Source organism: Carettochelys insculpta, chromosome 8 (assembly GCF_033958435.1).
Source record: "Carettochelys insculpta isolate YL-2023 chromosome 8, ASM3395843v1, whole genome shotgun sequence".
NCBI lineage: Eukaryota > Metazoa > Chordata > Testudines > Carettochelyidae > Carettochelys > Carettochelys insculpta.
Window position 1 is genome coordinate 57,706,732 of NC_134144.1, and position 123,988 is coordinate 57,830,719.

General features: G+C 41.8%; 1 protein-coding gene and 1 pseudogene across 1 annotated transcript; both read left to right on the plus strand.

The window, feature by feature from the left end:
• Nucleotides 1–44,812: 44,812 nt before the first annotated feature.
• Nucleotides 44,813–119,301, plus strand: DARS1 (aspartyl-tRNA synthetase 1). The gene is made up of 16 exons (XM_075001548.1): nt 44,813–44,986; nt 46,471–46,528; nt 65,348–65,440; nt 69,666–69,768; nt 85,160–85,262; nt 86,871–86,951; nt 87,716–87,775; nt 107,997–108,108; nt 109,868–110,002; nt 110,947–111,094; nt 112,031–112,177; nt 112,919–112,961; nt 114,249–114,329; nt 115,029–115,140; nt 116,901–116,972; nt 118,669–119,301. The coding sequence occupies exons 1-16, from the start codon at nt 44,921–44,923 to the stop codon at nt 118,758–118,760; spliced, it is 1,506 nt and encodes a 501-aa protein (XP_074857649.1). The 5' UTR covers nt 44,813–44,920; the 3' UTR covers nt 118,761–119,301.
• On the plus strand, nt 92,627–94,335 carry LOC142016696 (aconitate hydratase, mitochondrial pseudogene; annotated as a pseudogene).
• Nucleotides 119,302–123,988: the final 4,687 nt, after the last annotated feature.

Genomic DNA, 123,988 nt, shown 5'->3' on the forward strand with positions numbered 1-123,988 from the left:
TGGTTGCCCTTAACTAGTCCCATGAGGTAAAAGGGTATGAGTGAGGTGCAGGCAGCAGGCAATATGCAGGTATGTACTCTTATTTTGTCATGTGGCAAGGTAGGTGCACAAGCTGATGCGATCAAGTGTGGGGCTCTGTTTGACCCAACATTTTTATCAGTAGAAGAGTGCAGCGTTTGTGCCAGCGATGCCAAGGCTTTCAATTTTTGAGCTAGGCTTGCCCATTTGTTCAGGTCTTACAGCCAGGTCTTGTGATGCTCAGGGTGTGGCAGGAGACAGCAGCCCCGGCAAGCTCTTGCCAGAGCCCCACGGGGCAACGGAGCCAGCTTGGTATCATGGGATTGCCCTCTCTTGGGTGAGGGGGATTCTTCTTTAGCATCTGCATTCACTCTCTTCGGTTGTTTCGAGGATGCAGAGCCAGTAGCTGGAGTGCAAGCAGCTGCTTTACCTGACATCACCGTATGAATAAAATGAACAGGATGCACAGAATACACACAAGCAGTAAAGTCCTGAGGCAAAAACTATTGTACTGTGTAAAACACTGAGACAAAACAGGGCTCACTTAAGAATGCCCCTTGTCCTCAGCAAACACCCACCCCCTTGCAGGTGAATAAAAAGGCTCTAGTCTGGTAAAATACGCAGGCAAGAGTTGTAAATATATGCAACAGGAGCTGCTATAAGCCTGAGGTAAAACAGTAAGAACGGGAAACGGGACCGGTGTGAAGCACATCAAGAGAGTGCCCTTCACTTGACATATTTCCGTATTAAAGTAGAGATATACATATACATACATACTTCACAGAACTGGAAGGGACCTTGAGAGGTCATCGAGTTCAGTCTCCTGTCCTCTTGGCAGGACCAAGCACCATCCTTGCAACAAATCAAAATTATATATTTCAAATATTTAAAATAAACATATTGGTGGGTCATTATATTTTATTATATCCATAATCTAGTTATTGGTGGACAATTACTCTCTGAACTGTCAATAATGCATCATTTAAGCATTCTAAATTTTTTCAGCTAAAGTGAGATTTTCCAAAAGTAACATTGGAAAAAAGTGTGACTTTGCTGAGGGGCACAGAAATAACACAGTCCTTAAGCCATCCCTGTGATTGTTACAATGATCACAGTAATTCTGCAGACACTGCTTTGTCAAACTGAGGCTGCTGCTGCACTACCATGGTCCTGTCAGAGGGGCCATGGTAATGAAGCAACTTTAAGCAAGCTAATGAGGTGCTGACTTGCATATTCAGTGACTCATTAGCATAATGGTGGCCACATGAACAAACTCTGATTTTCAGATTGACAGTGAAGATGGGGGCAGCTTCAAGATAAGAGCTCTGCTTCGACATTCCCTTACTCTGGTCTAGTTCTGTGCGAGTAATGGAATGTTGAAGCAGGGACCTTATTTCAAAGCTGTCCCCATCATCACTGTGAATCTGAAAATCGACATTTCTTTGCATGGGCTGCCATTATGCTAATGAGGCACTGAATACATATGTCAGCACCTGATTATCTTGCTTCAAATTGCCTCACTACCATGACCCCTCCAATGGGACCATGGTAGTGTAGCAGCAGCCTGAAAGTAGCAATCACTATCAAGGGGAATCTGCAGGATGGCAGTCTACTGACAGAACATTAAATGGTCCAAGGTGAAATGGTATCAGTGAAAATCTATGAAAGCCAGGTCAAAATAAAACAGATTAATGTCATTAGAGTCAATGCAGCCCATGTTATAATGTTCAGGTGAAGTGAAATAAATCTGTTTGAAGAAGAAAGCTCTGTGTAAACTCAAAAGCTTGTCTCTCTCACCACTAGAAGTTGCACCAATAAAACATATTACTTTACCCACCTTAGCAATGGTTATACTACGGTGCGTTGTCAACAGAAGTCACCGTCAGAAGAGATGTCCCAGTAAAGCTTCTGTTGATAGCATATGGCCACATGCAACAGCCAATAGGAACAGTGCTTGGCTCTGCTGACAGAGCAGCTGGACTGCCCAGCTGCTCTCTCGACCAAACAGGCACTCGGAAACACAGCAGACAAGGCTGCCCATTATTGTGGATGCCCTGTCTGTCAAGAGAAGGCCCTCCCAGAGCAATTACACAGATTTTTGTGGACAGAATCTGTCAACAGCAGTGTTATGCCTCATGGCTTAGAGGCAGAACACAGCCTGCAAAACTGCTGAGTTTTGTCGACAAATTGTCAACAAAACACATTTTGCATGTGCACGCTCCATGAGTTTTGATAACAAAACTGGAGTTTTGTCAGCAAAGCTCACTAGTATAACTGAAGCCCTTGTGTCTCTAATATCATTGCTACAACACTGCAAACACAAATCTCTCTGGAAATTCATGTCCAAATCTTGTTACCATACACAGACAAAATTAAATTTGGTAAATGTGAATCTGTACAAAATGAAGTACCATGTCACAGTAATAATTATATACAGATATGGGGAGTCCAATATTCCAAAAGGAGAGCCCAATGCTGCACTGGATCCTTAGCTTGGCACTTATGCACTGCAAATGAACTTTAGGATGCTTAGGTCAGGTTCCCTTGTAAGTCCGTGAAATGTAAGATTTTAAAACCTAACATAGTCTCTTGGGTTGAAAAGTTGCCTCTGGAAGGAAGAAGGAAGGAAAACCACAGAAGAATGGAAAGTGTAAGTTAAATGCTGCCACAGTAACTTTAATTCTTCCTATTTGTACTTTGGTATTATCAGGTAGCAGCAGAACACTGAGTAATCGAATTACATATCTCTTTGAAAATATTTACCATTATTAGTGCACAATTTGTATAATAGACTTACAGTATACTGGTACACCCTATGGGGTTCCTAAGGGCTTCTCAGCTACAGATCCTTGATTATTTGATAACATTGAGCCCTACTAAGTGAAGGCTTGAGTAAAAGCGGTAACTCAGAATTTCCTTCCTTTGTGAATGTGTCCTAACCTTAACATTATTTTAATATTGTTTTGTGTGTCTGTTGTATTGTAGGGCATGGGAGACCTGATAAGAGAAAAGTAAAGGTCAAGCCCACACTACGGGGATAAAATTACTTTCCTTTCAAATCAGAATGGATGAGGTACCCACATACATGGGAATATTTGGTAATTTCTGACATACATGATCATGCTTTTTAACACAGAATGGACAGACAGGTTTTAGGTTAAAGAGAATTCTCTGTAGTCACAAGAGAGTGAAACCCAATGTTAATCTTCAGGTAGCTCTCTCCCCTGATGGACAGTCAGCATGACTCATTTCCTGGATTTCAAGAGGAAAAGTGTTTTTTGCACAAACAACTGAACAAAGAATAATTGTAATGATATGCTTGATGACAGCAATGAACACCACATCTATAAAATACCCATGGAAGTTACAATCTACCTTTGACTAAAACTATGAACATCATAGATTAGGCTGTGCACACAACATTTGATGTAAGAGGATGTGCATCTCTCAGTCATCTCAGAAATTACAGTTGTGACTGTCGTATTTTGGGGCTGTTCGGTCTCCTTGGTCATTTTAAACAAAAATGACATTACTGAATCAAAAGGTGTTCATTTTAATTTTAGTAACTTTCTAAAAACAATAAGCATTATTTTGATTCCTCCTGTTTAGCTACAGCTTCTCTTCTAACCTCCTACTGGAAGTTAGTAATATAACATTCGTCTGATACTACTAGGCTATGGGATTGCATTCATCAAAGATAATGGAAGAAGATAGCTATGACCTGTTGGGATTTTTTCCAACAAGAGAATTTCAGCAATTCCCCTTTTCTCCAACACATATACCTAAATCCTGTGTCTGGCCAACTATCCATACAGCTGATAAAAGCTGAATGCTCTTTCTACCCAAGCCCAATACTATTACTCCTGAAATTGTCTGGGCATGGCTGCTACAAAATAACCTTCAGTGCCTCCTCTTCCAAGAGAGGAGTTTTGCCATTGCCTCTACAGCATGGCAAGATCCTGATAGGACAAGATTAACTCTCAAATGGATATCCAATTCAGATACCAGTTGCGGGGTGAATTACTAGCCAGACCTTGTTTCTTAATTTTAATAAAGAAAGGGCATTTGTACGTGTCAACCCGCAAAATTGGAGCAAAACAAGCACAGAAACAACAATTTGATATTGATGGTAAGTAAGGCTACTGGAAGCATTCACCACAGAAATTCTGCATTGAAACACACATATATAACATATTAATATATGTGTTATGACTAATTAGAACACCTAATTACATAACATTAGATTTCCTTTTTTATCCCAGGGGATAAAAATCTTCACTGTTAAAGACATAAGCCAACCACTAGCAGACAAGGATTACAAAGAAACTTCGCTCTTTGGTGCCAGCACAGGAAATTTTAAAAGAGCAAATATATTAATAAGGTGTATGGATGTGAGCTGTCTGACTGATCTTTCTGTGCTGAAGACTACAGTCTCCTTCCTCTAATCCAGGGTTTGTCAACTGTAATTTACCCCAGTATTTTATAATCCCTTTCCCCTATTCTAAATAAAGAGGAGACTGTGTATAAAGTAAATCAAGTCAGGGAATGATTACAAAGTCAGGGAATTTGGGGCAGGGAGGTAACATACAAATGAAACAAAACAATAGTGATAGAGTGTATTATTCAATGGGCTTGAAGCCCAGACACAGTTTGATACACTCTGGCCCTGCCAGGTAATTCAAGGTTAGGAGACCCCTATACAAAGACCTGATCTAATGATTGATGTTAGATGCCGCTTAGCAGTGCTCAGGACCTTCAACCTGTGGGAGCCACACAGCCTTTAGGGAGGACACCTGAGGAGTCCCTCAGTGTTGTCTGGGAAAGAAGAGAGCCGCAGGTGATTCAGGGATTCAGGTGAATAATGGTATTTCAGTGATAGTTAATGGATTGGATATCTCTTCCTTTTTCCCCTCACAGGCACTGACAACGATCCTTAATGATGAACTGAAAAGAAGACCTGCACTCTTGCTGCCTCTGGGACAGACAGCAGCAACTGACATCACTCACAATCTTATGTAAGATTCTTGGTGGGAAGCCTGAGGTAAATGGAAGTCTCAGGAGGGCTGGAAAATCTGCTTAGAACCAGTTCTTGAACAGTCTCTGAATGTTCCAGGTGGGAGGGCAAAGCCCAAGATGGAGCCCAGGGGTCAAAGGTGACCAACTCCATTTTTGTTTTACACTAAAGCACTGTTTTAACATAAAAAGCATGAACACCTGACCATAAACATACAGTACAATTATGTATTCCAAATTAACCAGTAACACTGGGCAGGTGAAGAACTATAAGAGGATTGTACTGGCTCAGACCTTGATCCATCTAGTTTAGTATCCTGCCTCTGGCAGTGGTCAGTGCCAGATGCTTCAGAAAATGAAAAGTTTTGAGTGTTTCCAATCCCAGTTTCTGGCAGTTGGATAATTTGAGACACTGGAGCAAGGAGTTGCATCCCCGACCATCTTGCCTTGGCATTAATGGACCTACCATCCAGGAATGTACCTAGGTTATTTTCTTTTTTTTTTTTTCTTTTTTTTTAAAAAGCCAGTTATAGTTTTGGCCTATACAATATTTCCTGGCAATGAATTCTACAAGTTTACTGTGCACTGTGTGAAGGAGTACTTCCTTATGCTTGTTTTGAACCAGCTGCCTATTAATTTCATTCAGTAATCCCTAGTTCTTGTGTTATGTGAAGGAAGAAACAGCACTTGCATATTCACTTTTTTCATTCCCTCCACGATTTTATAGACCTGTATCACAGCCCCTTTTAATGGTTTCTTTGCTAAGATGAACAGCCCCAGTCTTTTTAATGTCTCCTCGTACGGAAGTTGTTCCATACCCATAATCATTTTCATTGCCTTTCTTTGCATGTTTTCCAATTCTAACAAGTCTTTTTGAGATGTGATCACCAGAACTGTGCACAATGTCCAAGTTGTGGGCGTACCATAGATTTATGTAGCAGCAGTAGAAGACCTACCTGGCATTGGTCAGGTCCTTTATTAATTTTTTGTATTTTGGAAAATAAAATGAAAATTTACATACTTCATTTAAATCATTGCTCTGGGGTGGGGCTGGGAATGAGGGTCAGTTCCTCAGATATATGTCATCAAAAATAATGTCTTGAGTGTGAGAATCTCTCCCATATCCTTCACAGCGCAAAACAATGCACAGAATTTGTTTAGATTCTCCACAACAGCCTGTGATCCTTGAGTGCTCATTTAGCATCTTGGTCATCCAGAGACCCCCATTTACTGCTTGGCAAGTTTCCTGCTTTGATGTACTTAAAATAATCTGCTGTTAGTTTTTGTGTCCTTACCCTTCAAACTCAAATTCTTTCTTGGCCTGCCTTACTTGACTTTCTGGAGTTTATGTTTCTATTTTCTTCACTAGAATTTCATTTCTAATTTTTGAATAATGTCTTTTTCACTCTAACTCCTTTTAGCATTTAGCTGCTAGTACAGTGATCCTCTTACTGGCTGTGTCTACACTAGCCAAAAACTTGGAAATTGCCATGCAAATGGCCACTTCGAAGTTTACTAATGAAGCGCTGAAATACATATTCAGTGCCTCATTAGCATGCAGGCAGCTGCGGCACTTCGAAATTGACGTGGCTCGCCACCGCACGTCTCATCCAGATGGGGCTCCTTTTCAAAAGGATCCTGGCAACTTCGAAGTCCCCTTATTCCTATCTGCTCATAGGAATAAGGGGACTTTGAAGTAGCTGGGGTCCTTTTGAAAAGGAGCCCCGTCTGGACGAGCTGCGCAGCAGCAAGCTGCGTCAATTTCGAAGTGCCACAGCTGCCTGCATGCTAATGATGCGCTGAATATCTGTTTCAGCACTTCATTAGTAAACTTCGAAATGGCCATTTGCATGGCCATTTCGAAGTTTTTGGCTAGTGCAGACATAGCCACTAAGTATGTTTGAGGTTTTTTTGGGGGGATACAGTCAATTTCAGCCTTTATTTTGCTGCTTTGAAATAATCCCCATGCAGATTGCAGGCATTTCACTTTTGTAACTGGTCCATTTCTGTTTAACTAAGTTCTTCATTTTTTGGTAATTCCTCTTTTTGAAGTTAAAGGCTACGGTGGTGGGGTTCTTTGGCATGCTTCCCTCTAGAACAGGCGTGTCCAACCCGCGGGCTGCGGGCCGCATGTGGCCCTGGACAGCTAGTAATGCGGCCCCACAAGATCGTAAACTTTTAACATTATTATGTGATTTATATACATTAACTATATTATATATTTTATACGCAGCCCAAGACAATTCCTCTTCACTCAATGCGGCCCAGGCAAGCCAAAAGGTTGGACACCCATGCTCTAGAAGAATGTTAAATTTAGTATCATTATGGTCACTATTATTGACCAGTTCACCAACATTCGCCTCTTAGACCAGATCTTGTGTTCTGCTTAAACTACATAAAGAGCTGTCTCTCCTTTTGTGAGTTCCAGGACAAGTTTCTTGAGTTCATCTGTTCATTCCCGTTCATCTGATGAAGTGTGTTTTACCCACAGACGCCTGTACCCTAATAAATACATTAGTCTCTAAGGTGCTACAGCACTCCTCACTGTTATCTCAACCTGGCCCTGTCTACACTAGCACACCCTTTTTGAAAGGGGGATGCTAATGAGACATTTGGGGATATGCTAATGAGGTGCTACAATGAATATGCAGCACTTCACTAATGGCCACTGCAGCACTTCGAAAGTGCCGCTTTTGATCATGTGCAACTTATCTATACAGGGTCTTTTTCAAAAGGACCCTGCACACTTCGAAATCCCCTTATTCCTATTTGGTTATAGGAATAAGGGGATTTCAAAGTGTGCAGGGGTCCTTTCGAAAAGGACCCCATGTAGACGAGCCGTGTGTGATTGAAAGCAGCACTTTTGAAGTGCCACAGTGGCCATTATGATAATGAGGCATTGCATATTCATTGCAGCCCCTCATTAGCATATCCAAGTGTCTCGTTAGAATCCTCCTTTCGAAAGGGGGGATGCTAGTGTAGACATAGCCCCTGACAGTAATGTAAAGGAAAAGTTTGCTATCTAGACATAGCCTTTGTTACCCATTTCAAAAGAAATGGTGGAGTTGTAAATGGCTATTTAATTTTGAGATTCATCCAATCCTTTTTGAAAGAGTGTATAATCTACAATAAATTAATTAATAAACCTTGTGGACCCAATCCTCCTATAATTTTTAATAAGGTCAGAGGTATCATGGCAGTATCTCTATATGCAAACAGACTGACATCAGAATCTAGTCCTCCATTTGGGGAGAGATTTCTCCTTATATTGCTGTATTTTCCCCCTTTTCCTTCAGTTCCTTTCTCTTTCTTCCTTAGTGTCCCTGCTCAGCTGCCAGAAATTTCTAAATTGGTGAGTTCACTCTCCCCTCCTCCCCACTTTCCTTTTCCCTTTCTCTCTCCCTGTCAATTTCAATGGGCTCCTGCAGTTACCCAGGCAGGCAGCATTCCGTTGCCAAGCAACTCTCTGAAAGAAAGTGCATGCTGCCTTTACACAGACAAGAGTGTGGCCTTCTGTTCCAGTGATGCTGTGGCCTAATTTCTGCTCCCTTGCATTAAGCACAAAGGGGGGCATCTCCAAATGAGGAAGAAGAGGGAATACTGAATTATATGCACTAATTTTTTGTTTGTTCTCCCTGCCCCGATCCTCTTGCAACCCAGGGCCCCCAGAAGTCATGCATGATTAATCCACTTGCATGCATTTGGAACTGTTCATTGTGCCTTGCAGATCACTGCCAATTTTCTGTTAGCTTTTGGCTGAAGTAATAGTGCTTATGAAGATCTGTTAAGCTTGCCCTTAACTTTCAGTTAAGGATAGTTTTGCACGTAAATTCCTGAAGCCCTTCATTCACAATATTTTCCCACCTGACTTTTTTTTTCTTGTTTTTATTACCATGGTGTCTTTTTAGACAAGCAAGCACAGTGTCACTCACTTTCTCTCCTTTCATCATGTCTTCCTCAAGGCAAAGAACAGCCAGCAGGTTTTTCCACAGTGCCTGGAGAGGTCAACATTTAATCCAGCCATTTAGAGATGTTTGCCAAACCTCCTCAAAGTTCAGGAATATCCAGATTTACTAGTCTGAACTCATCTCTATTCCATATCCCATAATATCTCACTTCCTATTAATGACAAAAGTATCACAAAATACACATATTAAGGCCCACTTCTGCAGTGATTTTATACATTATTTTATTGGCATGAGATTAACATGAGGATTACTGACAGTCAATACTGTGTAGTCCATGCTTCTGTCACCTCCATTGGCTGGAATATCATTAGTGTGTCTGAACGACTGTCAGGTGCTTAATTCCAGACAGAGAGGTGGAGGAAATTGTGGATTAGTTGTCACGTGATGCTGAGAGACAATGTGGGGGAGCAAGAAGGGAGGAACATGCTTATAAAAGCATTTCTCATGTAGATCAGAATCTGATCAGCCAGTTCACTTTATTGGGGATGGATGTGAACAGAGAGAAAGCTACAGATCATGAAGTAGCCCGATTTTGCTGTGGTGCTCCCTCCATTCCACTGATTTGTCTTTCACTTTGAGACAATCATAAATCTTCCTTCATAACTCTCCAAGACAACTGTATCTCACAGAGACAATGCAATTAGTTAAGGCCCTGTATGCTTCATACGCATATTCAAGTTCCCGTAGAGCTTTATGTCAGAGTTGGGGTCCCCGCTACAATTTCCCATTTTTCCTGCTTTGTTTCAGTTGGATCCCATCCCCGAGTATTTAACAGTACATACTGCAAAGGTAAGACAGTATGTTTGTATATCATTGTCTCTACTGAACGTGATCAGAGTTGCTCACTGGTTTGTCACTATTCTTATACTGCTAGCAAAGTAGTCAAAGTGGTAGGGTCCTGTTGTTTTGGAACTAATGCTAACTTCTTTTCTTGCTATTGTGAGAAGCAAGAAACCATGGTGTTCAGTGTGACCATAACTGTGAAATTAATGTATAGTTTACGAAGATGTTTTGGGATCTCTGGACTGAAATATGCTATGTGAATGCAAAATAAAAAGTTGGCAGGTTGCAGTGCACCTCCTGAGTGCTACCATGAGTCACCTATGCCACCATTCACTGGTAAGTTGCCCTATCTGGGTAAAAAATAAGAAGACTGCCTGAGATGATTTGTGTGTAGACACTTGGGGGAAACACATAATGCCATCACAGAAGGGCCAAATCAGAGGGAGCAGCCATGCCACAAAGAGCAAGAGATGAAGAGAGACCTCCCTGAGTCACACAAAGAGAAAGAAGGCAAAGTGTGATTGTATGAGTACTGGAAGTGGATGTCAGATTTGGAAAGACCTAGAGCAACCAGGAGGAGTTGCCTTAGCACTGAGTGCATACCCTGACAGCAAGAAACATATAGGAAACAATCCATTTTGTACCACGACTGTGGTAGAAGCCACAAAAGGTTTCTGTAACTTAGTACCTGCAAAGTCTTGATCTTTGGTATTGCGGATGGTGGACAACCTAGTTATCTCCATACAGTTATATATTTGAGGGCTTCTCACTGTGTAATTTTCAATTTATTTCAGGGAAGACCACTTGGATTCAGACTCAGCCAGAAGTCTCCAAAGCCATGTATAGCAAGAGGAGAAAGGTTTGGTTATGCCACAATTTGGGTTTCTGAAATTTCAGAAGTGTCTGGGAAAATGTAGAAAACTACAGTTGGAGTCACGGCCAATGAGCTGGTGAAAATCAGCATTGAGACCAGGTCCCTTCTGCACTAAGAGCTACTTACCACAACAGAGTAGGGGATCTACTTATGACTTCTCTATTCTGTGAGACAATCTGTACCAGCCCTACAGTAAGGGCAGTGTAGAGGTAATAATTCTTGCTGTATCTCAGTGGTGGCTTATAAACTTAATGTTGACCATCAGGCACTAATTACAAACTTAATTCATCTTGGCACCTCTAATGCACCATAAAGGCAGACAGTCTAATATAGTTCATAACCACTTGGATGGTCAGATCAATAAAGTGACAATCTGTCCCTTTTACCTTCACAGTATACATCTTGACTCAAAAGGCAAAAGACTGAGTGCCATAGCCTTCCCTTTTGTCATAGCAAATGGGTGTTCTGCAGGAAGAAATCAGTCAACACTTCAAGATTTTATCAAAAAAACAACAGTACATGAAGCAAACACATTTTACACCTCACAGTTCCATCGTTAGGATTAGTCTACTAAGCATTTTATTGTCTTTATTTTTAATGTCCATTGAATAAGATCCTAAGGACAGCCGAAGAAGATAAAAAGATAACTCTAATCAGCGCAGTCCATGAGTGTAACTTATTTTTATTACCCCTTTGTTGTTTGTTGTAAATTTGTAAATTTCCCTGACTAATTCACCTTGATACATCCTCCTCTGTCATTGCATTTGCTAGAGCCTTTCATATGGAATTTCTTCCTTTAATTCCTGCTGTGCACAAGTGTGACATCTAGTTTCGCCTCACTTGGTACCAGTACAGATCCTATCAGAATTTATACTTCTCTCATGTCCCATACAAAATGCAATAATGGGTAGACTTGATAAAAAATCCCTCATTTCATCAAAGTATTTAAATGAAACTTGCATGTTTTTCTTTGAAAAAAAATCCTAACTTTGTGACCTATTTTTTTTTAAAAAAAGCAATTCCATTAACCTAGCTATATGAGCAACTGTAAGCTGCTGTTTGCCTCACTTAATCAGTCACAATGTCCTTGCAAACCTCCCTACAGTTTCCAAATTCACAAAGTCATGGGATATTTCCAGAGATATACAGTACAAGCTTTATTATCTGGCATCCCTGAGGATGTTACAGTTACCACAGCTGGGCTGGAAAGCCAGCCTCACTCTACCCACCTCCTTCCCTCCCACAGCAGCCAGCCCTGGTTAGGACACCAGCCCACAGTCGGCAGCTCTGGCTGGGCATGCCAATTAACCAAATGTGCCAGTTATCCGAGAGCTGGATAACTGGGCTTTTACTGCACAATGCATTTAATCAGTAACAACGAATTATAGGATGAGATACAGTTCAGTAACCTAAAAACTATAAGTCAATCCATGGGGTAGTCTTCTTTCCATGAAGGAGACAAATAACTACCACTGATGGGAATTTCCCATATCTCCTGGGAGGAAACTAGACCCCTAAAGTCCTTATAGGATGAACTGTTGCCTTCAGTTAAATCACTGCTGTCTCACAGATTTCAATGAGAGATTAGCTACCATAGTGATAAATGCCTTTAAAACAGCCCTCTGAGATTAAAAATACCCGGTATATATATTTAAATGCAGCAGGGCCAACAGCCACGTAGGCCCTAGGGCAATGTGGGAGGAGGGCCCAGCTCTATGCCCCCAGAAGAAGTGGGAGTAAAGGTGGAAGATGTGGGACTCAGGAATCAGTCTGGTCCAACTCCTACCCCCACTTCTGAGCTCTGCAGAGTGGCAAAGCAGCATTGCCATGGAGTTTCAAAGGAAATGCTAGACCCCTGTGCAACTGTCCCTCCATCCCCCACCCCACACCAGCCGGTGGGCCTGTTTAAATATAAATGTGAGCCCATCTGCATTCATTAGTCACATAGCTTGTCCCAGGATAGTTTCAGATTTTAAAAACTAAGAAAGGTTGGGTTGGATTTATTAGACATAAACATAGAGGTTTTATCTGATCTTAAGTTTTCAGTGCCTTGATTTAAACAAATGTTTACTGTGTAATATGCTTTCTATCCTCCAGTTCAGCTGTAAGAAGTGGTTAGACAAGAAGCTCTGGCAATATCACTTCATTAATGTAGAGTCTACAGTGAACACATCCAGTGTAGCAGGCAAGAAGACATCTGGGCCATCTGTTGGTAGTAAACTAAGGACAGTGCAAAATCTTTTGATATAGCTGAGAATGCTAATACCTAAATAAGTTATTTAATTTAAAATGACTAAACCTTTCCATTTTCCTTCTGATATTTAAACCACTAATCAAACAGGTTTGGGCCTCTTACATTTGTTTGGCTTGCAGCCAGTGTCACACTTTCTTTCATGCTGCTCCTCATGCTTGGGAGGCACTTCCTGTAATAAAATGCAAAGCTACCTCATTACCCTCCTTCAAAGTCTGCTTTACCATTATTCCTCTAAAAAACTTGATTAGGCCACTGGTGTGCAGAAACCACTGCTCACCATGCTGACCAATACTGTCTCATGGCTTTCTTGTTCCCCTCATCTGTCTCTTTTATACTTAAATCACAAATTCGTTGGGACAAAGACTGTTCTTTTGTCCTGTGTTTGTACAATACCTAGCACAATGAGATCATGCTACATGACATGCATTTCTAGGTGCTACAGTAATATAAAAATTCACAATAATATGATAGCTTCTTTCAACAAGTTAGCCTCCTTGACAGAAAGCTCTGGGATGCCAAAATGAACTTTTAAAACCATGCAAAAATCCTTCCCATTTTATTGAGAGAAACACTTCCAATCTAGTGAAGTTCTATGCCGCCAAGTTGAGTTAATGGCTGTTGATCCCTTTCACTGAGGTCCATGTAGCTAAATAATTTCTTAATCAATAATAATTACTGAAGAAAGATATATTCAACCATTCCTTTCACCTTCAACCTGTTGATTCAATAGTTTCTGAAAAGCAACCATCCATGCAGCAAGGATTTAGGGAGAATGCCACTCTGTTCCTGGTATGGCCATCACCCTGTATTCATTCTCCAGTATAACTAGCAGACCTCAGCCTTACCATCTCAGGAGAAAGAATCAAATTCCAGGCACATCCCATTGCCCTGGAACAACCAATGCTTCCTTTTTTGTAAGTTATGGTAAGAGGAGGCTGCATACTAAATTTGGTGGTCCTCGCTCCTACCATTCTGGAAGAGTTTTTGAACAGAATCATAGATGGACAGTCTTTCTCAAATATATATTAGATTATACATGCCCATTATTTTAGGACATCATGGCGACAGACAATAATGGTGATGCCGTAAGTCTATTCCCCATTTTACTTCGGCATAATTCAGCTTTTTCACGGGAACCCCATCCTATACTTGTTTTCTCAAAAAAACAGATGTGCCAGTGAATTCAATGGGTCTTACTCCAAAATTAAATGCACTCAAAGCACAGTTAGTCTTAGCTTTTAGATCTGCATCCTTCCTGGAAAAAACATCAGTGATTAACTAAATAATAGAGTGAAAAGAACTGAGAAGAATGGCTATTCAAATAATTTTTGGAGTCTGAGGATCTCATTTAAGTGTAAGGACGTAGACTATCTATCCACAACAACTTCAGAGTCATCTGCTGCTACTTCTAGCAGCAGTGCTGCAACTACACTTATTTCACGTAACAAAGTATCAGTGCCAAATAAAAGATTTCAATCATACAGTAAAACCACCACCATTGATGGGTTTGTGGTAAGGACCAGCAAATATCAACAAGACATTACAGATGAAAAGACTGTTCGGTTCATTTATGCCACAAATTCTCCTTTTCATATTGGCTACGTCTACACTAGCCAAAAACTTTGAAATGGCCATTTCGAAGTTTACTAATGAAGCGCTGAAATACATATTCTGCACCTCATTAGCACGTGGGCGGCCACGGCACTTCGAAATTGACGCAGCTCGCCGCCGCGCGGCTCATCCAGGCGGGGCTCCTTTTCGAAAGGACCCTGGCTGCTTCTAAGTCCCCTTATTCCTATCTTCTCATAGGAATAAGGGGACTTCGAAGTAGCTGGGGTCCTTTCGAAAAGGAGCCCCGTCGGGACGAGCTGCGTGGCGGCGAGCCATGTCAATTTTGAAGTGTCGCAGCCGCCTGTGTGCTAATGAAGCGCTGAATATGTATTTCAGCGCTTCATTAGTAAACTTCAAAATGGCCATTTGCATGGCCATTTCGAAGTTTTTGGCTAGTGTAGACACAGCCATTGTTAACAATATACACCTTTACTGGCATAGCTGTGTCATTACAACAAGGCTATAGTTCACCTTATAGAGCAGAAACTGATGGAAAGGTGCTAGATACAGTGTATGAGAAGGAACTTTAACCATGTGGAAGAAATACTGGAGAGAATTCACCAGTTTTATGGGAGAAGCAATGGATACAATGATCCAGCAATACTGTTTGTGTGACAACAAAAGATGGGGTTGCATATCTTTCAGAAACAAAGGACACATTGGCAAATGCCCACACAACAGAATATTTGATTTAAGTGAAAGCTGAACTAAACTATGAACAAAAATACAGCTTTCATGTGCTCAGTTTTACAGAGCTGCAAACATTGCAAAGATGAGAAGATACTTAGAAGAAGAAATGGAAGTATGCTCCTTAATACGATATGGCTGCAATGCCCATTTAATGTATCTTTTAGCCAAAGACTTAAGTATGTCTTTTCGAGGAATAGAAAAAATGTTGTTGAAGTCACAAAACATTTCTGTAACAACCATTTTGCTTCAGCTTCATTGAGGCTACATCTACCCTAGCAAGTTTTTTGAAAAAGCTGAGCCTTTTTCGAAAAAAACCTCACACAGTTTCTACGCACAAAATGCATTTTTCACTAATAAACTGACAGAACAGAGCACTTTTTCTGGCAACCCTCTTCCAATCCTGGATGAGGAAGAGTGCCATTTTTCGAAAGAATCTTTAAAAAAAAAAACATGTAGATCCTCCGGGGACCCTTCTTTCGAAAGACAAGTCCTCCATGGTGCTGGCCAGCTGGAGTTCAGAGATGCCCTGACTAGCACAATTACAGCTCTACGCTTCCTGTGTCAGGCCACTTAAAGGCGCAGGGAGCCCCAGAGACCCCATAGCAGGAACCTGAGAGTGTGGAGGCAGCAAGAAGGTGGGAGGAACAGCTCCACACCCTCACACCCACCCCTACAGTGAACATCAAAAGAATGGCAGACAGCTGCCCCACAACCCCCAGGAACACCCCAGGGAGCCAGCTGAGGGTCCGAGGGCCCCAAAAGGAGGGCCCCCTCCTGGACTGAGCCTGAACTCTGGGAACTGGTGGGACTGTGGCAGGATGAGAATGTCCTGAGGGTGATCATAGGAAAGGGGCAGAACATCCCTGCCTATGGCCGGCTGGCCACCAGCCTGGGGACACCCCGCCCGAACCTTGGAGCAGGTGCGCTCCAAGGTAAAGAAGCTGTGTCAGAGGTATGCCCGGGCCAAAGATGCTGCCAGGTGATCAGGGGCAGGACTGGCCACCTGACCTTTTATCATGAGCTGCATGGTCTCCTTGGGGGCAAGAAAAGAACATCACACACCATGGGACATGGGGGAGCGACACCTGCCCCTGCCATGGCTGGAAGCGGGCCAGCCACATGGGTGACAGCCTGACCCTAGACATACCACCGAGGAGTGCATCCCCTGGCACCCAGGCATGCCTACAGGCAACAGTCAGCACAGGATCCCGTGGACAGCACCATCAGTTACACGCATGTTGAGGGAGCCCACGAACAGCCAGGCTACGCCCAGCTCACCCACAACCTTCTGCAGCCAGACACCCCACTTGGCCTCTTGCCCATTCCCTGGGCTGCAACAGTGAGCCCCATCCCCAAGACTCTGAGGAGCCCATGTGCAGCAGGGCCCACTGTGCAGGCGACACTTGCCACTGATCCTAGAATATCCCCATCCCTTGGATCAGGAATAGGGGCTACTGCCCACGGGTGGAGACATGGCCCTTGGGACTGGGGTGTGGGGCTGAGATACCATCTCTTTCTTCCCTTCTATCCTTACAGCTGCACCATCTGATGGCTGCATGAGCCCCACCTCACTTTTGGGGCCAGCCAGCTCTGTCCACATTATTGGGCCAGAAAGCCCAGGACCAGTGGAACAGAGAGCCAGGACACCCCCAACATCAGTGCCTGAGCAGGCCTGTGTCCGGTGGACATGTTACCATGCCCAGCATACTGATGCCACTTACACGGCCACACACTACCACCAAAATGAACTGATGGAGCGGCGGCTGTGCCTGGATGAAGCCGACCTCTCCTGGCAGCAGGAGGCCTGGGCTGAGCTGATGGGCAACCTGTGGACCATTTGTGCGGCCCTGAGGCACCAGCCAGCACAGCCTCCTGATCCTACCACGTGTCCCTTGTTATTGGGGGGCAGGCAGTGCGAAGTGGGCAAGCGGGAGGGGTCATGGTGGGGATGGGGTGCGGCTACGGGCCAGAAAAGCCCGCAGGGGTGCCTGTGGGAGGGTCACTGAGTTCCATGCGTGAAGCTCTCCCAAGCAGCCTCCCAGATCCACAGCCCATCATGGTGGGCCTGGCAGCTGGGGTCATGCCCTGCTGTTTGTACCCAGGGCCAGCCTTGAGCATCCATCTCTGAAGGAAGGTATCCTCCTTGGCCTCCACGACATTGTGGAGGGACCAGCATTCCCCCACAGCCTGGGGGACACTGTGCACCCTGACATCCAGGTGCATGAAGACACAACTGAACCAAGCTTTAGGCAGTTCTTGAACATCTCCTGGATGGTGTCCAGGTGGCCTGTGTATGGCCACATAAGCCAAGGATGCAGGTGGTAGGCTGCATCCCCCACCACGCACAGGGGCATGGTGATGTCTCTGACCACAAGTTCCCACTGGGGGATGTAGGTCTCCACCGCCATCCTCTGGCAGAGGTTAGAGTTTCAAAAGACCCATGTGTCATGGGCCTGGCCCAACCAGCCCTTGTAAATGTCCATGAACCGCCCCCTATGAACCACCAGGGCCGGCAACATGATGGAGTTGTAGCCCTTCCTGTTAATATAGCAGGCCGTGCTGTGGTCTGGAGCACTGATGGCAATGTGGGTGCCACTGATGGTGCTGAAGTAGCGTGGGAAGCCAAGTGTGGTGAACCCAGATATGGCCTTGTCCAAGTCCTTGAAGCGGACAACCCTCTGGAGCAGCAGCACGTTGATCACCCTCACAACCTGCATGGGATGGAGAGAATAAACATGAGTGCATGAAGGGGTGCTCTTAGCCCCAGAGGGCTCCCCTGCCCCCTTCTGGTCCCCTTCTCCCCACCCAAGCCCTCTGGGTAACCCCCCACTGAAAAGGCCTGTGTGGGGGTGGGTTGGCTGGTTCCCCATCGATAGACCTTCCCATCCCCTTGAACGATCTCCTCCTCCCTGTGCCAGCTCTGCAAGCCAAGTGAGCCTTACCTCCACGAGGACAGCCCTGACAGTCGACTTGTCCATCCCAAGTTGCCGCCCCATGGAGTGGGAAACGTCCGGGGTGGCCAGCTTCCATACTGCAATGGTTATGTGCTTCTCAAGGGGCAGGGTGGACTGCATGTGGGTGTCTCAATGCGTGGATGAGACGATGGTGTAGGGAAGAGGGGTTCAGATTTATTAGGAACTGGGGACACTTTTGGGGTAGGGGGAGCCTATACAGGAATGATGGGCTCCACCTAAATCAAGGTGGATCCAGACTGCTGGCATTAAACATTAAAAAGGTCGTAGAGCAGTTTTTAAACTAAGAGGTGGGGGAAAGCCGATTGGTGCGGGGGAGCACCTGGATCGGACGGAGACTTCTCTTACACGAGGCTCCATAGATAGGGATTCCCTAGAAGTTAGTCAGATAGGGAACGTGGGAAATAATATATGGGCAAGATCAGATGTGAAACAATCGCATATAAAAAAATCCAACGCGTCTGTGAAAGGTGGACATATAAATAGTGGTAGTTTTTTAACGTGCTTTTACACTAATGCTAGGAGTCTGTCTAATAAGATGGGTGAACTGGAGTACCTCATATCAAAGGAGGAAGTTGACATAATAGGCATCTCAGAAACATGGTGGAATGAGGACAATCAGTGGGACACTATCATACCGGGATATAAATTATATCGGAAAGACAGAACAGGTCGTGCGGGTGGCGGAGTGGTACTATATGTGAAGGATAATATAGAATCAAATGAAGCAAAAATCCTAAAGGAATCAAAATGTTCCATAGAATCATTATGGATAACAATTCATTCCTCTAATATGAATATGGCATTAGGAATATATTACCGACCACCTAACCAGGACAGTGATAGTGATGCTGAAATGTTAAGGGAGATTAGAGAGGCTATCAAAATAAAAAACACAGTAATAATAGGAGATTTCAATTATCCCCATATTGACTGGGTGCATGTCACCTCAGGACGGGATTCAGAGATTAAATTTCTTGATGCCTTAAATGACTGCTTCTTGGAGCAGCTAGTACAGGAACCCACAAGGGGAGAGTCAATTCTTGATCTAGTCTTGACTGGAACGCAGGATCTGGTCCAAGAGGTAACTGTTACTGGACCGCTTGGAAATAGTGACCACAATATAATAACTTTTAATATTCCTGTGTTGGGAAGAACACCGCAGCGGTCAAACACTCTGGCATTTAAGTTCAAAAAGGGGAATTACACTAAAATGAGGAAGCTAGTTAAACAGAAACTAAAAGGTAGAGTAATTAAACCAAAATCCCTGGAAGCTGCATGGAAACTGTTTAAAGACACCATACTAGAGGCCCAACTTAAATGTATACCCCAAATAAAAAAACACAGTAAGAGACCTAACAAAGAACCACCATGGCTAAACAGCCATGTTAAAAAGGCAGTGAGAGAGAAAAGGGCAGCTTTTAAAAAGTGGAAGTCAAATCCTAGTGAGGAAAATAGAAAGTAACATAAACACTCCCAAATTAAGTGTCATAATGTAGTAAGAAAAGCCAAAAAAGATTATGAGGAACAGCTAGCCAAAAATTCAAAAAACGATAGTAAAATGTTTTTTAAATACATTAGAAGCAGGAAGCCCGCTAAAAAAGCAGTGGGGCCCTTGGACAATAAAGATATAAAAGGAGCGATCAAGGAAGACAGTGCCATTGCAGAGCGATTAAATGATTTCTTTGCTTCAGTCTTCACGGCTGAGGATGTTACAGAGGTTCCTAAATCTGAGCCAGCCTTTTTAGGTGACAAATCTGAGGAACTCACTCAGATTGAAGTGACATTAGAGGAGGTTTTGGAGTTAATTGATAAGCTGAATAGTAACAAGTCTCCAGGACCAGACGGTATTCACCCAAGGGTTCTGAAAGAACTCAAATGTGAAATTGCGGAGTTATTAACAGTGGTTTGTAACCTATCCTTTAAATCCACTTTGGTATCAAATGACTGGAAGATGGCCAATATAACGCCAATATTTAAAAAAGGCTCTAGAGGAGACCCTGGCAATTATAGACCGATAAGTTTAACATCAGTACCAGGCAAATTAGTAGAAACACTAGTAAAGAATAAAATTGCAAGGCACGTAGAAGAGCACGAATTGTTGGGCAAAAGTCAGCATGGTTTCTGCAGAGGGAAGTCGTGTCTAACTAATCTATTAGAATTCTTTGAAGGGGTTAATAAGCATGCGGACAAGGGGCACCCAGTGGACATAATATACCTAGATTTCCAGAAAGCCTTTGACACGGTCCCACACCAAAGGCTTTTATGTAAATTAGGTGGTCATGGGATAGGAGGAAAGATCCTTTCATGGATCGGGAATTGGTTAAAGGACAGAAAACAAAGGGGGGGAATAAATGGTAAATTTTCACAATGGAGGAGGGTAACTAGTGGTGTTCCCCAGGGGTCAGTCCTGGGACCGATCCTGTTCAACTTGTTCATTGATGATCTAGAAAATGAGGTAAGCAGTGAGGTGGCAAAGTTTGCAGATGACACCAAGTTGTTCAGGACAGTCAAAACCAAAAGGGACTGTGAAGAACTACAAAAAGATCTCAGCAAACTGAGTGATTGGGCAGCAAAATGGCAAATGAAATTTAATGTGGGTAAGTGTAAGGTAATGCATGTTGGAAAAAATAACCCAAATTACACGTACTACATGATGGGGTCAAATTTAGCTACGACAGATCATGAAAGGGATCTTGGAGTTATAGTGGATAGTTCTCTGAAGACATCCACGTAGTGTGCAGCGGCAGTTAGTAAAGCAAATAGGATGTTAGGAATTATTAAAAAAGGGATCGATAATAAGACAAAAGATATCATACTTCCCCTATATAAAACTATGGTACGCCCACATCTTGAGTACTGCGTGCAGATGTGGTCTCCTCACCTCAAAAAAGATATATTGGCATTAGAAAAGGTTCAGAAGAGGGCGACTAAGATGATTAGGGGCTTGGAACGGGTCCCATATGGGGAGAGGCTAGAGAGACTGGGACTTTTCAGTTTGGAAAAGAGGCGATTGAGGGGCGATATGATAGAGGTATATAAAATCATGAATGGTGTGGAGAAAGTGAATATAGAAAAATTATTTACCTTTTCCCATAATACAAGAACTAGGGGACACCAAATGAAATTGATGGGTAGTAGGTTCAAAACTAATAAAAGGAAATTTTTCTTCACACAGCGCACAGTCAACCTGTGGAACTACTTGCCCGAGGAGGCTGTGAAGGCCAGGACTCTATTAGGGTTTAAAAAAGAGTTTGATAAATTTTTGCAGGTTAGGTCCATAAATGGCTATTAGCCAGGGATAAAGTATGGTGCCCTAGCCTTCAGAACAAGGGCAGGAGATGGATGGCAGGAGATAAATCACTTGATCATTGTCTTCTGTTCTCCTTCTCTGGGGCACCTGGCATTGGCCACCGTCGGCAGATGGGATGCTCGGCTGCATGGACCTTTGGTCTGACCCAGTATGGCCATTCTTATGTTCTTATGTTCTTATGTCCTGGCATCAGAGGGTGGGGGCGGGCCACATGCAGAGCTCCAGAAATGTCTCCTTGCACATGCAGAAATTTTGGAGCCATTGCGTATCATCCCACTCATCCATCACCAGCCGGTCCCACCAGTAAGAGCTGGTTGGGTAGCTCCAGAGGCACCTAATTGCCAGGGAGTGTGTGGCCGGGGCCCTGTTGGGTTGGACTCCTCAGCCCTGGTGGCTGGTCTGTCCCACCAGAGGAGCTGGAGGGCGGCCACAAGCATGGTGGCCAGTAGCCCAACCAGGGCGTGGATGTGGCGCTAGAGCTGCTGTGGGTCCACCGCTGTGACCTAGTAGCTTGTGGTCTCTGCACTGGTTCTGCTTCACTTTGGTCAGCACGGCAGGTCTCAGCATGTGGAAGGAGTGGCTTTTGCGGGGGGGTGTCCTTTAAGAGAGCATGTGGCTGAAGCTCCCAGAAGGGCTTGCCAGTCATGCCACCCCTTCCACAGCATTTCCTGCCCTGTTGTCTCGAAAGAGCAGCTGGGACTGTGTAGTGGCTCTCTTTTAAAAGAGCAGATTGATCTTTTGATCTGCTTTTTGTGTGTGGCCGCGCCCTTTGGAAAGAAGTTTTTTCAGGAGATCTCATCCAAAAGAACTTCTTTTGAAGGATCACTGTGGTGTAGACATAGCCTGAAGGGAGCAGCAGGATCCAAACTAATTCTCCCTCAAAGTGTTTGATGGAATTCTGTGGTTGATTGTTTCTCGAGAAGAACTGACCTAACATTTTGTGAAGAAAACTGTGATTCAACAGATGGAAGTATCCCATCTAAAGTCTCTAACACTGTATTATGGAGGAAAGTAGAGTGTATGTTCAATATACTGAAAACTAGAGAAAGTGTATCCTCGTAGATATTGTAAAATGCTGTACTGAGTTGTAAATTAACATGTTTTAGTGATCATATTTGCAAAACTGCTTATGAAATATGTGAAGAAACATCTATAGAAAATTTGATTTGAATAAATGATTTTTGATTATTTAAATTAATGATTACCAATCATCTGGATTTAAACCAATCCACCTTGAAACTGTTCCGTCTCAACAGTTAAAGATGTAATCTGCTTCAGTTATTAAGCCCTGATTTAGCTTCTCCTTGAGGTCCCTTCCAGTCCACAATTCTATAATTTTGTACATTGACTGTGAATGTATTCTTATCAGGAAGAATTTAAACAAAGTTGGGGGGGAGTTGGAATAGCTATCAGAAATCAGAATTGTTTGATACAAGGTGCCATTATGGAGATATTTAATCACAAAACAGTATATTTGAACCTCTGTAATCTGGGTCTCCCTGATATGGGAATATTGTAATTTGGACCCTGGTGGGGGAGGGGAAGTGTAGTGAAGTGCTTCCCAGAGGCTTTTCCCCTACTATTCCATAGCAGTAGGTGGCAGTGCCTGGGAGTAGCAGGGGGCACAAAGCCCTGGGAGCAGGGCACCAAGTAAGTGCCCCACCCACATCCCTGTCACACCAAACCCTGCATCCTATCCCCCTATGCATCCTCCCTTCCAGACCTCACTCCCGCACCCCTAGCACACTCCTGCACCCTCCCTCCTGCACTCCCATTGCCAGTGTCTTCCTGCACTCTCCTTCCTCCCCAGGACTCACACCTCCATCCCCACCCCATTACACTCCTTCGCTCTACCACCCTCTCAGATGCTGTATGTACTGCTGTATATGTTCCATATGAAAGAAAAATTCAGTATTTTGCAAAATATTTTATTTTCAACTTCAAAACAAAAAATATACATGAACACCCATGGTCTAGAAAACTCCATAAACTGCAATAGCCTATTTCCCAAGATTGCTGAATTAAAGAGGTTCAAGTGTACCAATTATGTGCCACAATTTGTGCCCAAGGGTGAATCAGAACCATATTGTCCGCAGTGCCATAAATCAATACAGTAATTGATGAAAAAGTGAAGAAACTTCAGCAGGAGGTAACTGCCCACCAAGCATCTGTTTAGAAGCAAGCTAATTTAAAGGTCACCTATTCTAAAAAGAAGGCACTGTTCAGGATCCCTTGCAAGAACTATTCAGACAACTAACTGAATTGCTGCCCTTACCAGCATTCTGCCAAAGTTCGTGGTTTTGAAAACTAAGACAAGTAATAGCTCACACACAATCAGGGACGTACTATGCCATGTTTTCCTGTTAATCAGGGACTGTGCACAACTGTTGTCTCCAGGCTCTGGAATTTCAAGTATATTGCAGACACAAAATTACTGAAAAAAGTATCTTATATCAGCCTAGATAGTGGCTAATCTCTTAATATGAGACATTAACATCAGAAAGAAAAGGGCAAAGCACAGCTAATACACCCATCAATAATCAAGCCTCATTTGGTGCAAAGATAACACCTATCTATATCTATCTCACAGAACTGGAAGGGACTTCCAGAGGTCATTGAGTCCCCTGCACTCACAGCAGGACCTATTACCATTGCTAACAGATTTTTTTTAACAACAAAGAAGTCCTGTGGCACCTTATAGACTAACAGATATTTTGGAGTATAAGCTGTCGTGAGCCAAGACATGCATTATCAGATGCATGCAGGGTTTTTTTAAAATCTATTTGTCCCAGATAGCCACCACAAGAGCTGAGCTTACAACCCTGTGCTTAACACACCAATGTTCAAACCACTGAGCTATCCCTCGCCACCAACAGATAGAAAGCCATTATTATCAGCTATAACCAAACAGGAAGCATGTACAGTGGTCAGACCAAGATAATGAGCAGGAAGGAATTTGAAATGCTGCTCCATGCTATGACATTCACTTATGAGATGCATTGAGAAGGTCAATTAGCATCTCTGTGCTTCAAATTTATCATCTGTACAACTGCGTAATGTTTCCCATCCTCACAGAGATACAGTGAAGTTAAACAGTAATGAATTAATTTACTTTTCAATGTGTAATATAGAAAAATCCTATCCAAAGATCTATGTGCTTTGTATGTTAAAACATGACAGGAAAACAAACAAACAAACAAACAAACCCCAAAAAACCCAAAAGTTTCTCCTCATTGCCAAACTTGGAAAATAAGCAATCAAAATGAAAATCATGCCTAAACAACACCCCACACCATTCATATGTATCAGCCCTCATATTTCTACACTTTCCTAAATCCTCAAAATATCTGAGTTGTGCAGGGTCCTCTGAAGATCAAAAACTCAAGCTATTTAGAATTATGGCAGAGAGCAAGGTCCCTCACAGAGAAAGTCTTGCTAGGAGTTTTAAAATGAGCTAATTTCAAGCTGAGTGCTGTTGATTGCAACTGCAGGGGCAGAGGCAGTTTCTCAAGCAGATAAATCTTATATTACTTAGAAATTAAAAAATCAAAGATGCCTTTTACTCCACATAAAAATCCACAGCAGCCTGTACATGGAGCACTGGTGTCCAGTGTTCCTCAGTAGATGTGCTCCTTAATAGGCTGGCTACAAGGTGCTGGATTCGCCTCCACCCCACTCCTCTTCCTGTCTCCACTCCACTGCACTCCCTTCTACCCGCAACCCTGATTGCGCCTCATCTCCATTCCACCCACTCCGCACCTCCAGGAGCCTCCTGCATACAACAAAACAGCTGTTTCAGATGGGTGGGAAGCACTGTGATGGAAGGGAAGGAGCAGTGTTCCGTCTAATTTTTTCCATCCATGGAAGGAATAAATTCTGTTATGTGCACCAAGGCAGGTGCAGATGTTCACCACCAGTAGAAACATATGCCACTGGCTGTGAGTCGCTGTGGGGAATCTTCTAAGCAGCTGTGCAGCACCCAAATCTCCCCTGCTAGTCTCTGTTAATCTATAAGGTGCCACAGGACTTCTTGGTTTTTTTTCTCCTGGGTAGCCACCCATGTGCTCAGCTTACAGGGAATACTGGGGAAAAGTTGATCATCAGGGCCACAGTTGGACAAGGCACTGTGGGAAAGTGGAGAGGTTGGCTGTTGATACACGCTGAACACCTGCAGGCTGGCTGTTGCATTCTGCACAAACTAGTTTCCTGGAAGGTACAATGAAAAGCCTCACTGTTGTAGTACAGTTTTAAGGTGACAAAGATATGGAACACAGAAGTGAAATGCAATTACTTACTGGTTTGTAAAGTGTTTTGAGACCCTCAGATGGAAAGTACTAAGTAGTATAAGGTATAAACACTATATTATATTGCATGTACAAGAGAGCAACGAAGGGTCCTGTGGCACCTTGTAGACTAACAGAAAAGTTTTGAGCATGAGCTTTCATGAGCAAAGACTCACTTCATCAGATAGACTAACTTTTCTGTTAGTCTATAAGGTGCCACAGGACCCTTCATTGCTGTTACAGATCCAGACTAACACAGCTACCCCCGATACTTGTATAAGAGAGGTGCCTTAAACACTTTGGCTATGTGTAGATTAGAGTACTCTGTCAACCTTTTTTTTGGGAGGGGATATTGACAACCCCCTGCCCCCAGTGTAGACAAAGCCTTTCACAATAAAAGAAATTTTCAAGTACCTTTGCTTAAAACTTAGACCCATTTACTTTTCACTCATTGTTAAACATTTTCATTATATTCTGTACAACTGTAATGATACTTATAAAATGTCACATGGGCTGCTCTTCAATGTATTTAAGTCAGTGGGACTATGCACATAAAAAACTTTGCAGGCTGAGGCTTACAGTTTATAAACCTGTGCCATTCAACCAAAAGGTGTTATTTAAAGGCAACAGTTAATGGACCAATGGATACACACCACACATCAGTAAATCCTATGTTGTTTATCTCTCACTTGAAACACAGGAATTCGGGACAATGTAAGTCCTTCCTCCAAAGAGAAAAAAAGTTTTCCCTTCTCTATACTGTATCACAATACAATTGTTGGACAATGCTGTGTTACTGTGAACAAGTCTGGCAGCTCCTGTTCTTTCTTAATATCTTTCATAGCTTCCTTATGTTGTTTTTAAGGGCTTTCTTTGACTAATCCCATTCATAGCACTAGGAGAGGAAGAAACAAAGCAATTGTAAAGCTTGTTAAGAAGTAGTTCATATGCTATTAAAGGTGACCTTGCCACTTCCAGTTTTACTTATTCTAATTCCTTTCCAAAGCAGACCAAATCATTCTATATAAACGCAAGCACTTCTGAGATGGACTGGAAATTGAAGTCAAATGTGAACATGTAACATACTGAACTTTTAGAAAGTTCAAATCCAAATTCAAATTGAATAGTGTCAACTCAGCTGACAAAGGGCTCTTCAAACTAGCAGACCCAAGTAGAGAAACCAAAGTTAAAGCTAGATAAATTCAGACTTGAAATAAGGCTAAAATTTAACAGTGAGGGTAATTTATTATAGGAACAATTAATGAATGGTTGTGATTGATTCTCAAGCTGCAATTAGGAAATCAAAATAGGGTATTTTTCTATAAGACATGCTCTAGCTGAAATGGGAATCATTTCAGGACAGTTACATGGTCTGTATTATACAGGAGGTTAGACCAGATGAACATAGTGGTCCTATTTGGCTTTAGAATTTATAAATCACAGCAAACTGAAAACAAAAGCTGTTTATGCTGAGATTAGGAAGTAGTCTGCTACAATCACATCTGAATAGCAACAGAATTCTAGCATTGTTTCTCTAATCAGGGTGACATGAATATTTTATCTGAAAACTCAGCTACTAAACCCTACAGTTCAGAGTCTCTGCTGTCTTATACCGGTTTTACATTGGACTAGCTCTACTGACTTCAACAGATTATTCTTGTTGCTGGTGTGAGAGCAGGACTAGGTCCTAGTCCCCTTCATACGATCTCACCTCAGATTTAGGCAAAACACAGTGATTTTACAACATAACTCTAAATCAGTTTTCAGGCAAAAAACTCTATCCACTTTGCATAAGGAGATTCTGCTAGAGTCCTATTAGAAACAACATAGCTGTAGCTAATATAGTGCTGATCTAGGGGTGCAGAGAAACTCAGTGAGAGCCAATCTTCTGAAATTGACTCAGTGAGTTACATCAGTTAAATAGTAACAGAGAGGTAGCCCTGTTAGTCTGTACGTCTACAAAACAAAACAGCAGAAATGTAGCACTTCAAAATCTAACAAAATGATTTATTCGGTGAGCTTTTGTGGGACAGACCCACTTTATCAGATCTGTTAATGTAGGTGTGCACAATCATTTTCACAGTGGAAATACCAAGAATTTTAGTAAGCTGTCACAGGTAGCACTTTTGTATTATATAAATGTAAGGAGTACGCTGTCTGGGACAGAATTTGGGTGCAGGAGGAGGTTCTCACTTAGGGCAGGGCTATAGGCAGAGTCTTGCCATCCATAGGATGGTTCAGGATGGCTGCCCTGGGCCCTGGACTTTGGAGTCCCTGGCAATGGTCGCACCAACTCTCCCAGTTCATGTTGCTCAGGGCAGGGAGCTTCAGGGAAGGGGTACACATGGAGTGGAAAGAAACAGAACAGAGGCAGGGTGAAGCTTACGAGAATGGGGGAGTGGAGAAGGAGCAGGGCCTGAGGCAGAGAGAGGAGTTTTCTCCAGGCCCCACAGCACCCTGGGAATGGCCCTGGATATTGGAGGGGGCTTGGGTATAAGAAGGGTGCAGGAGAGGCAGCGAGGTGCAGACTCTGTCCCATTTGGAAGTCTTTACCATTGGGAGCTTCTGGCCAGTAGCACAGTGGGACACTCATGCCATGGTGGCCCCATGTTGGTCAAAGCTGCCAGTTTCTGCTGGCACGCAAACATGTTTCTGCATGCCTCTTGAGGGGAGGGGGACAGTGAACCTTTCTGGGCTGCCTGCGCCCACAAGCACTGCCCCTACTGATTTCCATCCAATAGGAGCGGTGAGGATGGTGCTGGGTGGGGGGCAGCACACAGAAACACACTTTTCCCCTCTCCCCATGGGGTGCCGAGACACACTTGCTGACAGCCTCAGGTCATGGTGCTTCCAGAAGCAGGGTGGCTGTGCCATTGAACACTTTCCTCCAGCCCTGACCTAAAGGGTCATTGTGGGCCTGAAGAAAATGTTTGGTGGCTAACATCCAGACTGCTGGCCATATTTTGCCCACCCCTGAGTTAAGGAATGTAGTTATACTGATGTATATTTGGCTTATACTCCTTGAGAGGCAGAAAATATGTCACTTTTACTACCAAATTACTTTTGTACTCTGTTTGTTTTATTTAAATCTCTCTCTTCAAAAGTTACTGACAGATACCTAATTTCATGTGCTGTTTAGATGTTATGTGACAGGAGCAGCACACAATCCTAAGAAAGTTATGATAAGAGATCAAATGGCAGTCTTCCAAGAATTTTTCATGTTGCTGTTTATATACTAAAATACTAGACATATAAAAGTTACCTGTTGACTACTTTCATGTCTACTGATCATTTTGCATCTCCTAGAAGATATACTTCTTCAAGAACTGGTTTTATTGACAGAACTTCATCTCTATCCATCTATCCTGAAGTTCTGTATTGCTGCTCAGCACTGTAGTATTTGAGCACTTCTATGTTAATAAGATTGGCAATAGCAAAGCTCCTAGCGGACCTCTCTCTTTTCACAGTTCTATGTGTTTGTTTTGTTTTACATATAAAAGTTCTGATTTGGATTGCTTAATTTAACAGTAAAGTGACAAAGCGTGGAAACAGTTGGTGTGTGAATGTTTTCTACTAATCGATGGAAGTTGTACCAAACGAGAAGCTTTAGCATATATTCCTAAAGGTGCTCAGACTTTGGATTCATCTCATGTTCTCTGGAAGTTCATTCCACCACTGGATCACCTTCACCGAGAACACTTTGCTCCTGGATTTCAAGCATTTAGTTTTGAGCACTGTGATAATTTTATTCCAGAGGAACAGAAATAAGGTTTCGGTTTGATTAGCTTAGAGCTGGTAAAAATGTTAAATGGATAACCTAGGAAACTGGCTTCTTCTCTGCATTGACTGAAGAGGTGCAGCACCAGCAGTGGCAGTACAAGCTTCTCCCTCTTGCCACACTGATATACATCAACTAATCATTCGAAGAACTACACTGTGTTAAGTAGAATTATTTTGTCCTTAGTGGATATTAACAGGGTATTTCATGCCACATGTCTATTAAATGCATGCCTTCTCCAGAGACTGCCAATTATGTATAGTGTGTTTTGTGACATGTGGTTCTGGCAGTAGCGTACAGTCATGTACTATACCACTGCATAATCTAAGTTTTTTGGGAAGCAAGTAGATTATATGATTTTTTAAAATTTAAAGAACAATTTAATTTAAAGAAAACTGATCAATTTGAGAGAGAGAGAGAGAGAGAGAGAGAGAGAGAGAAATTTGTCCTTACTGCATGTTATTGGCATCTTTAATCATAGTTTCACTGTAAAAGTCCAAGGACTGAAAGATCATGAAGACTCACTGTGATTGAGCCACAGCAGGCAGGACAGAGTAGGGGAAACAAACCGTATGCATAAATACAGAACTTCAGTCACCAGAACTGACAACGTAGCACCTTTCACAATCACTACATTCATATAAAAAGAAAAATAAATAAACCAAAATTCTACTTGACCTTTAAGACATTATAAAAACCCAGTTCTTCAGGATTCAGTCATCGCATTGACCAACAAACATATTGGTAATCGTATGGAATGAAAATAATCTGCTTATAGCACAGAAAAATAGATTAATTAGACTTGTTCTTTACAGAAATAGTAAGATTTTAAATTAATGAATAAAATGTTTGGATAACTGACATTTTCTAAGAATGCTGGAAAGGTATGTGATTGGAGAATATATTAAATCTGTATTTAAATATCTTCCATGACATTATTTTCACCCACTTTTTGCAATTAGAAAGGGTTCATATCCCCTGAGCACCATGGAGCTGATGTGTAATCATAAAAATATTTAGTAAAGAAATATTCACTGATTCACTGGTCCATATTTTCCATGGTTACCTTGGAAAGAGCAGCCATGCATAGAATTAGTTGGAATGTCCACAATGAATCCAAAAAAGATGTCACTCTGATGTGTGGTATGAAGAAGTTTCTATGAAAATGCTGTGGTCAAGTAAAGAATGTATTAAATTTGAAAAAGCAACAACAAAAAAAGGTAGTGTAGTTTGTGAAAAATAAATGATTAAATGGTAATCACACACATTCAGTTGACATCAGTTTCCCTAATACAGACATTGAGCCACATCCTTATCCCTTTTATCTGTTATAGAGGAAAGCACAATGTTAATAAAGAATAAAACCAGAAACTCACTATATGCTCCCTAGAACAAGAAAAGAAAAGAAAAGAAAAGAAAAGAAAAAAGCAGACCCTGTGGATGGTGCTCTATTGGCAATGGCAGGGCAGGAGGGGCAGCTTTGGAAAGCAACTGCTCTTTATCATATATGGCATAAGTCTTGATAAGACTGCCCTATTCCTAACTTGCACTATTTATCTAACTCTCCTCTGCAGCACTTTGTATCAAGAAAGCTAATTCTCCAGCTGAAAAAATCTTAATGATGCTTGTGTGTTGGTTTGAGGGAGTGTGGTGTCACTTGACATAGTGACAAAAAGTACTCATCTTCTCACAAAAGTTAAGTACTGTACATGCTCTCAACCCCAATGGCCAAGGGAGCAATGAATCTGATATATAGCACAACACTGGCGTTTCATATATTTGAGCACAGACAGCTCCCTATAGATTTACAACTGTTAACAGTAATACTCTTATGATTCAAAGGCACTTTGCAAATTATACACATACATCCTACTGAACTTCTGCCATCTGGAAAAGTGGTAAAAACCAAGTAGTACGTCTGGATGAAGGGGAATATCTTCACTACAGACAACAGGGAAAACGTCTGTTACTACAGAAAATGCCCTGAAATATTTAAATTCTGCCAATAAACCTTGTCTCATTCAAAAACCTATAATGGTACAAAATCTCTAAGAGTTAGACTAGAAATGTAGTTTATAAATTTCCTTCTGCTGTAAACTCTTTCATATCTGGCATTCGATCACCTGGAACTCTCAAATAACCGGCATTTTTGGGTTTTTTTCTTGATATCTAATCTTGTTTTCTTTACTGTTCTGCGTTGCTAGGTATACATCTCTATTATTCAGAATATTTAAATATCCAGCAACCTCCCAGTCCCAGTGCTGTCGGATATGAAAGAGTTTACTGTACCCATGTTCTATTTGCAATGTTTTAACTCAGGTGCTACACATTTTCTGTTACCACTTACATGTTTAACGAGGTTACAAAAGTCATTTAAAGTTATATTGTCCTCATGGTCTATGTACAGCCAGTGTATGATTGCTAAACACAATGTTTAATCATTCAGGATTTCTGACTAGAGTTAAAAGATGATACTGTACATTGTCATTTTGTTTGTATTCCCTGCAGATGATCTCAGGAACGTTTATAGAACAAAAAAATTACTAAATACAAATACCAAATAAAAATACATTAAGGTTGCAAAGTGGAACATTCAAAAAAATTAAGAAACATCCAAATTAAGGCACAGATCCAATAAAGACTTAATACATGGTCAATTTTATGCATTGCAAATAGTTCCATTCACTTCAACTAAAAGTTACTGGGACTTGATTTTCAAAACTTAATTAGGCTCTAGTGAAAATTTTATCCTAACCCTCTGTAAACTGATCACATCAAAAACCACTTTTAGCAGACCACTAAAAGGTAGATGTATGAACTGGCATTGTCTCTGTAAAATTTTAAGTTTATAATATGTACTGCTAAGAGTTAAATACTGGAGCTGTTCAAAGAAAGGTCTCAAGCACTCAAATGTAAATGGTAAAAGTGTGTATTTCCACATTCCTTGATGGCTTTTTTTTTTGCTCAAACTTAAAAATAATTGGTCACGACCAGATGTACATAATTTCATCCCAAAAGATAAAAAAATTAACATTGTCATGAGTACATTTAAAATAAAAAAAAATTGTTCAGCTTTATCAGTTGAGTTACCTACATATAATCTTAGGTGAGATGAGATTTTATTCTTTGATCATAAGGAAGATACCAGAGATCAGTCTGACCCTTGATACATGGCATTACTCCAGTGAACTCAATGGAGTTACCTCATTCGCACCAAGATGATTTTGGCCCCAGGTGTATTTGTCTGACTAGGTCTGGCATTGAACGTTTCAAATGTAATGAGTGAGATTGCAGAATAAATCTTATTACCTATTGGCTAAGTAGTGCTTCTTGCAAGCTTAATAGTAACAGAGAGTAAGTCGTGCTAGTCTATACACTACCAAAACAAAAAGCAGTCAAGTAGCACTTTAAAGACTAGCAAAATAGTTTATTAGGTGAGCTTTCGTGGGACAGACCCACTTCTTCAGACCATAGCCAGACCAGAACAGACTCAATATTTAAGACACAGTATCTTCACTATATGGTACTGATGATTTTTCTCAAGTACAAAGAAGTATGGTTTTTAATCACTGGTTCATGACAAATGCACACCCTTATAAGAAATCAGCCTAAAGCAGGTGCATTGAGCTGCCAGTCCTTGAAATTTGTTTTGAAACCAACCACCTGTTAGTGTAATTGTGTAGCTGTTTTTCCGGGCTTATGGGATCTTAGTTCAGCTGTTGTTCTCATGCTAGCATTTATTTCCTCTAGGAATCACTCTGTCCACTTCCACATTTCCACTATGTGACTAACATCTTGAAGTCTGATTCAATGTGTACATGTAAAAAGATCTGTTGTAATTCCTTTAGTCAATAGGAGACTTTGTTTATGGATAGGTCTTATGATTTCTATAGAAAACTGTAAAAACTGTATTTTTATTACATATAATCATCTATAAAACTCTTCTAAGTGCCCTGATTTCTTTAAACAGAGACAAAAAACATTTACTCTTAACGGATAAGTTCAAGGACTACATTTAGTGTTGATTCCTGACTCAGATTTTATTAACAGTAGCAATGTTCCTGTCACTATAACTAAGGCTGAGTCAGCAGTTCTATTTATAACCTTTCATTTCAAGGGGTCTATGACTTGACTGCAAAGATTTACTCCAGGTTGTATTTAGCAACCAAGCCTCAAAGCAAAAGCAAATTTATTTAACAAAATCTAAAAGAAAATAAATTTATATATGGGTTACACATATTAAAAATAAACAGAAGCTCACTTCAGATGCTTGTTATATTTCTATAACAGAGAAATGGCATTTTATAAATAACACTGTGCTTGCAATTAGTCCAAAAGAGACAATAGATAGCTTTTGCTATTTGGAGATGAATAATTAGATAGCTATGACAACGATCTTCTTAGGATACAGGATCCTGTTGATGAAGTCCAAACATATACGAAGAACATCTCAGTACGGGATAGGGGTAAGAGACATGATTACTGCAGTGAAGACCTTAAAAACTAATTTCAGATATGGCATAATAAAAAGGGAAGGGTCACAAACACAATGGCGCTCTGGGGAGCTAGCACAGCATTCGTATCAGTAAGATTACATGGATGTTCAGTGAAAGCTAGTGCACAGCAGGATGGAACAAGGAATTTTTAAGATGATAAAATAAATAGACTGAGTAAATAGAAAATTTAATTAACACATTTCTTGTATGCTTTATGAAAGTGCATCTTCAGAAGCATTTAAAAGAGAAGGCAATGGGTTTTCAAATCAGGTCTAACGTAACCATCTGTCCCATTTTTCCTGGGACAGTCTCTCATTTAAGCTGTGTCACACGTCTCCTGCCTTATTTCAGAAAATGGGCAAGTTGTCACCCAGTGTCTTGGGGTGGGCGCCTCTCCAGTCAGGAAGCTCCTCCACCGGGTGGCTGCCCTGTTCCCTAGAGCTCTATATCTTGTGACGGCAGCGCCTGTGGGGCTCCTACAAACAGGCAACTACCTTGTTCCCTGGTGTCCTACACTTAGGAGAGGCTCCTGCTGCCAGGGAGCCCCTGCACAGGTCAGCTGCCTTGTTTCCTGGTCTCCCACTCCCATTCCCTCCCCCTTCCCCTGCCAGGAGACTTTGGAACACCCCTCACCAGGGAGTTCTACAGCCCTCATCCTCCACTCCCCTTCATCCTTGGTGCCTCCCCACTGGAGACTGCAAAGCCCCCATCCCGGGTGTCTCACCCTGGAGCAGCAGCCCCCATTGCCAAGGAGCCCTGACATGGGACAGCAGTTCCTCACCCACCCATAGAGGTCCGTGTCCCATATTTGCCATAGGGCAATACGGTCACCCTAAATCAGGTCAGAAAAAGCACACATGTATAAACAAAGTCTGCATTTATAAACAGTAATTTAGTAAGTAAGCAATAGTTTTTATTGATGTATGTTAATGTTTTGTAATAAGGACTTAATTTTTTAAAGAAAGATAAAGATCTAAACATATAAATGTGTTATTCATATCATACAATGTGCTGTATGCTTTCAGAGAGACATAGAAACTACCTGAAGCACTGGAGAAAGCTCAAATGACAAAAACTTTAATTACAGTAAGCAATCCCTACACAAGTGTTCAAGAGGGAAAAAGTTCAAGGGATCTTTCTAGCAACTGCACCCTCTCTACTCGAACAAAAGGGTCTGCCACAGTTGAGGACTGCCAGTTTTGGTTGGATGTATTCCTGGAGGTTTCACCACAAGACATAATATTTAATTAAAAATGAATCTTTAACTTCTGGAGGACTGGCAACCCTAATACAGTTTAGACTCTGTTTTCTGGACTGCTTCCTGCCAGCACCCTGTTAAGCTATTCTAAAACAGGGAGGAGAAGGTGGACCCATGGGGTACCACAGTGGTAGTGCTCTTCCTGCCATCTGAAAGGCTCGCTGAAGCACAATGCCTCCCAGTAATCCTGCTGTATAGCCTTGGACTTAATTCAGGATGCAAATCTACCTATGACAGATAACAGATTTTTACTCACCAGTTACATAAGCCATATAAAAATGGATTTGGTGAATGACACACATACAATCGCACAGACATGAAAACATTATTTTAAATCCAAATAAATAAGAACATTAACGCAACTGAAGCAGAAACAGCTATACAGAAGATTCCCAGTTTATCCACACATCTGCGATCCCCTTTCATGAGGATCAGACCCTTATCCATATGCGGTATTTCTACTGACCTTGTTTGGCATTCTTGAGCACCATAAACTTCCAAAAACAGCCTCAGTTACCAATACTTTTCTCAATGCTTTCAATTTGTTGATGTGGTTATTTCCATAGATACATGTATACAAAAATCCCCCCAAAAGCCACTACTTTAAATTTATGCTTGCTTATTTACAATTTACTAATTTGCCACAGGTTACACATTGCTGAGTCTTATGACCTTAGGTGAAGTAATTGTGTTAAGTCCAGTAATTACTAGGTCTCCTGGCTGAACCTATGGCCAGCTTTATCTTGACATTATTCTCTATTTTATATGTGTAACACCAACAGGCCAGGGTTGCTGGCCCCAGGGATAGAACCTATGAGTATACAGTCTAAAGCCCTGCCCTCTACCACATGAGCTAAAGACCAAGGCTGTACAGCAGAGACTTCACTCACCCCAGATGAGGTCTCAGTGCCTCTAGGTACTACATGCTTTCCTAGGCTGGGGGAGCATGTCCTGAGCTTCTGAGACCTTCCACCAGTTCTTCCCAGCCAACACGCCAGTTGTAAGACTGACAGGCCTGGGTTGCCAGCCCCAGAAACAGAACCTGCAAATATAGGGTCTAAAGCCCCACACTCTACCACATGAGCTAAAGGCCAACTGGCTCTCAGCTGAGGCTGTAGAGCAGAGACTTCACTCACCCCAGATGAGGTCTCTGTGCCTCTGGGTACTACACATGCTTCACTACTTGTGTTTCTTTCAGCTATATGAAGACCACATATAGCTACTAAGAGTATAACTGTCACCAATACATAAATTCAGCTTGCCTCATAAGCTCCATAAGATCAGGTCATGGGGGTCACTGGTCAACACTACTGAGGTTGTTCAGCTTCTCCCTTTCCTCACCAGAGGACTATACCTAAAAGCCACAACACAGATGTATCTGTATCAACAGGTAATTCTTCAGGGCTCAGCATGTGAAACCAATAAGCAAAACATGGTGGATGTAATATGAAAATATCCATCAAATGTATCTTGGCATAAAAACAATGGAGAGTAAAACAGTTGGATAAAACAGTCTGTATTTTTTACATGTTCACTGATAAGTACAGAACCTGAGTTGCGACTTCAAATATGTGTATGACGGAAGTAATACCGGACCACATTTTTCTAAAACTGTGAAGTATTAAATCCCAGTTGGCTGCAGGTTTTTTCACTGTTGTAAGCAATGATTAACTGTGCATCATATGAAATTTGAGTTGTTTCCTCTGAGCTATTTGAAATCACCCTGGGACCCATTACAGATGAAATGCCACAAGATTTTTCTCCTGTTTAACGTACCATCAATCACAGATCACAGTACATGTTGTTTTATTATTAGGAAGAACTCTTCCACAACTAATTGAGAAACCCAATTGTTATTAACATCTTAATGAAAAAGGTTACATAATTTTGCATGAAATTCTGTTAAAAGAAATACCCCTTAGTTCTTATTGAAGCATGTTTGTCTCCAGAGTTCCTGTTTTGTAAAAGTTTTATTAATTGCAAATGTTGTTTGTTAGAGGAAAAACGTGATTGAAGCTCTAAAACAAAGAGAATAGTTGTGGCTTTAATCCTTTGAATAAGCCTTTGTTTCCCATTGACTAAAAACTTCCTGAAGGAAATGGAGCTGGGAAAATCCAGGAAGGATCTGGATTCGCCAAATCCAGTTCCAACACAAATTTGGATGAAAAGCCTTTGTTATTCATTTTACAGACATTTGTAATATATAACAGAAAAGTTTTTTACAAACTACTTACTTGCCAATATTTAACAAGCAGTCCTGTAGCACTTTAAACACTAACAAGTTTATTTATTAGGTAATGAGTTTTGTGAGTAAGACCCACTTCTTCAGATCTGGAATAGATATGCCAACATTTTAAAGTTATAAATTTAGCACTTTCTGGCTATGTCTACACTAGCCAAAAACTTTGAAATGGCCATGCAAATGGCCATTTCGAAGTTTACTAATGAAGCACTGAATATAAATTTCATGCGGGTGGCCACAGCACTTCGAAATTGACGTGGCTCGCCGCTGCGCGGCTCGTCCCAATGGGGCTCCTTTTCGAAAGGACCCTGCCTACTTCAAAGTCCCCTTATATTATATTATATTATATTATATTATATTATATTCTCCTTTTCTGATTAATTGAAGGCAGTGATTTTTCAGTAAAATAAATAAAAGAGGAGCTGATACAGCTCCTCACCTCCCCCAGCCCCTGCCAGGTTCCCATGGCTGCAGCTGCTGGAGGGATGGTGGGGGCTCCAAGTCCTGGCCCCTGCTGCTGTGGGGCAAGCAGGGGCTTCAGCTCCAAGCCCTGCTCTGCCACATGGGCTCTGCCTCCCAGCCCCATGGCAACTTCCTGGTCCCTGCACTGCTGCAAGGCTGGCAGAGGCTCCAGTTCCCGGCCCCACTCTGCTGCAAGAGCTCCAGCTCCTGGGCCCCATGGCAGCCTACTGACCCCCACATTGTTGCAGGGCTGGTGGGGGCTCCTACACTGCTGTGGGACCACCGGGGGCTCCATTACCTCCACGGCTGGGATCTAGCTGGGGCGCAGAGCCCCACCAGCACCCGCAGCAGTGGGAAGCCTGGTGAGGAGGTGCCCATATGCAGTACCAGCACATACCACCACACAAAAGCCCTGATTAAAGGGCATGCTGGGAGAGTAAAGGGTTTCTGATACAGTTTTATAGATTCTTCCATAGACAAGGATTGATCATGTGAAGTGTAGAGCACACTTAGCTCATTCTGACTACTGTGGATTATATGATTGTTCCACATCTTGTAGAATCAAGCTCTTAAGGAGGGGAAAGAAAAGTGACAGTGTGTGCTTGAAAGAGGAGGCACCGAAGAGGCCGTGAGAGGGTTCAAGGGAAGGGATGGAGTGGGAGCAAGGTCTGCAGTGGAGTGGAGGGTCAAGTAACTTCTAGCAAAACAAGGAGTACTACACATTTAAAGTAAAGGCATATGTGAGGTGTATGCTGATTGCCCACAACATTGTGAGACCTGTGTTCTCCCTCTGCTTCATGTTACCTTCGCTGGCAATTTAGTTTGCCCTGAATAATGCATCACTTTGTGTTAAAAAGGCATGATAAATATGAGGTCATGATCAGTGCATGTGACCGATTTCAATCTTGTGGTCCGCTAAGTGTAAGGAGGACCACTTAGCCTTAGCTATTTATTGCTGACCGATGCGCTGAGGATGCAAATACTAATATTTAAATGTTAGGAATATCAACATCTAAACATTAACATTTGTACCTAAAGATCAACTGTATGGCCGTGTCTACACTAGCCCCAAACTTCGAAATGGCCACGCAAATGGCCATTTCGAAGTTTACTAATGAAGCGCTGAAATGCATATTCGACACGGCTCGCCACCGTGCGGCTCGTCCCGACGGGGCTCCTTTTCGAAAGGACCCCGGCTACTTCGAAGTCCCCCTATTCCCATGAGCAGATGGGAATAAGGGGACTTCGAAGTAGCCGGGGTCCTTTCGAAAAGGAGCCCCGTCGGGACGAGCCACGCAATTTCGAAGCGCTGCGGCCGCCCGCATGCTAATGAAGTGCTGAATATGTATTTCAGCGCTTCATTAGTAAACTTCGAAATGGCCATTTGCGTGGCCATTTCGAAGTTTGGGGCTAGTGTGGACGTAGCCTATCTGTTATACTGAATGCTGATACAAAAACCTGAAGTGTATTAAATAAATGTGAACACTTTTAGAAGACACTTAGGGAAATATAATTAAGGAGCATACCTTTAATACCACTGAAGCATAATTGTGTTAGCGAAAAAAATGTTGGTGGGATAGAATTGAAAAGTGTTTAAATGTCTACCAAAAAACCCAAACCTGGAACTGTCTTTTCTAAACAAAACAACTAGTACTTCTATGTTACAATTCTGATCATAACACTTGTGAAGTATCATTCTTTTCTGACAGAAAAGCTAGTTTTAATTTAAACCACAAACTGCTGACCAGGTCTCATCTTGGATTTGTGGTTAATTATGTGATTGAGGCATCAATTATTTAGCACTAACACATGGTCTGTCATGTCTTGTTACTTAGGTGTAATACATCTTTCATCCATGTATACTCAAGAGGAACATCTGATTGGCTGCTGGTGACGTTATCCCCATTTGGTAATCACCACTGAATCTACAGGGAATAGCCAACCCATTCTAAACAGAGTTCCTAGTGCCTTTTTTCACAGGTCTGTGCTAATAACACAGTCCTACTCATCACCCTTGGGTTCACTGCAGGTGAATTAAATGGTTTTCAATAAAATTGCCTGAATGAGTGGCATCCATTTTCTATAACAGAAGGTGTAGCAGATGAGCTATTATTTACCTTTAAAAAATGCCTCTTCTAGTCTTCAGCAGCTTGATTTCAATTTTCTGCCAAGGGGGCTGGATTTTGTGGCACTATGTTGCAACTGCTCGTACATCCTACAGCAAATTTAAATACATAAAAAAATTAAGTTTTGTACTTGATCAAATATAAACATGACTACATTTGGTACAGTTTTCATATTTTCATATTTTTTTATTTTCAGTTTGCTGCAACATATTGTACTGAAAATGAATTTCTGTACTGTACGTCATGGGGAAGCTGAGTTTTTTTGAAAGTTTGGGATCAAAGCACATAAGATGTGGTTTGCAGGGCCTTCCCTAGGGGGTAGGGAGCTTGGGTCAACCCCTCTCCCCCCACATACCCCAGGAGCTTGGCCCAGGACAACCCCACTCCTGCCGCAGGCCCTGCCCCACCTCCTCCTCTGAGCAATGCAAGTCAGGGGATTGGAAGGGCTGGTGTGGGATGGCAGCAGAGTTGGCCCCCTCTCCCACACTTGGACTGTGGCTACACTAGCCCCCCACTTTCGAAAGGGGGATGCTAATGAGCCACTTTGGCAGATGCTAATGAGGTGCTGCTATGAATATGCAGCACCTCATTAGCATAATGGCAGCTGTGTGTGTTTCAAAAGGGCAGCTTTCAAAACATATGCTGCCCATGTAGACAGGACCCCTGACTGTGAAAGCCCCTTCTTCCCAAAACCAAATGGGAAGGGGCTTTTGAAATCTGGGGGGTCCTTTCAAAAGGCTCCTGTTTACACTGGTGGTGTGTGTTTCAAAAGTGGCCCTTTTGAAATGTGTGTGGTCACCATTATCCTGAGGCACTACTACGAATATGCAGCACTTCATTATTATCTGCTGAAATGCCTCTTAGCATCCCTCTTGCAAAAGTGGTGGGCTAGTGTAGCCATAGCCTTTCTGTGAAGGTAGGAGCTGGTATCCTGCCCCGTTCTTCCCTACTGCTCCCTCCCAGCCTGCTGCAGTCAACTTCTCTGTGGCTGCTCTGAAATTGAGAACAATAGGCTGGGAGAAGGTAGCGAGGTAGAGTGGAGCACACTTCTGAATCACTACAGCTCCAGCCACCATGGTGAGCTCAGGGAGCTGCTAAATGCCAGAAGTCTTCCCCTCAGCGTAATCCCCAGGACCAGACTGGGAATTGTTGAGGTGGCTGCTGCGGGGCCTCCTTAATCATGGGACCTGGGGCAGCTGCCCCAAACAGGCCTATGGAGGGCATGGCTCTGGTGGCTTGAACTGTGGGGAAAAGCACATTAGGTGGATATTTATTATAACTGGATCAGCAATAAAATATTTAATTCTTCCCTTTAAATTCCCACCTTTTGGATTTAGAGTTACTATGCTGTTTCATAGGACAAGTCACCTAAAGCTGTTGCTTCAAGCTGTTCGCAAACTGAGGCAAACACTGCATCAGTTTGCATTTGGAAGGTTCAGTCACAAAAAGTTTTTTTTAAAATGAAAAAGCCATTCTGTAGCAAAGCGAGTAGTAAGGAAATTCCAGGGAGCAATGAACATTTCCAATATAGCAGCAAATGCACCTTTCATTGACTGGTGAGGCACAAGATTTGCATTTGCTATCCTTAAGTGCAGCAGTAAGTAGGAAAGAGAAACCTGACACCTTTTAAAATCCTGAAAAATTTTGGCGCTCTTATATTACCTATAAAATTTAACACAAGCAGTGCTTCTTTTCGTGCCAGTACTGAGTACCACCACCTCAGCAGCCCCAGCCGGCTATTGCCCGGGGGGTGGGAAGGGGCGGGAAGCCAGCTGAATACCAGCTTTTTTTCCGTCCCCCCACAAAAAAGGCACTGAACACAACTATCACCATGTTATCTAGTTACCTAAACTTACGAAGCTCATTTAATAAATTATTTTGCTAGTCTTTAAAGTGCTACTTGACTGCTTTTTTTTTTTACTTTCTTCTGTGTGCTAGAGTGGTATCACAAAACACTTTCAAACCACATTTTAGAAGCTAGGCAGGTAAGGTAACTTCTTTTATTAGACCAACTTCTGCCAGTGAGAGACAAGCTTTTAAGCTTATGTAGAGCTCTTCTTCAGGTTTTAGAATGTGTGGTAACTGCTTATGCTAAACAATGTATTTGTATTTATCTATGGCACAGAATACCTTTCCCAGACATGAAGAACTATCAGGGCTACTGACTGTGAGGGAATCAGGGAAGGGGCAACAGGAGCAGTTGCCCCAGGCTATAGTAATTTAAACGGGCCCAGAGTTGTGGGCCCTTTAAATTGCTGATGGAGCCCAGGGTTCCCTCTAATTTTTGCCATCCATGAGTAGAATAATTTTTTTATTAACACCAAGGCATACGGGGATGTGCACCACAACTAGAAACTTATGCTGCCAGCAGTGGATGCTGCAGGCACTCTGCTTATCAGCTGGGTAACACTCGAATCTCTCCCGGACCACCCAAGCACTCAGCTTACAGAGAACAATGCTGGATCCCATCCTGTATCACTGAAGGCTGGCGGGCTGGCCCTAGCACCGCCTCTTCCATCTGAGGCCTGCCTTTCTAGGGGCCCTGGAGCCAAGCCACGTTCCTCATTGCCAAGCAAAGTCAGTCACCAGCACTGAAGACTACAGCACAGTTTAAAAGTGTCTCCAAAACTGTGTTCCATACTACACTGGTGTTCTGCACAATATGAGTAGGTGTTCCATGAAAAAAATATGATGCTAGCGATAATTTTCCTTTTAAAATATTAAATATAAAATTATGTGTGTAAATACTAAGGTATGTGAACAGTTTTTAGATTGTAAGTATATTAGTATTTACAATGCATTAATAATAGTATAGTTATTATCTGACTCATGATGAAACAATCAGAGTCAATTTGGATTGTTTCTGAATTTGAGAAAAATCACATGATGTTGCATCTGATAATGTGGATCCAACTCTTCAGCATCATTCCTAATATTAAGCAGATCTGAGATCAAAAGATGCAAAAACACTCATCCCATTAAAAAAACATACTGTCAACTGTTCCTTATTTTTATTTTCCAGTAGTTTTCTCTAAAAAATAACAAATTTATAAAAACACAAAATTTAAAAATATTTTTCCATACCTATTGCTTTGCATTTTTCCCCTTTTTTGAACAATATTGTCTTTTCTACTTTTGCACAAAAGAATGAAACTAACTGCCTTTCTTTTGGATGTTATATTGAGGTTGTATCTTGGGTTTGTACTTAATTTGTATACTTAATTATAAGGTTGCTAATCATTCTCCTTTCAGAAGGACATCAATTGTCCATTCAGATACTTTTTTCTTTTTATTTTTTGTTCTCGGTAAAATAGAAGACATCTAAAAAACCCTAAGTCTTTTAAATCAACTTTTGAGCATTATTGCATGGCTATTTTTCAGTATGAAATCTCCCCCACCTCACGAACTAGCATGTGTATGTTCTGCTGAAATATTCCAAGCCCAAAAGTGTTCTGTGGACAAACTAATTTCAGAAATGCTGATTTAAAAGCTTGCCTCTTTCACCAACAGAAACTGATCCACTAAAATAGTAAGAGTTTAGTCTGTCTTCTATCAAAACAAAAAAGCAGTCATGTAGCACTTTAAAGACTAACAAAATTATTAATTAGGTGATCGAAAGCTCATCAACTAACTATTTTGTTAGTCTTTAAAGTGCTACATGACTGCTTTTTTGTTTTGATCCAGTAAAATATATCACCTTACCCACCTTATCTGTCTAATATTCTGGAATCAACTAGGCTACAGCAAAAGTGATTACAGTCTGATTTTTGTCCATTTTGCTGATGCCTTCTAAAGGCATGATGCAAATCAGGGGTGGAATGATTTAGCTTGTAGCTTTAGTCTGTAGCTGCTCCAGGCCATCACTGAGGGTGCTAGAAAGAGAACTCAACTGCAGGACCTGAGATTGATTTTATTAGAAAATCGTACAGTTGGTGGGTGCAAGCCCACCCTCTGCTAAAGGCCCCTCCCCTCGCCTTGCAAAGGGGAACCGCTGGACCCCGGTTCCAAGTAATGAAAACAGGCTCAGGGGACACGTCAAACGTGCAAAACGAGTGAACCAGAGGGGAACACCCAGCAGACAGCCCTGGACTGTCCCACCGTTCCTGGAATCTGACTTGGGAGGAACCTGAGCTGGGAGGGCGAGAGGCTGGACCACAGCCAGCACAGCCCACTACACGGCAGGGCAAGCAGTGCGGAACACCAGCTTAAAAGGGAATTTCCAGTGGCTACGTTAGGCCTAACAAAGGTCTTGCTAATGCTGACTCCGGAGTTCACCGCTCCCGCCAAAAGGGAGGGGAGAGAAGAGCAGCCAGAGCCAGGGCACTACACAGCAGGGCGCTGATAACTGCAGCAGACGGACGCACCTGGGTTCACCTCACTGTGGGCGGGCCACCGCCCAGGTACCTGCCTGCGCTAAGGGCAGAGAGTTTGGCCGCCTAGAGCCAGGCCGTCCGTGGGGAGCCCAGGCTGGCGGTTGGGAGCTGTTGACAACGGCGGGGGCTACTCCAGGCTCTCAAAGGGCGGGAAGGAGCCTCAGCGAGACGACGGTGATATTGTCAGGGGAAGTTGGCGCGAGGAAAAAGAAACTAAACACAAAGCCACGAGCTGCACCCTTCTCGCGAGACGGATGTTCTCGCGTTGCTGGGGGCTGCTCTCGCGAGTGTTGTGTCCCCGGAAGCCGTAGCCACGCGGCAGAGCTGAGCTGCGATAGCTGGGGTTTTGCACATCCTGTACGGGAGCCGCCAAGGGACAGAAACTACTGCTGCAAGAGCCGGCCAGATGCCCAGCGCCGCCCGCAAGAGCGAGGAGAGCGACCGAGCGGGCACGGAGCCGCCGGCGGCCGATGTGGGTCCGGGCGGTGTGAGGGAGAACAGTGGGGGCGAGGGAAAGGCTGGTCCGCTCGCCCCTGGTGGGGTTCTAGGGCTGCCGTGAGAGATGGGCGACTGCCCAATGCGCTGCGCAGGAAGGCCGCCTCGGGCTGCTGGCAGGAGAGGAGTCCTGGGATCGTGCCCAACGGGGGAGGAGAAGCACCTGTCGCTAAAGGCCTCGCTAGGACCGATGGGAGGAGGCAGCTTCCCCACCACGGGAGATAGCTTAGTGTTTGCGTCCCAGTGGGTTCCCTCAGGAGTGGGCCTGTTTCAGGGACTCTCCCACTCCTCCTCCTTGCTCTTGTGTGGAAATTCCTGTCCTTATACGGCCCCTCTCAGTCTAGCGCCTGAGCTCCCAGCAAGCTAGTTTTTTTTAAATCCTCTGGGGAGTTGTACTAAGGGTGTGTGCACTACCGTGGAGTAGTCACGTACCAAATCGACACCACTTTGTCACTGCACAAAAATATGAGTTTTGACCCTATCACTGATTCCTGGTGCCCTGGGAACCAGTTTTATGTCTGACACAATGAGGTCTTAGGCAGTCAAAGTGGGCAGTGGTAAACCAAACTCTTTTTGCATATTGAAAAAATAGCTTAGTAGTGCATGTTGGGCAAACATCAGTAAAGTGCCAAGTGAGCAAATCTGTTTGATTTTAACATATGAAAAATGAGCACTTCATAATTACTTCTGGATATAGGTGGCTTCACTAAAAACATTACAGAAGCTGGTGATGCTCTATTAGCTGCAAGTGAAAGCACACAACTGCCAAAAATATTCTGATAAAATAAGAAAAAATGCCAAATCTGTTCACTTCTTGGGTATGTACCTGAGTAAGGTGGTGAGCTTTACTTGGTTCATTGGAAGGCTGCAGGCTTGGGCTCCATTGGACTAAAAGAAAATGTATTCCATAATTGGAGTCTCTCTGGTGAAAACACCGATTGAACCTCTCTAGTCTGGCATGCTTGGGTCCTGACCAGTGCCAAACCAGAGAATTTATTGAGGTCAATTTTGTCTAGCAACATTACCAATGCTTCTGTTGCTTACTGGGCTTTCAGAATATATTTAGGGTAAATTAGAGCTAAATAATAGCACAGAACACTGAGAGCCTGGACTGTTGGCTGTAAATAAACTTTATAGGATCATGGGAAACTTGGCCTCACCATGATATGTGGATATCCAACTAACTAAAATCATGCTGACCACTGATAGTACCAGGCTGGAGAGCTTCAACCTGTACTCTGTTCCCATGCATCTAATCTGGTGACTATATTGTCAATGGTGCATCAGTTCATCTTCGTTGTCATATTAGCACATAGAGAAGCTTATGGAAAAAATGTTGTAATTATTTTGGATTTTCCTCTTTTTGTGGCATGAGCCAATTGACTATGTAATTATTTTTCCATGCTTTTGTATAAACTTATTTGACACACATTTTTGTTTGTCCCTTCCGTCACCTTTTAGGATTATGCTAAGGAAAGGTATGGCGTGTCACCACTGATACAATCACAAGAAAAAACAGGTCAGTTACAAAAACAAAACAAACTGCTGAAAAAAATTATAGTGTGTTGAGTACTGGTGATGCCAGTTTTTAACTAAACCACTTCTTTGCTGGGCTTTTTTCTATTACTTGTCTCTCTATCCCTGTCCATTTATCTTATTTCATCACAGGTATTAAAAAAATCATTTTAATTTTTACTTCAAAATTACTACTTCGGAATTTAAGTAAATGCTTTTAGAGTTTTTAAACATTTGTAAAGACTAGTAACAGAATATTAGACAATAATACATCACTCATGCTTGACCTACATTGAAAATGTAGGTCAGTGTACCTGCAGTGCTCAGAGGAACAGAAAAAAATCCAGCCCTGACTGACAAAACTATGCTGACCTAAACCTTGGTGTAGATGCAGCTAGGTATTTAACAATGCTTAGTTTAACTAGCTACTGTTGCTCAGGGATGTGGTGTTCCTACAGCAGTGGAAAAGCCTTTTGTGTTACTACAGGTTGCATCTGCATAACAAGGTTGTGATTGTATAGCTGTAATAACAGTTATGTTGTCCCTGTACTGTAGATATGTTCTAATTTATTAAAATGTTCATTCTTTAGCAGGGAAGGGTCCACAGAGCCTCACGCTGCCCCCCTTCAGCAAGTTAGGAGCACTAGAGATCTTTCAGTCAGTGAAGCAACCAAAACATCCCCTGAGCAACCTACAAGTTTTTGTCTTTGTCCCCCACAACAGGCTTGACTCTTTCTTGGGATTAAAATAAAATTGATAACATTGTGCATGGCATTCTGGAACTTATTTACTCAAATTTTCATTAGTGCAATACATCTGAGGATATGGAATATAATTTGTCCCTTGGTTTGGAGTAAGCACTCTGAGATACCATAGCGGCTGTCTGACTACCTAACATATATATATATATATTCATTCATAGCTGTCATCATACTACAGGAACATGTCACAAACATGAATGGATTTTTGTCCTCAACATCACATCTTATAGATTGGGTTCTGAAGTACTAAGTAACTTGCTCAAGGTCACACAAAGTCTGTGAGATAATGGGGCACTGCACCTAGCTCTTCTATCATCCAGCACTTTTCACACTGGACTATTTTTTGCTAATAGCTTCAGAAACAAGAAATTAAGTCTGGAGATAGTGAAATGAAACCAAAGGGAAAATTTGTCCCTTGTACGCTTCCTCCATAATGGAATGCCTACAGGGAGATCCCTGCCTCTTCTGCAATGAAGCCGTAACTTGGCAGTTGCTTTCTCTTAATGAAAGGGATTTTTGTGGGCTCCCCTCAGGGAAATTTGGAGCAAGCAAACAAATTAATGGAGGAAAAAGAACCTCAGGAGTAGCAGCAAGCAGTGTTTCCCTAAAATGGATCAACAGCTGCATTTATATTATGAGGTAGGAGGGTGGCTTCCAGCTGTGCCTGCATGTGCTAGCACCAGCTCTCATTTGAACTAGCAAAATAAAAATAGTGCTGTAGCTGCAGTAGCACAGGCTAAGTGTCCCATGTTCAAGCCTGCTAGAAACCTCTGAGTACGTACTAGGGTGGGCTAACCTGTGCTGCTGGTTACAGGCCAGAGTATCCAAAGAGTTGCTGCATATTCCTAGCAACAGCTGGTGATTGCAGCTGTGCAAAAACTACTCTGGGTCACAGAAGGGGAAGAAACTGATATGCCAAGATGCTCTAAAAAGAGGAGATACGTTTATGGGCCACCCTCAGACTTGATCCAACTGTCCATTGATCCACTGTTCATCTAAAGGTCCTTCATTCTTCAAGAATTGTCCAGACAGCTTTTCCACATATGCCCTTCTCCCAGGGAGTCCTGACTGCCCCAGCAAGCAGATCTGGTGTTTCAGAACTTTTGGGTTTGGGGATTTCCACTGCAATTGTGTCCGAAGAACCCCCACCCTGCTATTCATTTCAAACCTTCTGCCAAGCAGGTCTGTGGACCTCCTTGATAAGGCACCATACACTTCTTCCTTGCCTTTCAGGGAGGGTCTTGCTCCAAAGAAGTCAAACCCAAAGGAACCCCACCAAAAATGCTGTGAATAGAAAAATGCAGCAGTGATGGGAAATTCAATAGATTGCTTGTTTATTAACAGTCCCTTGGTTGTTAGAAAAAAGTTGCTATTAGGTAACAGTTGCCAGTAAACAGAAGGGGAGAGAATTGCTGAGATGTACTTTTCCTGGCTGAAGGTCCTGCGAAACTGTCTGAATAGGGAACTGCAACCTGCATGCCCAGACTCAGTGAAGAGGAGGGATGGTGGGTATGGCAGCTGGTGGGAGATGAGATGCTCGGGGCCTGTGGATTGGTACCTCTCTCTTTTTATGGATCTGGAGGAAGGCTATGGGCAGAGCAGCAGGGACATGGGGTACAATTCAGCTTCCCAGCTTACAGCCCCCCTCTTCCAGTATGCAGCACCTGGACTCCACCCATGGCTCCCCCATTAAGTGGGGATACAGGTGTCTTAGTTTCTGCTTCCCTGGGTTTAGCACAAGCAGGCGTGTCGTGTGTTCCAGGTTTTCTTTCACGGGCTGTAGCCATGCAGACTTGCTTGTATATTTGGGCCCTTCCACAAAAAGCTCTTGGTATCAAAGCATGGCATCACCAATGTCCAAATCTTATTATGATTAAAGTCAATAGGACAGAATAGGTTCCCAGAAAAATGTTGTTAAATGGAAGTTGTAAATATCAAGGTTACTATTCTGTGGCATCCACTGTATTATGCTGAACAGTGAATGCATATAATGACTGGATCTACCCTTGAGGTGTCCTCACAGGAACAGTGGGACAAAATAGATAAAGAAAATTAGGAAATGTCTTTCAGTGTTCTCAAAATTAGACAAGCATATAATTCAAAACAATAGAAGAAGAGGTGATCTGATCTGAGTGTGAAAGCCACTCAAAACCAAAGCAACTCTCAAAAGAAGCTCAGAAACTATAAGCACAAATCCAAGACTGAGGTAAATGTCACTTTCACATTTTTAATTAAAAATCATAGAATCATAGAAGAGTAGGACTGGAAGGGACCTCAAGAGGCCATCGAGTCCAGCCCCCTGCCCTCATGGCAGGACCAAGCACTTTCTAGACCATCCCTGAAAGCCATCTATCTAACCTCTTCTTAAATATCTCCAGTGATGGAGATTCTACCACCTCCCTTGGCAATTGGTTCCAGTGTTTGATCACCCTGACAGTTAGGAACTTTTTCCTAATGTCCAACCTGAACCTCCCCTGTTGCAATTTAAGTCCATTGCCTCTTGCTCTATCCTCAGAGGCAAGGAAGAACAAGTTCCCTCCCTCTGCCTTATGACACCCTTTTAAATACCTGAAAACTGCTATCATGTCCCCCCTCAATATTCTCTTTTCCAAACTAAACAAGCCCAATTCTTTCAGCCTTTCTTCATAGGTCATGTTCTCTAGACCTCTGATCATTCTCGTTGCTCTCCTCTGGACCCTCTCCAATTTCTCCACATCCTTCCTGAACTGCGGTGCCCAGAACTGGACACGATACTCCAGCTGAGGCCTAACCAGCGCAGAGTAGAGCGGGAGAATGACTTCTCGTGTCTTGTTCACAACACACCTGTTAACGCATCCAAGAATCACGTTTGCTTTTTTTGCAACAGCATCACACTGTTGACTCATATTTAGCTGTGGTCCACTATAACACCTAGATCCCCTTCTGCTGTACTCATTCCTAGGCAGTCCTTTCCCATTCTGTGTGTGTGACACTGATTGTTCCTTCCTCAGTGGAGCACTTTGCATTTGTCCTTATTAAACTTCATCCTGTTTACCTCAGCCCATTTCTCCAGTTTATCCAGATCCTTTTGAATTATGACCCTATCCTCCAAAGAAGTTGCAACCCCTCCCAGCTGGGTATCATCTGCAAACTTAATAAGTGTACTTTCTATGTCAATATCTAAATCATTAATGAAGATATTGAACAGAACCAGTCCTAAAACAGACCCCTGTGGAACCCCACTAGTTATACTTTTCCAGCAGGATTGAAAACCATTAATAACTACTCTCTGGGTACAGTTATCCAGCCAATTGTTCACCCACCTTATAGTAGCCCCATCTACGTTGTATTTGCGTAGTTTATTGATAAGTATATTATGTGAGACTGTGTCAAATGCTTTACTGAAGTCTAGGTATACCACATCCACCGCTTCTCCCTTATCCACAATGCTCGTTATTCTATCAAAGAAAGCTATTAGATTGGTTTGACATGATCTGTTTTTAACAAAACCATGCTGGCTGTTCCCTATCACCTTACCACCTTCCAAATGCTTGCAGATGATTTCCTTAATTACCTGCTCCATTATCTTTCCTGACACAGAAGTTAAGCTGACTGGCCTGTAGTTTCCCAGCTTATTCTTGTTCCCCTTTTTATAAATGGGTACTATATTTGCCCTTTTCCTGTCTTCTGGAATCTCTCCTGTCTCCCACGATTTTCCAAAAATGATTGCTAAAGGCTCAGATACCTCTTCTATCAGCTCCTTGAGGATTCTAGGATGCATTTCATCAGGCCCTGGTGATTTGCAGACATCTAATTTTTCTAAGTAAATTTTAATTTGTTCTTTTCTTATTTCAACTTCTAAACCTACCCCTTTTTCACTAGCATTCCCTGTGTCAGGCATTCCTTCAGATTTCTCAGTGAAGACCGAAACAAAGAAATCATTAAACATCTCTGCCATTTCCAAATTCCCTGTCACTGTTTCTCCCTCCTCACTGACCAACGGCCGTACCCTCTCCTTGGTCTTCCTCGTTACCAATGTATTTGTAACAAGCCTTCTTGTTTCCCTTTATCCTTGTAGCTAGCTTGAGCTCATTTTGTGCCTTAGCCTTTCTAATCTTGCTCCTGCATGCTCGTGTTGTTTGCCTATATTCGTCCTTTGTAATTTGTCCTAGTTTCCATTTCTTATACTATTGCTTTTTAATTTTGAGATCGTGCAAGATCTCATGGTTAAGCCAAGGAAGTCTTTTGGCATGTTTTCTATCTTTCCTACGCAGCGGGATAGCTTGCTTTTGGGCCCTTAATAATGTCCCTTTGAAAAACTGCCAACTCTCCTCAGCCATTTTTCCCCTCAGTTTAGCTTCCCATGGGACCTTACCTACCAGCTGTCTGAGTTTACCAAAATCTGCCTTCCTGAAATCCATTATCTCTATTGTACTGTTTTCCCTTCTACCCTTCCTTAGAATTGTGAACTCTATGATTTCATGATCACTTTCACCCAAGCAACCTTCCACTTTCAAATTCTCAATAATTTCCTCCCTATTTGTTAAAATTAAATCTAGAACAGCTTCCCCCCGGTAGCTTTTTCAACCTTTTGGAATAAAAAGTTGTCTGCAATGCAATCCAAGAATTTATTGGACAGTCTGTCCCCTGCTGTATTAATTTCCCAACATATACCTGGATAGTTGAAGTCCCCCATCACCACCAAATTGTGGGCCCTGGATGATTTTGTTAGCTGTTTAAAGAAAGCGTCATCCATCTCTTCCACCTGGCTAGGGGGCCTGTAGTAGACTCCTAGCAGGACCTCATCCTTGTTTTTTTACTCCTCTGAGTCTAACCCAGAGACTTTCAACCCGCCCATCTCCTACGTCCATTTCCACCTCTGTCCAAGTGTGTACATTTTTAATGTCCAAGGCAACATCTCCCTTCTTTCCCTGTCTGTCCTTCCTAAGCAGGCTGTACCCTTCAATACCAACATTCCAATCATGAGTATTATCCCACCAAGTTTCTGTGATGCCAACGATATCATAGTTGTATTCATGTATTAGTACTTCCAAATCTTCTTGTTTATTTCCCATACTTCTTGCATTTGCATATAGGCATCTCAGACATTGATTTGGTCTTGCCTCCCAGTTTTGCCCTGGCCCTTTTTTTACTCTCCCAGTGTAGCCCATACTCCCTCCCATTTCAAGTTCATCTCCCAGGTGTCCATGCTCTCCACTTACCTGCAGGTTTTGCTCCCCTGCCCCCGTCAAACCTAGTTTAAAGCCCTCCTCACTAGGTTAGCCAGCCTGTGTCCGAATATGGTCTTCCCTCTCCTCAAAAGGTGAATGCCATCTCTGCCTAGCAGTTCTTCCTGGAAAAGGATCCTGTGGTCAAAGAAACCAAAGCCTTCCTGGCAACACCATCTGCGCAACCAAGCATTCACCTCTAGGATACACCTGCCTGTGCAACTCAGGTCAAGGGAACTTCTTACCAAAAGACTTCACTGAAAGAAGAGTGGCTTTATTGCTTAAGGGAAATTGAGAATTTGGTTTAACCCTAACAGCATTAGCAATATCTACAGGCTTCACCTCAAGGTATTCTGCTTGGATTGACAGTCTTGGAGAAACTACTACTCAAGGGCTGTGTCTATGCTTACAAAAAAAACTTTGAAAGAGCCATGCTAATGGCCAAATTGAAGAATACTAATGAGGCCCTGAAATGAATATTCACCCCTCCATAAGCATGCTGCCGGCCGTGGCACTTCGGAAGTGCCATATTTCACTCACCCACAGCTCGTCTACACAGGAGTCTTTTTTGAAAAGCACTGTGGCACTTTGAAAGGATCTCACAAACATCAGCTGATTGTAATAAGGGGGTTTCGATGTTTGCAGTTCCTTTCGAAAAGGACCCCCATGTAGATCAGCTGCAGGTGAGCAAAATGCGGCACTTTCGAAGTGCTGTGGCCGGTGGCATACTAATGAGGCACTGAATATTCATTTCAGTGTCTCATTAATATTCTTCAGTATGGCCATTAGCTTGGCCATTTAGAAGTTTTTTTTATGTGTAGACGTAGCCAAGATGAGAGATCCCATAATTTAGGTGCTTCCTTCTGGGGTGGTTTATAGTAACTAGTTTTCTTTGAAATAGCAATCCTGAAATTTGACAAAAGGGAACTACTGTCTTTCCAGTTTGGTAGATTTTTTTGTTTGAGTCGTCTAGGTCAGTGTTTCTCAATTTTTTTAAATTCTTTTTTAATAAAGTACCCCTTTTTCAAAAAAAAAAAAAAATTAAGTAAATCCTGACTTCTCTCGTGTACCAATGGGTATGCATACCACTGGTTGAGAAACAGGATCCTAATGTAATTTGAGGTCTTCAAACAAATGCCATTCAGCCTTTCCAGATCACTGGACCCTTTTCAGCAATCAGATTGGTTTTTTCATACCACCAAATTACACCTCACTTAAAAACTACTTACTTACAAAAACACGCAAAAATATTACAGAAGACTACTACTGAAAGCCTGCCGACTTTTGACCGTCTTATTATCGAATAAATGAATTGGAATAGAAATATTGTACAGTAATCCCTCAAATGTGCAATTGCAAGTTAAACACAACTCAAAATACCACTCCCACCAGCCCTGGCTCAAAACACCCCCGGCCCCAGTTCAACAGCGCTCCATGCAGCCCTCGTTTGATACCCCACGCAGCCCCTGTTCAAACCCTCTTGAGCGGCCCGGACTCACCATTTGCCGCGCCTGGCTTTGGCTCCACTCCAACCCCCTGTGCACAGCTCTGGCTCATGCTCCCCCTCCCCCCCATAGGGCTGTGTGGCCCTGGCTCAACTCCAGCCCCGTCCCCTTGTAGCCCTAACCCACCCCAGGCTTAATCCTCTTGTCCACTTCCCATGGCCCCAGCCCACCGCCAGGCTTAACCCTCCCCGACTGTCCCCCCGCCAACCCTAGGACTTATATTTCAACGTTGCTCCAGGTGCTCCTGCTGCTTCCCTGCTGCAGAACGTGTTCTGCTGGGGGAAAAAAGCCAACTTCCAACTTAGGTGAAATTCGAGTTATGCAAGGATGTATGGGAACCCAACTCTCAGAATTTGAGGGACTACTGTACTTACAGTTCAGCATAAGGCATATGAAGCAGTAGAAACATGTAATTGTCTGAACTTTTAGATTGTACTGATTTTACTAGTGATTTTTTTACGTTGTAAAATTGTTGTAAAACTAGGCAAATATCTAGATATGTTGTCGTAACCCTTGGAAGACCTTGATGTATCCCCAAAGGTACATGTACCCCTGTTTGAGAAACGCTGCTCTAGGTATTTTCATTCTGTTGCTTTTTCTTCCTACAGGTCCTATTATTTGCAAAAAAACGACTAGCTCTTTATTATTTGGAGAAGCAGTGCTAATCACAGATCAACTGTGCTTGTATAGCTGACAGAATTTTAAGTGAGATGATGTTGGTGATACCCAGAACTATCTTAATGTAGTTACGTTGTTAAAAGAGAGAAAAGAATTTTCCCAGCCAAAAACTTATTTCCCAGAAATTAAATCACCACCAAACAAAGAGTAATGCCATTTCAGGGCAAGCTGTGAAAGGTGTTCAAAGGCAGAGAGGAAGAGTTCAGAACTGTAAACAGTAACCTAGAGTAGGAAGGTAAAAGTGTAACTGGTTGCATCAGCCTTATTGTTATGTGTTCACAGTTAAACTCTGCCCTGGGTCCTGACTGCCAGAGGCTGTGCATGCCCAGCGCTCTGTGTAAAATGTAGCAGCAGTGTGCCCCATTGCATGTTTCCCCTGTTAAGTACTTAACTATATAGCCAGTAGAATTTTACTTGGCTACACAGTTATTGTTTTATACATTATTTACAGTTGTAACCTAGAGTGGACAACCTCTGGGAGAGTTCTGATGGCAGGGGAAGCTTGGAGTAGAGATGATCGAGTTTGGTATTTGGAAAAGGTAGATCCCACTGAATGTAAAAGCCTAGAAGCTGGGATGGCCATAGGTTATCAATATTACATATATCCTGTGAAGAAAAAATATCCATTTTAATGAGTAGTGGTATTAACACATCATGTATGAATGAGTAGATATTATTGCTAGAACTTGCATTTTTTATAAAGCTTTACGTATGTTGTAACCAAATGTTAGTTACTGTTTAAATATAAAATGAATGCCCAAGATTATTCAAAAAAATTACAGCCAGAAAACGAGGAATAAGTGTAATTGAAAAAAACAGGTAGAAATAAATCTGTTTATAGCAGTGTGAAATGCTAGTTGTCTGGTTTATTAATCTCTCTATGGACTTATTTAAAATATTTTTACTTTTTAATATACTGCTTTTGAAACCATAGCCTGCCTTTGATCAGGCACAACTCCCATTTACATGAATTAAAAAAATAGATTAATGTGGTCATATCTGCATTATGAGATTCACAGAAGCATATAGAAATGGAAAATCTCATTCTTTGCTGGCTTTCCTTTTTCTTTTCTAAGTGTTGATACCTGAAAACTTAACAGCAATATTTATTACTTCCAAAATTGCGGGGTTTAACGCCAATACTGTTATGAACAGCAGTTTTTAAAAACTCAAATTAATTTAAAAAACACTTAAACCATCGTCTGTCTGACAGTGTACCATTGGACCATGTTAGTGAACACAGTATGAAAGTCAAATGTAGGCAATGCAGTAGGCATCCTTCAGTCTGCATAGACTATGGATCGTGCCCTTTATAGTTTCAATTGAGGGCTTCGTTTACAGCTTCTACTGTGACTATGAAGACCCACACGAGAGTGACAGTCCTTGCTGCATCTGTTGCATGTGTAGTGGGTGTCTGGCAGGTCCTTCCTGTGCTTTCTGTGGGCTCACTTCTCCTCTGCTAGCTGTCTGATCCTCATCTCACCCTTCTGAAGGCCCTTGTGTAACCCCTGCCTCCATCTGCTGCAGTCGTCTGCTAGTTCTTCCCAGTTGTCCAGCTCGATGTCTGCCTCTCTAAGGTCTCTCTTGCAGACATCTTTGTAGCGCAACTGGGGGCGTCCGGGAGGTCTTTTGCCAGAGGCTAGCTCACCATGCAAGATGTCTTTTGGAATCCTTCCGTCATTCATCCTGTGGATGTGGCCAAGCCAGCGGAGCTGACGCTGCCTGAGGAGGGTGTGCATGGTTGGGATTCCACCTTGCTCGAGGATGGCGCTGTTGGTCACTCTGTCCTTCCATGATATTCCAAGGATGCGCCTGAGGCAGCGCAAGTGGAAGACGTTCAGCCTCTTTTCCTGGCGGGCATACAGGGTCCAAGTCTCGCTGCCATAAAGGAGGGTGCTGAGGATGCAGGCTCTGTAGACTTGCATTTTGGTGTGAGTGTACAGCTTGTTGTTATTCCACACTCTCTTGCTGAGTCTGGACAGAGTTGTGGCCGCTTTTCCGATCCTCCTATTTAGCTCAGTGTGCAACGACAGGGTGTCAGTGATGGTGGACCCGAGGTAAACGAACTCATGGATGACCTCTAACGTATAGTCGTCAATGCTGATTGATGAGGATTCAGCAACATCCTGACCGAGTATGTTTGTCTTCTTTAGGCTGATGGTAAGCTCAAAGTCCTTGCACGCTTTGGAGAACTGATCCAGCAGTTTTTGAAGCTGGTCTTCTGTGCGAGACACTACAGCAGCATCGTCTGCGAACAGCATGTCTCTGATGAGGACTTCCCACACCTTAGTCTTAGCTTTCAGCCTTGCAAGGTTAAACAGTTTCCCATCAGATCTTGTGTGCAGCAAGATGCCCTCTGTTGAAAATCCAAAGGCATGCTTCAGGAGGAGTGCGAAGAAGATCCTGAACAATATTGGAGCAAGCATGCATCCTTGTTTGATGCCACTCCTGATTCTGAAAGCATCCGATAAAGCGCTGTCATATTGGATGGTTCCTCTCATGTCTTCGTGGAACGACTGGATCATCTTGAGTAACCGTGGAGGACAGCCTATCTTGTGGAGCAGTTTGAACAGACCATCCCTGCTGACCAAGTCAAAGGCCTTGGTCAGGTCAATGAAGACTATGTAGAGTGGCTTCCTCTGCACCCTGCATTTCTCCTGTAGCTGCCTTAGAGAGAAGACCATGTCAACAGTAGACCTCCCTGCGCAGAATCCACACTGCGATTCGGGGTACACCCTCTCAGCAATCTTCTGAAGTCCGCCAACGATGACGCGAGCGAACAGTTTACCAGTGACGCTTAGGAGGGAGATTCCACGGTAGTTGTTGCAGTCGCTTCTGTCGCCTTTGTTCTTATACAATGTTATAATGTTAGCGTCACACACATCCTGTGGAACCTCACCCTCTTTCCAGCACAGGCACAGTAGCTCATGTAGGGGTTCCAGGAGCGTGTCTGCAGCACACTTGATTTCCTCTGGTGGTATAGCATCCTGACCAGGGGCCTTTCCTGCTGCAATGCTGTTGATGGCTCTCTTCGGTTCATCCACAGTCGGTTCCTGATCCAGTTCGTCCATTACTGGTAGGAGCTCGACGGCATCGAGGGCTGCGTCAAGCACAACGTTCTCGCATGAGTACAGCTCGGAGTAGTGCTCAACCCAGCGCTCCATCTGTTTGGCTTTGTCAGCGATGACTTCACCAGATTTGGATTTCAGAGGTGCCATCTTGTTCTGGGTGGGTCCTAATGCCTTCTTCATACCCTCGTACATTCCTCTGAGATTACCAAAGTCAGCACAGGTCTGGATGTTGCTGCATAGCTGGAGCCAGTGGTTGCTGGCACAGCGCCTGGCTGTCTGCTGTACTGTTCTTCTGTCCGCTCTAAGTGCTTGCTGGGTACTCTGGCTCGGTGAGCATTTGTGCTCCAGGAGTGCAGCGCGCTTCTTTTCAATGACTGGAATCATCTCATTGGAGTTAGCTTCGAACCAGTCATTCGTGTTTCTAGCTCTTCTTCCAAACACCGACAAGGCCGTGTTGTAAACTGTGTCCCTCAGATGTTGCCATTTGGATGTCACATCGGCACCCCCAGGGCCACTGCGCAGATTTTCGTGGAGGGTCTCTCTGAACTTTTCAGCTTTCTCCGAGTTTGCCATCTTTCTGGCATCAATGCGGGGCCTTCCAGCAGGTTTAGAGCGGTACAGCTTCTTGGGTCTCAGCTTGAGCTTGGAGCAAACTAGCAAGTGATCTGTATCACAGTCAGCACTATGATAGCTGCGTGTCAGAAGGACGTTTTTGAGGTTGTTACGCCAAGTGATGACCACGTCTAGTTGATGCCGGTGCTTCGAGCGTGGGTGTCTCCACAACACTCTGTGCTGTGGCTTTGTTTGGAAGAATGTGTTTTGTGATGCACAGATTGTGGTACGTGCACAGTTCAAGGAGACGCTGTCCACTGTCATTCATTTTTCCCACACCAAAGTGTCCTAAGCAGGAAGGCCATGAGGCCCAATCAGCTCCAACTCTTCCATTGAAGTCACCCAAGATGTACAGTTGTTCACGAGCAGGTATTTGCTCTAGAGCAGCACTAAGCACATCATAGAACTTGTCTTTTACTTCTGGTGTGGCGTACAGGGTTGGAGCATAAGCGCTGATCAGGTGGATGGGACCGGCGCAAGTTTGAAGCGCAATTCGAAGAAGTCTTTCTGATCCGCCCATGACTAATTCCACCATTTGTAGAAGGGTGTTTCTGACAGCAAGCCAACACCATGCTCTCTGGGTTCTTCTTGGGCTTTACCCTGCCAGAAAAAGGTGTAGTCCTTTTCCTTTAGAGATCCCGAGTCTGCGAGTTGCGTCTCTTGCAGTGCAGCAATATCAACTCGGAGCCTCTTCAGTTCGTCATTGAGTACAGCAGTCTTTCGGGTGTCACTGATGGCCTGAAGATCTTCGGTCAAGTCAGTCAGCATGGTCCGCACAGTCCAGCAAGCAAGCTTAAATTGTTGATGTTTCACATTTCTTGTTAATGTTCTTATTGGTTTGCCTGGTACCCAAATTTCAGTCACTTGTCAGGTTCAGGAACCTTAAGCCTCACGCACCCAGTGAGGCAGGTGAACTGTGGCGGCACAGTACCCTATTGGCTGGGGGCTGCCCAGCTTGAGGCGGGCGGTGACTGTCCAGTGAGATGTGAGGATCTCTCCCACCGTCGAAGGCAACCCCTGGCACTCGTTCTCTACGCCAGTCGAGCAAGAGCTTATAACCGGTGTCTGTTGCCTCCCGTGTTGATGCAACGCTCTTCAGCGATGCCGGAGTACCTCTCCGGGCGCGAGCCTGGGGACTTATTATGGAGACTCTGGGCTGCCCAGACACCAGCGTCCCCCTCTCTGCTTTACTGATATAGTCCAAAGGAGAGGATAACCTCCACGTCTGGTACCAGCTCAGCTGCAGGAGTTGCCGGGACAGTGCCAGAAGTTGACACCGAACCGCCTTCGGAGTCCACTCCGGATTTTCTGTCAGGGTTTACTCCCTTAGCCTTGCTCCTTCCCAGGATAACCCACAAGGCAGTGGGATATGGAGAATGTGGTTAAGGATCCCACTACTTCATACCTCCCTGTCACCACGAGTCACCATAGCTCCCTGTGGAGCAATGACCTCATATCCCTGGGACCCTCCTCCCCACCTTTTGGCCCCCCCCCCCAGCTACCATCACCATAGGACCCTCCCCAACCCACTACCCCTATCTGCTCCCATGTCCGCCCTCCTCACTGCACTGGCCCTAGAAAATGCACTGCACTAGACAATGCATTGCATAACAAATAGGAAGCTGATAAAGCATAGGAGGAACTAGGACTTCAAATATTCATTAAATATATTAGCTAAAGTGATCTATCATCACATTTTAAATCCTTATCTAGTCAGAGCATGTGATTTGGGCATTGGTTTTGTAAACCGAGGGTTGTGAGTTGAATTCCTGAGGAGGCCATTTAGAGATCTGGGACAAATAGATTTGAAACAACAACAGATCTGTCAGGAACGGTGCTTGTTCCTGTTGAGAGGGCAGGGGACTAGACTCAATGACCTCTCAAGGTCCCTTCCAGTTCTGTGAGATGTCACTTCCTTCAGTCTTTTTTTCCCCTTTCTGTTTCTCAGTCTCCGTTTTGCTAGTCAATATAATACAATACTTCACACCAGCCTAGTGATAGTATACAAATCTCTAGGCTTGGGAGCTGTCTGAACCGCTTACAGTAGTGAAACAAGGTTGGTTAACACTCTAAAAATATGGCTGTATATTCAGTCCTTCAAATATACATTCACTGGTTTGAAATTTGCTCTGGTGGTTTGATTAGGCTCTCTCCCTAGGCTTGAGAGCCTGCGATGGGATTTCAAAGTGTAGTCTATACTGCTATTTTTCAGTGTGCTGGTACAAGCCTGTCAAGATAGGTTTGGGGGCTCACTCCCATGGGCTATGTAGACATATCTATGAGAATTCAGCCCCTTCGAATATTGAAGGAGGACCAAAGGACTTAACTCCTAAAGTGTAATGTGGGAACTCTGCCTCTTAGCCTGGGGTGCACAAAGTGCGGGGAGGGGCACAATTGGCCTCCCTTCCCCTGGCCCATGGCTTCATCTGCCTCCCCTGTGCCCTACCCTGGCTCCCCCAACCTCCCTCCCACAGTCTTTGTTGCATCCCCTCCCTCTCCTGCAGCCTTCCCTGTCATTGTTGCTGAGGGAGTGCTGTGTGCTGTGACCAATGACAATGGTGCCCTGCCCACCACAGTACCCACTGAGCCAATCAGAATCATAGAACACTAGACTGAAAGGGACCTCAAGAGGTTATCAAATCCAGTCCCCTTCCCTCACGGCAGGATGAAGCACTGTCTAGACCATCCCCAGTTGATGTGTGTCTAACCTGCTCTTAAATGTCTTCAGTGATGGAGATTCCACAACCTCCCTAGGCAGTTTATTCCAGTTTTTAACCACTGTGACAGTTAGGAACTTTTTCCTAATGTCCAACCTAAACCTCCCTTGCTGCAGTTTAAGCCCACTGCTCCTTGTCCTATCCCCAGAGGCCAAGGAGAACAATTTTTCTCCCTCCTCCTTGTAACCCTCTTTGAGGTACTTGAAGATCACTATTAGGTTCCCTCTAAGTCTTCTGTTTTCGAAACTAAACAAGTTCAGTTCTTTCAGTCTTCCTTCATAGCTCATATTCCCTAGACTTTTAATCATTCTTGTTGTACTTCTCTGGACCTTCTCCAGTTTTTCCACATCTTTCTTGAAATGTGGTGCCCAGAACTGGACACAGTACTTCAGTTGAGGCCTAATGAGCGCTGCATAGAGCAAAAGAATGACTTCCCATGTCTTGCTTTCAACACTCTTTTTAATGCATCCCAGAATCACGTTTGCTTTTTTTGCAACTGCATCACACTGTTGACTCATATTTAGCGTATGGTCCGCTATCACCTCCGTATTTAGCTTGCTTTTGGACCCTTAATAAAGTCCCTTTGAAAAACTGCCTTCTCGCTTCAGTTGTTTGTCCTCTTAGTCTTGCTTCCCATGAGACCTTACCAACCAGCTCTCTGAGTTTACCAGAATCTGCCTTCCTGAAATCCATTGTCTCTGTTTTGCTGTTTTCCCTTTCACCATTGATTCGAATCATGAACACTGTGATTTCATGATCACTTTCTCCTAACCTGCCTTCCACTTTCAAATTCTCAACCAGGTCCTCCCTAGTTGTTAAAATCAAATCTGGAACTGCTTCCCCCCAGCAGCTTTTGTTGACATCCTCGATGACGCCTCAACAACATTTGGAGGCATCACTAGGCAGCCCTGAGCCAGGTGAGAGGGGGGCAGCAGGTGAGTTCCTGGCTTGGTAAGGCAGCTAGTCTGGTCCCCACGGCTTGCTGGTGCCTGGGACCTCCCTGCAGAGTGAGTGCTGTGCCTCGGGTGGCGGAGAGGGCTCAGGGGGTCCTGCGGGATCATGCCTCTGCAATCCACTAACATGGCAGGGTAGCCCACCTCCCCGCTCTGTAGAAGTACTAAGTTCTGCAGCCAGCAAGGGCAGTACCTATGAGGTGGAGAAGGTGATGCAGATGAGTCCCTGGAGTGCCCCACCCAGCATTGCCGAGCACCCTTCCCCCTTCCAGGTACCACTCATGCGTTCCCCCCTCTTCAAGACACTCCCTGGAGTCCCCCAGAACCCCTTTCCTGAGTGTCTCACCCCGCCCTCCTGTGGTCCTCCTTTGGGCTAGGGGGGCCCTACTAATTGCAGGTATGAGAAGTGGGGCCCACCATAAAAAGTTTGCTCACCCCTACTCTAAGCCATCATTCTCAGACCTGCAAAAGACTATCTGCTAGGCAGGGGTGGGCAATAAAAAAGCAATCACCCACCAGATTTAGTCCTTGGCAGGCAGCCACTGCTGTATTTACCTGTGCCTCTAAAGGTATCGAGCAGACACAGCTCTCGTTGGCTGTAGATCACCATTCGGCGCCCATGGGAGCGGTGGGAGTAGTGCAGACCAATACACTGTCTTCCGCTGCTCCCATTGGCTGTGACTGGTGATCTGTGGCCAACGAGAGCTTCGATCACCTGATAACTATCTGATAACCTCTTTGCAGGTAAATACAGAGATGAGGGCCTGCCGGAGACTAAATCGTGGGGACAAGATCTTGTGTCGCAAAGAGCCCAGTGGTGTACACACTGTTGGTTTGTTGACAAAAAACTTCTACTCCCGAGAAATGAGCTGCCTTTGCTTTCCTTCTGACAAACCACTGTTTACACTGCTGCTTGCCCTGAAGCTTTGTTGCTCAATTGCCAGTGTAGACAAAGCCTTACTCAGACGTTGCACTTGCAAAGTGTAAGCCCTGTTCTTTCACAGCGTCATATATTTCAAGTTATTTAGGCCCTCTGTGTCAGTATGGAGTTATATAAGGCCAAGTCTACACTAGGGAAAAAAAAATCAATTTAAGAAACCCAACTCCAGCTATGACAATTGTGTAGCTAGAGTCAACATCTTAAATTGATATTTGCCAATGCCCTCATAGTGGGAGATCAATGGGAGAAACTCTCCCATTGACTTCCCTTACTCCTCACGACTGCAAGGAGTGCTGGGTTTGATCAAGAGTGGTGTCCTGATTGTTCAATTTAGCATGGCCCTACGAGGCACCCTAAATTGAACCCTGGAAGATTGCACGCATGTCAGTCTTCCGGTTAAGTATACATGTACTACGTTTGGGTTTTCTCTTGTAGAATTTTTTATGGATCCATAGGTCTGTAGTGATTCTGGTTCATGCTTGTTCTGCAGGTATGCTGCACAATAATTGACCTCTTGTAATGGTTTTTCTCAAAAGGTCTGTAAAAGCATTGATTAAGAATTTAGAAACGGGTGTTCACCCTGACTTGCTAACTACACCACTTCTAATCCCTAAACAGTTGGACCTTGTCTCCAGTGAGTCAAATTATAAAACAGCCTGACCCAGTTTAAAGTTGACTTAGTAATACGGAGATATACCTATTTTATAAAACTTGAAGGGACCTTGAGAGGTCATTGAGTCCAGTTGCTGGCACTCATGGCAGGACTGATCACAATCCCTGACAGTTATTATTAAATCTGTTTGCCCTAGATCCATAAATGGCCCTCTCAAGGATTGAGCTCACAACCCTGGGTTTAACAGGCCAATGCTCAACCCACCGAACTCCACTGAATTGGGATGTTCTTCATGCTTTTTAACACCCATATGTGGTAAATAACTACAGTAAACTCTTTCATATCCAGCATTCTATTATCTGGAACTCTCAAATAACTGGCATTTTAACGATAAGTAAATTTTAGTTACGATTTCCCCGAGTGCAGTATAGTGAAAGTAAATACAAATAAATACACTCATCCCTTCCACCTTTCTGCTCGTAGGAGAAAACTCGAAAGAGGGACACTAAGTTACCATTAAATACAAGTAAAAGTTTCTGATTGGTTCCTAGTGCTCTTTACTCGGGGAAGGAGTAGCAGCATGTGTTGCTGCTTTTGAAAGCTAAGTGAACCTTGGGTTTGGGCCATGAGCGAGAGGGAGGGTTAAAATGAGGTGGCGGCTTGTTCCTCTGGCCTGCACCAGCAGTACCTGGGGGAGGTGGGCCAGGAGATTCAGGGACCAGCGTGGGTGTTGGGAGCGGGTCAGGTCGGGGGGTGCGTGGGGAGCTGCGGACGAGAGGAGTGTTGGGAGCGGGCCAGGCTGGGCTGGAGGGTGCGGGGGGAGCTGCGAGCCAGGCAGGAGGGTGTTGATAGAGGTTCAAGCCAGGGCGTGCTGTGGGCTGGAGGAGTGTTGGGAGTGAGCTGGGAGGGTGCAGGCGGAGCTGCGGAGTGTGGCTGGAAGTGTCTGGCCTCATGGCTGTGGGCACCCTGCTGTGCAGCCGGAGCTGCTTCTCAGCACACGGCCGCCCTGCCACGCCGCGGGAGCCACTTCGCAGTGTGTGGCTGCCATGCTGCAGGAGCAGCTTTGATGTGCACAGCTGGAGGTACCAGCGGCTCCTTCGGTCTGCACCAGTGGTAAGTCCTTAACTTACCTCTGTGTGTGTGTGTGGGGGGGGGTGTTGGGGGTGTCAGGGGACCGGGCCAGGTAAGTGTTGTGAGCAGGCCAGGGTGGGGGGCTGCAAGCCAGCAGGGAGTTCAGGCTGTGGCTGGTTGGGGCCACAGAGCTGGCAGAGGGGTGGGGGGGGGGGCGGTCAGGCTGTGGCAGGTTGGTGCAGCAGGGAGAGCGTTATGGCTTTTATTAGCAGGAGGAGTTCACTCATCTAGTGAACAAAGGTAAGTATTTGCGTCCCTTGTTTAAACTAGTACTCGTAAGTGAAGTACTCATTTAACAAGGGATGAGTATACAGCAAATACAGTGTAAGTTTACAATATACAATACTACTGTTGGTAAATAAAGTACTCTGCATACATTTGTATTTGTATCTTAATATCTGATTTTGTTTTAAGTGTTATACATTGCTAGATATTCTATTATCCAGAATATTTGAATATCAGGCAACTTCCCAGTCCTAGATCTGCCAGATATAAAAGTTTACTGTGCTAATATTTTTGCTTTTGTCTCACAAACATGAATGTGTGTTGTAGAGAACTGTATGTTTAGGATTCAATGACAAAACAATCTTTCTATGAAGGCCAGCATACCAAAATAACTGTTTCATTTGATACAGATCGAGTTTTGGTTCGAATAAAAGACTTGACAGAAGAGAAAGCTGATGAAGTTGTTTGGATTCGGGGCAGGATTCATACGAGCAGAGCTAAAGGTGAGATACATACCAAGTTTTTTTCTTTCTTTGCTATTACAATAAACTTAGTATTTTATATTTTCCTTATACTGTGTCCTTTATCAGAGAGAAGCAACACTAAGATTTCTGTTACGTGTCTCTCAAAAGAAAACATACATTTACTTCCAGAATGTTACTGTTCTTTTTCAAAATAATTATTGGCATGTATTTCACAATTAAATTTTGGTTCTTGCAAAAACAAAACAAATTAGCATATGACAGCTTCCATCTTCTTGTCCAGAGTGATAATTTGAGACAGCAGAAGTCTCTCTCTTTTTCTCTGTAGAGTTATTGCAAAAATAAGCAATGTGGTGATTCTTCATTAAAATAGAATCTGTACTGAAATATCATATTTAGCTGTATGCTGATTTGCTTTTTGTAAGTTTACTTTACAGGCAAAAGTTGTCCAAGTGTATTAAAAAATGTCTCAGTCATTCTCTTTTGGTTGAACTTTAGAGATTTGTTATAATGCGTGCTTTCACAGCTACATAAACATTTAGATTTCGAAGTGCAACTGAGTTGCATTCCATATCATTGGACAGGCTAGTATCACTTGGTGCAAGCTGAATAAATTCATTTACAGTTTAGTTTTGTTGCATGTTGCCCTCTAAAGGAAACGAAACAAGGCAGAGCTTAAAACCATTTTAGTTTCACATTACCAAAATCTAGACACTTCAACTTATTATTAAAACAAACAAAAAAACACAAAACCATCCACCTTTCTTAAATGAGACAAAGGGAAAATGTTCTTTAGGTCCTCAGAATTGTGAGCTATTACACAAGGCAGACAGCAAATTTTTCTTCCCTGGAACCAGAAGTTCTCCCTTGAGATCCATTTGAAACTGAAATAGGCAATGGCTTTTCAAGTTTTTCAGTCCTGACAGCTGTTGGATAGCTAACATGGTGTCAATTTTTAAAAAGAGCTCCAGAGGTGATCCTGGCAATTACAGGATGGTAAGCCTAACTTCAGTACCAGGGAAAGTAAACAATTGTCAGGCCTATGGATGAACAAAATTTGTTGGGGAAGAGTCAACAAAGTTTTTGTCAAGAGACCTCATGCATCACCAATCTACTAGAATTCTTGGAGCTGTGTCAAAAAATCTGTGGACAAGGGAGATCCAGTTGATATATCTGTTAGTTTATTGGGTGTCACAGGACTTCTTTTATTTTTTGTGGATACAGACTAACACGGCTACCTCTGTGATATCAGTGGATATAGTGTATTTAGATTTTCAAAAAGCCTTTGACAAGGATGGTCATCAAAGGCTTTTAAGCAAAGTAATCCATCATGGTGTGATGGGGTGCCCCAAATCCACACTGGGCACTGAGGGCAGAACAATCATTGTGGGCCCAGGAGGCCACACCCCCTTTCCCCTGCTGAGCATGCTCCATATGGAGAATCCAGATAATGGAAGCATTCTAGCTCATTCATGGCAGGTGATGGAGGATGAAGGATGTTTATTGCTAGTTCCTGCAGATGTAACTTCTGTGCTCCTGATGGCAGAGTTCAGAGACTTAGACTTTGCACCAGGCAACTTGCTGATTGCCAAGACCACAGGGAAGGAAGGCTGCCACTTCTGGGGCAATGGCCTCCAAGGAGTATATCTCTTGATTACCTATTCTGTACATTTCCTTTGGAACCCCTGGCTGGTATTGGCTGCTGTCAAGCACAGGATACTGGACTGGATGGACCTTTGGTCTAATCCAATATGGCTATTCTTACATTCTCATTGTGTGGAGTTTTATCTGTAAGTAACATCTGGGAATCAGTACAGGACTCTACCAGGCAGCTAAGACTTGACTTGCTGTAGGTAAGTTGGTGTCTTGTGTTGGTATTAAGATTGCAAAGTTTTAAATGTCAGAATAATGTGCTTATTTATTTTCATACTCTAAGGAACATGAAGTGCTGAACCAAACTTTGAAATAAAATACCATGAGTCCCTCCCCACCATATTCATCTATAATGAACAACATTTTAATTTTTATGACCAAGAACCCTCTGTTCTTTCACTACACAATGCATGTCATTTTCTCTCACGAGACCTTGTATTATCAGGTACTTCCACCATGAACAGATGCACTGTTTTCTAGTGTCTTTTCCGGAGTTGATAGACTACCATGTAACATATAGTCTTGCTTTTGGTCAAAGAATTAGAATTTACATCCATAAATCAAATCCAGGATCTCTTGCATTTGACTGCCCTGTATTATTTTTACCCATATATTTTAGTTGAGACTTTCTCTGTGCTGTAACAGGTTTTTGATTTGAACGTTGCTGTTCTTACTATGGGTCAGATGTCATTTTCACACTTCAGAGTGATTAAATGTAGGTTCTTAAAGTTCTTCATGAACTTCAAGTTTTAAGAAACATCAAAAAATTTGATACATGAAAACGATTATAAACCTAAATATTTTTATTGGATTCTGGTACTTTCCTTTTGTCTAATTTCAAAGAGCATCTAACCTTGAAGTAGATATGATCACATGTCGTCTTTGATATTTTGTTTCACATAGTTTAGCCCTTTGGGAAAAGTTCAGCAATGATCCTTTTTAGCATTAGAACAAGCCAAAACATTACTCATGGCAGATATTAGAACCATTTTGTAATGCAGCTTCCCATTAGTCTGTAGCAAATAACTTTTGGTTTTAGTAAAACTGCCACATTTTTATTTCTAACTTGTGCAAATCAATGTTGTCTTATTTAGTTTACCTTCCTCTTCTGAAATTATCAACACTTCAGTGGAAGTATTGCTGTATCATTATGACTGTGGCCACACTTGGCCAAAACTTCAAAATGGCCTGCTGAGAGGAATAAGGGGATTTCGAAAGGAGCGGGGTCCTTTCGAAAAGGACCCCCCCTTTAGCTGTGCCGAGCCGCACGCTTTCAAAAGTGGCGCTTTCGAAGTGCCGCAGCCGGAAGCGTCCTAATGCTAATGAGCTGCTGAATATTCAATTCAGCGCCTCATTTGCAATCTTCAAAATGGCCATTTGCTTGGCCATTTCGAAGTTTTGGCCAAGTGTGGCCATAGCCCATGAGTCAGAGCTGAGTATTAAAAAGGTGTTGACACATCTTGTCAAGGGATATTAGAACAATAGAATGTATGCTATTAACATGTCTTGTGTCTGAACAAGATGCAATTAAAATAATAAACTTGGCTGCAAATTAAGTAAATTTTCAGTAGAAGTGTGAAGAAAAGTGGTGGATTGGGTAACTCAATTAAATAGGTTTGACTGGGTTTAACTTCACTGACTCAGACACATTACAGAAATGCAGTTAGTTGGTTTCTGAAATCTCTGCACATTGATTTTGTCTTTCTATCTATTCCCTAAATTCCTGGTTTTTAACTCTTTAAGTTTTTGTGCTCCTCTAGAATCAGTATTCTTTCTCATTTTGTGTGTGTGTATGCTGATGTTTTGTTCTTGTGATGTAAAGCAATGCTTTTTTGCTTTTCATGATTGTTGCTTTCTATATCATTTATTCTTTAATTTTGGCAGTGAATAAATTTAGGATAGAGGAGGGATGGAGGGTGATTTATTCTAAAGTGATACAGGTTAGCGGAGACTCCTGGTTTAACAGCAGTTAATGTGAAGTGAAACCTTGGGGAATAAAAGTGGGAGAAACCTTAGGAAAATAAAACTTACAATTATTTTTAAATGCTGGAAGTTTATTTAAGATTCAGTAGCAGTATCAATGGAAGGAAATAGTGAGAGAGGCATCAGACACCAACGGGCGCTGAGCCCATAGTTATTGATGATGATGAGCAGTGTCGAAAGATAGCTGTAACTTTAATTGTAGGGCCAACCACACACAGAAATTGGAAAATGTCAGAATTTTTTTTTTTTAAAAAAGAGTAACTTTATCAAAAATCAGTAAATGCTGATATACACCATAGTTATTTATACATTTCCATTCTGATTTCTTGTGATTTGTAGTTTTCGGTCCTGTCTGTCTGTGTACATAACAGTGATTTTACTCAAAGTTGCTTTAAAAACAGATGGTTATTTATAGAAAATGTTCTTTCACGTATGAGAGATAAATAAGATTATTTTGGCTTATTTGCAATGTTGGATGCACGTGCATGCTTTTGTTTTGTGTGTGTTTAAAACTCAGGCTTAATGTTAAAGTAGTAAAACATTTCTCATTCACAAAGATTGTGACTAACTTGTCCTTAATACACCTGCATTTTTTTTGCCTTTTATGCAGGAAAGCAATGTTTCTTAGTCTTACGTCAGCAGCAGTTTAATGTTCAGGCTCTTGTGGCTGTGGGAGACCATGCAAGCAAGCAGATGGTAAAGTTTGCTGCCAAGTAAGTAAGCAATTATATCCTGTTGTCAAAGTAAACAATGGTGGGAACTTGCTACTCTAAGGGGTTGGGACCATTTTCACACATTAACATCAATGCTTCGTTTGTTTTAAAATGTAGTTATTTAAATTGTCAGTTTACTGTTGCGTTGAATGCATTAAACTTACAAAAGATAAAATAGAGCAGAGGCTTGAAATTCATTCTGAACTGCTGAAACAGCATTCTTTCTCCACAGACAAGCTACGTTTACTTCCAAGCTGGCTAACAAAAAAGCTTGGCAGGCTTAACATAATGGGTCACTTTTCATGTCCGGGAGAGGGAGGTTCAGTCTTTATCTTCCATTTCTAGCAAATCTGTAGCCTAGTGAATGGTTTTAGCAAGAATTAATATCAACTCTGGACTACACGTTATTTGGAAGAAATTCCATGTTGCAAATTGATTACTTAGTGGAAGAAAGTAGAGAGTTGTTTTTAAGAACCTACTTGGTCTAAATTACTCTTTTATTGTAGCCCCTCTCAAGCTGTGCTCTTTTTTAATTTTTAGCAATAATTAGGCTAGTTTCCAATTAACGAGAATATTATAGCTCTCAACATTTAGTTATTTGACTTATATTATTCTTAAAACTAAAATGATGCATGAGAGTTAAAGGTGTTTTTTTTTCCCCTGGGCCTCTGTTCTTAAGCTTTACTGAACTTTCAACTTTTGAATCATCTGCTACTTTATAGGTCTATGTGGAAAAAGTGATGTTATGGTAGAACTTTTCAAACTTAGAAGTCTTTTAGCTGAATGCCAACAAGATATAGAACCAATCAATAATGTGTTTAACATGTGGCACTTGAAATACTGCTGTTTAGTTCTTGGCACTACTCATGTGACTGGGATCGTAGCCCCCACTAATTAGCTGGAAGAGTGTGAAAGCCTTTGATGTTAGAGAAGTGGGAGAGAGGAATTCATTATACTGTACACTCCCAGAAGCAGACTAAGAAGGTTAGAATAGTGCTCCTGGTGATTAGATCCAAGTCAGTGGGAAAACAGAACCAGTAATGTTTATTAGTTGGCACCTTGTACAGTGTTGGCAGTTTACACGATGTTTACAGGTGTTGAGGAGCTGAAGTGAAGTGTTCTGTATCTCCATGTGACAGCCTGTGTTTAGATTTTTCCCAGAACTTAACAGACACTTGGAAAGAAAAAGGGCCTGCTGTGCTGTCTATATGATCATCTCGAGTCTGGTGGCTTCCTTTATATTTGCAGTGTCCAATACGTTCGCCTCTTGCCACATGAAGTGAGGAGAATATGGCTCTTGAGCTGCATGAGGCTCTTGGAGCCTTTAAATGGGGCTCCTCCTGAGAGCTGCACGTGGGGAGTGCCATCTGCCCATTCCGCGCATGCACCCCACTGGAGAAGCAAATGGCGGTGGTGTCTCCGGCAGCAGCTCTGGTATTAAAACAGAACAGAGGGGGCCGGGGGAGCCTGGCTCCGGGGGTGGGGGAGGGCATTTATTTTTGTGGGTGGTGGGAGGGGGTGAATGTCATAAATACAGAAAGATGACAACCACAAGTGTGGCAATCTTTGAATTCGTATTGAGCACCGCTGCTTTATACCAGTTAGTCCTGAATAAAGTAGTCTAGCCCTACCATCCAGTCTTGTTCAGTTTTGCATCTTCAGCTCTGTCTCTTGCATCACCTTTTGGATGTCCTGCTGTTATCTCATATTCAGTCTTCATAAAACTATATTTCCCATTTTCCTCCCAATTTGTCTTTTCTTTCCAATCGCCATTGATATGGCTTCAGTATTTGTACGATTGACCAGGTTCAGAATGTGATATCATTTTTGATTTTTCCCTCCACTCCTTTCCCCATGTGCAGAGGTCAGCAACCCAAATAAGAAGAGCCCTTTTTTTTCAATTTGGTGAAAACTAAATCATTTAAGAGCCACAATGCATGTGAATACAAGATGGTCCTTAATAAATATAGATAAATAATATAATTAATAAATAAAAAATGCCCATGTGTGTTCTTGTGCTAAATACTGACACTTTTTCCTCTTTGCACTGTCTGCATTTTACTCACTATGGTTTGGAAACCATTTACCTATGCCAGGTGTCTGCAGCCTGAAGCTCCAGAGCTGCATGTGTCTCTTCAAGGACTTCATTGTGACTCCCGACACTGTAATTGCAAAGTGAAAAAAACTCTCCTGATTATTTTCGATAGATGGTGAATGTCTAAAACCCTGACAATGAACAACTCATATCTAAATAACAAACATACGATCTCAAAACTTTGGATAACTCCCCCTTTAATATGTGCAGTACGTTGTGGAATATGATACTGTATTTATGTTTTGATCTTGTTGCTAATAAAGTCTTATTCACATGCATTGTGGCTCTTGAACAATTGAGGTTTTGTTTTTTTTACCAAATTCGGAAAAAAAAATGGCTGTTCTTGCTATTTTGGTTGCTGACCCCTGACCTATGCCCTGGCAGTTGGATGTTTTAATAGATGTAACTTTTTTACTGCACTGATCTGCTCTCCTTTCTTTAATTCCTCACAACCTTCAGTACCTTGTGTTCACCTTCAAGGTCATACATAATCTCACCTCCATCACTTTATTAATTTCATTTTGTGTTATTACCTGTTCCTTGTTTATTGTTTTGTCTTTTTCTTCCTTCCTATTGCTCTCTGTGCTTTTAAGAGTTTGTCATTTGCTATCAGTCCCAGTCTTCATTTCCACTCCTAATCTCCATTCAAGGCCTGCTAAACTCATTTCAGGACTCGTGCATAACTTGCCCTCTTCCCAGTAATCCTTTTTTACCTTATCTTACTTCCTCTGTTGTCTTCATGGTCTTGAGCCAACTAATACTGTTTGGGGTAGTAACCATTACCTTTTGCAAAGGTAATATTATTTGTAAATGATTAATAATAAATATGTTGCTTCCTTGCCATTCTTGACGTCTTTTCCTTCCCTTCAATTTACCACTTTCCACCCAAATAAGTACTGAGGAAATATATCTTAAATATCTTCAGAGGTAAAATGTAAGTTCATTTTTCCCCTTTGGCATCACGTAGACCTCAATATTCATGTAGTACGTTCACATATATGAAGGAATACCATAACTCTTGACTCAAATATATGTCCAAGAACTGTTGTAACCATCTGCTGATGTGATTCATCTGTGGTTTACAAGAAAACTATAAAATAATCTAATGTCAGATTCTTTGCAAGATAAGATTCTTGTAAAAATTCTCAAACATATACTGTGTTCATCTTGTTGGTATCAGTGTGTGAAAAATGAAAACTTTCATAGTCTGTGGTGGTCTCAGAATATTAACATATGGTTGATGTATTGTATAATAAATGCTTTAGCTTTCATTCAGCTTTATTCCCATTCTTGAGAGAGACACAATCTATTCAATCCCCACTTTTAAAAAGAGATTGAAAAACTGTAGATTGAGCTATTCTAAACTTCTGAATTTAATTTTTTTTAAAATAATGAACTGCTTAAAACAATGTAGGTCACATAAAAGGTGCGGGGTTAACAGTCCTGTCCAGAGAATACGTATTCCAAATATTTCAAAAATTATATTTCCCAAAAGAGTGTAGCTTGTACTAGCGTGTTGTTGTTTAAATCCTTTGCTGGTCTTTTTCCATACTTCTCAGTTTTTTACCAGAGTAGTCCATGTGGTCTAGTGTTTTGTTTTGTTTTTTTTTAAAAGCTTATAGATTTAGAATGAGCTTTTGACCTCATGTAACATTGCTCAAGTAATTTGGCCTTCACTTTGTTTAAGTCAGGCAGACAAAAAATTGGGTTAGAAAAATCTTTCTGGAGATTAAGTGATGCAGGTGAGTGAATTTAGCTGGGTAAATAAATCATATGCATTCAAAAAGTAATTAAATTCATTTTATATTATTCATTATCATCTGTTCTAAGACCACACTGGGGAGAAGTCTGTTCTTCAGCAGTGCTCCTGTGTCCATCGTAATAAAAGGGTTACACACGTTGCTGTATTTGAATGAGTTAATGAGATTACACCACTGTTGGTTATGACTGTTTTTCCTCTCTGACTTTATCAGCTTGACTAAAATGGCTAATACAGTATCCTCAGTGGCATCAGAGTTTCATTATGAGTATTGTTGCTACTGCCTTATCATAAATGAGGTATTGACTCCAATTCCAGAGAAGTAAGATTTTGTTATTGTAAATTGCAGATTAGTATTATATGGCGGGGCATCAGGAACCAACATACTTAAGGTATCATAAGAACATATAAAAAGTATTGCAACTTTATTTTGAATATCTGTAGCTCTAAAGTTGCTAGAAATACAATTTAAATGTGGCACAGAAAGAGTCCTCATTGACCAGAAATGTTTTTACTGGAACACTGCAAAGACTCTCCTTTACTATTATAGGCTTGATTCAGTTTCTATTAAAGTCTGTAAAAAGACTCGTATTGACTTCAGGGGGAATTACTTGGTCCCTAATTGCAAACACTTTATAAATCCATTTTACGGAATTTTGTGTGTGTGGTTTTTCTGATTTCTTCTTTTGTAGGTCTGCTGCTGTTAATTTGCAGTGTTATATTTGCAGGTGGTAACTCTTGAGGTTTCATGTGGGCATGACGGTTTGGTAGCTCTTCAAAGTGTTCTTTCCATCTATGGAGCTGCTCACTTGGGTTTGTTAGCACATACCCCTGCTTGTCCTGTACTGCCTGATCCACTTACGCCATGACTCTATCTTCTCTGTGACATGATAGAGCTCATTCAAGTTTCTCTGTCCTGCAGCTTGTCTGGCTTGTTGTGCAAGGTTTTCCAAAAAGTTCTTCTTGTCCTAACTTCTTTGTTGGTTTCTGAATGCAGTCTCTGAGCTTCCACCTTGGCTGCTCTTGTTTTGCCATTGATTGCTGTTTTTCTCTCCTTTCTTTGGACTGGATTATGAACAGGACAACAGATGGCATTCAGTAGACATTTTACTAACAGCTAGAGGACATTGATTTTGCTGATGATGTCACCCTCCTTTCACACCAACGTGAAAGAATAGGTGTCAAAATTAGACAAAACTGCCTCAGTGACTGGACTGAGCATTAACAAGGGAAAGACCAAGACAGTGAGGATTAACCAGTCCAACACCACCACCATCACACTGCGAGGGAATGACCTGGAAGATGTGGAACAGTGTACCTTCTTGGGGAGTCTTTTGGGCGTAGATGGAGGAATAGATAAGGATATCAATGGCAGGACAGGGAAAGCAACAGCTGCATTCAAAACTCTCTGTCCCATATGGAGTTCACAGGTAATATCTGTGAAGATGAAACTGTGGATCTTCAACACAAAAGTGAAGTGTGTGCTCTTGTATGGGTGTGAGACCTGGCATACTAAAAAGCCTTCAAATCACAAGCTACAGACATTCATAAATAGATGTCTGAGGTACATTCTTCACATCAAATGGAAAGACTTTGTCACAAACGAGGAGCTTTGGACCAGAGCAGGACAAGAACCAATTGACACTGAAATCAAGAGAAGAAAACGGGGATGGTTAGGCCATACTCTTCAGAAAATCATCATCCTGCATAGTCTGTAAAGCTCTTATATGGAACCTGCAAGGAAAATGCAAAAGAGGAAGACCTCAGACAACATGGAGAATGTCTACTGAGATTGAAGGACAACAACTGGGGTACTGGAGCCAGCTAGAAGTTTTGTCCCAAGACAGTGTGAAGTAGAGGAGACTTGTATATGACCTATACTTCATGTTGAGTACAAGGGTTAAGTAGCAGTAGTAGTAGTATGTGTGTGGTTAGCCAATATTTTGTTGATTGAAGAAATTTTCAAACTTTCAGATGTTTAAAATGTATACTATGTAATTGAACATCTGTCCTGAAAATGAACTGTATCTTTGAGTCATCGCCAACAGTCAGGTGTATGACCATTTTAAATATCCCAATTGATTTCTTGGAGTCTAATTTAAAAGGAAGCATTTCACATTTTATAATAAAATATTTGGGTTTCTGCAACCATGTAACACTAAATACATAGTGAGAGAAAAAAGGAACAGAACAAACTTTGATTATATGTAAGTATTTACATTTAAAATATTTTGATTTCTAGCTAAAGTAAACTGATAAACTAGCTTTCTGCAGAACAACAAGAAGTCTTGTGGCACCTTATAGACTAACAGATATTTTGGAGCATAAGCTTTCGTGGGCAAAGACCTGCTGATGAAGTGGGTCTTTGCCTACGAAAGCTTATGCTCCAAAATATCTGTTAGTCTGTAAGGTGCCACAAGACTTCTTGTTGTTCTGGAAGCTACAGACTAACATGGCTACCTCTCTGATACTAGCTTTCTGCAGTTAGTTCATGAGACTGTTGATCAAAACAGCAGCTAGTAGAAACTGATTCACTGCAAAGTGGCTATTGTGGGTTTTTGCTAGTCATATCAAGCTGTTGATGAAAGATGTTGTCACACAGAGACTGCTCTAATGCAATCATGTGGTTAAAACAGAAAGTATAGATTAGTAGACATACATATAACAAAGAGAGACTTAAGACAAGTAGTGGCCATTTTAGTAACTGAACTTTCTATGATATTTCACAAAAGAAAATTACAGTGTGTAGCAGTGATTCTCACCTACAGCTACTCACCTAGGCCTTCCAGAGGTTAACACGCATTGTCTAGGTATTTGCATAGCTTTACAACAGGCCACATAAAAAGCAGTAAGAAAATTTCTACAAACTAAAATTTCATATGACTTATTTATACTGCTTTGTATACTATATACTAAAATGTAAGTACAATATTTATATTCTATTAGTTTTATTTATAATTATGTGGCAGAAATGGGAAAGTAATCAATTTTTCAGTAATAGTGTGCTATAACAATTTTGTATTTTTATGCCTGATTTTGTAAGCACGTAGTTTTTAAGTGAAGTCTAACTTGGGGTACTCAAAACAAATCAGAATCCTGAAAGAGGTACAGTAGTTTGTAAAAATTGAGAACCACTGGTATAGGGTAAGATAGGATGTTGTCATACAGAGGTCTTGTTTTCTCTGTTTGAACTTAGGAGTCTGTTGTTTAAAAAAAAATAAGCTTTACATAGATGTAAGACTTAAGATTATGAATCCTGTGTACATTAGGGGTTTCCTTTGTGTTCCAATTCAGATGCTCTCTCATCTTGTAACCTAAATTAATTAGGGTTAGCATATAAAAAAGAAGACACCCACGAGAGGGAGTGTATCAGTATCTACAATCTCACATTGTATTAATGTATTATAACACATTAATACAACATGAGTTTGTAGATACTGATACAGATACACTCCATCACAGGGGTGTCCTCTTTTTTTTTTTTTTTTTTTTTGAAAGTTCAAATATAGTAACCATAAATTAATGAACTCTGGAGGTTACTGCATGAATATTGTTGTGCTTAAGAAAAGTAGTTACTGTTCAGTGTTTGTGCAACTGATTCAGACGCTCTGTAGGAATACTGAGGCATTTTAACAACCGCCCCCACCTGACCAGGGGAGTTCTGCTACAGAGAAGTTTGCAGCTGCTTCCAACAGTATCATCATGTTTGTTAATTAAACATGCTGGCACCTGATTTAATTAAAACTATAGCCACTTACGTTGAACAGTGATCTTTTGGTACTGGAACTGACCATTGGGACTCTTAGCAACAAGTCTTAAAATAAAGCACCTTTGAGATTTCTCTCATGGGCACTGGATGTCCCACAACCTCAGATCAGTGAAATAACTTGAACTTGTGTGCAAGTGAAATGCTGTTGCACTTCAGTATAGAGGTTGCTTAATTCAACAGGAGGGGTTCTCCCATTGTAGTAGGGTAAACCACTTTATGAGAGGGAATAGCTAGGTCAGCGGAAGAATTTTTCAGCCATCTTACTATTGTTTTACTTTGAGGTTAGGTTGACTTAACTACATTGTTCAGGAATGTGGATTTCTCACAACCTAACTTTTAATATAGTTCAGGCCTTAAAGTCATCTTTGACCCCTTCCTTCCTCAGCTCTCCTGAGTAGAACTAAGCCACGGCTCAGGACCTGAGCGTTTACTTGCATGCTTGATTTTAAATTTGCCATAAATTAACAAGAATGTGATTTGCAGTTACACAAATAAATTGATGATAAAGCAAGTTACAAATATCTGTAAATGAAAGACTGAGAAGGAGAAAACTCCATAAAGCTTGGTGGGTGTGGTACCTCTGTGTGCACACCCAGTTAATTGCACAATTGTTTGGTTACAGCATAGCTGCTAAAGCAGAAGGGCACTATAGGATTGACAGTTTTAAAGGCTTTAAAGTAATGGGTGGTGGAGGTTCAAGGAGGTTCAAAGTGGCTCCAGACTAAAGAGCTTTACAGCACTTTTGTAACTAACCATTTGTTCACAGCAAGGAATTGCAAACTCTTTTAGCAAAGACTGCAGAGTTTGTAAGAGCTAAAAACAACCAATTAAATGTGAAATTGGTTGTATTTCATATGTATAAATATTTTCCTTCTTACCTGTATGTTGACATCATTAATACAAAATATGGACTATAGAGGATACACAATGCGGTAAGTAAACATCAATTTTTGATTTTCCTGACTCTTAAATACTTAAGTTTGCTACCTTAAGACATGTTGAAACTCTCTAACCTGGAACTCTGATTTGGCAACATCCGTAATCTGGCATGATTTTAGTTAGCCGGATGACCACTTTATCATGGCTGTGGCCAAGTTTTCCATGATCATATAAAGTTTGTTTACAGCCACCAATCCTATCTCTCAGTGTTCTGTGCTGTTATTTAGCTGTAGTTTACCCCTAGATGTCTTCTAAGAATCCAGTATGTGGTAAAAGTGTTGGTAATGTGCTAAACCATGGGTCAGCAACCAAAATAGCAAGAAGAGCCATTTTTTTCAAATTCAGTAAAAAAAAAATCAGTAATTCAAGAGCCGCAATGCATGTGAATATGAGATGGTCCTTAATAAATAACATCAAACCATACTTTTTATAACCCCTATTTTAAGAAAAGCACACATATTGTGATGCATGTTTACTGCAGGGGGTTTACATATTCTCTCGAGGTTGCGTTTTTTGTTGTTGGCGAATTTCTCATTACAAATGAGACCTAAAGGGAATCCAGAAGAACTCAATATAGATATGAAGGATCAGGCCCATTCACTTTGAAGTTCTCTGGTTCATATTTGATTTTCCTTCTTTTTGAAGCCATTCCAACCTCACTTTAATTATGCCAATTTTATTTCACATTTTCTTTGTTTGGTTTCTTAAAATGTGTATTGTCCTTCACAGCAGGAGTGCTGCAAGCTTCCTTTTCCTTTTCAAAGTCAAGACTTTATTAGCAACACAGTCAAAACACAGATACAGTATCATATCCCACAGTGCACTGCACATATAAAAGGGAGATTTATCCAAATTTTTGAATCACATATTGTTTGCTATTTAGATACCAGTTGTTCATTTTTTGGCTTTTAGACATTCACTATTTATCAAAAATAATCAGAAACATTTTTTTAACTTTGCAATTTATAGCATTTTGAGCCACAAAGAAGTCCTTAAAGAGTCACATGCAGCTCCAGAGTGCAGGTTGAGACCACAGTGCTAGACAATATTGACTTTCCATGGTCTGCCAGATTCTCTCCAGCACCGGTCAGGTCCCGAGGGTGCCAGACAAGAGAGGTTCAACTGTAGTACATCAGTGCTAGGTATTTTTCATTCAAGTTATATATTTGGTGTTACTAAGTGAGTATGTACTAAGTGAGACTCAATTCTTACCATAGGTTACAGATAATTTACTATACATATAAAATCCATGTATATTCATATACATTTAATTTCAATAAATAAGATTTGGAATTATACATTTGCTAAGGCTTTGTGTGCACTCTCACTTTTGTCAGCAAAACAAGTCAGCTGATCTTAATTAATATGATCCTCCCTTCTGTGCAGAATGTATTTCCTTTGTTATTGTCATAACTTGAAATTTTGAAGGTAGTGAAGGTAGTGAATTGGTAGTGAAGGAAGATTACTCCCCCCTTATTAAAAACTTTAATCTTCAGTTAATATAGCTATACTCACATTTGCCAGACTATCGCTGGTATTGCTATCAGAGTCTATGCAAGGGTGCTAGTATTAAAAGAATATAAGAATGGCCATACTGGGTCAGACATAAGGTCCTTCTAGCCCAGTATCCTGTCTTCCAACAGTGGCCAGTGCCAGATGCCCCAGAGTGAGTGAACAAAGCAGGTAAATCCAGTGATCCCTCCCGTCACCCATTCCCAGCTTCTGACAAACAAAGGCTTGGGACACGATTCATTCCCATCCTAGCTAATAGCCATTGATGGACCAGTCCTACGTGAATTTATCTCATTCTTTTCTGAGCCTGGTTAAAGTCTTGGTCTTCACAACATTTTCTGGCAAGGGGTTTCACAGGTTCACTGTGTGCTGCAAGAAGAAATACATCTTTTTGTATACAAAGTTTTAAATCTGCTACCCATTAATTTCATTTGATGACTCCTTGTTCTTATGTTACAGGAACAAGCAAATAAATTTTCCTACTTCACTTTCTCCATACCTGTCGTGATTTTATAGATCTCTATAATATAGCCCCCTTAGTTTCTTTTTTCCTTAGATGAAAAGTCAGTCACTTTTTTCTCTTCATATGGCACTGGTTCCAAACCCCTAATCATTTTGTTGCCCTTTTCCAAAACTTTTCCAATTCCAAGATATCTTTTTGAGATGGGATGACCACATCTGTATGCAGTATTCAAGATGCAGGTGTACCATGGATTTATACAGAGGCAGTAAGATATTTTCTCTCTCTTTTTTAGTGATTCGTAACAGTTTGCTTTTTTGGAATGCTGCTGCACATTGAGTGCATGGTTTCAGAGAACTCGCACCAATGACTCCAAGATATCTCTCTCTCTCTCACTTTAGTATTAATAGTAAATTAGTCCCCATAATTTAGTATGCATATGTAGGATTATTTTTCCAGTGTACATTAATGTTGATAGAAGAAAAGTAAAATTGATTTGCCATTTTGTTGCCCAGTCACCTGGTTTTATGAGATCCTTTTGAAGCTCTCTGCAGTCTGCTTGGGTTTAATTGTCTTGAGTAGTTCTGTATCGTCTCCAAATTTTGCCATCCCTTTCTCCAGATTATTTATGAATATGTTGAATAGGATTGGTCCCAGTATGGATCTTTGGGGACCACCTCTTTACACTCTGAAAGGTGACCATTTATCCCTATCCTTTGATAACTGGTTAAAACATAGGAAACAGTGCATGAGAGGACTTTCCCTTTTATCCAATGACAACTTACCTTACTTAAGAGTCTTTGGTGATCTTCTGAAAATCTAGGTACACTCTAGCCACTTAGGGACAAACAGTCATGGATAGAGTGCGAAGAGGCACATTATCTCTAGATAGATAGACAGACAGACTCCCCCAGAGCCAGGCAATGAGTTGATGCCGGTGATGCCCCAGAGCTGCTGCCCTCACTGTCACCACCGCCACTGTCACCATGCGCTTTTCCCACTAAGTAGGAATATTACAAATGATGCTAAGCATAGATACCTGTATACAAATGGTGGAAGCGAAGAATGATGACCTTTAGCTTGGAGTAGTATAATGTTGGGCCTTGCCAGTCTTACTTTGAAACCATAAGGCTTGTTATAGAGTATATCAGACCAACCAGATATATCAGTGGACCAACCAGAACTGAAGTCAGCTGCGTGTGGAGTACAGGTTGAACCTCTCTCGCATAGCATCCTGGGGACCTGACCAGTGCCAGAGAAGAGAATTTTCCAGACAATGGGAGGTCAATGTTTTCTAGCACATTACTAGCACTTCCACTGCTTAGTGGGCTCTTAGAAGAAGTTTAGGGGTAAATTAGAGCTAAATAACAGCACAGAACACTGAGAGCCAGGATTGGTGGTTGTAAACAAACTATATGTGTTTTTATTGAAAGAGAAAAGATCTGTAAGCCAGGATATTTAGGTTTTATTCACAGCTTTCACCTGTCAGTTTCTGTTTGAATAATGGGGCATCTTCTTACCTACTTAACAAGAGCTTATGTGAGACTTAAAGCATTTGCAAGCCAGAGTTTTGCTGGCAAATGTGCATTGTTTAGTAATGTGAAAAAGCCACATCCATAACCTACATAGTTACACCAGCAGCCTCTTCCCACACATGTAGGAGTTTGCAGCTTATATAGGCAAAACAGTTCTTTTATAGACTGTTGTTCAGAGAGTTCATACCAGAAAAAAGATCTTGGTTTTTTGGTGTACACTGTATTCACAAGGGCTTTTTTGACAATGTAATTAATAGTTTGTGTGTTGTAGACTAGCTCAAGACTCTTGAATGAATGATTCTTGATTAGCACAGAATAATATTTGTTGTAGTAGCTGCACTGTTTTATATTTTTGTAGGACAGATATTTGGGGCGGGGGGAAACCTTCCCAGTTCATCACCTTCTATCAGCTAGCTAACAGTGGTACACACAGTGAAAATTTGTCTTAGATTAGCTTTGAATCAGAGGTAAATTATATAAAATGTTCATATACTTAGATGCATGAGATGATTATTGTAAAATCTACTATATGAGATGATGGAGTTAATTGTTATGTTCACCATTCTCCAGCATCTCTTCTTATTGTTCAACACCTCAGAGCTTTTATTGTTAATAATGCACATGCTTTAGGTCATATTGTTGAGAAGTGTTTAAAATGTTACAAACTTACTGCTAATGAATCACAAGCATGTTGCCTGTTTCAGTTACAAGTCATGCGGGCTAAACAAATTCAGTCAGCTTTACTTTTCTTCATCCACTAATGGACTTTGCTTCATTTTTGTTATTCTGTTGGCTAGAGTTAATCTTCAGACTATTGCATCAGCTGCTGTATGTGGCATATACATGAGTGCAGACTGGGTATCTGCTATGATGGCATAATTTTTGATCTAGATAGGGACTTCCTGCTCCTTCCTTTCCTCCCTCATAGCTCTGTGTGTCCCTCTTCTGCCCTAGTTGGGTCCTCCAATCTCTTATCTCTTCATGGATGGTTCATTTCTTTATAACTCTCATCTGTAATTGAATTGTGTATGCTTAATTTGTCTGCAGTGGAATTTTAAAAGTTATCAGATGATTCATATGGTAGAATATTTTAAAAAGCTCAGCGTTAGTCTATCCTTGCTCCTATTGAAATCAATGGGAATCAGCAAAAGCGTTTTGCTTTGTTTTTAATATCTAGTGCTGAAGAACAAAGCCTTCAGTAGTCTGTATAAAATGGCCGTGAATACCCACTTTGCTGTGGATTTATTTTCTGTACAGAGTAATGCTGCTTTTTGGTTGATGGTAGTATTGTTTCTTTTCAAAGATGCACAGAAAAGGAAACAAGGCTTTTTGCTGTCTCCTCTATGCTGCTGATTTTAACAAACTGGCAACTAGAAAAGAACATCAAGAAATATTTTGTTTATTGTGTGGAATAGAGTTTGGCAGGCATAAAGGGGAGGGCATGTGTTTTTCAAGATTGTGTTGTTTTAGTTGGTAATTGTCAGGTTCTTTCAGATGGCAAATGACCTGTTTTCCACATTAATGAGTCTGTATTATTGGGTATGTTGGTCAGAATTAGTTGTTCTTTTGGTGACATTTATTAGATTTTTAAGTATACTTGTCCACAACATGACAATAGATAATAAGGGTGAAGAATCTGAACTTCAGAGGAAACTAGCTGTAAACACTGTACATATTTTCCTAGTTCCCAGTCTTCTCTTGTAGTGGACTTTTTGGAAGCTGCTTGGGTAACATAAAATTTAGTTATGTCTCTTCTGAAGCAGATGGAACCATCAGTTTATATTGATCCAGAAACTTCTGGTTAGGTTTAAGCTATATCACTGATGAGAATGAGCATCAAACAAAATAACAGGCCTAAACCCCTAGAAAAAAAATGACTTGTCAATTTGAGATGATTCTTTCAGTTAAATGGCAGAGAATATAATATAAAACAATAGAATCTAAACTTCCTCTCTGATGCCTCATTTATACTACTGCAGGCTGTCGATGTAAGTTACATAACTTCAGCTCTGTGAATATCATAGCTGAAGTCAATGCACGTAGGTCTGCATATGATGATATCTTCACTGCAGTAACTCGGCAGCTGACAGTCTTCTGTTGATTTCACCTACTCGTCTTGTTTTGGTGGAGTGCAGGAGTCAGTGGGAGAGTGCTCAGTGTCCAGTTTTTGTGTCTATACTATGTGCGAAAACGCCCCCACCCCCAGATCAATTGGTGTACCAGAGTCAATGGGAGAGTGCTCAATGGGTGATGTATTGTGTCTATACTTTATGTGATAAATCAGTCCCCACAGGATCAATTGCTGCCTGTTCATCCAGTGGGTAGTGGAGACATGACCCGAGATGAATTTATTTTATCTGGACAGGCATTAGAAAGAAAGGAAGAGTGTATTTGTTTTCTTGGTGCTGGCTTTGCAGTAGTAAAAACAGGCAAATACAAATAATGTGAGTGAATGTGTACCTCTTTGAATTTAAAAGATCATTTAACACAGCTCACCTGTACCTGAAAATAGGGCATTTACAGCATGAGAATATATGTTATCTATCACTGAAGGAAGCTGATGCAACAAAAGACAGGCCAATAAATCCAAAGATGAAGAATGCAAACTCACAGATGCTGGCAGACTAGCTTCTTTTCTATCCCTTTTGCATACCCCAAATTTATGAATCTGAAGGCTAGTATCCCCACCACCCTATCCTGTGTGTAAGACATTTTTTTAACCAAACATAAATGCATATAACCATAATATTAACACGGATGTGTATCCTAATATAGCTTAAATGAGCTTTCTGCTTGATCTTATCAGCCAACACACACACAAGTCTGCAGGTCATCAGTTTAATTCTGACCCTGTTGTTTCTGTAATTTGGGAGACCACTTTTTCAGACTTCAAGCATGCAAAAAGTGCATCCTGCTTTGAAATCTGTTCCTAAAATATGCTTGACTTCATAATCTTCATAATCAATTACAAGTACACAGCGCAATCCTTTTCTTCTTTAAATAAGATAGGAAGGGGCAAAAAAAAAGAACTGAGCAGAATTAGTAGTAACCAAATCTGAAGTGCTGAAGAAATTTCTTTAATTATTACCCTCTCTCCCCAGCCTTCCACCCCAATGTTAATTTTTTGTAGACGGGTGAAAAAAATTAGCAAAGACCTCTTGCTAGCTCAAAACTTGCATATAATAATGACTTTACCTAAAATGATCTAGTTTGTTTTATTGTTCCATTGTTGCATACAGAATGTAGTCGTCTTCGTGGTTGATATCCAGATTAATATTTAAAAGTGTTATGAAATTATTGAACTGCCTATCTCTATTGACAGCATCAACAAAGAGAGCATTGTGGATGTTGAAGGTGTTGTGAGGAAGGTGCATCAGAAAATTGGAGGCTGTACTCAGCAAGATATTGAGCTGCACGTTCAAAGGGTAACATGTTTTTAAGCAAATAGTGTACCGTGGTAATACTTTTTTTTTTAATACAAATTTATAAAAATTGTCAAATTTAAGTTATCAGTAAGATTTATAGATTGGTCTTACAGTAAACTGCATTAAAATACAAACTTTAAATGCTTACACAAAACATGAAGTACTTTTTTTTTAAAGAAAGACATAGAATTTTAAGAATTTGTGGTTTTCATCTTCTCTGTAAAAAGAATCCTCATTTGGATCCATATTTGGAAATTTTTAGCTAGAATACTTTGGCTAGGTTTGGCTTTAATTCCAGTTCTGATTCTTGTCAATAGAAAATTCTACCCATACAAATCTGCCTGTTTCTTCATAGGCATAAACCCAGATTTTTTTTAATGTTTGTTTTAATACAGAAAAACGCAAGTCTTCACTGTGAGGCAGAGGAGCTATGCATTTTATAATGTGTCCCATCTGCAGGAGTAAAGCAGTGGCCTAATGACACTAAAGTGCTGTGGAATACATTTAAGAAAGTACATAAATTCCCCAGAGTTTGCATATTGAGGCTGCAGAAGTGCGGTTTGAATAGAATTACAGTAAACCCTCGATTTAATGGACTAATGGAGGTAAGGGGTGTCCGTTAATGCCAAAAGTCAGTTAAATCCAAATCTGCAGGACCAGCGGGATCTTGCGAGGCACACTAGGTAGGGCTCCATCTGAGAACTGGAAGGAACATAGCAGGCTCAGGAGAAGCGGGAGAGAGAGCTCAGTGGCTTGAGCATTGGCCTGCTAAACTCAGGGTTGTGAGCTCAGTCCTTGAGGAGGTCGTTTAGGGGCCTGGGGGAAATAGATTAAAGGGCCCATTAAAGCAAGGGTTTACTGTAGTATTTAACACTTACATGGCATCTTTCACCAAAAGGATACATAAGCATTTCAAAAACTATACATGCACAAACTACTCCATCTTGGGGGTGGAGTTCAGCAACCAACTAGTGTGTAACACATTATACAGGTGCAGTGGGAAGGTACAGTTTAGCTAAGGATACTGAAGAAAGCCTCTCAATTTACTAAAAATTCCATGAAATTTGCTTTACTAATGTTGCAAATCATGCAGGCTGTGGATTTTTATGACGAAAATGTCACACATGCCTCACCATATATTTAGAGTATAAGCTGAGGGACTGTCTTTTAATTTGTGTTTGTGCAGTGTCTAATTGGGACTTCTAGATACTGTGATGTTGCCCATATAATAATACTTTAATACCACATGGGCATGTGTTTATTCACTCACAAAGGAAAAGGACTGATGATCTCTCATGTTCTAAAAGCTCAGTCATAACTGGCACCTTCAGGAAGTGACTCCTTGATTTGCTTACCTTAGAAAATGATATGAAATGCATTGTTTCCTGGTTTTGGAGGAAGTAAATGATACTAAGTGTTCCCAGCACAACGATGAGAGTAACACCAAATAAACATCTCCCTCCTTTGACTGTTTGAGTAAAATCACACACATTCAGTTAACGATTTATGCAAACACTGTTTCATATTGATGCCAGAAATACCCTTTTGTAAATCACACCTTGTTTTGAACCGGGTTTTATGCTATTTCTGTTACTGTCTCACTTTCAGATCTATGTGATCAGTTTGGCTGAGCCCCGACTGCCTTTGCAGCTGGATGATGCCATTCGAGCTGAGGTGGAAGGAGAAGAGGTGATGTTTTTTGTCCTTAACGTACCTGGGAATGTATTTGTAGTTGAGCAAAAACTTGTAAGCACTTCTTTAGGCAGTGATTTTTGCTTTTTGGCTTTTATGTAACTTTTTGGCTTTTATGGAACTTCCTTTACATCCAGATCATGTTTGTTTCCATGATCATGTTACACCAAACAGCCATGTTTGTTTCCAGAAACCTTCTCATCAGTGTGATACTTGCTCTGGTACGGAGAGTAGTCAGAGCTATCTAATTTGCAGACACTATTCTTTGTACCAATTAGTGTTACAGGATCTCATTCTGAAACAGTACTTGTGCATGTTTCATGTTTTCGCAGTCCTGGAAGTTAGTTTATGCATTGTATCCATTGTGAAAGGCCACATCTTGAACACTCGTGATCACAAAGGGAACAAAGAACTGGTCATAGATTGCAGGACCCAAAGAGAACACTGTGATCATCTACTCCCATCTCTTGTGTAACCTGGGCCATGGAATTATTCCGCAAAATAACTGCTTTTGAACTAGAGCATATAATTCTAAAATAAAATAAAATAAAATAATACAGTCTTGACTGAGACATTGTCAGAGATGGAAGATCCACCACAAATCTTGTTTGAATTATTCTATTAAATCTCTGAAAATAGCATTAGATATCCTTCCGCTGACTTTGCAAATACTCCTCTTCCAAAGTAGCATTTTTCACTCTATAGAATGTATTACTTTTTGTGTATATATTTTCATTATATACTATTGTACAATTGTTTAGGAAGGAAGAGCTACCGTAAACCAAGATACACGGTTGGACAACAGAGTCATTGATCTGCGGGTAAGGAAAGGGTTATGTTAACTGCAGCAATTGAGAGCTTAAATATCCATGAGAAGACCAGGATTTGAATTTATTATTCTGAGCTCATGTTAACTGAAATAATATTAGGGAGCAGTGGGGAAATTGCACTGGTACTATTTGTGCTAAACATATGTACTTGGATTAAATTCCTACCAAGATTTCAGTATTTTGTGATATGACTCTACATGGATTTTAAACACTGTCCATGTCCTCTTAGATGTCTGATTGACATGGAATTCCAAAGAGTCAGGTAAGAAAGTACTCTGTGAATACAAGATAACACACTGAGGACTCAAAAGCATTTGGGGATGTAAAGCAGAGATGTATGTGGCTCAATTAACTCATTTTAACTTGAGATCTTGGTCAAGATTTAAATTAAGGCTCTCTGACTTCAAAGATTAGATCCATTTTGTAACTAATCCTCACTTGTATGTGTCTGAGAAGCACGGACAACTATAGTTGGGAAAAGAAAATGACAGACCTCTGAGAATAATACTATATATTTACCAGTGCTCCCTCAGAATAATTGTTATTCCTGTTTGTTACATCATCTAAATTACTGGGGTCCTGTGTGAAATTTTCCAGGAAACCTCTAAAGTCAAACAGAACTTCAATGCAAAGTTTTACACTAAAAAGCAGGTGGCTTTTATTTACAAACAGTCCAAGAAGAAATGGTGGTAGTTATTTACATTACAGTGTCTTTGGGACTAACACGTCATTTTTGTAATTGACTCTAAGTAATCAGTACTGTACAATTAACATAACGCATATAAATTTATCTTTTAAATGAGATTCAAATTCTAGCATTTATTTTAACTCTCAAGTGAAAATATATTAGTATGTTAGTTTTAGTAGTTCTAATTCTACCAGACAGTTTGGTGCTGATAAGCTTCTCAGACGACCAACATTGGAAAAGTAAGGATGTCAGCATCTTAAAATTGAGGTGTGTTTGTAGTGTGGTGTGGGGAAACCTGCAAAGAGATAGTTTTTTGTCAAGAACTATCAGTATCGCTCATTAGTAAGTACAGCATGTATTTATTCCACCCCTTCCCCTCGAAAAAGACAAAATACCAAACGTGAGATTAAACTTTTAAGGAGTGATGACTGATCTACAAAGTGGCAGTGGCAGTGGTTTTTCCAGAGGAAAAACAAGGAGTTTTTTTTGTTTGTTTGGAGAGGATGGGAGAGAACTTTAGCTACATGTACACAACTAATTAATAATAAAGCCTGAATTAAATACTGTACATGCCCTTCCTAAATTTAGATCTGGCGAATGGTGACCTACAGCTAGGACGCGTTTTAATTAACAAAATACCAAGATGACTGAATAGAGATCACTCAGGTTATGTAAAAAATGGCGTTCCTTTGAAATATACTGTTTTGAACCCAAAAAAAGCATAATAAGACCTCACTTTAGAAATATAAGAATCCTTAAATGTGGCACGTAATTTGATAGGATCAGTTCTGGGTCCTGTTCTGTTCAATATGTTCATTAATTATTTAGGTGAGGAGTGGAGAATCTATGTTCCATGGGGTTGTTCCTGCCTCCAGGCTCTGACGTGGCTCTGCACCAGGAACAGCAGCTCAGGGAAGCTCTTTTCCCCAGGATGCTTGCAGGCTCTATCCTGTTGCTCCCATTGTCCAGCATTTCCAGCTAATGGGAATGGCAGGGGGAGTGACTGCCCATGCATGGCACTGTGGAGTCATCTGGGCACACCCTGCCTTCAACGCTGCTCCATGTAGGCACCCCAATTCCTACATCCTACCAGCCCCCGTCCTGACTGTCCTGCACCCACACAGACCCTGCACCCTACTTCCCCTTCCCACTGACACTCTTCATGTCCACCCCTAGCCTTCTCCTGCACTGTACCTCCCCCCCCCGAGACACCACAACCCTATCCTCAGCCCATTCCTTCTCCCCTCCACCCACCCCACTTCTCAGCAACCCCTTTCTCACACACTGAGCCTCTCATTTTTGTCCGCACCTTGGAGCATAAAATCTACTAGCCCTAGGCCCCCAGAAGAGTTAATTTGGCCCTGAAGTGAAGTCCTGAGCCTGCGTTCTGCAAAATTTTAAGATGGGTCTTGAGAGAAAAATATCTTGTTGGCCAGATCATGGGGAGGAATAGTCTTCTAAACTAAATGCCTCCCCCTCCAAAAAAAATTCTGGTGCAATCGGAAATGCATTGGGGAGTGGAAAAAAATGTGTAGAACAGTTTTGCAGTTAGATAAACAGGCTAAGGTTTCCACCTTGGACTTTTACATTTCAGGTGCTAGCTTGTTCTAAATTTACGGAAATGAAGGAGCGAACATTTTGGTTAAGATTCTTTAAAGTGTAGTTAGGGATGAAACACCTGATAAGTAAGCATAATAAATTAAAGTTCAGCCCAGGCTTCTTAGAAAATAGGGATATGAGTGTGGAGAAAATTACTTAGGTAGATTAAGTGGCCCTATCATCTGAGTAGGTTTCTGCTTAGCTGTAATCTCAGGTGTGATCTAATGATTGTGAGAAACATATGCAGCTGAGGGACCGCTTCAGGCCCATGGCCTTGATGACAATAAAAGTAGATACTGCAGATTCAACCTCTCTAGTCTGGCACACTTTCATCTGGCAACATCCGTAATCCAGTATGATTTTAGTTAACCAGATGACTGTTTATCATGGGTGTGGCCAGCTTTCCTGTGATCCCATAAAGTTTGTATACAGCTACCAGTCCAGGCTCTCACTGTTCTGTGTTGTTACTTAACTGTAATTTACCCCTAGCTGTCTTCTAAGAGCCCAGTAAGCAGTGGAAGTGTTGGCAATGTGCTAGACAATATGGACCTCCCATGGTCTAGCAGATTCTCTTGTTCAGCACCAGTCAGGTCCCCAAGGGTGCTGGACTAGAGAGGTTCAGCTCTGTACTTTTAAAGTTTGATCTTTGACTTTTTGCCACATATGCCATTTTAAAATTATGTGTCAGGGAAGAAAATTATTTAAATAATTTAAAAGCATTGCTTTCTAAAACAGCAACTTTCATAGGCAGCCATGAGCTGTTCTGAGCACTGTACATAAATATAATTTGAAGAGCTAGTGGGAGGTGAATAGAGAAACAATGTATCCGAGATTGGACTTGGTATCTATTTTGGCATCTATTTTGTGTTACTGTGATAGGATTCAAAATGTTAAGTCAATATTTGGTTAACTACTCTAGAATTGGAATCATAAGAATAGGCATGTTTGAGACTTTTCTGTCTTTTCACCTCCCACCTCTTACATATGTACACTTACACGTGCTATTCAGAGAATACCTGCTCTTTGTTTTCGTAAATACAATAACTCCTTTAAGTTATCCCGATCTACTTTGCTTCATTGTGATATTGCTTTGTCTATTAGACCACATGTCATGGCTGCCTGCTTTGTCCACTACCTACAGAGTTGTCTGAAGAAGCAGTCTGTCCCATAGGTGCGTGAACTAGGTATGCAGGGGTGGGGTGGTGCAGCACTGCTGGGCTTCCAGCTGAGCTCCTGGATGGCTCTGTTGCCAGCCCTATGTGCCCAGCAGTTTTGCAGCTGGCTACACAGAACCAGGGGAAGGAGAACAGTGGTAAGGAGGGGGATTTCAGTGCCCTGGCTCTTAAAAATGTTGCCGTGCTACTAGCCTGTCCTTATGGGAATTTGGTATTGGTATTTGGTATTTGTCAGCCTCCCATCAGCTCCCCTAAGTTGCCTGTAAGATACGTAGCTGAGCAGATGTGTATGGGGGCTGGGGGGGGGGGGCAGGAGTGGGAGAAGTAGAGGTGGGTGACGGCAGGATGTTCCCCTCCATTGAATCATTGCACTCAATGCCCCATTTCTGCAGAAGATGTGTTCATGGCCATTGCTGGGCATCTATTCTGTTTCCTCCCTCATGCCTCATCCATGCTGCCTCCAGAGTGTGTGTTTACATTAACCGACATGTTGACCCTTCAGGGCTCAGCCAAGTGCTAAGACATCATTTGACAGCAAGACATTCCCTGGGAAATATTATACACTCTGATTCTGCCATTTCAACCAAGCTTCACAATCATGATTGCTGTGTACTGTATTAAATTGTTTAAATATTATACTGTATATGTGTATACTGCCTTTTGTCCACTGAAAAAAAATTCCGGGGAGCCTAACCTGGGCTCCTCTGTCCCCCATTTACGTTAATTCTGATGGGGAAATTGAATTCACTTAAACTAGCATTTTTCAGGAACCACAACTACAATGGTAAGTGAAGTTTCTGTAATACAGCCAAAACTGTTAAAAAGTGCATTATGATGGGAAAACTGAGGTGGCAAAGTTTGGAGATGATACTAAACTGCTCAAGATGGTTAAACCCAAAACAGACTGTGAAAAACTTCAAAAGGAGCTCACAAAACCGAGTGATTGGGCAACAAAATGGCAAATGAAATTTAATGTGGATAAATGTAAAGTAATGCATATTGGGAAAAAAAACCCCAACTGTACATACAATATGATGGGGGCTAATTTAGCTGCATCTAATCAGGACAGAGATGTTGGAGTTATCCTGGATAGTTCTCTGAAAACATCCACATAGGCTACGTCAACACTAGCCAAAAACTTTTAAATGGCCATGCAAATGGCCATTTCGAAGTTTACTAACGAAGCACTGAAATACATATTCAGCGCCTCGTTAGCATGCGGGCGTCCGCGGCACTTCGAAATTGACGTGACTTGTCCAGACGGGGCTCCTTTTCGAAAGGACCCCGGCTACTTCAAAGTCTCCCTATTCCCATCTGCTCATAGGAATAAGGGGACTGGAAACCCAGATCGGGAATCATTTACCAGATCATCTTGGAGAACTATGCATACCCTGGGGTTTTGCTCATTGGTACAGATTCTCACATGCCCAGTGGAGGTGGCCTGGGTGGAATCTGCATAGGAGTAGGTGGAGCTGATGCAGTAGATGTCATGGCAGGCATCCCCTGGGAGCTCAAATGCCCAAAGGTTATTGGCATAAAACTGACGGGCAGGCTGTCAGGCTGGAGCTCTCCTAAAGACGTGATCCTGAAAGTGGCTGGCATCCTCACAGTGAAAGGTGGCACAGGTGCCATCATTGAGTATCGTGGGCCTGGTGTGGACTCCATCTCCTGCACGGGAATGGCAACTATCTGTAACATGGGGGCAGAGATTGGTGCCACCATCTCCCTTTTCCCATACAACCACCGAATGAAGAAATACTTGAGCAAGACTGGACGAGCTGAAATTGCTGCTTTGGCAGACGAATTCCAGGGACACTTGGTGCCAGATGCCGGCTGTGAATATGACCAGCTAATTGAAATTAACCTCAGTGAGCTAAAACCACATATCAGTGGACCTTTCACACCAGACTTGGCGCACCCTGTGGCGGATATCGGCACCATGGCTGAAAAGGAGGACTGGTCAGTAGATATTAAAAGTTGGTCTGATTGGCAGCTGCACCAATTCAAGCTATGAGGACGTGGGGCATGCTGCTGCTGTGGCAAAGCAGGCACTAGCGCGTGGGCTGAACTGCAAGTCTCAGTTCACTGTCACGCCTGGCTTGGAGCAGATCCGAGCCACCATTGAGAGGGATGGCTATGCCAAAATCCTGCGGAATGTCGGAGGGGTGGTCCTTGCCAATGCCTGTGGACCATGCATTGGGCAGTGGGACAGGAAAGACATCAAGAAAGGAGAGAAGAACACAATTGTTACATCCTGTAACAGAAATTTCACTGGCCACAATGATGCTAACCCAGAGATGCATGCATTTGTGATCTCTCTAGAGATTGTCACAGCCTTGGCTATTGCTGGTACCCTGAAATTTAATCCTGAAACAGACTCACTGACTGGCACTGATGGGAAGAAGTTTAAACTAGAAGCGCCTGATGCAGATGAGCTGCCCACATTGGAGTTTGACCCAGGCCAGGACACCTATCAGTACCTCTCCAAAGACAGCAGTGGGCAGCATGTGGATGTTAGCCCCACCAGCCAGCCCTTGCAGTTTCTTGAGTCCTTCGATGAGTGGGATGGCAAGGATCTGGAAGACTTGCTGATCCTCATCAAGGTAAAAGGGAAATGCACTATAGATCACATCTCTGCCGCTGGTTCCTGGCTCAAATTCCGTGGCCACTTGGACAATATCTCTAACAACCTGCTGATCGGAGCCATCAATATTGAGAATGGTAAAGCCAACTCTGTGCAGAATGCATTAACCCAGGAATATGGGCCAGTCCCAGACACAGCCCACTACTACAAGAAAAATGGCATCAAATGGGTGGTTGTTGGGGATGAAAACTATGGTGAGGGATCCAGTCGGGAGCACGCAACCTTGGAACCACGTCACCTGGGAGGCAGAGCCATCATCACAAAGAGCTTCTCCAGGATTCATGAAACCAACCTCAAGAAACAAGGCCTGCTGCCTCTAACTTTTGCTGACCCAGCTGACTACAACAAGATTCATCCTGTAGACAAGCTGAGCATTGTGGGTCTGGCAGTACCTCATCTCAAAAAAGATGTATTGGAAAAGTTCAGGAAAGGGCAACTAAAATGATTAGGGGTTTGGAACTGGTCACCTATGAAGAGAGATTAAAGAGACTAGGTTGTTTCAGATTAGAAAAGAGGAGACTAAGGTGGGGATATGATAGAGGTATAAAACATTATGAGTGGTGTTGAGAAAGTGAACAAGGAAAAAAATTATTTACTTGTTCCTATAATATAAGAACTAGGGGACACCAAATGAAATTAATGGGCAGCAGGTTTAAAATAAATAAAAGGAAATTCTTCTTTACACAGCACACAGTCAAAATGTAGAACTCCTTGTCAGAGGAGGTTGTTAAGGCTAGGACTATAACAGGGTTTAAAAAGAGTTAGATAAATTCATGGAGGTTATGTCTATTAATGGCTATTAGCCAGGATGGGTAAGGAGTGATGTCCCTAGTTTCAATCAGAAGCTGGAGATGGATGGGAGGCGAGAGATCATTACCTATTCAGTTCACTCCCTTTGGGGCATCTGGCATTGGCCACTGTCTGCCAACAGGATACTGGGCTAGATGAACCTTTGGTCTGATTGAGTATGGCCATTCTTATGTTCTTATGACAGAATATGCCCTTGTTTTCAGAAGCAGCACACTATTGTAAAAATGTGTACAAGATATATCTTGAGATATTATCTTAAAATTCATAACTTACTAATCAGTAATATCATGCCAAAATGTACATAGCAAAATTATGAACCTGTTTCTCAGATAAGTCTGGGGAGTATCAAAATTACTCCAGGACAAAGGGAAGCCAGTTGTCAACAAGGCTGTTGACCATTACCCGCTAAGTGGACATTTTTTGGCAATAAAGGGGGCAGAGACAAAAATCTACTTCATAACGAAAAATAGCATGTGGTTTATTAGATTTGCATGTTGCTTTGCTCCGAACTGAAAATGCTTCTCAAAAGGGAAAGAGGTCAGGATTTTAAAAATCAGGGGCAGATACACTAAGCCATTCCGCCTGTCTTTCGCTGACATAGCACCAAAGAAGGCAAAGGAAAATAGCTGCTCAACTCAGAGTGGGAGTGTGGATCCTGAACTGAAAGTTTGGTCAGTAATCTGCTGGGACGTGTGCGGAGAAGCTTGCAACTAAGATAGTTGGTTAAGTAGATAACAGTGAGTGGGGTTTTTTTGTTTGTTTTGGGGAACTATTTCCAACTTTTATGCCTCATTCCTTACACTAAAAATCTATCTCTTTGCAGTTAATAAATTTGTAGTGCTTTATCTGAATCCATGTATTTAAATTGAAGTGTCTGGTTAACTGTTTAAAACAATAAGAAAATGTATTGTTCCCTTAAAGAATAATGAACTAAATATATTTGTAAGACCCTGGAGAGGGCTGGGTAGTACGGGACAAGGATCTAGGCGGGTGTGTGTATTGGGGATTGTGCTGCAGGATAACGCAAGCTGCAATTATACACAGACATGCAGGGTGTGACTTATGTGCTACACTGCTGTTTGTGAGCAACAGGTAGGAACAACTTCTGCAAGGAATTAGTCAGTCAGGGTTTTTGGGCAGAGATCACACTGCCTCCCACTAGTCACAACTGTACTCCAATATTTCACAGTCTTTTTTCAAGAACTGTTAAATAAAAAGAGAACTATAAACAGTTCAAAGACAGATTCAGGGTTCTGCTTTGGGGGACATCTCTGTCTGGAGAAAATCAGTTCAAGCTCACTATAGTTTAATGACCGACTAAATCCTGTATTCCTTACTCAGGCATAATGGCCTGTAACTCCAACAGGAGTCTTATAGAACATGAAATTTGGCTCAAATCACACAGGTCATTTAGCATCTCTGCTTCTGTAGTTAGGTCTGATTACGTACATCTTACATGCCCACACAGACCTTCATTAAGTCTGATTCACAGAATCAGTTATACTGTAGTGGGTTTTTTTTTTCAGAGCAGTGTACTGACATTAAGCATGGGGCCTGTAGTATGATTGAGATATGTGAGCAAATTATTTGACAGTCCAAGTGCACACTGATTTAAATATGATACATGCTGAATTTCTCTAAGTACACGCTCATCTGGCAACATCCTTAGCCTGGCATGATTTTAGTTAGCCAGATGACCACGTTTCCCATGGTTTCAAAGTTTGTTTACAGCCACCAGTCCTGGCTCTCATGTTCTCTGCTGTTGTTTAGCTCTCATTTCCCCTAAATGTCTTCTAACACCTCAGAAATCAGTGAAAATGGTAGTAATGCAGCTAGACAATATTGACCTCCCCGGTCTGGCACATTCTCTTGTTTGGCACCAGTCAGGTCTGAAGGGTGCCAGACGAGAGAGGTTCATTCAGCCTGTACTTTCAAAATATTCAGTGGCTTTATGCCGGACTTCAGTGTATTATACATTCAGTTTTCACATTACAGACAGTAGATGTAAGTTTTCCTGAAAGTGACTCGTAAGCAAGAATGTAGAAGCAGATGTGTATTTTCTTTTATTCTAATGGAGATTAGTTGGGAGCAAAGGTGTAATACCGTCTCTAGAATTTTAAAAACAAAGTTCAAACTCTTATTGAGTGCCACTAAGCTCTTAGTATGCTGTTTGAGAGACTGGAGACATTTTAATATCCAAAGCATAACAGTGAATATGAAATTAATATTCTTCTTTGAGTGGTCCCTGTGGGTGTTCCACAGTAGGTGTCGGGCTCACCCCGGCACCGCAGATGGGAGATTTCTAAGCTGTGTCTCATCGGATTGCGCATGTGCTGATCCTTTGCTGATCCTTCGCGTGCTTTTGGTCGTGCTAAATCTGGTCCACGGCAGTTCCTGTCAATCGTCAGTGGCTGCAGACGGATTTCGCTTTGGCTCCAATGCCTAAGACAGATAAATGCGTTATTAGTTACCATTGTTAGTTCTTTTTGTTAAAAATTGTTCTCTTACAAACTGTTCTTAAAATTATTCCCATATATAGTTTAAAAAAAATAAAAGGAGAGAGAGAGAAAGAGAGAGAGAAGGAGCAGCCGCTTCTGCGGCCTGCTTATCTCTACAGTAGACTGTTGAACTTTATCTGTTTAGTAGCTGTTACGTACCCTCATTAAAGTACATGTTGTTAAGTACTTCTAAGAAAGAGATGTCCCTGGCGGGTTTTAAGAAGTGCGACTCATGCCGCGAAGCTATGCCTGCCTCCAATGGCCATAGCAAATGTATTCGTTGTCTGGGAGAGACCCATGTCCCACAGAAATCTCCTCACTGCTCTAAGCTGACAGCCAGAGCAAGAAAGGACAGGGAAATGAGACTGAAAATGATTTTATTTGACAAAGCTCTTCAGCCTGAGCCATCTGAGACACCCCAAGGGGAAGGGCTCTTGGGGCCACACAAGTGGAAGGCAGCCTCTTTGACCTCCATGTGTAAGAAGAAGAAAATATCCCCTATTTGATCCTTGCCGGTACTGCCTGCGAGCAGGATGAGTGAGGCACACAGCCGGGAAGAGCTTGCTGTTAAGGGCAGTGCAGAGGCCGGAGAACATAAGACAGTGCCTGAGGCTCAGACTGGTACAGAGGCGGCACCAAGGATCCTGGAGGCATCTAAATGGCAGGCACCGAGACTCCTGGCACTGAGAGCACCGGAACCAGGCACACCTGGAGACCACTGTACGTGTGGAACCACAGGCAGAGGTACCAGGCGTGGCACTGCCAGCACGGATACCTGCACCAAGATCTCAGGCACGGGACTTAACACATGCATCGGCTCCAACTAAGCAGTCTCACGAACTGGGAAAGGCAAGGTCTAAAACTCAGCACTGAAATCCATCGCTGGATTTTCTCATCATGCCACACTCTCCCAGTTCTCCTCCTGAAGTGTACATGCCAAATGGCCATTAACACTGCCATCCCCCTTTCTAAGACCTCCATCTTCACTTCTACGGCCACCTTCTCCCTGGCTCAGGCTCCTCTCACCTGTCGTCTCACAGGAGCTGCACAAACATCTTTACAGAGCCTCTCCTCCGATGTCCACATCATCCAGGAGATCACACTCCTCTCACTGAAAAGTTTTGAGTATGAGCTTTTGTGAGCGCAGACTCACTTAATCAGATGCTGGTCTTGGAAATCTGCAGGGCCAGGTATAAATAAGCAGAGCAAGGGTGGGGTTAACAAGGTTAGCTCAGTCAGCAAGGGTGAGGCTTACTACCAGCAGTTGATCGGAAGGTGTGAACACCAAGAGAGGGGAAGCTGCTTTTGTATTTAGCCAGCCATTCGCAGTCTTTGTTTAAGCCTGAGCTGAGGGTGTCGAATTTGCAGATGAATTGTAGCACAGAAATTTCTCTTTGGAGTCTGGTCCTGAAATTTCTTTGCTGTAGGATAGCTACTTTTAAGTCTGCTACTGTGAAAAGAATAAATGCACACAAATCAGATATCAGAAATGGCAATATACAAAAACCCGTAGGAGAGCACTTCAATCTCCCAGGCCACACAGTAGCAGACTTAAAAGTAGCTATCCTACAGCAAATTCGACGCCCTCAGCTCAGGCTTAAACAAAGACTGCGAATGGCTGGCTAAATACAAAAGCAGCTTCCCCTCTCTTAGTGTTCACACCTCCAGATCAACTGCTGGTAGTAAGCCTCACCCTTGCTGACTGAGCTAACCTTGTTATCCCCACCCTTGCTCTGGCTTATTTATGCCTGGCCCTGCAGATTTCCAAGACCAGCATCTGATGAAGTGAGTCTGTGCTCACGAAAGCTCATGCTCAAAACTTTTCTGTTAGTGTATAAGGTGCCACAGGACCCTTCGTTGCTGTTACAGATCCAGACTAACACGGCTACCCCTCTGGCACTTGACTCCTCTCACTGTTACAGATACAGACATCACTCACGTTCTAGATCTTTGTCACCAGGTCCATGTCCTTGCTATTACAGTCACTCGTATCATCGCTAAGATTACCAGCACCGAGGCTACTCAAGGTCAAAAGATAGATCCTTGCACCAATGCTCATCATACAGACAGTTTTCACCCCTTTCTTTGAAGGGGACACATATCCTTCCACCTGGGATGGGTCCAGAGTCAACCATAGACCTCCCGCTGGAATCTTTAGGAGAACAGGCACTGGAAGTGTGCGAGGAACATGTAGAAGCATGTCAGACTGATGCCTCCTCGTCCTCCCCAGACGAAGTGGTTGTCCCAGGAGATATATCTCCCCTGGACGATCTTAAACAATTTCAGGAACTCTTTAAAAGGGTAGCGCAGTCCCAAGACATACAGGTGGCAGAGGTACAGGAAAAGCAACATAAGCTCCTTAAAAATCTAAGACCTCCTACATCATCAAAAATTGCCATTCCACTAGATGAGGCCATCATGGAGGCTGCCACAAACATCCAGCAGACCCCAGCTTCTTTTCCACCTACCAACAAACAGGCGGACAAAAAGGGGGATGGAGTTTTTGTTTAACCACCCCCAACCGGACTCCCTTGTGGTGGAGTCCTCTCATCACAGATCAAAGACACCGCAGTACAAATCCACGGGGTCTGACAAGGACACAAAGAAACTGGACTTATCTGGGAGGAAGGTATATTCATCCTCCACCCTACCGTTACCTATGGCCAGTTATGCTGAGCATCTATCTAACCATAATTTCGACAATTATACAAGATTTACTTCTCTCATGGACTTCCTTCCCAATGATAAAAAGCTGGTTTTGAAGGCAATAGTCCAGGAAGGCTACGCAGCCTAGCATACAGGTGTCCAAATTGCATTAGATGTGGCAGACACAGAAGCATGCTCTACAGCCACCGCAGTGGTAATGCGGGAAGAGTCGTGGCTCCAAACATCCAGCATCCCTAAAGACCTACAAATGAAAATTGAAGACCTTCCCTTTGATAGGGCAAAGCTGTTTGCCGAATCCACAGACTTGGTCCTCCGCTCCAGCAAGGACTCGAGAACAACGCTCAGAACGCTGGGTATGTACACCCCTCCTTACAGGAGGAAGAGATTCACCAGCAACATTATACCTACCAATATGAGCACCCGCAGTACCAGCAAGGCTCCTATCAAAGGCGCCGCCAACAGCAACAACAACAAAGGCCACCCAGGCGGCGCCCCCAGCAAGGCCGTACATCAGTATCATAAACTGCTAGGCAGCAAGTTTGACTATTGTGTCAAGGACTGCAACATCACAAACATCCTTTAGTGCCAGCCACAACATATGTTCCACCACCACCTCGGACCATTCTGCCGTCAGTGGGAAAGTATCACTGCGGACAAATGGGTACTGGAAATTGTTGCCATGATGTACACCATCCCATTCTGCTCCATCATCATCATCAATAACCATGGGCTCAGCGCTCGTTGGTGTCTGATGCCTCTCTCACTGTTTCCTTCCATCTTTCCCTATCCAGTGCAGAGTGGCTTAGTTTCTGTAGACTAGCTCCTCACCAATCTACTACATCATCTGTCCATTCTCTGTGGGGTCTGTCTCTCCTATCCAAGCTATCCCTTATGCCAGATACTAGGGTCTTGATTTTTCGTTTGTTGTTCATTCTGCAAATATGTCCAAATAGTTGTAGCTTCCATTTTATAACCTTCTGCAGCAGGTTCTCTTTCGGCTGTATCTTCCTATATAATTCCTCATTGGTGACCTCCTGCATCCATCCTATTCTCAGAATCTTTCTATAACACCTCCTTTCGAATGGCAATATTTTTCTTTTCAAATCTTTCGTTATCACCCATGTCTCACATCTGTACAACGTGCTGCTGAATACACACATTTTCAAGACGCCCAGCTTCGTTCTTAAGCTAATTGCTTTGCTTTTCCAGATCTTATCCATTGCCTTCAAACTCGCTCTTGCTTTCGCTATTCTAGTTGCTATTTCCTTCTTACAGTCTAGATCATACTTTATGTTGCTCCCCAGATATGTGAACTTCTCTACATTTTCTAGTTCAATACGATTGACACTGATCTTCCTTCCTATTTCCTTATCTCCAAATACCATTGTTTTTGTTTTATCAATGTTCGTAATCAGTCCATACTGCTTCCCTCCTTCGTTCAACACCTGCACCATTTTTGCTAGCTTCTCCTCATCTTCCTCAATGATAACTATATCATCCACGAACCTCAAGTTGTTAATTCTTTTCATGTGCACATATGTCCCTTCTACCTCTTCCTTGATCTTGTCCATCGCTGTCTCCAGATGTGCGATGAAGAAACTCGGCAATATTGGATCTCCTTGTCTCATACCTCTACTTGTTTTAAACCAACTTCCCAACTCCCTGCATGTTCTCACTGCTGCCTCTGCATTATCATTGATGCTTCCACCAAAACCCCTTACCCAGTCCCTCTTAAGCGACCCCTCTCACGAGATGATGTTGAAGCAAGAGGTGGACCACCTCCTATCCATAGGGGCGGTGGAGAGAGTCCCGGACAAGTTCCAAGGAAGGAGTTCTTACTCCCGATGCTTCCTCACAGAGAAGAAAACAGGAGGCTGGAGACCAATCCTGGACTTAATGGGCTCTCAATCGTTATGTCCGCAAACAGTGCTTCAAGATGACCACAATTGTTTCCATAGTCACAGCACTGGACGATGGAGACTGGTTTGCAGCTCTTGACTTGCAAGACGTGTATTTTCACATAACTATACACCTAGCACACAGGTGCTTCCTCCACTTCACCATGGGCACGGAGCATTTCCAGTACAGAATCCTGCCCTTTGGCCTGTCTTCAGTGCCCAGGGTTTTTACGAAGACACGCTCCATAGTGTCGGCTTACCTGCATTGATAGGATGTATTCATTTTTCCGTATCTGGATGATTGCCTCTTGAAGGGTGCCTCACGGGCAGATGTATTGCGCATGATAGACATTACCATGAAGACATTCCTCTTACTGGGCCTAGTCATCAACTTCCAAAAATCGACGACAGAGCCCACACAGGACATAGAATTCATAGGAGCACACACAGACTCTATTATGGCGAGGGTGTATCTGCCCACCGCACGTTTTCATGCCATCCAGTCTTTTTGGTACAGGTGCTGACGTACAACCCCACAATATGAGTTTTAACTTGCTTGCACTTCCTGGGGCACATGGCAGCCACCACTTTTATGGTGCAGAATGCCAGATTACATATTTGATGCCTTCAGCACTGGTTGGCAACTGTGTACATGCCAATGATACATGTCACTCACAAAAAGGTATCACTCCCAGTAGAGGTGCGAAAGTCTCTGGCATGGTGGACAGATCCCATGAAGTTGTTGTCGGGGTGCCCTTTCACCAACTGCAAATTGCAGTCTTTCTCACGACAGACGCCTCCCCCATATGCTGGGGTGCACAGATGGGAAACAAATCAGCGCAGGGGCGATGGTCCCTCACAGAGATGGCAGTGCACATAAATGTACTGGAGCTATGGGCGGTGTTCAATGCATTTAAACACTTCCACCAGCACCTACGGAACAAGGTAGTCAGGGTCAGTACCGACAACATTTCCCCAGTGTATTATATCAATCGCCAAGGCGGAGCCAGATCCTGTGCATGATGCACAGGGGCAGTCCGACTGTGGAATTGATGCATTGCAAACAACATAATCTTAAAAGCCTCTTACTTACCAGGTGTCAACAATGCAAGGGCAGATCAGCTGAGCAGGCACTTCGCTCTTATGCACAAATGGGAGATCGGCTCCGATCTGCTCCGCAGTATATTCAACATGTGAGGATTACCTCCGATGGACTTGTTTGCCACCTACATCAACAAGAAATGCTCTCAATGCTGCTCCAGAGCAGGCATTGAACAGGACTCATTAGGGGATGCCTTTCTGCTGTCATGGAAGGGCCCCTTGCTGTATGCATTCCCTCCTACGATACTTATCCACAAGGTCCTGGAGAAGGCAAGGAGGGAGAAGGCGTGCTTGATACTTATAGCCCCAGCCTGGGACCAGCAGCACTGGTTTCCTCCTCTGCTGCGCATGTCATGCTGCCCACCACTCCCCCTCCTGATCGGACCAAACCTCCTCACGCAAAACCGGGGGACCATGAGACACCCTGAGCCTTGAACGCTTCGCCTCAAGGCATGGCTAATCCCTGGCTCAGTGCCCTACATAGAGCACATTCAGAAGGAGTGAAAGTCGTCTTGGAATGCAGTCGATGGGCCTCTACCAGGAAAGCTTATGCATACAAGTGGAAACGCTTTACATCCTGGTGTTTGTCCAAACAACTGACCCCTCTGGAGGTCTCAGTTCCCACAATTTTGGATTATCTACTGGACCTAAAACAAGGTGGACTCACTTTATCATCACTAAAGGTCCACCTTGCAGCTATATTGGCATTCTGCCATATGGTGGATGGGTCAGCTGTATTTGCCCATCCCATTACAGCATAAGTCCTGAAGGGCCTTGCAAACCTATATCCCCCATGGAAACCATTATCGCCTTCATGGAACTTAGATCTGGTCCTCGACACACTGTCTAGACCACCCTTCGAACCACTGTCTCCCTCTGTCTACTTACCATGAAAATGGCCTTTCTTCCCGCAATTACATCGGCTTGCAGAGTGAGTGAACTGGCGGTGGTAATGGTGACTCTGCCCTATACAGCCTTCTCCAAGGAAGTGATTCTACACCTACACCCAGTGTTCCTTCCAAAGATCTCTTCAGTTCCATATTAACAAACTGATAATTCTACCATCCTTCTACCCAAGACTGCACGCCTCGAGTAGGGAAGTACGGCTGCATTCACTCGATGTGAGAAGGGCACTGGCCTTCTATATAGACAGAACTAAGCCCTTCCGAAAGACAGACTACTGGTGTCTCTCGCACCCAGATCAAAAGGAGGAGGGCTATCATCCAAAAGAATTTCAAATAACATTGTATCCTGCATAAAGGTGTGCTATACACTGCGTAAGACCCCCCTGCTAGTTCCACCCGGGACTCACTCTACCAGAGTGATGGCAGCCTCGACAGCCTTCTTTAAAGGAGTCTCCCTAAAGGACATCTGCAGAGCGGCGACGTGGTTGTCCTGTGATACTTTCGCCAGACACCACACATGCTGGAAGAGGATACACGTCTATCGACAGCAGTCCTTTCAAGGGCAAGCTGCATATAAATCCAGTACCCACCTCCATTTTGCTGGGGTCACTGCTGGGTAGTCGCCTACTGTCGAGCACCCACGGGGACCACTCGAAGAAGAAAGAGAAGTTACTCACTTGTGTAGTAATGATGGTTCTTTGAGATGTGTCCCCGTGGGTGCTGTACTACTCACCCGTTCCTCCCTGCTTTGGAGTTCTGCTTTATATTTTTCAGGAGCACTCGGGGCGGTTGGTTGAGGAACTGGCATGGACTGGATTGCACATGTGACCGAAAGCGCTCGAAGGACTGGCACACATCAGCCTATGCGCGATTCGACAAGACACAGCTTGGAAATCTCTGATCTGCGGCGCCAGGGCGAGCCCTACACCTGCTGTGGAGCACCCATGGGGACACCTCTCGAAGAACCATCATTACTACACAAGTGAATAACTTTTCTCTTTTCACTTGTAAAGAGGTTTACAAAACAACTACATACAGCAACAAAGGGTCCTGTGGCACCTTATAGACTAACAAATGTTTGAGCATGAGCTTTCGTGAGCACAGACTAGACAACTAGATGTTATTTTTGAAATGGAGGAAAGGGGGTTATGATTTGTTCTTTTATCAGTCCACATCAGAGATGGGGATTAGAATTCATAGTTTCTGGGTCTGCACCTCACAGCTCAAATTCCAACTCTCTTATAACTCAGTCCTGCAAGGTGCAAAGTGTTTTCATGACCATTGGAACAATTTTTTCCTCTGTCTACGTATTTTGCATGTCCACAGTCACTCTGTTTTAGACATAGCACCTTTTGATTGATATATGTTCTTTTGTATATTTACAAGCTTAACTGTTTTAAATATATCTGATTTTAATTTTACTTCATATTATTTATCTGGCCAAAAATAGTAGTAGATAGTCAAAATGAGAAGAAATTAAGACCTAGAAACCGTAAGATTCAGATTGTTAGTCGTATTTTCTTTCATTGTTTGTAGTCGGAGAATGAAATTTGCCAATATATCAGTGAAAGGTTTTGTTTTGTAGGAAAAATAGTTGTGGTTGTGTAGTTTTGTTTTAAAGCCAAAAGAAAAATAATTCACACCGAGAGCTTGTCACTGTCTTCAATTTGGTTGTTTTTACTCAGGTATTGTAGCACATGTGGTATCAACATGAGACATAATTGTGAAGCCCCACAATACATGATACATAAGTAGAGACAGTTAAGGATAGGGTGGCAGCTTGAATTCCTTTCTTTAGCCAGTTCAGTTTAGATCTGTGTTGTCCTAAGGCTTATTTTACTGTAGTGGAAATGTTTAAATTAGAGAATTGTTTCTTCTCATTGATGGAATAATTTGCCACATCTTAAGTTCAGGGCTGGGTGGCGTAAGAAACTGCTGATAGGATACAGAGCTTTTTGCTTCTAGCTGTTTGAAGTCATTTTACATTGGTAGTGATGGGTCTTTGTCTGTCTGTATGAAATGAGTTGGTGGCTTGTCTTGTTCCTGCTGAATAGGTTTCCACATCACAATGGACTTTAAATCGGTAACTTTGTTGGAAGTCTTCATGGAGAAGCCACTGATTGAATGAGCATTGAAAATCAACTAGTTTCACCTTTGGAGGTGGTCCTGTCAGGTCAGCACTGACGTACTTGGGAGAGGGTTGCATTCTTACTGCTTGTACTGTACGCATTATGATATAACCAAATGAAATCATTAGTCTGTCAATCTGACAACTTTCACAAATACTCCTAAAAATAACTAAATAAATAAGAGAACTTTTTACTGTATATGGGGTTAAGAAGCCACGGTCTTTGCTTTTCAGTATTGCTAAAGAAATAGAAGAGGAATTCTTGAAGAAACAACTTATAAAAGAGAGTGGTTAGATCTCAGTTGGCGTCATTACTGTTTACAGCTTTAGGCTGCAGAACAAATAATTGTTTTCAGATTGGGAAGGAAGAAGTATAGCAAAATCCCATTTGTTTTTCATGTTTTTGGAGCCAAAGAATTCTCTCTCATAGAACTGGTGGTAATCCATCAAACAAATGGAAGTGGCATTTTTATTCTTCCTTCTAAAAGTAATACTCTAGGAACTTGCCTCTGTGAGCATTTTGATATTGGGATATATCTCCTTCCTTATCAGACATAAGACACTGACAATTTAGGTTCTAAATTTGATGGGCATTATCTGACAGACAGTATCTTGCAACTTCTCAGTATTACATTGTAAAATAGAAATATATGCCCCTGGATCATTCCCATGGTCTAGATACAGCACTTTAAAGCCTGAGCCCAAAAGACTTAGAATCAATTCGTTGTCTTGGCATCTGTGCCTATCTCCTGAAGGGAGTGTATCTTGGAAATGGAGCAGAACAGGGGTTGCTAGAAGGGAGAGGGGACTAATTTCTTGGCTGTTGTTCAAAACCATAGTTTCTACATTCTGAACGTATTGAGAGCACAGTTGTGGTTAAGACATCAGTCTGTGAAAATTCCAAAACTATGAAGTGTCTCTCACCCATTCATACATCAAAATGAGTAATTAAGACTGTTAAAATGCCAATAAACTAAATTATTACAAGGCCACAGTATTTTATAGCTTTCTATTTTGCTTTTTCAAGTAAGTGAAATTTTCATCTTCTCATGGAGATGAGCCTAGATTTGTTTCAAAGCATTCAGTTTGCTCTCTGTCTAACTTTGGGTGATTATGTGATTTGTTTTGACTGGTTTATGGGTATATGTGGTTTGGCAGCATGTCATGTGAAAAACCACAGTTCTCTCCTCATCTAACTGAAAAGTCAGATACATCGTAAAAAGAAGAAGTAAACAGTGTTATGACGCAGATGATATTTTTTTAAAAAAATGTTCTTAGCTGCTTGCAAGAACTATTTGATACATGCAGCTGTAGATCACCACTAACTGTCAGGTTTCATGCTCTATAAGCATGAAATCAGATATGGGTTTAGTGTTGACGTATGGAAGCTTCAAAAAGTGTTAAAGGTATATTTAGTGCACTTAAATGTATAAGTAGGTTAACTGTTACATACATGAAAAGCTATATTTTATAACCATTTTTTCCAAGTTTTTACTTTGAAAAGTGACGTGTCATTTTAGTAAATATGGGAAAGATGGATCAGACAGCAGTTTACATGACCGATTTTGTGGGAAAATTTTTAAATACTTTTGTGTTAGTTTGGGGATTTTATGTCCATAGGTATGTCTTACATCACCTCCAAAGGCCCTGCATTTCAGTAGTCTTTAACAGGACTGAACAATTTTTTCTACCAAGGTCATTTTTTATCTTGTATTCATTTAAAGGTAATTCATTATATATTTCACCATCCATTTTGGTTCTATACTTTTACAGTGTTATCACATTGTATGTCTCATCTTGGAGAAACATAATGTGTATCACAACTCAGTGGTTCTTTATCAGGTTGTAAAATTCAGACTTGTAATTGAATGCACTGTAAAATGAAGTAAAAGAGTTTCAATGGTTAGCTTTGCCATTGCCGTATATTGATAACCCAGTAAATTCTCAGTTGAGACTTTTTCAGTGCTAGCTTTTGGAAGTATGGACTCATTAGCACTCCTGGCAGAATAATTTAAACATTTTCATGGTCATGATAAAAGTAATAAAATTGAACAGGTAAAACTAATTCAGGACTTATCATTTTACTTCCTTTTTTATAGACCTCTACTAGTCAAGCTGTCTTCCGCCTTCAGTCCGGTATCTGTCAGCTCTTTCGAGAAACTCTCATTCACAAGGGGTTTGTGGAAATTCAGACTCCCAAAATCATCTCAGGTACTGTGTGGTTTAACTGCCAGCTACAAATCTGAGGCATAGCATTTACTTAGTACAGTGATACTGGATTGATATCCTGGGGGCTGAAAAAATATCTCCTTTTTTCTTTTTAAGAAACAGTAATTCATACAATCTTTTTAGTATATCATCTGCTAGAAAGGAAAACATTGTGTTCTCTTGTTCTCCTATCCTTAAATGACAGTAGTTGGCCCATGCTTGCACCTTTTAGTTTTGGCATTTCTGACAACAAAGGATTATTCTTACCTGACTTTGTTTCTCTTGGCCATATAAAGATTCTGTTAAGTTAAACAAAGATTACTTTTGAACCTGAACACTCTTAAATATTAGATACCCCCAATCTAAAATCTGGTTACATAAGCAAGAGGAGACTTGTGTGTAGTTTTCTCACTTGACTGCAACTCCCCATAGGAGGGGCCTTCTGTCAGCTGAATACTGTACATAAGATCACTCTTTGATAGAAAATATTACAAATTGTCACATAATAAGGTTATGTAAAGCTGCTGGCTGGCATTGCTTGGCGTGAAAGCATGGCCACAGAGTAGGAGTTAGGAAATGTAGGTTCTGTTCTTGGCACTGTCACTGATTTGTATGATTTTGATTTCTCTCTTCTGATGGTATGTGCCTGCTAGGGATATTGTGATGCATCAGGGATGTCACTTAGGTTTATTGGAATTTTCTGATGGAAGGTGCTATATCAGGGAAAAGTATTAGTGGTGGTATTCTCTTTTTGGATGTCCCCTACCGAGTCATATTTCTTAGAATTGAATTAATTGTCCTTTTATATTATGAAGCCAATTGTCAGCTGAGACCACAATGGCAGCCTTTCATAACCCAGCATGTGGAAGCTGCTGTCTAATTATACAAAATCTCACCAAATGCAACAGTTCAACTCCTTCATGTTAGATGACTGTGTTATAAAAATATGAAATGATTCAGTAGTATGAATGGTTTACAAGATCTCTCTTTGCACATGACCCACCAGGAAGTGTGCAGTTCATACTATGCTGTGAACCAATAATGCAAACATCCTGTTTATTTTAGTGAGGTTATGTTTATGCAAAATTGATAAGCCTATGCTAATTTTCATACTTATATATCCTAGCTGTTTCTGTCTTCAATATTTTAAAAGTTGTCTGTCCTTGCTCAACACCTCCTCCTCCTCCTCTCTTTGCCCTTACCCCATCTCCCCACCCCTGGATAATAGTTTTTGTGCATGAGAGTTTGAAGAGAGGATGTTGGTGAAAGAAAGATGCTTATCTTCATGGAAGAGATACTAATCTTCCAGCATTTCCGTAGTGCCCTCTCCTCTTCAAGGATCCTTAAGAACATTAGCTAATGATTCATCACAACACTATTTCTTAGCCAGGGAGGAAAGTATCATTGTCCTATTATATACAGAGAAGCAGAACAGTGAAGTGAGGACACAGACTGAGCCTGTATCACTTGTAGGATTAGAATGCAGGAGCTTTTGATTCTTAGAGCTTTGCACACGTGTGTGCTCTCTTGCTTGTTAGGGTAATATTTTGTGCCCATCATGTTACACTGCTAAACTGAGAATAGTATTTAGATATCTAAGTCCCATTACAATTAATAGTTGCTCTATGTATATTCCCCTGATTCGGCTTTGAAAATTCTCATTCAAAACTTTACATATAAATCCAAATATACTTGAATAGAGTAACCTGTGATTTTTTTGTGTTTGTATTTTAATAACTGCTGTAAACATTTGCTTTTTTAGCTGCCAGTGAAGGAGGAGCCAATGTATTTACTGTATCCTACTTCAAAAGCAGTGCCTACCTGGCTCAGTCCCCACAGCTGTACAAGCAGATGTGTATTTGTGCTGATTTTGAGAAGGTTTTCTGCATTGGACCAGGTCAGACTAACTGTTTTTATCTGAGTTTTTCATGTTGCAGATATAGCTTAGAGCAGGCCTGGGACAAATGGGATGATGTGATCCTATAACTTCTCTGCAATACAGAACAAACATTTCAAGGAAAGGCTACTAATTAAACTGACATAATGACAATGCTTAAGGGGTGAGATGGTGAAATAAAAGTGCAGTGCTTAAGATGGAGGCATTACTAGAAAACACAGGTGTTCTTTAGCAGGTATTGCCATATGTTATTTCACACTGTGGGGTGAAAAAGAGGGAGGACTGAAATGGAAGTTTAATAATCAGTGATGACCCAAAACAAGCTAGTAAAGCATCTACTAAATTTGTGATGCTGGAAGCTGATAAAGCTTGATGAACACGCTTTACTTGGCAAATACCAACTAGTTAAAAAAATGCGTACAGCCTGTTACATTATTTAAATGTTTTGTAATTCCTACAATGCAGCCGTCCTGTGTGGTGTTTACAAACAACTTCATTTAAACTATACTCCCAACGTAAATTGGACTGATAGCGAAGAATCCTAGGGCTTAATTTCCAATCTTGGTTTCCTGAAAATCTTTGGGGAAAAAAACAAATAGTGTCTGCTGAACATTAATATATATCTTTGTCAGAACTGTGAAACTGGAACATTTAAAGCTCATAATTAGTGGTTTATTTCTAAATTGACAAAACAGCTTCTAAAGTTAGAGAACTAAAGATTTCTAAAGGAACTAAATTTTGTAAGTATTGCTCATTGGCTAAAACTATGCTCCAGGGAAGAGTTGTATGTTGTTTTAGGTGAGAGGAATCCTCATGCTTGCAAGTAGCAATGCATGACTGTTGCAAAACATGGTGTGACTGAGGTTTTTTTGTAAATCAAATACTATTGTAGTAATTTCTTTTAGGATAAAGAACCATTTAGAATTTGTATTCTCATTTTACAGTGTTTAGAGCTGAGGACTCCAATACACACAGACACCTAACTGAGTTTGTTGGTCTGGATATTGAAATGGCTTTTAATTACCACTATCATGAAGTGGTTGATGAGATTGCAGACACCTTAGTACAAATATTCAAGGGACTTCAAGAAAGGTAAATAAAGCATGTTTAATTCCATGAATAGTTTCATCTGCTTGAGATCACTAGGTGTCTCACAGGAAAGTAGTGGGTGCTTCACTCTCGAGGTCTGTCAGATAACTGCTAAGAACCTGGTTTAAACTGAGAGAGCTTCAGAACTATGACTCTTACTCTGCTTGACCTTCCCTGTGTTTCTTAGATTTTGGAATTCACTGAAGAATCAGGGCATGAAATGTTTTCTCCTCCCAGGGTTGTAATTCCTATTGTATGTTAGAGTACATTAAGAAAAACTCAACTGTTTTTCTTTTGGAAAGGCCTCCTGACAGAAATACTCTGTCTTCTTTAAATGTCATTGCTTTTGTGCACATACAGACTTCGTCCTTATTTTGATATTCAGCTATATATTTGCTCTTACAGAAATTTAGTAAGTCAGCATTATCTGCTAAGAAATCTTAGTACAGTAGTTTCAATTTTTTTGCCACACATCTCATGACAAATCCAGTTCATCAGGTTCTGGAAGGAAGTCTGACATCTGTTTACAAATTGTACAGTATCTTGCTGCCAGAGACACAGCTCTTATTACCTGATCCAAAGGGAATCTGTTTTTTATGTTTGATTTCTGTAATATTTAATTTCAAAGGAATAAAGGGGGTTAATTTTTTTAAGAGCAAAGATTATGAGGAATAATCTGGTCAGTCAGTTGCTACTTTGAGAGAGGAATGAAGCAGCAAGATAGTGTGAAAATACTTAACTTTTTCAGTATTTAAATGTGGATTGCTTTACCTTGGATAAAATTCCATTTTGATTATATAGACCTCTCCCCAAAAGCACTTCCAAATAGTTTGTGTTGCAAGAGTGACCCCTTGTGGCAAAAGAATGTGCTACAACTATAAGCCTATTGCTTGACTGCAAAGGAAGTATCTCTTTGCCCCTCCTCTCCTATTTATACAGGTTTCAAACTGAAATTCTGACAGTGAACAAGCAGTTTCCTTGTGAACCATTCAAGTTTTTGGAGCCAACTCTGAGGTTGGAGTACTGTGAAGCTCTAGCAATGCTCAGGGAAGCTGGAGTAGAGATGGGGGATGAAGAGGATCTAAGGTACATAGGTATTGTTGGAATGTAGCAGTCTTGTAAAGGTGTCTGGCACTGTCTTTTGTTAAGATATCGGTTTTGCATTGTGTGGCCAAAGAACGTGAGAACTTATACATTCTGAAATGAAGAATACACTAGATTATATCTATTGAAATATTAAAACTAACTAGGTATGAAAACAGTTTTTTTCTTCACTGTAGACTTTTATACCTTAGTAAGTCCTGGGACCCAACACAAAAAAACTGAAAGTACAAAGAGCGTGGAACTCCTTTTAAGAATAAAATATCTGTGTGCCTAATAGTGCCAGGAATCTGTGAGCAAGATTTAGTTGAAAAATATCTCGGGTCAAAAATCTTGCTCGCTGATCACCCCCTCTTGCAGTGGAAACTGGCTGTATGTTTTTTCCTGTTTAACACTCGTCCTGATCTAATTCCCATTGTTGTCAGTGGAAATTGGATCAAGGCCTTGTGGATTCACAACAGACAAGTAATAACATTTACCAAATTAAAACTTTTCTGTTCTTTCTCATATATACAGCTACAAAAGGATGCATGTTACTTTGCAGGTAAACAAAAATAACAAATCTTTGCCCCCAGAAGATTGCAGTGTAAGGATACAGTATTGCAAATTGCTTCTTACCATATTTAAACGGAAGCACTTTATGCAAGTACCTGTTTAGTTATTTGTGGTGTATGTTTGATAAGGGTCTAAATTATTTTATTCTGATGATGAGAGTGTTTTTTTCAGCACACCAAATGAAAAGCTTCTGGGTCGTTTGGTGAAAGAAAAGGTAACTGTCACTTCAGAATAACTTACTTTCTGTATTAAAACTGAAGCTTAAAAACTAGAAAGCATAAAACTGAAGCATAGAAAACTAGAGAGAAATGTCTGTTTTGTGTAAAACCTTTTTTGCATCTGTAATGTTGGCTTTCTTAGAACAGGCCAAAGTTCTTCAGACAATGTTCTATGTTGATATAAAACTTTCTCATAAGGGGGCTGAAGTTGGAGTCACAGCTGGGGCTGGGAACTGAGCTGCCACCAGAGTTTGAGGCTAGTGGTGGAAGTGGAGTTGCAGCCAGCCAAAGCAGCGGCTGGAAACAGAGCCATACCTGGGGCCAGGCTGGAAGTGGAGCTGCAGCCAGGCTATGGTAGGATGTGGCAGCTAAGCCCCTAGGAAAGTGTGGAGCTGCATCAAAGCTAGATATGGGGCCAGGTGCGAAGCAGAGCTAGTGGCCCGTCTGGGTGGTGCTCCTCCCTGCCCCTTGTTAGGATAAGCCAAGATTTCTGTGCCTACCCCAAAATATTCCTACACATCCTCCTGTGGGGCCCACCCCAAAGTTAGGGTCTTCTGTTCTACGTGTACCTGCATGTGTGTGTGTATTTACTATTACTCACCAATTTATTGACAGTTTATTTTTTTTCCATTAATAATTGTTCTTGAAAATAAAAGTCCTTGTCCTAGGAAATGTGTGGGCTTTTTTGTTTGTTTGTTCTTATTTTAACTTGCCAAACAGATTTTCCCTTCTCCCACCATTCCTAATGGAAGCCAGACTAAATGGTGGTTTCATTTATGTTTTAGGTGCATGAGGGTGAAAGTACTCAAAATGATGTTTGTCAGTGAACTAGTTGCTGCAAAACTACCAGGAGAAGCTCATATTGTGGTTTTGGTTAGAGCTTCTAAAAATCTTTTATGAGAAGAGCAGTTTTTTAAAGCATTATGTTTTAGGAATTTGAAATATTGTGAGATGGGAAAAATATATTAAACCAATAAGAAGAGATTCAGATATTTATGGGTTGGTTTTAAGAATGAAAGAGTATATAGCAAATGTGGTGTCCAGAAAGCTAGTAAAGACAGTACAGTAGTGTCCCTTTTTACATATTGTTTTTCAAGCTAAGAAATAGAGGTACCAAATGCTTCCTCTTAAGTTCTGCTAAAGTTAACAAAAATGAGATTTTAAACTAACAGATCTTTTGTTTATATTTAAAAGAAACATTGGTTGTGGCTTCCTCTGTATATACTCATTTCACTGCATTTGAGCGAGTATTAACTTTATTCAAATATCTGGTCTTCTTACAGTACGATACAGACTTCTATATTCTTGATAAATATCCTCTGGCAGTGAGGCCTTTCTATACAATGCCAGATCCAGGAAATCCTGTAAGTAAAATTATGTAGTGTTGTCATTGTAAAAAGGCAAAGTTTTAATTGATCAATTAATAGCTAATTTGACAAAATGCAGGAAACTTTTTCCTGCCTTTTCAATGAGATTTGTATTACCACATTGATATTAAGAGTAAACCAACATCTGATGGGCCATACGTGTGTCAAAGTTACATTTACTGGTAAAAATCATCCAGAAAGAAAAATTAAACAGATATAAATTTTAGAAATCCATAGAACAAAACTCCACAGCAGAAGCCTGATCTATCAGGTTGAAAGATTGTAACTGCTATTTCTGTAGGCACAAGTATATGGAGAACAAACTATTATTACAGGGGAGTAAAAGCTGTAGCTTTCTTTAGTTTTTGTATGGAGTCCTCCTAGAATGGGCTCTGCATTTTTATGCTTACATTTGCTGAAACCCAAATACAAATGTTGTGATTCTGCATAGAGGGAGATGGTGGGATTCAGGTTCATGAGTCAGGTCATCTGAATGTGATGAAAAGGAAAGCTGTGTTTACTGATAACTGTTGCAGCCCAGAGTACTTCACACTGTCAGGTAGCTACATCTAGTATCATAGGTGAAGTTACTGAAAAGCGCATTTTGGCTGTTTGCAGGCTGAGCCTGTGTCACTGGGAAACACACCTCTCTCTCCAATTTCAGTCACTAATGAAATGCAAACTTTTTCATTCCAGAAAAGCTCTAACTCCTATGATATGTTCATGAGAGGTGAAGAGATTTTATCTGGGGCTCAGAGAATTCATGATCCGCAGCTGTTAACAGAAAGAGCCCAGCATCATGGCATTGGTAATAAAATATTTAAACTTTGTGAGATTGTAAATCATGAGATAGAATTTGTTTGGTTTTTTTATGAGACTTCCAAAATCTGGGAAAAGTATGGTAACAAGGGAGAGAACCGTTCAAAACTGAAGCATGAAATGAAACCATTTTCTCTATTTTTGTCTTTAGTTTCAGGCATGACAGGCATACTCCTTGTCTGAGTTATTTGCATTAAGGGAGTTCTGATTATTTTTGTATACCTTTCAAGAAAGATTTAGGGACAGTTTGGTATCATAACATTGGGCAATATTGCAACAATAATACCGCCTCTTTTATAACATCAACTCATTTTTTTCTATTTTAATAATTTTTAATCCATTATAGTGTTAATCCTTATGGGGAAAAAATCAATAATGGTTTTCTAAGGTCTTTAGAGAGTACAGGGAGTAGAAAGGTGTTCTGCACCAATAAAGCATTCCTGCCAGAGCAAGTCCCACCCTATCATAGTTCGCTGTATCTATAGCATCTTGCTGGTTTCTGGTATACCACTTCCAGTGCAGCTCCACAGTGCTGCTGCTACCTAACTGACTTCTGGGCTTTGAACCACTAAGAGGGGAAATTGGTTAAATTGGGAACATCCATTAGTAAAACCGGGGAGGGAATCAGCATGGGTACAGCTTGCATAATGAGTGAGACAGAAGGGAAGTGAGTGAAAAACAGAAATGAATCAGCAGAAGTGAGGCGAGTATTGAGTGCATCTGTTGTAGGCTACGTCTACACTAGAGAGTTTCGTAGACAAAACGGGTTTTATTGACAAAATTTGCAAAGCATCTATGCACAAAGGCTATGTCTACACTAGAAGCCTCTGTCTACAGAAGTTACTGTTGGAAGAGATGTTCCGACAAAACTTATATCAATGGATCACATCTACACATAAAAGCAGATTGATCTTTTGATCCTCTCGGTTGACAAAAGGGTCCCCAGAGCACCTACATGGCTTTTTTGTCAACAGTTTCTGTTGACAAAATGCATTTTCTGTGTAGCTGCTCTGCAAGTTTTGTTGACAAAACCTGTCTTGTCTACACAATTCTCTAGTGTAGATGTAACCAAAATGTGTATTGTCAACACAAACTGTTGACAAAAAAAGCCATGTAGATGCTCCAGGATGCCCTTTTGTCAACAGAGCAGGCCAGAACATGATCTGCTTTCATGTATGGATGTGATCTGTCAACAGAAGTTTTGTCAGAACATCTCTTCCGATAGAAACTTCTGTAGGCAGATGCTTCCAGCATAGACGTGACCTTAGAGATAAGGAACAGCAGCTAGAAGAAGTTTCCTATTGGTAGCTGTGAGGAGACAAGAGGAGAGGCTGAACAGAGTATGCTGAGCTTCAGCTTCTTAGTATAGTGTTTCAGCATGAATATGCCATTGTATTTCTCAGCTCAATAACAGCTAAGCTCAGCATGATGTACAGTAGAGGACTAGCTGCCATTCTTCTATAAAATGTATTCCCCCAAGTAGATCAGGGGATTGGATTCATTGAGTTTCACTGATCATAAGTTAGAGAATATTCCATATAAAGTCATAGCTTCTAGACGGTATTTCATTATTTGCACCTATTTGATTACAGACCCACATCTGGTTTCACAGCTTCATTGCCCAGGTTGTTGTGTGTGGTGTGTTTTTTGTAGAATCATTATAGACATATCAACTTTGAGCTTCTCTGGATACATTAGTAAGATGTGACATTAACTCTGTATGACAATAAAAAATATTTTCTTCTCTAGACTTGGAGAAAATAAAGGCTTACATTGATTCCTTCCGTTTTGGTGCCCCTCCCCATGCAGGTGGTGGGATAGGTAATGTATATGCCTTTTTGCTACTTTCCAGCCCAAGTTTGACATCAGACAATCACTCGAGTAACTTTATTTATGATTACAGTAATCAGTCAAGTGTTCAGAATAAATTATTTCAAGAAGTTTACTTGGATTTGTGGTGTGGATTTGTTGAGGAACACTGTAAGCTCTTTTCCTAAGACTGTTTAAGAAAAGAATCTTAAATTGTGAGCAATAGTTGTTTCATAAAATGGAAAATATTAAGGGAACAATCTGCCCAGGTTCAAAGACACATGAGCACAAGAATAAATCCCCACTAGTTAGAAAAATTAATTGTTCTAATTCCAAACAAAGGTAAGGGGAAACTTTAATAAAAGAGTACTCTACTTTGTATTATTTATTGTAACTGACTTAAGGCTGTATTATTTATTATAACTGAATAAAGATAGTGGAGGCTCTGGGCCGCTTATTGCTTTTGATGAAACCATTCTGAAGTCAGGAGAAACCCGTGATTGCTTTATTTTATTCATAGTGAAGTTACTTAGCTGAGTCTCATTGAGCAGCTTTGCTGTGTCTAGCTGTTTGGCAAAGATATTGAGGTTTAGAAGCGCCTATATATAAGTACTTTAAATGTTAAAGTGAACAAAAATGAGAGAGTATTTCCAAGTGTTTAACATTAAATTTTAAAATGTATTTTAAGCACAGCAATTTGCAATTCCACAGTGTTCTCAGCAGCAGTATGTACCATGCTCATTCACTATGAAATGGTGTGTGCATCCTAAACATAGTGCCCCTAAGCCAATGCTCTTTATTTCAGTTTCTCTTTTCCTGACTGTCCTTTTATCTTTGTAAAATGAATTTAGAAAATCCTAAACTAATTTTCTGAAAAAATTAGGTATTTTCCTCAGTAATTAGATTTATAAGAAATTGTAAGCAAAGCATTGCAGAGAGGGTTTTATGTAAGATGCAGGTATTAGTGAGCTGGAAAACTGAATGGCAACATTTGCAGGTGTCCTGACCGATCTAATAACTGCCTCTAGAAAAGATTGTGATTAACTTCAGAGGACCTAACAAAGCTAGGTGAATGGGTAGTAGATGGCAGATAAACTTAAGTGTTTATAAATACACACTACTTCACAGTGGAAGGAATAGTAATTTTAGCTACACCCAGGAGAAGGTATAAGTTCTAAATTGCCTGTAACCACTAAAGGATTAGGAAGAAACTTGCCCTAAGTACAGGTTATGTCATAATTGTCTACTAAAGTTACTGACACTTTGTCCTGAAATATTTGGTACTAGTCACTGTCAGATTGTTCTGATGTACACTGGTGTATTTGATGGATTTACTATAATCTGATGGATTTACTGTGTACTTTAGATAGCACTTCTGGGCCCAGTTTTCTCTTTTCTCTGCCCTATTTATTTATATATGTATTTATTTATAGTGCCCAGCTATTTAGTGCATAGTCCAATCCAGACACACAGTAACTAATTTTATGATGCAGAGTAACATCCGGCAAAATGTGTGTGATATTGGGAAACTTGCCCTTTTTCTGGTGCTACTCCATTTTTTAGTCACTTGTGCTGATGCCTCTGAGCCATGTTTGTAGTGGTTCTTACACTGCTGTGTCTGAAAAGTTTGCTAGAGTTAACAACTGTGTGTTGATTTTGTCAAGAGTTGGAAACTAATAACTAACTAGACTGGATGTAATTTTTGCAGGGTTGGAAAGAGTAACTATGCTCTATCTGGGACTGCACAATGTTCGTCAGACCTCCATGTTCCCTCGGGATCCCAAACGACTAACGCCTTAAGGTGTCTGTCTGCAAGTTTTCTCCAGACCCCTGCTCTTGATCAGCTTATACCCTGACTAATTATCATATGCACTAAACTAAGGAAGAGAAGTCTACTGAAGTGCCACAACGATATTTTGAATTCTTCACTACCATCTGATTAAAGAGAAGTATTTTAATAAATCTGGAATCCTTGCAATAGCAGGCACATTTTGTATGTAATGTCATACTTACCTCCGGTTAATGTTACACTGATGCATTACGTAGAAAATTTCTAAACACTTCAGTTTTAATAAACTAGTTGTACAGTAATGACTACAAGAATCTGAATTTTTAACTTAACAGCAACAAGATTGTATATCTTACAGTACAGTATTTGATTGAAGCTTAAACATTAACTGTAGACATTGGTAACCTAAAAAACAATGGAAAGTGGCAAGTTGCTAACTGATTTACGTGGTAAACTGAGTATCATGAAAAGCAGGTAAAAAGTTGAACTTTCTCAACTAAAAGTGTTGATGCTAAATTGTAGAAATAGATTGCAATAAAACTCAAAAGTAAATTATCTGTGTATACAGTATTTCTTTTTTTCTTGACCATATAGAAGTTGTTTTCTTCTTATGTATAACTCCTGTAGAAAATAATATAAAGATAACAGAACCATTCTTTTAAAATACTATGTGTATTACACGTGTGTGGTGGGAACCAGCCCCATACCAGTCAGGAAGGGTTTAAAGAGCTACGCTGCAAAGAGTCAGCTCCAATTCCACATACCTGAAAGGCATGTGCTGCCTGGAGAGGGCCAGTTCCTTAAAAGTGAGTATCCAAGAACAGTAAATGGTGGTATGCACAGAAGCAGAGCTAGTTTACAGAACTCCCTAAACCTGGGGTCATTAACCTTTTTGCTTCTGACGAAGTGGGTCTTTGCCACGAAAGCTTATGCTCATACATTTCTGTTAGTCTGTAAGGTGCCACAGGACCCCTCGTTGCTTTTGCAGATCCAGACTAACACAGCTACCCCTCTGATACCTTTTGCATCGGGGGCCATATGGCAATTTTTTATGTGCAGTTGTGGAGCATTTTACAAAAAGTCTAATCTGATTTTGCAATTGCCATCTAACAAGGCTTTAACCTCCAATGTTTTGTGATGAAGTTCTTAAATAAAATATCAGTTAAGGATACTAAAAGTTTGTTAGATTAAAAAAAAAAGGAAATGTGAAAGTTAAGCTTTGATAAAAGTCATACAATTCAGAAAATATACTCCACAGCTTTGCTCTTGAGCTGTTATAATGATTTACCGTGGAATCTTCGCAGAATTATTAATTTCTGTTTAAAATTTACTGCAGTATCCCAGTTGTATTTAATGAAGCTGAATGGATTACGACTACAGCTAATTATCACAGATTTATTATTACTGCTAAAGTCTAGCTTCAGAAGAATTTTATTCAGATAATCCAATAGGAGTTAATCAAATTCAATTAACTTGTCTCATACAGAGCTCGTAATGCATCTAGATGACAGCCTTTTTTTGGAAGCCCCATTTATGATAAAACTCACTCATGCATGTTTTGTGCCAAAAACAAATTGAGAAAAGACTGTTTCTAAAAGAATTCAATGCAGGTTGCTGTTTGCTCCTTTAGTCGTGAAAAGTAGGCAGCATATGTAGTATGTACAAACCCATGTAATGGCTATAGGTATTCTCTGGGAATCTGCTGTATCTCTTTTTCCATAGGAGCTGTCCTAGCTCATGTTTCAGCTGAGTTTATTCGCACTGGCTGCACTAGGGCAATATTTAAGATGTGAGGCTGGACACCTCTGTACGTATAATTCTTAACATGTAATTGCCTCTTGGCTACCTATCGACTAATTCCTGAGAAAATAAATCTTAAAGTAGTAAGAATTTATTCTGCTTTAATGGAGGCTGTTTGAAATGTGGGTATATTTGGATATAAAAGTTTTATTATAGCATACAGTTAAAACTTTACAAATAGTTCTCTTACAATTGTATATATGCTGTGTTGATAAATACAAAATCTCCTATAGCAGATTAAGAAAAATCAAGTGTGCGTAATCCTTAATTTCTACCAATTTTAGTAGGGCACCCAAAATTTTAAACATTGATCTGTGTGGCTATGCCTACATGACAGCCCTATTTTGAAATACAGTAAACTCTTCCATATCCAGCAACCCCAGGACTGGGAGGTTGCCGGATATTCAAAAATGCTGCTTAACAGAGAGGTGGCTGTGGGATCCCTGGCAAGGGACCACAGGACCCTTCCAGCCCCGTGGCTGTGAGCTGGCTGGGGCGAGGAGCCCCACTGGCAACTCCAGCACTGGGTTCAGGGAAACTCTGGGGGGATGTGGGGCTCTGCCGGCGGCATGGGGCTTTGCTGGTACAGAGGGCAAAGCTGGTAGCCCCAGGCTGTGCTGGTGTGCAGAGCTCTGCCAGGGTGTGGGGCGATGGTGCTGGCACAGGAAGCTCTGACGGCACATGGGGCAATGCTGGTGGCCCCGAGCTCTGCTGGTGCTTGGGGCACCGGGGGAACACTGGTGGCCCTGGGCATGAGGGAAATCCTCCAGGGAACGGAGGTCCACTGGGGCCAGGGGAACCCCAGCAGGCCCAGGGCTGAGAGCTGGCAGCTCCAGCCCCAGGACCAGATGAGTTAACCACGGCAGGCCTGGGGCCAGGAGACCACCAGAATTGACAGCGAATAGAACTCCACCAGCAGCCTCAACCAGAGAAGCCGGGGGCAGAGGCAGCAGGGGCTGGTGTGGCTTAATTGAGAGTTCTAGTTTAACAAATGCCAGCTAAGGAGTAGTTTACTGTAAGCTATTTTGAACTATATTATTTTGAAATAACACAACCAAACAAAATGCATTTTGAAATAGCATTTCCAATCCATAGCATGCTTTTTAAATAGGCCGTGATGGGCTCCAATGGCACTATTTCGAAATAGGCATTATTCCTGCATCCATTTAAAATTTATTTCAAAATAGTGTGCATGTCATTCAGACAATGCCAAAGTTATTTCAAAATAACTGCTGTTATTTCGAGATAACTTGGCCATATAGACATAGCTCCTGACTCCTTCCTTTATGCCAGTCAAGGTTTCTATTTTTTGATATTATTTTTAAGAGAGAAAATTAGGACATCAGAGTCTCATGTGTAACTAGTTAAACATTCTAGAATCAGAAAGCATTCTAGAGAGCAATAGCCATAGCACCTCGTTAAAACTTGCTTTGCTTCTAAAATTTTCGTACAAAGTATACCTAGGGACCAGTTCTCTGTCCCGCTGGGATGATTCAAAGGCAATTCAGAGCTGCCAATCAGCAAGCCTAGACCTCTGCAAACTGTCCCTGGCTGCATAGGAACAATAGCCTGCCTTTATTAGCAGGGAGTTAAGCAGAACCAGACCTTACTATTTCCATTCCTTTATTTAATTTTAGCAGTCAGAAGCATGCAGCTATGAGGCAAACCTACAGAACGCTGGTCTTCTGAATTGACAGCTCTTAATTGTCTTTGAATCTGCTCAGCAGAAGGACAATCCATTTTAGAAGTACGCTAGGCATGTTATCTGGTTGATGATACGTCAGCAAAGAAGCCAGAATCTCATATCAGAAAGCAAAAACCATTTCACAGGGCTATTGAAAGTTGCTTTTGGCATTAAAAGCAAGAAAAATTGATGCATATTACTAAAAAGAGGAGAAAATTAATTTTATGGCAGCTGATTTTGACACCACTATTCTTCTCCTCTCTCCATTCATGCTTGGACTGAGTTCTGCCTAATCACAGCTGCCTTGTTCTGTTTTCTTAACAGTTTTACTGGGTTCCATCTCCTGACAGATGTCAGATGAGACAGAAATACAATGCTTTCCTCCAAAAGTCACAGTTTAAAGAAGAAATGTATTTAGATGAGTTTCTTTTAACTACACTGTTACACACTTAGAATTTTAGTCCTTCCACTTAACTTCTGTTTTCCCTTTCCCAAGTCCTTTTTCTGTTCATTGTAGTCTGTTCATCTGCAGGTAATTGTTCTGCTTGTGAGAATCTCTTGGTCTTAGTGGTTGCCTTTCTTTCTAAATTAAAAGTGCATGTCTCTTGTTTCTGAACATCTGTTCACTGTTAGAACCGGCCAATGACTTGGTGAATAGATGGGGGTGAGCAGGGTGTGGGAATATGAATATCCATATTATAAAGTTACATGTGGATGACTTTTACAAGTGCACTAGCCATTGACAGGGCACATAAGTCTACTCTGAACTAATTTACTAGAGTCCTAATTTCTAACGTTCATGGCTTTTAACTTCACATTGACACACTGCATCAGTGGTTAAGTTGCTAATAAAATACATTGTCCACTCTTGTGAATGTATTTGCCCCTAATACCCATATACACTCATCCCTCGTTCTATGAGCACAATTGGTTCCCAACTTTGTGCTCGTAGGCAAAAACTCCTAAGGGGGACACTAAATTCTCATTCAAACACATGTAAAAGTCTGATTGGTTCCTAGAGCTTGGTGAAGTGGCAGCAGGTGGTGCTGCTTTGGAAAGGTAAGCGAACCTGGGGTTTGAAAAGGTTAAAGGCTGGGGGCAGTTTAGGGCCATGAGTGGGAGGGTGGGTTAAAACCTGGTGGCTGTTGGGTCCGTGGGGAGTTCAGGCTGCTGAAGGTTGGGTGTGTTGTTGTGGGGTGGCTGCAGTGGGTTAGGTTGACCGGACTGGCAGGGAGGGGAGGCAGAGGTCAGGTTGCCGTGGGACCGGTGGAGGGGTTAAGGCTGTCACGGGATGGGGACGTGGGGCTGGCCCAAGGGTCAGGCTGCTGCAGGACTGGCGGCTGGGGAGGGAGTCAGGCTGGCACGGGTAGGGGCTGTGGGATCAGCGGGGGTCGGGCTGCTATGGAGCCAGCAGTGGGGAGGGGCCAGACTACCGCGGGTAGGGGCCATGGGGCTGGCGGGGGGTCAGGCTGATGGGTTGAAGCTGGCGGGGGGGTCAAGCTGCCGCGGAGCCAGCGGAAGTGGGGGGTAGCCTGCCGCAGAGCTGGCAGAGTATGGGGGTCAGGCTGCCACAAGGCCGACGGAGGTGCAGGGACAGGCTGCCACGGGTAGGGGTTTCGAGGCTGGCAGGGAGTCCTACTGCCGGGTTGGGGCTGTCGGGCTGGCGCGGGGGAGGGGTCAGGCTGCAGAAGTGGATTTTACTGGGGTAAGCTCCTGACCGAACACAGTTGTTGGTCTTTTGGTTGCCATAATGCA

What these genes read in the sequence shown, in the direction of transcription:
- DARS1 (XM_075001548.1), top strand. Translation starts at nt 44,921, where the DNA reads ATGCCCAGCGCCGCCCGCAAGAGCGAGGAGAGCGACCGAGCGGGCACG. An exon ending in CTGAGGTGGAAGGAGAAGAG is followed by an intron (nt 86,952 to 87,715) that starts GTGATGTTTTTT and finishes ACAATTGTTTAG; the next exon opens with GAAGGAAGAGCTACCGTAAA. An exon ending in ACAGAGTCATTGATCTGCGG is followed by an intron (nt 87,776 to 107,996) that starts GTAAGGAAAGGG and finishes CCTTTTTTATAG; the next exon opens with ACCTCTACTAGTCAAGCTGT.